This window comes from Pseudophryne corroboree, chromosome 6 (genome assembly GCF_028390025.1).
Source record: "Pseudophryne corroboree isolate aPseCor3 chromosome 6, aPseCor3.hap2, whole genome shotgun sequence".
In the NCBI taxonomy this organism is placed as follows: Eukaryota; Metazoa; Chordata; class Amphibia; order Anura; family Myobatrachidae; genus Pseudophryne; species Pseudophryne corroboree.
Genome location: NC_086449.1, coordinates 773422135 through 773552134, shown reverse-complemented (window position 1 = coordinate 773552134; position 130000 = coordinate 773422135). Strand labels below are relative to the sequence as shown.

Below are 130000 nucleotides of genomic sequence, written 5' to 3'. Positions count from 1 at the left end.
CAGTGGGTGGGGGTGCCACGGGTGGTGGAGGGGCAGGTGCGGGGGTTTGCGGGGGATGGGGAGGGGTCCAGGGGCGCTGCAGGTGGTGGAGGGGCAGATATCAGTGCACATAGTCTCTGTGGTAGTTAGTGAGGGTTGGTGATGGTGTGAGAGGGGTGAAGGCCAGTACACAGACAGGCAGTTAGAGAGCAGGATGTGGGTGACAGGGCATAGTGACGGGGAGTACTTAGCAGATATAGGGGTGGGCTACAGGTGTGATGTCACAGTGTGTGTACCTTTGCTCTCATGTGTGAGGTATGTGAGGTATATGTGAGGTATATGTGAGGTATGTGTGAGGTATGTGTGAGGTATGTGTGAGGTAAGGATGTGCGGGTTGTGGTGGCCACTAACCTCCAGGCTGCTGCTGTGAGATGGTGACTGCAGAGGGAGGGAGCTCAGACCCAGTAGCAATGGGTCGTGGTCAGCATTCCTTCCTGGCCCCGTTCCGCCGCACACTGTCCGCCCCGTCTGACGGGCGTCATTCCTCCATCCTGCATGGCAGCGTCAGCTGCTGTGATCGCGGAGCATAGGTAAGCGTCCGGAGCCCTGTGGGCGGGCAGGCATGGTGTTTCCCTGGAGAGGTGCGGCGCGCGTCCTTAGGCTGCAGACGGAGGGAGCTCCGGCCCAGCAGCAATGTTGATTAGTGCGTTTTCCGTCCTGGCGCTGTCCCGCTGCACATGCTCCGCACCGCTTGCCGCTGAGCATGGCAGCCCTTGTCTGTATGCTGCAGATGCTGATCTAGCGGTGCCTGAGCTAGCGCCCTCTCCCTGGGGTGTGGGTGTCAGGCGGCAGGTATGGTGTGTAGGTGGGAGAGGAGCTGCGGGCGGCGACTCGCTGCCTGCAAGTACCCTCCATATCAGCGCTGTTCCCCATCCCTGCAGATAGTGTCAGTGGCCGTGGTGTACTTTTGCTACTGGTGGCCAGGGCCGGTGCTAGGGTGTTCGGTGCCCCCCTGCAAACTATGAATTTTGCGCCCTCCCATATTCCTTTGTTGTGCATCGGGAAAAGTGGTGTGGTCTCACAACTAAGGGGCATGGCCACACAATAGTACCCCCATTTAAAATTACGCCACAATGTAGCACAATCTTATTCATCTTATACGTAATGCCCCACCCGTAGTAGTAGCGTCCTTATACGTAATGCCCCACCCGTAGTAGTAGCGTCCATATACGTAATGCCCCCCCAATAGTAGTAGTGTCCTTATACATAATGCCCCCCCAGTAGTAGTAGCAGTTATATGTAATGCCCCACAACAGTAATAGTAGCATCCTTATACGTAATGCCCCCCCAGTAGTGCCCCTATAGTAGTAGCGTCCTTATACGTAATGCCCCCCTATAGTAGTAGCGTCCTTATACGTAATGCCCCCCCTATAGTAGTAGCGTCCTTATACGTAATGCCCCCCCCTATATTAGTAGCGTCCTTGCATGTAATGGCCCCCCCAGCAGTGGCGTCCATAAAGTGCGCACACACAGACATACCTCACACACACACAATTCACACATATATACAAACACACATACCCCACCATATATACACACACACACACACACACACACACACACACACACACACACACACACACACACACACACTATACACACACACACACACACACACACACACACACATTTCTCTCTCACCCTCCACTTACCAAGTCTGGCTGGCCGTCACTGCAATGCTGATTCCACCACTGTTCAGCTGTCTGGTCCCGTGTAGCTCCGCCCCTCTATTCCGTGTAGCTACGCCCCCTCGTGACGCCGTATCTCCGCCCCCTTTTCGGGCCCCGCACTGCACAGCACACAGCCCGCTGTCACAGGTGATTGGGGGGGGGGGGAGGACAGGCACAGCAGCCGGCAGCTAGTGGCCATCCTCACCTCCTATACTGTAAGGTAGGGTCTTGCACCTGACTGCTGCTGGCGCTGGGTATGGGGTAGCTCCCTGCAGCAGATGCAGTTGGCTCCGCCCAGCTCTGTGACTCCGCCCAGCGTTACGAGCACAGAGTCACAGATTAAGGCAAATATATAGGAGATGGAAAATTAACATGTTGCATCACAACTTGTAGCATGTTAAAATGTCAGTAAAAATGCTGTCAGTAAATTTGAATAACCTGGTCAGTAGAAATACTTTTTAAGGGTTGGCGGAATGTTGTCCCAAGGAAGCTGAACTATTCTATTTAAGAGAGACTGCATGTACGCAAGTATAGAACAGTTTTAAAGGGACATCATTTTTTTATTTGCCTTTGGCGCCATCAGCCCTAGCTATGCCTCTGCTTGCAGTGCACTCTAGGAGTAACTACAGTAGGTGGAGTTTCACCCAAAATTGTTATTGTTGTAATTTTATATTGATGTATAGATATCCTCCATTAGTTAAAACTTAACCTTTTATAATGCCACTTTAAAAGGGTGTATCACCTAAAATTAATTGCTCAGCAAAATATTTTGTAATAAAGGATATAAGTGAAAAAGAGAAATGTGTGGTTTAAAATTATTCACTTCCTTTGTGTCCTTATATTTCTTCCTTATGTTTTTTCGTTATATTAGCCATAAGCCGTTTCCATGGTGTAATATATCAGGATTTTTTTAAGGACTATTTGTTGTAAATGATGTTGGAAATTTAACCTATCCCCAAACAGTTGATAACAGCTTCCCTTGCTTGTATGCTGAGGATTGTATTTAAATTGTTTTCCTGTTATGTTATGCTCCTCATATAAATATACCATTTCTCCAGGTGTAGTGAAGTACTAATCCCATCTACTTTGATGTTAGCTCCGCCTACAGTTGATTTGGTGCCACCCACATGAGGCCACTTCCAGGAATATTTCCAGGGCCACTTTTAGTTCCCAATCCGCCCCTGGCCATGGCCCACGGCTAGACCTTACACCTCTGGTGCTGCCCATGTAGGGCCACTAGTACAAATTTTTCCAGGGCCCCTTTTTGTTTCCAATCCGCTCCTGGGTGTATGGGACCGGCCTATCGGAATCTGTCATGGTGTCCTGGTGGGCCAATCCGCCCCTGGCCTTCTCACACATTATCAGAATGTGGCACAGAGAACAGATTTGGTGAAGGGCCAGGAGGTAACATTAACGCAGGTGTATAGACCTCTTTATCCCTCCTCCAATGCAGATATGGAAAGACGGACACTTACTCCTGTAGAAGGGCATTCTTAAACTTCTCGGCATTGAGTTCTTGAGAGCCATTATATTACGCTATATACTGCACAGTGACGGTATAGTAAGGTATATATTGTACACAGAGGCATATCACAATATATACTGACCACAGAGACTATACTGCACACAGGACCATTACATTACTCTACATGGGGACATTCTATATAATACAGTATTTGACACTGTATATACAATACTGTGCAGCAAGTAAAAGAGAGAGTATACACTGTACAACAAGTGATGTCTACAGAGTATACAATATGCAGCATATATAGATAGAATACACACTGTACAGCAGGTGATATATACAGTATATGGAACATATACTGTATGTAGAGCGTAATATAGAGAGAATATACACTGTACAGCAAGTGATGTCTACTGAATATACAATATGCAGCACATGTGATATATATGGAACATATACTGTACAATATATATATATATATATATATTTATATGCACACATACAAATTGTTCAGCAAGTAGTATATGTAGACTATCAATTGCACAGTATGGGAGATATAGATAAATATACACTGTACAGCATGTGATATATCTACATACTATACACTGTACATGACATGAGAATATCTAAATGATGCGAGATATATAGAATTTCTATACAGCATGTGACATATATACAGTAAGAGAGAGAATATACACTGTACAGCAAGTGATGCCTACAGAATATACAATAGAGACTGGATTTGTTGTGGGGAAAATAGCGCACTGAGCTACCCTTATATAGGTATAGTGTGTATATGAGCCGGAATGCAGGAATAACAGTATCTTATAACACAATGATATCCACTACTTATAGAAAGTAATAGAAATCTAAATTGTCAAATAGAAAAGCCGGCGGTGCTCCCTTGAGTTGTATGGAACAAATCGACTGATATAGAAAGAAGAAAGACAACTCCTTTTTGTGGGGCACTCTTAATGATAATCTAAAACTTAACTTTTATTGAAATTGGACTCACATTGACATACTACATAGAACATTTATATAATTGAAACAATTAATGGTAAGACTGGCTGAGCCTCCAAAAGTATCTCCCTATGACATCCTTCTCGCTATACCTATAATAATATCCTAATTAATCAAATGGTCCATAATATTAAGTTACACTGCTATAGATAGTTGTATGTGGGGAAACTATTTTATGGACTACTGCCAAAAACAAAGTTTCAAACCATAAATGTAACCAACCAGCCTACATGACATAGGTGATTTTCATCATAAAGTTGATGATAATCCCCAATTATAACTGGTAATTGTAGCTGTTATCATGGTACACGTATGAGTAGATCTATACTATGATTGAATTTTATAATCAATAGATGGTATACACATGATATGCAGGTAAGCTTAATAAGACAATTGTGAATAATTAATTAATTATAAAGAGAAAAGAAAGGAGAAGGAAAAAGTAGGAAGGAAGACGGGGAGGAATTGAGAGAACCACCTGGAGTATATGCACCACTCCCAAGACCTGTATCTGCTGTTAACTTTTCTTGCCCAATTAAGGGCAAAGTTAATGAGAGTGCAGGGGAGAGGTCCCTAGCCAGTATATTATACCTATATTACTGACTAATTAAAGGCCCATTATTGAAATAATAACAACAATTGTTTGAGATATCACCTTGTTGTCTAAGTTTCACAATATAATATGCGGCATCTATGAAAAACACTCAAGAAAGAAAGGGCAAAATTAATTATGTGTACTATATTAAATATATAGCATAGCTATTGAGTTTGAATACTTTCTATGAAATACAGATTTCATATGCAGTAACAACCAGGATGTCTACTGTCCTCAATCATGTCTTTTGACATCAAATTAAGGATGAGAGAGTCCTTTAAGGTGTTTGTGCAATATGAAAAAAGTGTGCTTCTGCTATCGGTATCTCAATAGATGAGTTAAGCCGATGAGAGAGCACTGAAATAGAAAGAAAGAAGATAAATCATATAATTAATAAATTTTATTCTTGTGAGTGTATCCACAGCAAATCTTGTTGTATATAGAGTGGCCTAGTATCTAACCATTTTGCCCCTACACAGTTTGTATTTCATAAGAACTGAACACAAGGTAAATACTCCCAATAAAAAAGGGGGAGGTTAATTGGTTAGAAACACATTTTTTTGTGATAAACTAAATACAAACTTAATGATGATATCACAATTACAAAATATATATAAATAAAAACTTTTTTTTGCATCATGTTTACAGAAATATCAAAGTTGCATAATATTTGCAAACGGCGTCACATATGTACGTCACCAAATTAGCACACTTATAAATAGGAGATTATATTCCCTTAATTCTAATTTATTTTTCCATTTCCATTACACAATTGGTAAATAAAACACCTAAATTTATGTACTAATCACTGCTGTAAGATATTTAAATTAGAGATGAGCGCCTGAAATTTTTCGGGTTTTGTGTTTTGGTTTTGGGTTCGGTTCCGCGGCCGTGTTTTGGGTTCGAACGCGTTTTGGCAAAACCTCACCGAATTTTTTTTGTCGGATTCGGGTGTGTTTTGGATTCGGGTGTTTTTTTCAAAAAACACTAAAAAACAGCTTAAATCATAGAATTTGGGGGTCATTTTGATCCCAAAGTATTATTAACCTCAAAAACCATAATTTACACTCATTTTCAGTCTATTCTGAATACCTCACACCTCACAATATTATTTTTAGTCCTAAAATTTGCACCGAGGTCGCTGTGTGAGTAAGATAAGCGACCCTAGTGGCCGACACAAACACCGGGCCCATCTAGGAGTGGCACTGCAGTGTCACGCAGGATGTCCCTTCCAAAAAACCCTCCCCAAACAGCACATGACGCAAAGAAAAAAAGAGGCGCAATGAGGTAGCTGTGTGAGTAAGATTAGCGACCCTAGTGGCCGACACAAACACCGGGCCCATCTAGGAGTGGCACTGCAGTGTCACGCAGGATGGCCCTTCCAAAAAACCCTCCCCAAACAGCACATGACGCAAAGAAAAAAAGAGGCGCAATGAGGTAGCTGTGTGAGTAAGATTAGCGACCCTAGTGGCCGACACAAACACCGGGCCCATCTAGGAGTGGCACTGCAGTGTCACGCAGGATGTCCCTTCCAAAAAACCCTCCCCAAACAGCACATGACGCAAAGAAAAAAAGAGGCGCAATGAGGTAGCTGTGTGAGTAAGATTAGCGACCCTAGTGGCCGACACAAACACCGGGCCCATCTAGGAGTGGCACTGCAGTGTCACGCAGGATGTCCCTTCCAAAAAACCCTCCCCAAACAGCACATGACGCAAAGAAAAAAAGAGGCGCAATGAGGTAGCTGACTGTGTGAGTAAGATTAGCGACCCTAGTGGCCGACACAAACACCGGGCCCATCTAGGAGTGGCACTGCAGTGTCACGCAGGATGTCCCTTCCAAAAAACCCTCCCCAATCAGCACATGATGCAAAGAAAAAGAAAAGAAAAAAGAGGTGCAAGATGGAATTGTCCTTGGGCCCTCCCACCCACCCTTATGTTGTATAAACAAAACAGGACATGCACACTTTAACCAACCCATCATTTCAGTGACAGGGTCTGCCACACGACTGTGACTGATATGACGGGTTGGTTTGGACCCCCCCCAAAAAAGAAGCAATTAATCTCTCCTTGCACAAACTGGCTCTACAGAGGCAAGATGTCCACCTCATCTTCACCCTCCGATATATCACCGTGTACATCCCCCTCCTCACAGATTATCAATTCGTCCCCACTGGAATCCACCATCTCAGCTCCCTGTGTACTTTGTGGAGGCAATTGCTGCTGGTCAATGTCTCCGCGGAGGAATTGATTATAATTCATTTTAATGAACATCATCTTCTCCACATTTTCTGGATGTAACCTCGTACGCCGATTGCTGACAAGGTGAGCGGCGGCACTAAACACTCTTTCGGAGTACACACTTGTGGGAGGGCAACTTAGGTAGAATAAAGCCAGTTTGTGCAAGGGCCTCCAAATTGCCTCTTTTTCCTGCCAGTATAAGTACGGACTGTGTGACGTGCCTACTTGGATGCGGTCACTCATATAATCCTCCACCATTCTATCAATGTTGAGAGAATCATATGCAGTGACAGTAGACGACATGTCCGTAATCGTTGTCAGGTCCTTCAGTCCGGACCAGATGTCAGCATCAGCAGTCGCTCCAGACTGCCCTGCATCACCGCCAGCGGGTGGGCTCGGAATTCTGAGCCTTTTCCTCGCACCCCCAGTTGCGGGAGAATGTGAAGGAGGAGATGTTGACAGGTCGCGTTCCGCTTGACTTGACAATTTTGTCACCAGCAGGTCTTTCAACCCCAGCAGACCTGTGTCTGCCGGAAAGAGAGATCCAAGGTAGGCTTTAAATCTAGGATCGAGCACGGTGGCCAAAATGTAGTGCTCTGATTTCAACAGATTGACCACCCGTGAATCCTTGTTAAGCGAATTAAGGGCTGCATCCACAAGTCCCACATGCCTAGCGGAATCGCTCCCTTTTAGCTCCTTCTTCAATGCCTCCAGCTTCTTCTGCAAAAGCCTGATGAGGGGAATGACCTGACTCAGGCTGGCAGTGTCTGAACTGACTTCACGTGTGGCAAGTTCAAAGGGCATCAGAACCTTGCACAACGTTGAAATCATTCTCCACTGCACTTGAGACAGGTGCATTCCACCTACTATATCGTGCTCAATTGTATAGGCTTGAATGGCCTTTTGCTGCTCCTCCAACCTCTGAAGCATATAGAGGGTTGAATTCCACCTCGTTACCACTTCTTGCTTCAGATGATGGCAGGGCAGGTTCAGTAGTTTTTGGTGGTGCTCCAGTCTTCTGTACGTGGTGCCTGTACGCCGAAAGTGTCCCGCAATTTTTCTGGCCACCGACAGCATCTCTTGCACGCCCCTGTCGTTTTTTAAAAAATTCTGCACCACCAAATTCAAGGTATGTGCAAAACATGGGACGTGCTGGAATTTGCCCATATTTAATGCACACACAATATTGCTGGCGTTGTCCGATGCCACAAATCCACAGGAGAGTCCAATTGGGGTAAGCCATTCCGCGATGATCTTCCTCAGTTGCCGTAAGAGGTTTTCAGCTGTGTGCGTATTCTGGAAAGCGGTGATACAAAGCGTAGCCTGCCTAGGAAAGAGTTGGCGTTTGCGAGATGCTGCTACTGGTGCCGCCGCTGCTGTTCTTGCGGCGGGAGTCCATACATCTACCCAGTGGGCTGTCACAGTCATATAGTCCTGACCCTGCCCTGCTCCACTTGTCCACATGTCCGTGGTTAAGTGGACATTGGGTACAACTGCATTTTTTAGGACACTGGTGAGTCTTTTTCTGACGTCCGTGTACATTCTCGGTATCGCCTGCCTAGAGAAGTGGAACCTAGATGGTATTTGGTAACGGGGGCACACTGCCTCAATAAATTGTCTAGTTCCCTGTGAACTAACGGCGGATACCGGACGCACGTCTAACACCAACATAGTTGTCAAGGACTCAGTTATCCGCTTTGCAGTAGGATGACTGCTGTGATATTTCATCTTCCTCGCAAAGGACTGTTGAACAGTCAATTGCTTACTGGAAGTAGTACAAGTGGGCTTACGACTTCCCCTCTGGGATGACCATCGACTCCCAGCGGCAACAACAGCAGCGCCAGCAGCAGTAGGCGTTACACGCAAGGATGCATCGGAGGAATCCCAGGCAGGAGAGGACTCGTCAGAATTGCCAGTGACATGGCCTGCAGGACTATTGGCATTCCTGGGGAAGGAGGAAATTGACACTGAGGGAGTTGGTGGGGTGGTTTGCGTGAGCTTGGTTACAAGAGGAAGGGATTTACTGGTCAGTGGACTGCTTCCGCTGTCACCCAAAGTTTTTGAACTTGTCACTGACTTATTATGAATGCGCTGCAGGTGACGTATAAGGGAGGATGTTCCGAGGTGGTTAACGTCCTTACCCCTACTTATTACAGCTTGACAAAGGGAACACACGGCTTGACACCTGTTGTCCGCATTTCTGGTGAAATACCTCCACACCGAAGAGCTGATTTTTTTGGTATTTTCACCTGGCATGTCAACGGCCATATTCCTCCCACGGACAACAGGTGTCTCCCCGGGTGCCTGACTTAAACAAACCACCTCACCATCAGAATCCTCCTGGTCAATTTCCTCCCCAGCGCCAGCAACACCCATATCCTCCTCATCCTGGTGTACTTCAACACTGACATCTTCAATCTGACTATCAGGAACTGGACTGCGGGTGCTCCTTCCAGCACTTGCAGGGGGCGTGCAAATGGTGGAAGGCGCATGCTCTTCACGTCCAGTGTTGGGAAGGTCAGGCATCGCAACCGACACAATTGGACTCTCCTTGTGGATTTGGGATTTCGAAGAATGCACAGTTCTTTGCTGTGCTGCTTTTGCCAGCTTGAGTCTTTTCATTTTTCTAGCGAGAGGCTGAGTGCTTCCATCCTCATGTGAAGCTGAACCACTAGCCATGAACATAGGCCAGGGCCTCAGCCGTTCCTTGCCACTCCGTGTGGTAAATGGCATATTGGCAAGTTTACGCTTCTCCTCCGACAATTTTATTTTAGGTTTTGGAGTCCTTTTTTTACTATTTGGTGTTTTGGATTTGACATGCTCTGTACTATGACATTGGGCATCGGCCTTGGCAGACGACGTTGCTGGCATTTCATCGTCTCGGCCATGACTAGTGGCAGCAGCTTCAGCACGAGGTGGAAGTGGATCTTGATCTTTCCCTAATTTTGGAACCTCAACATTTTTGTTCTCCATATTTTAATAGGCACAACTAAAAGGCACCTCAGGTAAACAATGGAGATGGATGGATTGGATACTAGTATACAATTATGGACGGGCTGCCGAGTGCCGACACAGAGGTAGCCACAGCCGTGAACTACCGCACTGTACTGTGTCTGCTGCTAATATATAGACTGGTTGATAAAGAGATAGTATACTCGTAACTAGTATGTATGTATAAAGAAAGAAAAAAAAACCACGGTTAGGTGGTATATACAATTATGGACGGGCTGCCGAGTGCCGACACAGAGGTAGCCACAGCCGTGAACTACCGCACTGTACTGTGTCTGCTGCTAATATATAGACTGGTTGATAAAGAGATAGTATACTCGTAACTAGTATGTATGTATAAAGAAAGAAAAAAAAACCACGGTTAGGTGGTATATACAATTATGGACGGGCTGCCGAGTGCCGACACAGAGGTAGCCACAGCCGTGAACTACCGCACTGTACTGTGTCTGCTGCTAATATATAGACTGGTTGATAAAGAGATAGTATACTCGTAACTAGTATGTATGTATAAAGAAAGAAAAAAAAACCACGGTTAGGTGGTATATACAATTATGGACGGGCTGCCGAGTGCCGACACAGAGGTAGCCACAGCCGTGAACTACCGCACTGTACTGTGTCTGCTGCTAATATATAGACTGGTTGATAAAGAGATAGCATACTCGTAACTAGTATGTATGTATAAAGAAAGAAAAAAAAACCACGGTTAGGTGGTATATACAATTATGGACGGGCTGCCGAGTGCCGACACAGAGGTAGCCACAGCCGTGAACTACCGCACTGTACTGTGTCTGCTGCTAATATATAGACTGGTTGATAAAGAGATAGTATACTCGTAACTAGTATGTATGTATAAAGAAAGAAAAAAAAACCACGGTTAGGTGGTATATACAATTATGGACGGGCTGCCGAGTGCCGACACAGAGGTAGCCACAGCCGTGAACTACCGCACTGTACTGTGTCTGCTGCTAATATATAGACTGGTTGATAAAGAGATAGTATACTCGTAACTAGTATGTATGTATAAAGAAAGAAAAAAAAACCACGGTTAGGTGGTATATACAATTATGGACGGGCTGCCGAGTGCCGACACAGAGGTAGCCACAGCCGTGAACTACCGCACTGTACTGTGTCTGCTGCTAATATAGACTGGTTGATAAAGAGATAGTATACTCGTAACTAGTATGTATGTATAAAGAAAGAAAAAAAAACCACGGTTAGGTGGTATATACAATTATGGACGGGCTGCCGAGTGCCGACACAGAGGTAGCCACAGCCGTGAACTACCGCACTGTACTGTGTCTGCTGCTAATATATAGACTGGTTGATAAAGAGATAGTATACTCGTAACTAGTATGTATGTATAAAGAAAGAAAAAAAAACCACGGTTAGGTGGTATATACAATTATGGACGGGCTGCCGAGTGCCGACACAGAGGTAGCCACAGCCGTGAACTACCGCACTGTACTGTGTCTGCTGCTAATATATAGACTGGTTGATAAAGAGATAGTATACTCGTAACTAGTATGTATGTATAAAGAAAGAAAAAAAAACCACGGTTAGGTGGTATATACAATTATGGACGGGCTGCCGAGTGCCGACACAGAGGTAGCCACAGCCGTGAACTACCGCACTGTACTGTGTCTGCTGCTAATATATAGACTGGTTGATAAAGAGATAGTATACTCGTAACTAGTATGTATGTATAAAGAAAGAAAAAAAAACCACGGTTAGGTGGTATATACAATTATGGACGGGCTGCCGAGTGCCGACACAGAGGTAGCCACAGCCGTGAACTACCGCACTGTACTGTGTCTGCTGCTAATATATAGACTGGTTGATAAAGAGATAGTATACTCGTAACTAGTATGTATGTATAAAGAAAGAAAAAAAAACCACGGTTAGGTGGTATATACAATTATGGACGGGCTGCCGAGTGCCGACACAGAGGTAGCCACAGCCGTGAACTACCGCACTGTACTGTGTCTGCTGCTAATATAGACTGGTTGATAAAGAGATAGTATACTACTAATATTATATATACTGGTGGTCAGGTCACTGGTCACTAGTCACACTGGCAGTGGCACTCCTGCAGCAAAAGTGTGCACTGTTTAATTTTAATATAATATTATGTACTCCTGGCTCCTGCTATAACCTATAACTGGCACTGCAGTAGTGCTCCCCAGTCTCCCCCACAATTATAAGCTGTGTGAGCTGAGCAGTCAGACAGATATATAATATATATAGATGATGCAGCACACTGGCCTGAGCCTGAGCAGTGCACACAGATATGGTATGTGACTGACTGAGTCACTGTGTGTATCGCTTTTTTCAGGCAGAGAACGGATATATTAAATAAACTGCACCGTGTGTCTGGTGGTCACTCACTATATAATATATTATGTACTCCTGGCTCCTGCTATAACTTATAACTGGCACTGCAGTAGTGCTCCCCAGTCTCCCCCACAATTATAAGCTGTGTGAGCTGAGCAGTCAGACAGATATATATAATATTATTTATATATAGATAATAGATGATGCAGCACACTGGCCTGAGCCTGAGCAGTGCACACAGATATGGTATGTGACTGAGTCACTGTGTGCTGTGTATCGCTTTTTTCAGGCAGAGAACGGATTATAAATAAAACTGGTGGTCACTGGTCACTATCAGCAAAACTCTGCACTGTACTGAGTACTCCTAATGCTCCCCAAAATTAGTAAATCAAGTGTCTCTCTAATCTATTCTAAACGGAGAGGACGCCAGCCACGTCCTCTCCCTATCAATCTCAATGCACGTGTGAAAATGGCGACGACGCGCGGCTCCTTATATAGAATCCGAGTCTCGCGATAGAATCCGAGCCTCGCGAGAATCCGACAGCGTCATGATGACGTTCGGGCGCGCTCGGGTTAACCGAGCAAGGCGGGAAGATCCGAGTCGCTCGGACCCGTGAAAAAAAACATGAAGTTCTGGCGGGTTCGGATTCAGAGAAACCGAACCCGCTCATCTCTAATTTAAATGAGGTAAAGGTCGTTACTTATCTGATGTGTATTCTCCTGAATAAACCATTGGTATATATATCTCCTTACACAATATTACCCGGATTATTTCACCCGTCCAACTTCTTTGTGCTGGGTTAAGGGGGCTATTTGTCACTCAATGTATAGGGTGTAAATATCTGTATTATGCTCCTCCATTCCGATATCATCTATAGGAGCCGCAGGAGTGACCAAAATGACCGTTGCTCCAATGTAATCACGATGGGTTCAATAGCAGCGATTCAATGTTCACAATTAGAGCCAGCACCGTGTGAAGAAGCTGCTGGCAGTGTACGTCTCACCTCTGATCACACGGTCCATGTTGCAGGGCAATTTGTGTAGCCGCTAATAGCAGCGTGCGGCTCACCTTCAGTCACCTGCAGGGCAATTTGTGTAGCCGCTAATAGCAGCGTGCGGCTCACCTTCAGTCACCTGCAGGGCAATTTGTGAAGCCGCTAATAGCAGCGTGCGGCTCACCTTCAGTCACCTGCAGGGCAATTTGTGAAGCCGCTAATAGCAAAGTGCGGCTCACCTTCAGTCACCTGCAGGGCAATTTGTGAAGCTGCTAATAGCAGCGTGCGGCTCACCTTCAGTCACCAAGTCCTTGTCGGGTGACAGTACATCAAAGCCGCTGCTAGCGGAGTGCAGCTCTCCGCAGCATGTGGGGCCGCTGTTAGCAGCGTTCGGCTCACTTTAGATCACCAGGTCCGTGTCAGCATATAAAGCCGCTGCCAGCAGCGTGCGCCTAACCGCAGAACATCGGGTCCGTGTGGGGAGACAGCAGAGGTAGTGAGGTGACGTCCACGTGCGCCGTGTAACCGACGTGCACGTTTCACCTGGGCGGCTTCGTCAGGGATTGTGACACTCTACCTACTGATACCGATATTTACCTGAACAGGTATGGCTCTTTTAGCCAATCACAGCAAACCTATGGTCTGCTTCAATACGGTCTGGCCAGGTTGAATTCTGGGATCTGTAGTTTTAATTCCTTGTCCATTTATATTAATTAGTATCAATATATGTATAAACCTTAACCCAAACAGCCAGATATAACGCAAATAGAAATACAATGTAAAGAAGTTTTGTATAACAAAAGTAGAAAAGAAAAACAAATAGGGATAATACCAAAATCGTTTACACACTGAATATATCCATATCAAACAGATATATTAATTAAGATGAATGAATTAATGAAAATAATAAATACATTAATTAAACTATATTAATTAGATAATTAGCAGATTCTATAAATATAGATATTAATATAGATATGCGTATAAACCCAATATAAATCAGGCTACATGTTAATATCATTTATATATATAATGCTGGTAAGCCTGATCAGGAATAGCCTGAATAATATTGGAACTACTAATTAGTTGAATATACAATATGCAGCACATGTGAATGTGATATATATGGAACATATACTGTACAGTGTATATATATATATATATATATATACCCACAAACTGTACAGCTAGAGGTATATGTAGACTATCAATTGTACAGTATGGGAGATATATATAAATATACACTGTACTGCATGTGATATATCTACATAATATACACTGTACATGACATGAGAATATCTAAATGATGTGAGATATATAGAATTACTGTACAGCACATGTGACATATATACAGAACACACATTGTGACATCATCCTACGTCACAGCAGCACACCTAGCCTGCCACTGTACAGACACGTCACACAGCACAGCCGCCAGGAAGCACTCACTCTTCCCATCCTGCCGGTGCGGCCACGGTCTCCGCCACTCTGTTCCGGGCTCTGGAACCCTAACCCGGCCGTCTTCAAGACACCGCCCACATCTTGGAAGGAGACGCCCCCTGGTTCGAGCGGAGCTGGTTGCCGTGGAAACCATCTCTCTCAGAAGCCTCCTGATTTGTCGTTGTCGATCCATGCTATTGTGGTGCGGAGTCTCCTGATTGGCTGCTGTGAGGAGGCGGCGCCAGAGTGTCAGCATCAGAAGCCGGGAGACCTGGCTGCAGCTGATCGTCGTTACCTGCATCAGCATCCATCTCCTGTCACTACCCACGTGGTGTATATATATCCTTATCCCCTATCACCTGACACGGGGTCTATGTATACCTGACAGCCCCAGGGGTTATATATCTAACTTTCATGTCACCTTATGGCAGGTAGAGCCACATTTTACACATAAGGCAGACAGAGCCCCTTTTTACACATTAGGCAGGCAGAGTCCCCCTTTTTAAACATAGGGCAGTCAGAGTCCCCCTTTTTACACATTAGGCGGGCAGAGTCTGAGAGAGAGTATTCTACTTACATGTGACCAACTGGCAGGCCTCTCCTCTTCTCCTTTCTGCCCTACGCTGTGCTCTTCGCAGCGCAGGGCATTGTGGGAGGGCTGGGAGAGATGTCATCTCTCCTAGCACACGGGTGGGAGAGAGCTGCAGTGCTGTCCGGCTACCTATGTGAGAGATAGCCAGGCAATGCAGCTGGCCGCCGGTCGTGTCGGCGGGGGGACGCAGGCCAGACATGTCCCGTGCAGCAGCGGCCCAGGAGACAGGCGGCGGCAGGAGTGACTAGTGTGATAGCGGGCGTGCGGGTTGGGGTGTGCTGCCAGATAGTTCACCCTCAGTGAATTTGTGCTGTGGGCAAGACACCATTGGCACACACCTAGTTACGGCCCTGCCTGACAGCCCCAGGGGTTATACTGTATATATTACCTCCATGTCACCTGACAGAGTCTATATACCTGACAGCCCCAGTGGGTATGTATCCTACCTCCATATTACCTGACAGCCCCAGGGGGTATGCATCTTACCTCCATGCAAGGGTGTAGCTACCATAGGTGCAGAAAGTGCAGCTGCTATGGGGCCCAGAGCTGAGAGGGGCCCACCTTCCCTGTCAAAGTTATGCGTTATATACATTTTCTCTAACGTCCTAGTGGATGCTGGGGACTCCGAAAGGACCATGGGGAATAGCGGCTCCGCAGGAGACTGGGCACAAAATAAAAGCTTTAGGACTAGCTGGTGTGCACTGGCTCCTCCCCCTATGACCCTCCTCCAAGCCTCAGTTAAGATTTTGTGCCCGAACGAGAAGGGTGCAATCTAGGTGGCTCTCCTGAGCTGCTTAGAGTAAAAGTTTAAATAGGTTTTTTATTTTCAATGAGACCTACTGGCAACAGGCTCACTGCATCGAGGGACTAAGGGGAGAAGAAGCGAACTCACCTGCGTGCAGAGTGGATTGGGCTTCTTAGGCTACTGGACATTAGCTCCAGAGGGACGATCACAGGCCCAGCCATGGATGGGTCCCGGAGCCGCGCCGCCGGCCCCCTTACAGATGCTGAAGCAAGAAGAGGTCCATAAATCGGCGGCAGAAGACTTTCCTGTCTTCATAAGGTAGCGCACAGCACTGCAGCTGTGCGCCATTGCTCTCAGCACACTTCACACTTCGGTCACTGAGGGTGCAGGGCGCTGGGGGGGGGCGCCCTGGGAAGCAATGAATTTACCTTATTTGGCAAAAAATACATCACATATAGCTCCTGGGCTATATGGATGTATTTAACCCCTGCCAGTTTTCCAGAAAAAAGCGGGAGAAGAGCCCGCCGTGAAGGGGGCGGGGCCTATCTCCTCAGCACACAGCGCCATTTTTCCCACACAGCTCCGCTGGTAGGAAGGCTCCCAGAATCTCCCCTGCATCCTGCAACTACAGAAACAGGGTAAAAAAGAGAGGGGGGCACTTATTTGGCAAAATAACAGATATAAGCAGCTATAAGGGATAGACACTTATTGTAAGGTTGTCCCTATACATATATAGCGCTCTGGTGTGTGCTGGCAAACTCTCCCTCTGTCTCCCCAAGGGGCTAAGTGGGTCCTGTCCTCTATCAGAGCATTCCCTGTGTGTGTGCTGGGTGTCGGTACGTGTGTGTCGACATGTATGAGGAGGAAAATGATGTGGAGGCGGAGCAATTGCCTATAATGGTGATGTCACCCCCTAGGGAGTCGACACCTGAATGGATGGCCGTAATTAAGGAATTACGTGACAGTGTCGGCACGTTACAGAAAACTGTTGACGACGTGAGACAGCCGGCAGCTCAGTTAGTGCCTGTTCAGGCGTCTCAAACACCGTCAGGGGCTATTAAACGCCCGTTACCTCAGTGGGTCGACACGGACCCAGACACAGACACTGACTCCAGTGTCGACGGTGAAGAAACAAACGTATTTTCCAGTAGGGCCACATGTTACATGATCACGGCAATGAAGGAGGTTTTGCACATCTCTGATACTGCAAGTACCACAAAAAGGGGTATTATGTGGGGTGTGAAAAAACTACCCGTAGTTTTTCCTGAATCAGATGAATTGAATGAAGTGTGTGATGAAGCGTGGGTTACCCCCGACAAAAAACTGCTAATTTCTAAAAAATTATTGGCACTATATCCCTTCCCACCAGAGGTTAGGGCTCGTTGGGAAACACCCCCTAGGGTGGATAAGGCGCTCACACGCTTATCAAAACAAGTGGCGTTACCGTCTCCAGAAACGACCGCCCTTAAGGAGCCAGCAGATAGGAGGCTGGAAAATATCCTTAAAAGTATATACACACATACTGGTGTTATACTGCGACCAGCAATCGCCTCAGCCTGGATGTGCAGTGCTGGGGTGGCTTGGTCGGATTCCCTGACTGAAAATATTGATACCCTGGACAGGGACAATATATTATTGACTATAGAGCATTTAAAGGATGCATTCCTATATATGCGAGATGCACAGAGAGACATTTGCACTCTGGCATCAAGAGTAAGTGCGATGTCCATTTCTGCCAGAAGAGGATTATGGACGCGACAGTGGTCAGGGGATGCGGATTCCAAACGGCATATGGAAGTATTGCCGTATAAAGGGAGGAGTTATTTGGGGGCGGTCTATCGGACCTGGTGGCCACGGCAACGGCTGGGAAATCCACCTTTTTACCCCAAGTCACCTCGCAGCAGAAAAAGATACCGTCTTTTCAGGCTCAGTCCTTTCGTCCCCATAAGGGCAAGCGGGCAAAAGGCCACTCATATCTGCCCCGGGGCAGAGGAAGGGGAAAAAGACTGCAACAGACAGCTTCTTCCCACGAACAGAAGCCCTCCCCCGCTTCTGCCAAGTCCTCAGCATGACGCTGGGGCCTTACAAGCGGACTCAGGCACGGTGGGGGCCCGTCTCAAGAATTTCAGCGCGCAGTGGGCTCACTCGCAAGTGGACCCCTGGATCCTGCAGGTAGTATCTCAGGGGTACAAATTGGAATTCGAGACGTCTCCCCCTCGCCGGTTCCTGAAGTCTGCTTTACCAACGTCTACCCCCGACAGGGAGGCGGTATTGGAAGCCATTCACAAGCTGTATTCCCAGCAAGTGATAATCAAGGTACCCCTCCTACAACAGGGAAAGGGGTATTACTCCACGTTGTTTGTGGTACCGAAGCCGGACGGCTCGGTGAGACCCATTTTAAATCTGAAAGCCTTGAACACTTACATAAAAAGGTTCAAGTTCAAGATGGAGTCACTCAGAGCAGTGATAGCGAACCTGGAAGAAGGGGACTACATGGTGTCTCTGGACATCAAGGATGCTTACCTCCATGTCCCAATTTGCCCTTCTCACCAAGGGTACCTCAGGTTTGTGGTACAGAACTGTCACTATCAGTTTCAGACGCTGCCGTTTGGATTGTCCACGGCACCCCGGGTCTTTACCAAGGTAATGGCCGAAATGATGATTCTTCTTCGAAGAAAAGGCGTCTTAATTATCCCTTACTTGGACGATCTCCTGATAAGGGCACGGTCCAGAGAACAGTTAGAGGTCGGAGTAGCACTATCTCAAATAGTACTACGACAGCACGGATGGATTCTAAATATTCCAAAATCGCAGCTGATTCCGACGACACGTCTGCTGTTCCTAGGGATGATTCTGGACACAGTACAGAAAAAGGTGTTTCTCCCGGAAGAGAAAGCCAGGGAGTTATCCGACCTAGTCAGGAAACTCCTAAGACCAGGCCAGGTGTCAGTGCATCAGTGCACAAGGGTCCTGGGAAAGATGGTGGCTTCTTACGAAGCGATTCCATTCGGCAGATTCCACGCAAGAACTTTTCAGTTGGATCTGCTAGACAAATGGTCCGGATCGCATCTTCAAATGCATCAGCGGATAACCCTGTCTCCAAGGACAAGGGTGTCTCTCCTGTGGTGGTTACAGAGTGCTCATCTCCTAGAGGGCCGCAGATTCGGCATTCAGGATTGGGTCCTGGTGACCACGGATGCCAGCCTGAGAGGCTGGGGAGCAGTCACACAGGGAAAAAATTTCCAGGGCTTGTGGTCAAGCATGGAAACGTCACTTCACATAAATATCCTGGAACTAAGGGCCATTTACAATGCCCTAAGTCAGGCAAGGCCTTTGCTTCAGGGTCAGCCAGTATTGATCCAGTCGGACAACATCACGGCAGTCGCCCACGTAAACAGACAGGGCGGCACAAGAAGCAGGAGGGCAATGACGGAAGTGGCAAGGATTCTTCGCTGGGCGGAAAATCATGTGATAGCACTGTCAGCAGTGTTCATTCCGGGAGTGGACAACTGGGAAGCAGACTTCCTCAGCAGACACGATCTTCACCCGGGGGAGTGGGGACTTCACCCAGAAGTCTTCCACATGATTGTAAACCGTTGGGAAAAACCAAAGGTGGACATGATGGCGTCTCGCCTCAACGAAAAACTGGACAGATATTGCTCCAGGTCAAGGGACCCTCAGGCAATAGCTGTGGACGCTCTGGTAACACCGTGGGTGTACCGGTCAGTGTATGTGTTCCCTCCTCTTCCTCTCATACCAAAAGTACTGAGAATCATAAGAAGGAGAGGAGTAAAGACTATACTCGTGGCTCCGGATTGGCCAAGAAGGACTTGGTACCCGGAAATTCAAGAGATGCTCACGGAAGACCCGTGGCCTCTACCTCTAAGACAGGACCTGCTCCAGCAGGGACCATGTCTGTTCCAAGACTTACCGCGGCTGCGTTTGACGGCATGGCGGTTGAACGCCGGATCCTGAAGGAAAAAGGCATTCCGGATGAAGTCATCCCTACCCTGATCAAAGCCAGGAAGGATGTAACCGTACAACATTATCACCGTATTTGGCGTAAATATGTTGCGTGGTGCGAGGCCAGGAAGGCCCCTACGGAGGAATTTCAACTGGGTCGATTCCTGCATTTCCTGCAAACAGGACTGTCTATGGGCCTCAAATTAGGGTCCATTAAGGTTCAAATTTCGGCCCTGTCGATATTCTTCCAAAAAGAACTAGCTTCTGTTCCTGAAGTTCAGACGTTTGTCAAGGGAGTACTGCATATACAGCCTCCTTTTGTGCCTCCAGTGGCACCTTGGGATCTCAATGTAGTGTTGGGATTCCTAAAATCACATTGGTTTGAACCACTCACCACTGTGGACTTGAAATATCTCACATGGAAAGTGGTAATGCTGTTAGCCCTGGCTTCAGCCAGGCATGTATCAGAATTGGCGGCTTTATCCTATAAAAGCCCTTACCTAATTTTTCATACGGACAGGGCAGAATTGAGGACTCGTCCTCAATTTCTCCCTAAGGTGGTTTCAGCATTTCACTTAAACCAACCTATTGTGGTGCCTGCGGCTACTAGGGACTTGGAGGATTCCAAGTTGCTGGACGTAGTCAGGGCCCTGAAAATATATGTTTCCAGGACGGCTGGAGTCAGAAAATCTGACTCGCTGTTTATCCTGTATGCACCCAACAAGCTGGGTGCTCCTGCTTCTAAGCAGACGATTGCTCGTTGGATTTGTAGTACAATTCAGCTTGCACATTCTGTGGCAGGCCTGCCACAGCCAAAATCTGTAAAAGCCCATTCCACACGGAAAGTGGGCTCATCTTGGGCGGCTGCCCGAGGGGTCTCGGCTTTACAACTTTGCCGAGCAGCTACTTGGTCAGGGGCAAACACGTTTGCTAAATTCTACAAATTTGATACCCTGGCTGAGGAGGACCTGGAGTTCTCTCATTCGGTGCTGCAGAGTCATCCGCACTCTCCCGCCCGTTTGGGAGCTTTGGTATAATCCCCATGGTCCTTTCGGAGTCCCCAGCATCCACTAGGACGTTAGAGAAAATAAGAATTTACTTACCGATAATTCTATTTCTCATAGTCCGTAGTGGATGCTGGGCGCCCATCCCAAGTGCGGATTGTCTGCATTACTTGTACATAGTTATTGTTACAAAAATCGGGTTATTGTTGTTGTGAGCCATCTTTTCAGAGGCTCCTTCTGTTATCATGCTGTTAACTGGGTTCAGATCACAAGTTGTACGGTGTGATTGGTGTGGCTGGTATGAGTCTTACCCGGGATTCAAAATCCTTCCTTATTGTGTACGCTCGTCCGGGCACAGTATCCTAACTGAGGCTTGGAGGAGGGTCATAGGGGGAGGAGCCAGTGCACACCAGCTAGTCCTAAAGCTTTTATTTTGTGCCCAGTCTCCTGCGGAGCCGCTATTCCCCATGGTCCTTTCGGAGTCCCCAGCATCCACTACGGACTATGAGAAATAGAATTATCGGTAAGTAAATTCTTATTTTTCACCATTGGGTGATAAAAAACATTTGCCTTGGGACCTACAATATATCTAGTTATGCAACTGGACTAGCTCATTGTAATGTGGTATAAAATGAACTGGATTATAATGTATGAAAAAATAATGTATTATAATGTTACGTAATATGAACTGGGGCACTATAGTGTGGCAAAATAGAAACTGGGAACACTTTATGTGACCATGTGAATTGGTGATACTGTGTGGCATAATGTGTACTGGCAGCCCTACACTGTGATATAATGTGAACTAGGGCACTACTATGGTTCAGAATATGAGCAAGGGCACTATTATGGGGCATAAAATTAACAACTCCTGCGGTCTCTCTCGAATCATTGGGGCAGGGGCCCCTTCAAAATGTTGCTATGGGGCCCATGAAGTTCTGGCTACGCTCCTGCCTCCATGTCACCTGACAGCCCCAGCGGGTGTGTATCCTACCTCCATATTACCTGACTGCCGCAGGGGGTATGTATCCTACCTCCATGTCACCTGACTGCCCCAGGGGTATGTATCCTACTTCCATGTCACCTGACTGCCCCAGGGGTATGCATCCTACCTCCATGTCACCTGACAGCCCCAGGGGGTATGTATCCTACCTCCATGTCACCTGACTGCCCCAGGGGTATGTATCCTACCTCCATGTCACCTGACAGCCCCAAGGGGTATGTATCCTACCTCCATGTCACCTGACAGCCCCAGGGGTATGTATCCTACCTCCATATCACCTGACAGCCCCAGGGGTATGTATCCTACCTTCATATTACCTGACTGCCCCAGGGGGTATGTATCCTACCTCCATGTCACCTGACTGCCCCAGGGGTATGTATCCTACCTTCATATTACCTGACTGCCCCAGGGGGTATGTATCCTACCTCCATGTCACCTGACTGCCCCAGGGGTATGTATCCTACCTCCATGTCACCTGACAGCCACAGGGGGTATGTATCCTACCTTCATATTACCTGACTGCCGCAGGGGTATGTATCCTACCTCCATGTCACCTGACAGCTCCAGGGGTATGTATCCTACCTCCATGTCACCTGACAGCTCCAGGGGTATGTATCCTACCTCCATGTCACCTGACAGCCCCAGGGGGTATATATCCTACCTCCATGTCACCTAACTGCCCCCGGGGTATGTATCCTACCTCCATGTCACCTGACAGCCCCAGGGGGTATGTATCTTACCTCCATATTACCTGACTGCCGCAGGAGTATGTATCCTACCTCCATGTCACCTGACTGCCCCAGGGGTATGTATCCTACCTCCATGTCACCTGACAGCCCCAGGGGGTATGTATCTTACCTCCATATTACCTGACAGCCCCAGGGGGTATGTATCCTACCTCCATGTCACCTGACAGCTCCAGGGGTATGTATCATACCTCCATGTAACCTGACAGCCCCAGGGGTAATTATCCTACCTCCATGTCATCTGACAGCCCCAGGGGTATGTATCCTACCTCCATGTCACCTGACAGCTCCAGGGGGTATGTATCCTACCTCCATGTCACCTGACAGCCCCTGGGGGTATATATCCTACCTCAATGTCACCTGACAGCCCCAGGGGTATGTATCCTACCTCCATGTCACCTGACAGCCCCAGCGGGTGTGTATCCTACCTCCATATTACCTGACTGCCGCAGGGGGTATGTATCCTACCTCCATGTCACCTGACTGCCCCAGGGGTATGTATCCTACCTCCATGTCACCTGACTGCCCCAGGGGTATGCATCCTACCTCCATGTCACCTGACAGCCCCAGGGGGTATGTATCCTACCTCCATGTCACCTGACTGCCCCAGGGGTATGTATCCTACCTCCATGTCACCTGACAGCCCCAAGGGGTATGTATCCTACCTCCATGTCACCTGACAGCCCCAGGGGTATGTATCCTACCTCCATATCACCTGACAGCCCCAGGGGTATGTATCCTACCTTCATATTACCTGACTGCCCCAGGGGGTATGTATCCTACCTCCATGTCACCTGACTGCCCCAGGGGTATGTATCCTACCTTCATATTACCTGACTGCCCCAGGGGGTATGTATCTTACCTCCATGTCACCTGACTGCCCCAGGGGTATGTATCCTACCTCCATGTCACCTGACAGCCACAGGGGGGTATGTATCCTACCTTCATATTACCTGACTGCCGCAGGGGTATGTATCCTACCTCCATGTCACCTGACAGCTCCAGGGGTATGTATCCTACCTCCATGTCACCTGACAGCTCCAGGGGTATGTATCCTACCTCCATGTCACCTGACAGCCCCAGGGGGTATATATCCTACCTCCATGTCACCTAACTGCCCCCGGGGTATGTATCCTACCTCCATGTCACCTGACAGCCCCAGGGGGTATGTATCTTACCTCCATATTACCTGACTGCCGCAGGAGTATGTATCCTACCTCCATGTCACCTGACTGCCCCAGGGGTATGTATCCTACCTCCATGTCACCTGACAGCCCCAGGGGGTATGTATCTTACCTCCATATTACCTGACAGCCCCAGGGGGTATGTATCCTACCTCCATGTCACCTGACAGCTCCAGGGGTATGTACCATACCTCCATGTAACCTGACAGCCCCAGGGGTAATTATCCTACCTCCATGTCATCTGACAGCCCCAGGGGTATGTATCCTACCTCCATGTCACCTGACAGCTCCAGGGGGTATGTATCCTACCTCCATGTCACCTGACAGCCCCTGGGGGTATATATCCTACCTCAATGTCACCTGACAGCCCCAGGGGTATGTATCCTACCTCCATGTCACCTGACAGCCCCAGGGGGTATGTATCCTACCTCCATATTACCTGACTGCCGCAGGAGTATGTATCCAACCTCCATGTCATCTGACAGCCCCAGGGGTATGTATCCTACCTCCATGTCACCTGACTGCCCCAGGGGGTATGTATCCTACCTCCATGTCACCTGACTGCCCCAGGGGTATGTATCCTACCTCCATGTCACCTGACAGCCCCAGGGGGTATGTATCCTACCTCCATATTACCTGACTGCCGCAGGGGTATGTATCCTACCTCCATGTCACCTGACAGCCCCAGGAGATATGTATCCTACCTCCATGTCACCTGACAGCTCCAGGGGGTATGTATCCTACCTCCATGTCACCTGACTGCCCCAGGGGGTATGTATCCTACCTCCATGTCACCTGACTGCCCCAGGGGTTATGTATCCTACCTCCATGTCACCTGACAGCCCCAGGGGGTATGTATCCTACCTCCATGTCACCTGACTGCCCCAGGGGTTATGTATCCTACCTCCATGTCACCTGACAGCCCCAGGGGTATGTATCCTACCTCCATGTCACCTGACTGCCCCAGGGGTTATGTATCCTACCTCCATGTCACCTGACTGCCCCAGGGGTTATGTATCCTACCTCCATGTCACCTGACAGCCCCAGGGGTATGTATCCTACCTCCATGTCACCTGACTGCCCCAGGGGTTATGTATCCTACCTCCATGTCACCTGACAGCTCCAGGGGTATGTACCATACCTCCATGTCACCTGACAGCCCCAGGGGTATGTATCCTACCTCCATGTCATCTGACAGCCCCAGGGGTATGTATCTTACCTCCATGTCACCTGACAGCCCCAGGGGTATGTATCCTACCTCCATGTCACCTGACAGCACCGGGGGGTATGTAGCCTACCTCCATGTCACCTGACAGCCCCAGGAGGTATGTATCTTACCTCCATATCACCTGACAGCCCCAGGGGGTATGTATCCTACCTCCAATTTCACCTGACAGCCCCAAGGGTATGTATCCTACCTCCATATTACCTGACAGCCCCAGGGGATATGTATCCTACCTCCATATTACCTGACAGCCCCAGGGGATATGTATCCTACCTCCATATTACCTGACTGCCCCAGGGGGTATGTATCCTACCTCCATATTACCTGACTGCCCCAGGGGGTATGTATCTTACCTCCATGTCACCTGACAGCTCCAGGGGGTATGTATCCTACCTCCATGTCACCTGACTGCCCCAGGGGTTATGTATCCTACCTCCATGTCACCTGAAAGCCCCAGGGGGTATGTATCCTACCTCCATGTCACCTGACAGCTCCAGGGGTATGTACCATACCTCCTTGTCACCTGACAGCCCCAGGGGTAATTATCCTACCTCCATGTCATCTGACAGCCCCAGGGGTATGTATCTTACCTCCATGTCACCTGACAGCACCGGGGGGTATGTAGCCTACCTCCATGTCACCTGACAGCACCAGGGGGTATGTAGCCTACCTCCATGTCACCTGACTGCCCCAGGGGGTATATATCCTTCCTCACTTATACTCCTATCTACTCGATGGGTCTGGTAACAGGTAAGTTAGTGTCAGACTAGGCCCTGGGGTGAAATGACCCTGGTGTGTGTGTGACCAGGAACTGGAGGGGGCATTGTCAGCCCACAAAGGATTTAATTGATAAAATGATGATAGAAAGTGACAGATTTTAGGGCCCCGGGATCAGTAGAGTCCGCATAACACCTTGTTGTGCCGCCCGCATGTGAGAGGGGTCCAGCCTCTATGTTACATAGAATAACAGAATTCATGCAGCGCACAATCTGGCTTTGGTATTATGTATAGAAGTGAAATGATGGTCAACAAATAATATATATCCAGGTGTAACAGATTCTTATACAAAGGGAATATCAAACAGCGAATGTCACCTATAGCAAAATATGTCTATAAGTCCTATACAAATAGCGTCTTATGTTACACACTAGAATCCAATGTGGTGATTACGCCCCAGTCTGTATACGCTCCTGCTCACCCACTGTATCCAGCCAGACTATATATTAATGGAGAAATACTTATCCACCAATCCTGAATCTTAAAAAAAATTAAAATATCTAAATATACATGCATATATGAGAAATAATAACTTTGAACATCAAGTCCTCTTAGTGGTAATAGAATCACTGACACTGTATATAGTATATGGGTATTCTGCACATGGTAATGTCCGCAGTATGCAATGCTCCATGTCTCACGCTTCTTACACAGAACCTCGTTTTAATGGGCACAGTATCAGTACTCACAGACACTATTAGGCAGGTAAGTGGTAGGTGAGTTGCACATTACAGTACTTACCAGTGTTACTACCTCTGCTCCTCCATGGGCTGTGGTGTGAGTGGGTATCTGTGATTGGTATGTTATGTGTATGATATATAATAAAAATCACTTGTGTGCTTCATCTAAAATGTATTTTTACTCTATTACCATCATACAATTAACCATCTCTAAATGAAGTAAAATAGACATAGGAGGACCGGCAACCATATGCACAAACCCCATTGGCTGCTTTCTCCTGTTCATATTTCTCCTTGCTAATCCTAGCGTGATTGGTCAGTGGTGATAGTGTACCAACGCGTTTCATCATGTGTGTGATTTCCTCAGTGGGTGTGGCTGTGCATCTATGATCCCTCAAATATCTCTCTCTCCAGCTTTTGATAACTTCTTATTGGTAATCTACCATGTTTGTCATGCATGCCTTTACCTATCTCATCCCCTTGAGAATTGCTTCTGTTTCATTGCTATGGCCACTCTGTAGTTGCATTGTCATAGGACATCCTGTTGCATCACCATGGTAACTGTTACGTTGGCTTATACTTCAGGCTCTGATACTAGTTACAAATTCTCCTTTATGGTGATCAAATGCAATGGTTAAGGTTCCTACTGGTTGTCCTCTAGTGGTCACCTAACGTTTCTCCTTCTGTACTTTAGTCACTATAATTGCTCAGTGTTGTTTGTGCGACATCCATAACTGCGGTGCAGCCTTTATTTTCCATATTGTACCAATTTTGTTCCTAATGATAACTTCTGTGTGGGAATTTTGTAGTTTCTGTATTGTATTTTAGCCCTTGTAGCTTATAGGGCTGAATGTAATAACTCTGAGAAGCAGGAAGTGCGGGAATTTGTGCGAGTCTGGTGATTATTATAGCGGCAATCATTTATAGCATGTGTCCTGCTATAGCTTATATACCCTATAACGTATGTTCTTGGGTTCATACTATTTTGGTTTTGCACACCCTAAATTGTCTCTGTATTATGCATTATATGCTACTCAGTTTTGCATACTTAACTGTGCACACAATTATATTTCTTATGGATCTATATTTAGACCTCCAGGTTGTAAGGTTTTATGCTGAGTTCCCATCGCCTCTCAGTTTTGTAAATTTTGGCCAAAATCCCCTCTTTGCTAATTAGGTTGTATCTGCTCAGTTGTTATAAGTCGCAAGGCTTCAAGGTTGCAGTCATGTTTTCCCCTGAAATGTTGGGATGCACTATGTTGCTGAAATCCATTCTTACGTTCCTTATATGTCCCTGTGACAACACAGCCGGCGCGTTGTGTCACACAGTGGTAAAAGACACGCAGCTACTTCCCTAGCCCTGGTCTGACCCATGGACTACACTGATTGTTGATTTGTATTTGGCTATGTACTAGGCAATATTGTATTATATTGTATGATGTTATTGTTACAAGGGTACAGTTATGTTTTCGATGTATATATATGAATGTATTGGTTATTGTGTTATAGTTTGTAAAATAATGTTCCCCCCATGTGACTGCTCAGATAACCTGTGTGTTTGCTGTTGGGTAGATACAGCCAGTCTCAGATGTCAGGCCATACAACCCCCTCATTCTTCCCCACACAATGGATTCCAGGCCACACAATCAGATTAAGTAATGTTAATTTCTCTGACGTCCTAGTGGATGCTGGGAACTCCGTAAGGACCATGGGGAATAGACGGGCTCCGCAGGAGACTGGGTACTCTAAAGAAGAGATTAGGTACTATCTGGTGTGCACTGGCTCCTCCCTCTATGCCCCTCCTCCAGACCTCAGTTAGAATCTGTGCCCGGCCAGAGCTGGGTGCTCCCAGTGGGCTCTCCTGAGCTTACTAGTAAAGAAAGTATTTATTAGGTTTTTTTATTTTCAGTGAGCTTCTGCTGGCAACAGACTCACTGCTACGTGGGACTAAGGGGAGAGAAGCAAACCTACCTGCTTGCAGCTAGCTTGTGCTTCTTAGGCTACTGGACACCATTAGCTCCAGAGGGTTCGAACACAGGGACCTGTCCTCGATCGTCCGTTCCCGGAGCCGCGCCGCCGTCCCCCTCGCAGAGCCAGAAGAACAGAAGCTTGAAGACGACGAAATCGGCGGCAGAAGACTCCTGTCTTCATTTAAGGTAGCGCACAGCACCGCAGCTGTGCGCCATTGCTCCCAGCACACTTACACACTCCGGTCACTGTAGGGTGCAGGGCGCTGGGGGGCGCCCTGGGCAGCAATTGAAGTACCTTTTGGCAATAAAAATACATATATACAGTCTGGCACTGTATATATGTAAAAACCCCCGCCATTTTTTTACACAGAAAGCGGGACAGAAGCCCGCCACTGAGGGGGCGGGGCCTTCTTCCTCAGCACACCTGCGCCATTTTTTTCTTCACAGCTCCGCTGGAAGCAGCTCCCCAGGCTCTCCCCTGCAGTATCCAGGTACAAGAAGGGTAAAAAAGAGAGGGGGGGCACATAAATGTAGGTGCAAATAAAACATATAAGGCAGCTATTGGGTAATCACTTATTATAAGTGAAAATCCCTGTGTTATATAGCGCTGTGGTGTGTGCTGGCATACTCTCTCTCTGTCTCCCCAAAGGACTTTGTGGGGTCCTGTCCTCAGTCTGAGCATTCCCTGTGTGTGTGCGGTGTGTCGGTACGGCTGTGTTGACATGTTTGATGAGGAGGGTTACGTGGAGGCGGAGCAAGGGCAGATAAGTGTGGTGTCGCCCCCGTCGGGGCCGACACCTGATTGGATGGATATGTGGAAGGTCTTAAACGACAATGTAAGCTCCTTACATAAAAGGTTTGATGACGCTGCAGCCTTGGGACAGCCGGGGTCTCAGCCCGCGCCTGCCCAGGCGACTCAGAAACCGTCAGGGGCTCATAAACGCCCTCTATCTCAGATGGTTGACACAGATGTCGACACGGAGTCCGACTCAAGTGTCGACGATGATGAGGCACATTTACAGTCTAAAATGACCAAGGCCATCCGATACATGATTATTGCAATGAAAGATGTATTACACATTTCTGAGATTAACCCTGTTAATACCAAGAGGGTTTATATGTTTGGGGAGAAAAAGCAGCCAGTGACTTTTCCCCCATCTGATGAATTAAATGAATTATGTGAAGAAGCGTGGAGTTCCCCTGATAAGAAACTAGTGATTTCTAAGAGGTTACTGATGGCGTACCCTTTCCCGCCAACGGACAGGTTACGTTGGGAAACATCCCCTAGGGTGGACAAGGCGCTGACACGCTTATCTAAAAAGGTGGCCCTGCCGTCTCAGGATACGGCCGCCCTAAAGGAGCCTGCGGATAGAAAGCAGGAAGCTATCCTGAAGTCAGTGTATACACACTCTGATACTCTACTGAGACCTGCTATTGCTTCAGCCTGGATGTGTAGTGCTGTAGCAGCATGGACAGATACTCTGTCAGACGACATAGATTCCCTCGACAGGGATACTGTTTTGCTAACCTTGGGCCATATAAAAGACGTCGTCTTATATATGCGGGATGCTCAGAGGGACATTTGCCTGCTGGGCTCTAGAATTAATGCTATGTCCATTTCTGCCAGGAGGGTCTTATGGACTCGGCAATGGACAGGAGATGCTGATTCTAAAAAACACATGGAGGTTTTGCCTTATAAGGGTGAGGAATTGTTTGGGGACGGTCTATCGGACCTTGTGTCCACAGCGACAGCTGGACAGTCGACTTTCTTGCCTCAGGTTTCCTCACAGCCTAAGAAAGCACCGTATTATCAAATGTAGTCCTTTCGTTCTCAGAAAGGCAAGAGGGTCAGGGGTGCATCCTTTCTTGCCAGAGGCAGGGGTAGAGGTAAGAAGCTGCACCATGCAGCCAGTTCCCAGGAACAAAAGTCCTCCCCTGCTTCCACTAAGTCCACCGCATGACGTTGGGGCTCCACAGGCGGAGCCAGGTGCGGTGGGGGCGCGTCTCCGAAACTTCAGCAACCAGTGGGTTCGCTCACAGGTGGATCTCTGGGCTATACAAATTGTATCTCAGGGATACAAGCTGGAATTCGAAGCGACTCCCCCCCGCCGTTACCTCAAATCAGCCTTGCCAGCTTCCCCCATGGAAAGGGAGGTAGTACTGGCGGCAATTCACAAGCTGTACCTCCAGCAAGTGATTATCAGGGTCCCCCTCCTTCAACAGGGAAGGGGTTACTATTCCACAATGTTTGTGGTACCGAAACCGGACGGTTCGGTGAGACCCATTCTGAATTTAAAATCCTTGAACACTTATATAAAGAAATTCAAGTTCAAAATGGAATCGCTCAGAGCGGTTATTGCAAGCCTGGAAGAGGGGGATTTTATGGTGTCGCTGGACATCAAGGATGCTTACTTGCATGTCCCCATTTACCCACTTCACCAGGAGTACCTCAGGTTTGTGGTACAGGACTGTCATTACCAGTTCCAGACGTTGCCGTTTGGCCTGTCCACGGCACCGAGGATATTTACCAAGGTAATGGCCGAAATGATGATACTCCTTCGGAAGAAGGGAGTTATAGTTATCCCGTACTTGGACGATCTCCTCATAAAGGCGAGGTACAGAGAGTAGTTGTTGATCAGCGTAGCACTCTCTCAGGAAGTGTTGCAACAGCACGGCTGGATTCTGAATGTTCCAAAGTCGCAGCTGATTCCTACGACGCGTCTGCTTTTCCTGGGCATGATTCTGGACACAGAACAGAAGAAGGTGTTTCTCCCGGTGGAGAAGGCCCAGGAATTAGCATATCTGGTCAGGGACCTCCTGAAACCAAAACAGGTATCGGTGCATCACTGCACGCGAGTCCTGGGAAAGATGGTGGCTTCATACGAAGACATTCCCTTCGGCAGGTTCCATGCAAGAATCTTTCAGTGGGATCTGTTGGACAAGTGGTCCGGATCGCATCTTCAGATGCGTCGGCTGATCACCCTGTCCCCAAGGGCCAGGGTGTCTCTTCTGTGGTGGCTGCAGAGTGCTCACCTTCTTGAGGGCCGCAGGTTCGGCATACAGGACTGGGTCCTGGTGACCACGGATGCAAGCCTCCGAGGATGGGGGGCAGTCACTCAGGGAAGAAACTTCCAAGGGCTGTGGTCAAGTCTGGAGACTTCTCTACACATAAATATACTGGAACTAAGGGCCATTTACAACGCCCTGAGTCAAGCAGAGCCCCTGCTTTGAAACCGGCCAGTGCTGATTCATTCAGACAACATCACGGCGGTCGCCCATGTAAACCGCCAGGGCGGCACAAGAAGCAGGATGGCAATGGCGGAAGCCACAAAGATTCTTCGGTGGGCGGAGAATCACGTGCAAGCACTGTCAGCAGTGTTCATTCCGGGAGTGGACAACTGGGAAGCAGACTTCCTCAGCAGACACGACCTCCACCCGGGAGAGTGGGGACTTCATCAAGAAGTCTTCACACAGATTGCAAAGCGATGGGAACTGCCACAGGTGGACATGATGGCGTCCCGCCTTAACAAAAAGCTAAAAAGATATTGCGCCAGGTCAACGGACCCTCAGGCGATAGCTGTGGACGCCCTAGTGACACCGTGGGTGTACCAGTCGGTATATGTGTTTCCTCCTCTTCCTCTCATACCCAAGGTACTGAGAATAGTAAGAAAGAGAGGAATAAGAACAATACTCATTGTTCCGGATTGGCCAAGAAGGACTTGGTACCCGGAACTGCAAGAAATGCGCAGAGGACCCATGGCCTCTGCCTCTCAGACAGGACCTGCTGCAACAAGAGCCCTGTCTGTTCCAAGACTTACCGCGGCTGTGTTTGACGGCATGGCGGTTGAACGCCGGATCCTAGCGGAAAAAGGCATTCCGGATGAAGTTATTCCTACGCTGATAAAGGCTAGGAAGGACGTGACAGCAAAGCATTATCACCGTATATGGCGAAAATATGTTGCTTGGTGTGAGGCCAGGACGGCCCCTACAGAGAAATTCCAGCTGGGTCGATTCCTGCACTTCCTACAGTCAGGGGGGTGACTATGGGCCTAAAATTGGGGTCCATAAAGGTCCAGATTTCGGCCCTATCCATTTTCTTTCAAAAAGAACTGGCTTCACTGCCTGAGGTTCAGACGTTTGTTAAGGGAGTGCTGTATATTCAGCCCCCTTTTGTGCCACCAGTGGCACCCTGGGATCTTAACATTGTGTTGGATTTCCTGAAATCCCACTGGTTTGAGCCACTTAAGACCGTGGAACTAAAGTATCTCACGTGGAAAGCGGTCATGCTGTTGGCCTTAGCATCGGCTAGGCGTGTCGGAATTGGCGGCTTTCTCATGTAAAAGCCCATATCTGATCTTCCATATGGACAGGGCAGAATTGAGGACTCGTCCCCAATTTCTCCCAAAGGTGGTATCATCGTTTCATTTGAACCAACCTATTGTGGTGCCTGCGGCTACTCGGGACTTGGAGGACTCCAAGTTGCTGGACGTAGTCAGGGCTTTGAAAATATATGTTTCCAGAACGGCTGGAGTCAGGAAGACTGACTCGCTGTTTATCCTGCATGCACCCAACAAGCTGGGAGCTCCTGCTTCAAAGCAAACTATTGCTCGCTGGATCTGTAGCACGATTCAGCTGGCTCATTCTGCGGCAGGATTGCCGCATCCAAAATCAGTAAAAGCCCATTCCACAAAGAAGGTGGGCTCTTCTTGGGCGGCTGCCCGAGGGGTCTCGGCTTTACAGCTTTGCCGAGCGGCTACTTGGTCGGGTTCAAACACCTTTGCAAAGTTCTACAAGTTTGATACCCTGGCTGAGGAGGACCTTGTGTTTGCTCATTCGGTGCTGCAGAGTCATCCGCACTCTCCCGCCCGTTTGGGAGCTTTGGTATAATCCCCATGGTCCTTACGGAGTTCCCAGCATCCACTAGGACGTCAGAGAAAATAAGAATTTACTCACTGGTAATTCTATTTCTCGTAGTCCGTAGTGGATGCTGGGCGCCCGTCCCAAGTGCGGACTTTCTGCAATACGTGTATATAGTTATTGCTTAAATAAGGGTTATTGTTATGAGCCATCCGTTGAGTGAGGCTCAGTTGTTGTTCATACTGTTAACTGGGTAAGGTTATCACAAGTTGTACGGTGTGATTGGTGTGGCTGGTATGAGTCTTACTCTGGATTCCAAAAATCCTTTCCTTGTAATGTCAGCTCTTCCGGGCACAGTTTCCCTAACTGAGGTCTGGAGGAGGGGCATAGAGGGAGGAGCCAGTGCACACCAGATAGTACCTAATCTTTTCTTTAGAGCACCCAGTCTCCTGCGGAGCCCGTCTATTCCCCATGGTCCTTACGGAGTTCCCAGCATCCACTACGGACTACGAGAAATAGAATTACCGGTGAGTAAATTCTTATTTTAGTTAACATCTATTGTGGCCTAGGGGACATGCCTGGACATGTGAAAGTAGGTTTGCTCTGAAACTGTTCTAGGGGTGTCGCTTTATTGTAGGAAAGACAAAGGTTTTGATTATAGCAAACAGGGGATTGAAAGAGATCTGAGAGAGAAGGTCAGAGAGCGACAGGACACTGGCTAAGAAGTAATGTTCTGCCGGGAGTTCCAGGAGGGAATTGTCGCGCGAATTAGATCACAGAAGTGTGCTGAGCTGTTTATAACCCATTCTGTTCAATAAACCACTGTTGGTTTTTCATCTACCACCATGACTGAGTGATTTTGAACCCAGTATCCTCACAGTCCCCTTGTTCTTCTTTCCATAGGTCTTTGTGTCTGTCCCACGTACTGCCGATTGCAGCAGCAGATATACTGTATTCTGTTGGTGGAGTCACAGGTAAGTTTCTGCCTTATTGTGTACGGCTCTTTGGTTTGGTTTGATGGAGCTGGGCCGGACTGCACACCCTAACTTCAAACATAATAAGAAGTGCTTCCATGCTGAGACTTGTAGTGGCACACAGAAAAAAAGCAAATTGCTGGTGCACACTTCAAATACTAAGAATACTAATAATCAGAATTATTATAATTAACTTCTTAGTTTGGCTAAAAGTGCGAGCCCTCCTACCACAGCAAGGCGCACCTTTATCAGGTGGGTCCCTACAGCCCTAATACTGACACAGTATATAGTATATATTTATCCAGGACTTACCTTTCATGGTGTCCATTCTAATGTGTAGACTGCTATGCTCAGAAACCTTATTACTACTCCATGTTAAAATGTAGAGTTTATTATAATTATTCTGATTATCAGTAATCTTAGTGTTTGAAGTGTGCACCTGCATTTTTCTTTTTTCTTCTTTTTTTCTGTGTTGTTAAGTTTGATGTAAAGCTTACTGTGGGTTTTGTGCTTCTGTATCCCAGGTTCCTGCAGTTACAGCATTCTCCGCAGTGGAATATCCCCCCCGTTTCCTTTGTAACTGAGGTTTGTACTAATTCTTTAGAATTCCTAAAGTGCTTCTTATCTGGTCTCTGTTTTAAATCAGGGGCTTACTATATCTGATTGTTGTTGGAAAGTTTCTGAGTTGTGTGTCCTTATGTAATATATGTCAGTCTTGGTTTTGGTCACCGATCAGTGGATTGGATCGGCATCCGGAAATTGCAGCACTGATCAGGGCTGCCATCAGAAATTGTGGGGCCCAGGACAGCCTGAATAGACTGGAATGCAACAGGTTATAGGTTTGAATCCTGGGTATGGCAGTATATTGAAATGTGTTATTTATTAAATTGTATTGTACTGCCTAAGCACTCCTGAAGAAACGCTCTGCAGCACCAGCCTCTCTTTCTGCCCCTCCTCCCCCTGCAGCCCCCACAGCTTACTGTTCTGGGCACCAGTTGCTAGTGCTGGGAGAAAGTCACAGGAATGAGGAGAAATACAGGCAGGAGGCGGCGCTCAGTCCGGCTTTGGTATTAAGCATAGAAGTGAAATGATAGTCACCAAATAATATGTATCCAGATGTAACGGACTCTAATGTAATTCTAGGGAATGTCATAGTGATTGGTAATTGTATCACAGAATGTCTATAAGTCCCGTACCAGTATCTTCTTATGTTATACACTACAGTACACGGTGGTGATTATGTATACTCTCCTCACCCACTGTATCCAGCCAGACTGAATATTATAGGAAAATCCTTTTGTGCCAAAATCCCCTCGCCAATTTGGTTGTTCACTGTCACTTGCTATAAATCTCAAACCTTCAGGGTTACAGTCATGTTTCGCTGCATTATGTCGCTGAAATCCTTTTCTTATATTACTTATATGCTCCCTGTTCTTTCTACCCATAGATCCTACTGTCCATCCCACGTGCTGCCAGTTGGAGCTGCATCCAGCAGATATACAGTGTTGTGTTGGTGGAGGCACAGGTCAGTCTCTGTCTTATCGTGTACGGCTGTTTGGTTTGGTTTGATGTGAAGCTTATGGTGGGTTTTGTGCTTCTGTGTCCCAGGTTCTTCAGGTTACAGCATTTTCCGCAGTGGATGATCCGCCTGTTTCCTCTGTAACTGAGGTTTGTACTAATTCTTTATTATTCCTAAAGTGGTTCTGATCTAGTCTCTGTTCTAAATCAGGGACTTTGGTGTATTATTGTATATAAGGAGGTGACATAACTTGCAGGTAACTACATACCCTCCAACATTTTATGCTGGTAAACCGGTACGAATTAGGAAAGGGGGAGTGGCCGTGGATAAAGGGGGCGTGGCCACGTCCCCTTTCCTATACTTTCAATGGAGATTGAGTGAGTCAAAAATCGGTACAAAGCCCTTTTTGGCCGGTACAGGCCATTAAAAAACGGTACTGTACCGGCCAAAAAGGTACAGTCGGAGGGTATGCAACTAGTGTGTACTGTTCCAAGCTTGCTGATTTAGAATATTAAGGACTTTGGGCCTAATTCAGACCTGATCGCAACAGCAAACTTTTTCTCTAATGAGCAAAACCAAGGGGGTAATTCTGAGTTGATCGCAGCAGCAAGTTTGTTAGCAATTGGGCAAAACCATGTGCACTGCAGGGGGGGGGGGGGGGGGGCAGATATAATATTTGCAGAGAGAGTTAGATTTGGGTGGGTTATTTTGTTTCTGTGCAGGGTAAATACTGGCTGCTTTATTTTTACACTGCAATTTAGATTTCAGCTTGAATACACCCCACCCAAACCTAATTCTCTCTGCACATGTTATATTTGTCCCCCCTGCAGTGTACATGGTTTTGCCCAACTGCTAACAAATTTGGTGCTGCGATCAACTCAGAATTAGGCCCCATGTGCAGTGCAGGTGGGCCAGATGTAACATGTGCACGGAGAGTTAGATTTGGGTGGGGTGTGTTCAAACTAAAATCTAAATTGCAGTGTAAAAGTAAAGCAGCCAGTATTTACCCTGCACAGAAACAAAATAACCCGCCCAAATCTACCTCTCTGCACATGTTACATCTACTCCACCAGCAGTGCACATGGTTTTGGCCATTATAGAAAGATTTTGCTTTTGCGATCAGATCTGAATTAGGCTCTTACATCCTTATATTCTGTACGATCTTTGCTTTCTTGACATGTGGTTGTAGAAATACATCAGTGTAATCTGATAGATTCGCTGTCAGTGAATTTATATGTGATGTAGGGGGTCTCTCTTTTGAAGAGAGTCTTGTGTGTCAAAGCCTGTTGCAAGCTATATTTATTCACTAGCTCAAGACATAATACAATAGACACTGTGTGCTCTCTTTCCATTGGTTAGGGGATGGGGCATGTACTGCACCGGGGATCATTGGTTAGTTCAAGAAGTGGGCGATGGCTAGGACTTGTTAGTAATTAAATTAATAATAATAAAAGTAATAATAAAGTAATAAAATTAAAACTAAATTCCTCTCTGTCTGGTTATATTGTGGAAAGCTATTGTTTTGGATCTTCCAAACAAACTCTGTTCCTAGATATTGTTCACCCTTGTTTATGTCTCTTTCAGTTGAGACAATGGCAACTCAGCACTCATTATTCTAGAGAGAAACCTGGCCCTATTCATAAACAAAGGTGTAGGCCCTCTTCATAGAATCTCAAAGCTTAGTGTAAATAAGACCATTGTATCTCAGTCTGTGGGAAATTTATGTGTGAATTCCATTCTCATCATCTCCCCATTTGTAATATATTTTAAATACAATTTTATATCTATTTTCTACTTCTGCGCATAACTATGCGCAGGAATATGCAAATCTTTCCTAACTATCATAGGAATATTACCCTTAAAATACCCTACAGCTGGATACTAGACACCACCTTTCAACCTTTATCTGACCCTTCCTATCATGTAAAGAGGAATCTCTCTGTTCCAGGAACCATTTACACCAAACATACTTGCTGACATTGTTTAGGGGAATATTATCTATAAAACACACTATATGGGTTAAATATGTTGCGATCGAGTCGCCCGCTAGACGCTCACAAACTCTACCGTAAATGCGCATTCCACGCGCCAAAGCGCACGGCCGTAGAAGCTCCATTACGCAAAGTGCGAATATGCGTACGCACGGCAGTGCGTGTGCACGCGCAGCGGGCATGTGCATGGGGTTAGTACAAGGCATGTGAATCATGATATTTTTCGACTTTGACAGTCCACCCTTTGGTAGTCAACAATAACTGCCACTATCTAAACAATTAAGCAGAAAAATATATAATACCATGAACTATCTATTTATGATTGGGAGTCGGGAGGAGAGGAGAAGGTGGGAAATGTATGACCTAGTGAGATAGTAAAAAGCATGTGTGTATGAAATTCATGTCTGAGGGATCATGTATCATCGTGCCGTACATGTTCTAAAATAAGCTTCGAGGTATTGCGAAGTATACATTGAATCCTTCTTATCCCATATTAAGGGTCTGTAAGTGGGCTAACAAACTCTACCGAGCTCTTTTCGGCTTTTAGTTCCAACAAATGGGGTGCACATTAGTTGATGATACATGAAGGGGGAAAATATGTGAGTGCTAATATATGTGTCTATATCACCTGTCGACTATGTGTGCCACTACCTGAAGATAGAAGAGATGAAGATAAGAAACATGCGTTATAAATGCATTCGTATGATTATATATATATGGTCGTCCTTGGGCGTCTGTTGGAGTCTTGTTGATGTCTTGTTGATGTCTTGTTGAAGTCTTGTCCGGATTGCTGTATCTTTGCTGTGTGGCAAGCAAAGCTCTTCAAGTGTCCATAAAAATGAAAGTCTCTAAGGGTTCATCAATTGTCGGTGAAACAGTTCATCAATGGTCTGTATAATGGGTCATCAAATTCTTCTTCCGAGTGGATGTCTTTTTACCTTGGGGAAAAACAAAGGAGAAACGGGTGAAAGAAACGGACCGTGGAATCACATCTTATCACAGCATTGTCTCGATTGATGGGTCATAAATTAAACTAGTTGTTGTTACAATGCCCTCGCTCCTCAAACTCATCAATTTGGTACTTCGCTTGCAATTCATTAAAATTCGAACACATCTGAATATCAGACCAATCATTATGACAACTCCTAGGATACATAAGAGAAATTTCCCTACAGCAATGATAACATTTTGAGCCCATTCTCCTAAACCTGAGAACCAATTGCGTTGGTTCAACCATGATACCCATCCGGTCAGTTCATTACCCACAGAAGTAAGGGTAAGGTTGTGTCTCCTTCGGAACTCCCACTTCAATTGCAAGATATCGTCCATCTTTTGATCTATGACCTCTGTTGGGTCCTCAGTGCTGTTTGTGATATACGTACAACACTTCACACCATACTGAGTTGCTAGGGTGACACAATACCCTCCTGTCACTGCTGTGATGTAATTTAGAACCATCCTGTGCTGGATCAGTTCCGTTTTGTAGGCTTGCAATTCTCTCCCAGTATACCTAAAGGTGTCATCATACATCTCGGTGATATTGTCTATCAGGTTCGCTAACGTGGGAATATACCTAAAATTTATAACTCCTCTGGCGGTACGGGTGATATCTAGCGCGAGCAGGAGTTGAATCCCGGTGGATTCGTGGATCAAATCAGAGGCTGCATGCTCTGTCCTATCTATAAGGTGTCTCTTTACAATGTGTTCGTAATGGGTGTAAGTGTAAGGAGCTTGAGCATTGCGGTGAACGTCTTTCATTCTATCATGGGTAATGGTCATTACTTCCGGCAACACTCTTCCAATGTAACACAATCCCTCTGAGTTTGGGGCAAGCCACTTATAAGCCTTCCTCCCACATATGGAATATGCATCATCGGGGAGGACATATGGGACAAAATATGACATCACCATATTACAAACCTTCCAGGTGAAAAATCCTATCCCTAACTCTCTCATCTGTCTAGTACACGTATCAGGTTGTATGATATGCGCACAGTATCCTGGTGATACTTCTCCAACTCGCATGGTCCTACTTCCTAGAGTGTACCTATATTGGAAATATCTCCCACTGTTGGCTATTTGGCGTATAAGCTCTGAGTCTACGGGCATTCTATCGGCTCTGTGTGAGAATGTCATGGTTTGGTTGTTCCATGTCACCTCCCAATTTCCCGGCTTTCGGGGATTGGAAATGTTAAAACATATTAGGGACCTATCCACGTGGTATTGGTGGAGCTTCAAACTAGGAGGCCTAAAAATATTAAATTTCTTGTCCACCGGTCTCCCACCCCTTAATTCAAGTACCTCATCTATCGTTAAAGAGTATGGCACTAGTCCTGACTTTCTATGACCTTGAGGTACTTGTGAGCACACTCAGCATTCTGTTTGGTTTAAAAACCTTACCCACTAATGAGTGATAGTCACTCAATGGATGATGGTCCATATTGATATTAATGCTGGACTGACATCTCTGGATGCACCCGTCCTCAACTATGTTTTCACAATTCCTACAGATACAGTTCTCTTCAGCTAACAATCCTTCACAATGTCTACTAGTGTCATGGCTACCAGATCGTTTTCTGATACTCGCCTTTGCTCGGTGATTGTGTTGCTCTTGGAATTCTACGAATCCATCCTGGTCATCAGAACCCACTCCAGATCCTTTCTCGACCTCACTGGTACTCTCACCGAAACAGACTGCTCTGGTCAACAACAGGGTCAACAGGAAAACACGGACTGCAGTCTCTTGGGGCGAGTCCATCTTACAGGAGGAGAAAGAGAAAGTTGTAATGGGGGTACCGAAAATAATTGAAGGGAAAGAAAAATGTTACGATAATTGTCCTATAGTCTTGTTGTTCTTCTTGCTCAGATGTCGTCTCAACAGTGCTGTCTCTCAGTCTTCCCAAAACGAACACTCCAGTGATACGATATTCTTTCCGACTCAGCGATCTTTCTGTAAGGAGCATAAATCTTGCATTACCATTTGTCTAACTGTTGTGTGAGATACCATCCATAAAACATGAAAGAACAAAGAGAGAAAACAATAGAAAAGAAACATTGTCAGATTTCCGTTCACCATCAGGCTGTCACACCAACATGTCCATCGGTATCTCTGCACAGTCTCCCCCACCAGTATTTCCACTCTCCACCCTTTGTGTTTGGCCAGACACAACGATGCTGGTAAGATATACTGGGGTTGGGTAGACCTCTGAAAAGACCAAGTTGACATGTGACGTTTGAGCTGTAGTTCTGCTGGTGAACGTCAGAGATGAAAAGGAAATATTTAAAGATAAATCACAGAGTTTACCTGGCCGCCCTTGTGTCTACAAGGAATGACCTACCAATTACATCGACTGTAACCTCAGGCTTACTATCAAGGCTAATAATCAACTTCACTGGCTGCAAATTACAGGTGCGGCCCAAAATTTTTCCTATATGATCCCTGATTACAATTACGTGCGTTATGTCGTTGTCTAGGGGGTTTATATACCTTATGTGGGTCTCTAAACATACAATTCTGTGCATAATGCCCTTCCCTCTGGCAGTTATAACATTTTATCACATTCGACTTACCCACAGGGGTCTGGGGCTTAAGCTGAGGTGGCTTCGTTGTCAGGGCCTGTCTACTTATTGTCAATTGCTTACCGCCCTGTGACTCCCTGTGTCTTATGATGTTCAGATCATGTTCAATAGCGGTCTCTCTCAAAGCAGCCACGACATACCTTTCCAATTAGGTTGAGTGGTCTGTACCCTTGTTCTCAACACTTCCTTTAAACCATCCATTAATACAGAAACCGCTACCTCTCTATACTCTACAATGTGAGGTGCAATTGTCTGTGCATAACATACAATACCGTACTTACCTGTGGTCACGACCTCACCTGACCCTCCGTAAGGGGGCTTGACTACTGCCTTTACCGATTGGGCCGTGCCCACCTGGGTGTCTCGTATGATGGCTGCTGGAAAAAGTGCCGACATCGTGCTGGGCTCACTTTCTTGCTTGTAATCCTGAGGGAAGTTTAACATGGGGTGCAGCTTGCACGGGTTAGAATTTGTACATTTATCAGTTTTACTTCTATCATTATTACATTTATTACGCTTACTATTATCATCATTAATACATTTATTAAGTGCACTATTATCATCATATCCCAGTATGCCATTCTCTGTAGCCATTGTTTCTCCAGTTGCCATCAGTTTCCTGCTAAGATGGGAACCAGCTGCTTGAGCTAATCCCCTTGGTATCTCCCATTCCTGTTGCCATAAATGTAAATAATCATAATGTCTAATCCGTTGCTTCCTGGATTTTATCAGACATATCCTTCTCCTTAAATTTTGCAAAACCTCAGGATTAAAACTGCCTACCCTAGGGAACTTCTACCCATCGTTCACAGTCATACGTTCCCACTCATTGCATAAAACCTCAGCGTGTGATCCATATTTTTCACACATTATATACCTCGCCGACCCTTCTGGCCGCGGAATTATATCAACCTGAACCTTGGTTGATCGTCCCTTACTTGAGCAACTGGCCCCCATTCTTTGCAGGTATTGCCTTCTCAGCGAATTCCTACAAAAACCACGTTCTCAGAGGTAAGGCGACGGTGAAAGTCCAACGAGTGCCTTCACCCACTCTCGCCCACGTCGACCAATACGCCCACACACTGCCTTAGCGCTGGCGTACCCAACCCAGGGCCCCTATGTAACCTCTATTTACTGGGGCGTGTGGGAGTATGCTACCCTCCCCAGTAAGTATCAGTTGCTGGAGAATTCCTGAGTGATCAGCGAACCTCCCTTAAAATAAAAAAAAAGCCTACACAAATCACGTCAAAGTGTACAAATAGCGTTTATGATCCCGCAAAGCGTACGCAAATTGCGTAATGGGTATCAAGGTAACCAACTAATGCACACAGTTACATGCGGTACAGTCGCACTGCGTATAAGTAACTATTACTTATCTGCTGAACGACCAGCGGAATCGGTTGTTTAGGCTGCGAAACCTTCAGCCGGAGCGTATTCTCAAAACGGGCCTATATGGGTACTGCGCCAACCCCCAGGGCTGCGCTCACTACCTCTGACCTTTCTTAAGTCAGGGTCTTCAGAACTTCATATAGGTACTTTTAACGGATTTCTGACTTTCGCGGACCTTTTGGTCTGCTGTACTACTAATTGCTCCTTTTACCTTATTCACTATTAACGTGAGATGGCCTTCTCCCACGCCACCACGTGTTCACTTCACGGGTGTCCTTCTACGAGATCTCGAATTCCGTGGTTCACACAAAAGAAAACTTTACTTGCATACACACGCTCTTTCACTTCATATATACTTTGATTTTTCTGTACAGAAAATTTCTTTCATTCAGGTAACACAGGCTAATCCCAGAGGTAATGCAACGAGAGGAGGATCTTTTTAAACTAAATTTTAGAAACTGAACAAATTTGTGCTATTATCTCGTGGCTTCCGTATCGCCTACTAAAACAATACTATCGTGTGATTTGTATTTAGTGGGCGTATCTGTACGCACGTTGCGTAATTTACGCCACGTGTGTAGGCCTTTGCGTTGCGTACGCTGTCTCGCACTCGGTCAGAGACACGTGTACACAGGCCGGATACTCCCGCAGTAACACAAATAACACGCTTCTATAAATGCAAACGATATTTAACTATAATCGTTTACCAAGCACCACACAGTATCTCCTGTATAACCTTTATAACTGGGTCAGGCTGCGTGCGTGTTTTACAATTACTCCCTTAAGTATTAGTTTTACTTTTAACTAAAATAGCAACAAATTTTCTCAGCACGTGGTCAATGCTAATGGCAAACAAGAGGGTAGATATGCGAAAATACACAAAATACAAATGCATTGGTAACTCATAAATGGTGATTTCTTTTTGACCAAGGATGGCTGATTATTCCTGAGCAGACTGAAAATCAGCTATTTAGAAAAGAATTGACCTTCCCAAAATGTCCGCTGCTCCTCCCCCTTCCACATCCATGAGGGTTACACAAAATGGAGGACAGACCATGCGGCTTCCTCTGTCACAAAAAAATCACCATGCAAGCCCCTGAAGTTATTTTAGGCCTGAGTTAAAAAAACAACAACACTATATCAAGGCTTTTGCAGCAACTTTTAAATATACTTTTAAACCTACTTAAACAGATAAGCAATCCAATCTGAATCAAACACAATATGACTCATTTGAACCTTGTTTTGCAACAATATGGTCAGATATGCAGAGTACAGGTGTGTGCGTGTGTTACATGTGTTGCGTGCGCAGTTGGCACCAAACAGAAATTAAAACAGATTTAAAAGACAATAGCTTAACGTTCTTACCTTTCGGTTCCGGATCCCACCAGCATCCCTACAAACCAAGCGGAGCAGACGCTTATCTGATCAGCACTACTGTATCCCCAACCACCAAACGGCTAACAGGGGATACTACCTTCCCGCCCTTTGCTGATGGATAAAGTCTGCCTGGTTCCGCTAGGTTGCGGATATGAGGAGGCCCGGATGAGTCCCCCAATTGACAATGTCAAATATTACCTATAAACATTAAGCTATATTCTATAACGGACTAAGTACGCTATTGGCGCACTGAGTACCGTAAGGGTACGCACTTAGCGTAGCAGACACTAGGCCGTGGGCGCGACGCACGAGCGACACGTACGCTCACGGAATGATACACAGTAAACCTTAGTAATAACACACAGTAAGGGTATGCTTATACTCTAAACCTTGGCAATGTAATACTATAATGATGTAACGCTTATTAACTTTGATAATATGTAAGCTGTTTGAGCAATTGAGACGCTCAGAAAACCCTTTACAGTTACTTAGTGAAAACACAAGACCTGGTTTGGATTTAAAAACCACTCCGGCTCTAACACCTTCGTGGATGATTCTTTAGAGTAAAAAGGGAAAAACAGTACAGCTTATACACTACAAAACTAACATCAAAATCTAAACAGAATAACAAGGAATAATATGAACAATAGCGAACGATCGCAAACACGAGCAAACAGAATGAGAATAAATGGCAAACACTAAGGATAACAAAATGGCTACAACATGGCTACAACATGGCTACAACATGGCTACAGAGAAATATACATACGGGGGGATGATTCGCAAGCGCGTCCTGAATTCCAGCCCTCAGCATTCAAAGAGAAAGCCTTTTGGAGAGAGTCTTGTGTGTCAAAGCCTGTTGCAAGCTATATTTATTCACTAGCTCAAGACATAATACAATAGACACTGTGTGCTCTCTTTCCATTGGTTAGGGGGTGGGACATGTACTGCACCGGGGATCATTTGTTAGTTCAAGAAGTGGGCGATAGCTAGGACTTGTTAGTATTCTAAATTCCTCTCTGTCTGGTTATATTGTGGAAAGCTATTGTTTTGGATCTTCCAAACAAACTCTGTTCCTAGATATTGTTCACCCTTGTTTATGTCTCTTTCAGTTGAGACAATGGCAACTCAGCACTCATTATTCTGGAGAGAAACCTGGCCCTATTCATAAACAAAGGTGTAGGCCCTCTGCATAGAATCTCAAAGCTTAGTGTAAATAAGGCCATTGTATCTCAGTCTGTGGGAAATTTATGTGTGAATTCCATTCTCATCATCTCCCCATTTGTAATATATTTTAAATACAATTTTATATCTATTTTCTACTTATGCGCAGGAATATGCAAATCTTTCTTAACTATCATAGGAATATTACCCTTAAAATACCCTACAGCTGGATACTAGACACCACCTTTCAACCTTTATCTGACCCTTCCTATCATGTAAAGAGGAATCTCTCTGTTCCAGGAACCATTTACACCAAACATACTTGCTGACATTGTTTAGGGGAATATTATCTATAAAACACACTATATGGGTTAAATATGTTGCATTCGAGTCGCCCGCTAGGCGCTCACAAACTCTACCGTAAATGCGCATACCACGCGCCAAAGCGCACGGCCGTAGAAGCTCCATTACGCAAAGTGCAAATATGCATACGCACGGCAGAGCGTGTGCACGCGCAGCGGGCATGTGCATGGGGTTAGTACAAGGCATGTGAATCATGATATTTTTCGACTTTGACACTTCCCTACCTGAAGTGGACTATGAAAGACTTCCTGAAGTGTTGTTGCGGGTCCTGTTTCGATTTACATTATTTGTCTGTATCCCCTAATGTCAAATGTGCTTCCTCTTATATTGGGACTTCTTCATCAGTACAATACCCCCTCCCTTCCTCTTCTAATGCTTCTCTCTGATTTTGTTAGATTCAGACATTTGTGATAATTGCCAGTGTCACCCAGCACCGCCTATACACGTGTTGGCATAACGTTACCTAACAGATGACTTGGGCTTGACGCTAGCTCTGAGTTGGTGTGTGTGTGTTTGTTTGTTGTGTGTTTTTGTAGTGTTGCATGCATTGTTTGTAAAGAAATTGCTTTTTTAGTGTTAACGTTCCTGCAAAAATGTTTCCATCCAAATATGTTTCAAAATTGTTTTTTTTTTTTTGGCTGGTTCAAACTGTAGGGGTCTATTTACTAAGCTTTGGACAGAGATAAATTGGATGGAGATAAAGTACCAGTCAATCAGCTCCTAACTGCCATGTTACAGGCTGTGTTTGAAAAATGGCAGTTAGGAGCGGATTGGCTGGTACTTTATCTCCATCCAAGGCATAGTAAATAGACCCCTAATCCTTTGTTCAAACAAGAGATGTGGGATTCTGACAGGATTTCTCCACTTAAATGAAAGGTTCCTATTGGTTTAGTGTTGGATTTCTCTGTGGTGAGTGTTTTAGACCCCTCTCCTCCTCAATCTCCTCTTCTAGTTTCCTTTTCAGTGTTGTGTTTGTCCATCCACCTGTTGTTCTCAGTTGTGTTAGTATTGTTGGGTTCTGACTTGTGTTTGGTGTTTTATACACACCTAATTCTACAAAAATCGTCCCCCCATTTTATTGCGGGTCGTGTCCGTTCTGTAAGTTGTCAATTTTGGGGGGGTCTGTGCTTACGGTCTCCCCATTTCTCTGTGTAAGTTGCCCTCCTCAGTGTAGTGAGGTCTAGGTCCCACCATCCTTGTTCTAGTGATTGTCTGGTGCTTGTCTATTTCTTTTGTGTAGATTTAAAATTCTTTAATTTTGTCTTCACTCTCTCTGGATTCCTCCAACTATTCTTCCTTATGTGTGTTATTTTCTTTCTGGAATCTTAGATACTGTAGTTTGCAATTAGGGAGTCCCATCCCGGGATGAGCGGGATCCCTGGATATAGGCCAAAAAATGTCCGTGATTCAATCCCACGATTGGAAGTTCCAATCCTGGGGATTGCGGGATTTATCTGCCCCATTGTTTTTTAATGCCAGGCAGCGTTGAGGGTCCTCAGGAGGCTCAGACGCTGCCTGGCTCTCTTCTCGCGGCTCCCCCTACCTCCGGCAGTGTGTACTGCGCAACATAGCATGATGTAAGAGGTCACGCTGCACAGTCTGACACCAGACGGCCACGCCACCCGGCCCGCACCTCGCCACCTGCAGCCTGCTAGCCCTCCCACCAATGATGATGAGTCTGACGCCAGATGCCCGGACCTCATCTCTCCGCCCACAGCCCGCGAGCCCAGCTCCCATCCACGGTGGTAAGTATTTGTGTGGATGGGTCTTCTACCCAATCCCGGGTATCCCGGGATTGACGTTTTTTTAATCCCAATACCCAGGATTGAAAAAAAGACCCGGGATTGGCCTCTCTATTTGCAGTGTAGTCCAGGTAGTCCTTTGTGAATGTTCTCCTGTTGTTTGTTCCATTGTAAGCTGTAGGTGTTTCACCGTAGTCTCATTTCTTCCTCTAGTATTTTGTAGATTTGTAAATCCATCAGTGGCCCTATCTAATCTTCAGCGGCTAGAGTCCAATAATCCCGTATGTGCTCCTTGTGTTATGCTGCAGGTGTTACTTCCCTGGGCTGCTATAGTCTAGTGCAGAGGTTCCCAGACACGAGCCTCAAGGCACCCAACGGTCCAGGTTTTAAGTGTATCCATGGCTCAGTGCAGATGGCTAAATCAAATTGACTGAGCTACTAATTAAGTCACCTGTGGCCAAGCATGAATATACTTTAAACCTGGACCGTTGGGGTGCCTTAAGGAACTTATTTGGGAACACATCTGGTCTAGTGGACTAAACATAAATGGTAATAGAAGTTGGCTGACTTTACTGCTCTGGATCAGTAAGAGTCCGCATAGCGCCTCGTTGTGCTGCCTGCATGCAAGAGGGGTCCAACCTCTGTGGAACATATAATAACAGAATGCATGCGGTGCTCAGTCCAGCTTTGGTATTAAGCATAGAAGTGAAATAATAGTCACCAAATAATATGTATCCAGATGTAACGGACTCTAATGTAATTCTAGGGAATGTCATAGTGATTGGTAATTGTATCACAGAATGTCTATAAGTCCTGTACCAGTATCTTCTTATGTTGTACACTACAGTACACGGTGGTGATTATGTATACTCTCCTCACCCACTGTATCCAGCCAGACTGAATATTAATGGAAAAAATCCTTTTGTGCCAAAATCCCCTCCTGGCCAATTCGGTTGTTCACTGTCACTTGCTATAAATCTCAAACCTTCAGGGTTACAGTCATGTTTCGCTGCATTATGTCGCTGAAATCCTTTTCTTATATTACTTATATGCTCCCCTGTTCTTTCTACCCATAGATCCTACTGTCCGTCCCACGTGCTGCCAGTTGGAGCTGCATCCAGCAGATATACAGTGTTGTGTTGGTGGAGGCACAGGTCAGTCTCTGTCTTATCGTGTACGGCTGTTTGGTTTGGTTTGATGTGAAGCTTATGGTGGGTTTTGTGCTTCTGTGTCCCAGGTTCTTCAGGTTACAGCATTTTCCGCAGTGGATGATCCGCCCGTTTCCTCTGTAACTGAGGTTTGTACTAATTCTTTATTATTCCTAAAGTGGTTCTGATCTAGTCTCTGTTGTAAATCAGGGGCTTTGGTGTATACTACATCTGGTTTTTGTGGTAAGGTCTCTTTGAATTGAGTGCCGTTATGTAATATATGCCAGTGTCAAGTAAGAATTATATGTATATCATACACATACCAACGGCAGAGTCCCACTCACACCACAGCCCATGGAGGAGCAGAGGAAGTGAGAGCAGCGACACGGGTAACGCACAGCTCATCTTCCACTTACCTGCCTAATAGCGTCTATAAGAACTGATACTGTTCTCATTAGATAACGTAAGATGCTGTGTAAGAGGTGTGAGACATGGAGCATTGCAAACTGCGGACATTACCGTGTGCAGAATCCCCATATACTATATACAGTGTCAGTGTTTCTGTAACCACTAAGAGGACTTGATGCTGGTTCAGACCAGTACACAGTGCAATTTCCTTTACAGAATCTGGAAAGCGTTTGTGGTGTAAATGTAAATGATGAGGGGTCTCCTCAAAAGTACATTTCCCCATCCCAGGAAAGAAAAATGAAAGGCTCATTTATTTTATTTACATACTTTTAAGCTACATCTCAACATAATCAACATTAAGGGCTAAACACTTGTCATAACATGACGCCACTCTCCATGGATAGGAGCCACGATTTCACCTCAGCCTTGACAGCATCCATGTTGAAATTCAGTTCATCACACAATATTGGTCCAGTTGATGAGCGGCTAATGTCCTCATTCAAATGGTCCTGAATGCAGTAGAACAAAGAATGAGACAGCGTTTTTCACGTTGTGTAAAAAAGATAACCTTTACTTTATATTTTATATAGAATATAGATGTAAAAAAGATTTTCACCTATACATGTATATAGAGATATCACACTACGATACCGGCCAGTATCAATTTAATCTAAAAAATACAATATATTAAAAATATCTCCACAACATAGAACAATTCATCCAAAATTATCCAACTAGAATAGCATACGCCCTATAACTCTGTAATTCTCCTAATAGGGCTCTAAAATGTGGATTCCTTAAACTTTCTATATAGCACAGTAAGCCTTGTTGGTAAGCAGAGAAGTCCGCATGCACATGTTAGTTAAGCAAGAAAGATTTTAAAGCAGAGGAATTTGTCAAATAAGCAGTTTATATACAGCCCCGTCTGAATAGCTGAGAATCCACAATACACCACAAGTACAATATGCTTTGTACTCTATTAGATACCTCTCCTCACAATGCTTGTAGGCATAGCAGCCTTTCCAGCCAGTGGCAGTGATAGTGAGTATTCACTGAGGAAGCCGCCGAAGCCGGAAGGTAGGCGGAGAAACGCGTTTGTGGACTCACTGTGGTAGTACCACATCATCATTTGCTGCTGCTGCCATGACTGACTGAGCGCTCGGACCAGCGCTGGCTGTGCTGAGGAGAGCCGGGATCTATTGCAGCTATCACCACGCTGTGCTGCCGCGGCTGCGGCTGTTTGAAGCAGTTACCAGACATCTGTAGCATTAAGGAGAAAAGCCCGTACACCAGAGAGTGAGATACGGATCACAGTTACCATTGCCACTGGCTGGAAAGGCTGCTATGCCTACAAGCATTGTGAGGAGAGGTATCTAATAGAGTACAGAGCGTATTGTACTCGTGGTGTATTGTGGATTCTCAGCTATTCAGACGGGGCTGTATATAAACTGCTTATTTGTATAAACAGTTGATTATATATCAATAGCGATAAATGTTCAATATAACAACATCAAGCCTGCTGTAAGGTATGGACGGTATTGAATATAACACAGGTTTAATATCTATCTGACTAAAACGCTAACAGCTGATTTCAAACTAACAGCTGCACCATCAATTATATTTACAGTGCACTAACAAACAACCTGTTTGAACTGTTGGACAAATTCCTCTGCTTTAAAATCTTTCTTGCTTAACTAACATGTGCATGCGGACTTCTCTGCTTACCAACAAGGCTTATTGTGCTATATAAAAGTTTAAGGAATACACATTTTAGAGCGCTATTAGGAGAATTACAGAGTTATAGGGCGTATGCTATTCTAGTTGGATAATTTTGGATGAATTGTTCTCTGTTGTGGAGATATTTTTAATATATTGTATTTTTTAGATTAAATTGATACTGTCCGGTATCGTAGTGTGATATCTCTATATACATGTATAGGTGAAAATATTTTTTACATCTATATTCTATATAAAATATAAAGTAAAGGTTATCTTTTTTACACAACGTGAAAAGCGCTGTCTCATTCTTTGTTCTAGTTCTTTTAAATCTTGGGACAACTGGGATCAGTGTCCCGAGACTAGCTGCTTTCACATTGCAGGTGACAGCGCCAAATGTATATTTCTAAATCTTTTTCGGTCCTGAATGCACTTTGCAGTCAGACACGCTTCGCAGTGGCAGCTCCATAACGCAAGACCACACGTCACTCCAAGCCACAAGCTACTGTACTTGCATAACCATTGTTTTTCTCCTGCAATAGGGAAACTTACTTTTGAGAAACCCCTTGTAGATTAAAGCAGTTCTGCCAGTTCCATGTATTTGGGATTGTAGTAAAGATACATTTGATATGGCCTTAGCTTTCACAACCCTTGATGTTTAAAAGGGGTGGATGGGGCATGTAACTTCCAGGTAAGAGCCCCGGTGGGCTGTGAGGACTGTGGGACCGCCTGTCACATGGGGGCCAGCCCTCAGTAGTGCTTCAGTTTTCTCGTATGACAAGTAGCTCGCCGGGGCCTGTCAGTGGCCTGCCCAAGGAGGAGCACCAAGCTACTGATATTGCAAGAAGAGGCTGTCTTCTCCTGAGACAGAGAGTTCCTCCAGTCCAAGACAGAAGTATGCAACAGACACGCATCAGAAGCAGAGCAGTCAGCATCCAGCAGTCTGGGGTAAGTGCTGTGACCTAGAGGGACAGAAGGTTGGGGTGATGGGGTAAGAGCCTGGAGTGGCAGGAGGTAAGAGGGGCAGGGCAGGTGGCTGGAAAGACAAGTAGGAGGCTGGAGTCACAGGGGGAGGAGTGACAGGAGATAAGAGGCTGGAGTGACATGGCAGGAGCCTGGAGTGGCAGGAGATAAGAGACTGGAGACATAGGGGACAGGAAGCTTGAGAGATATGGGGCAGGAATTTGGAGTGACGGTGCAGGAGGCTGGAGAGACAGGACAGGAGCCTGCAGGAGCAGGAGGTTGGAGAGATGGGCAGGAGGCTTGAGAGACAGGACAGTAGCCTGCAGTGGCAGGAGGTTGGAGAGATGGGGCAGGAGGCTTGAGTGGCAGGAGGTAGGAGTGACAGCAAACAAGAGACTGGAGACATAGGGTACAGGAAGCTTGAGAGATATGGGGCAGGAATTTGGAGTGATGGGGCAGGAGGCTGGAGAGACAGAACAGGAGCCTGCAATGGCAGGAGGTTGGAGAGATGTGGCAGGAGGCTTGAGTGGCAGGAGGTAGGAGTGACAGGAGATAAGAGACTGGAGACATAGGGTACAGGAAGCTTGAGAGATATGGGGCAGGAATTTGGAGTGACTAGGCAGGAGGTTGGAGAGATGGGGCATGAGGCTGGAGAGACAGGTCAGGAGCCTGCAGTGGCAGGAGGTTGGAGAGATGGGGCAGGAGGCTGGAGGAACAGGAGGCTGGAGTCACATGGGGCAGGAGGCTAGAGTGACCTTGGGCTGGATAGTGAAGAGACACAGTAGACTGGAGGGGGCACAAGGGACAGGAGGTCACAGAGGCCACAAATCTGGTTGAACCTCTGTTGTACGATCATGACTATGGATATATTTCTACACAAAGATATATCTCCCGACGTGATGTACATGAATAGTGAATAGCGACTGAAGACACTGTATGCCCTGGGAGGATCAATTTCCTCAGAGGTTCCCTGCTGCAGAGAAACCACCATATAGGTAAGGTGTATTTATATATAGTGCACACAAAATACCAGTATATGTAAAATTATTATTTTTTAATGGAGGTGCTATTAGAACTTTTCACCCTGGGCCCCAATTGGTGTAAAACCGGCCCTGCAAGGAGTGAAACACTTGCATGACTGGCAGTCTGCCGGTGCCTGCCATAGCAAGCAGAGTGACCCATGGAGGATCTCCTAACATCATGAGATCAGGCCATCCTTGTCATGTGAGGAAGAGCTCAGTGGGAGGGCGTACAGGGGTGGGTGGGTTTCAGAGGCCCCTGTCACCCACTACTCTACCTTAGCAGAGCAAGCAGTGAATAGATGCCGCGCGCAGCGTCTATTCCATGGAGAGACTGACTGGGAGTGGAGTGCTGGGCATGCCCTTAGTGTGGTTCGCAGGCGCTGTGCTTCACATGAGGCCATGCCCCCTTTTTCTGGCATGCACCTCCGACATGTGTAAAGGTCCCAGCCGCTGCTACTAGAAGGTTGGGAGGTATGCTTTATAGCGTTTCCTGCAGTGCTATCAGCACTAGGGCTAATGGTCTGCAAACCTCACCAACATTTGCTCCTGGCCATGCCTACATATATGTCCTCATACATCTTTACTGCAGTCACACCAAACAGCCCCTCTTGGCATGCCAGGTCGCAGGAGAATCTCCTAGTGTCGGTCATCTTTTATGTCACAATTACAGGACGCACGAGGAGACTGTGCTGATTGATTTGATAAATGACACTGGTATATTGTGTGTGACGGAGTCTCTGACTGTGTACAATGTAGCAGCCGCAGCTTTCTTCCAATACAAGTTCCGCAGTGCTCCGTATACAGACTCAGTCACACACAATATACAAGTGTCATATATCACATTAATCAGCACATTCTCCTGCTATGTCCTAGTCACATTGCATTGGTACTAAGACGCATTTTCGACAAAGAAAGATGCCCAATGTTAGCAGAGTTGCATGGGACCTGGTGGCTCACTCACGCCAGGCATCTCAAGCTGCATGGCGTATTGCGGCTGGATGTATGAGGACACATCTGTAGGGCCACTTTCAGAATTTTCCAGGGCCACTGTAAATTCCCAATCCGTCCCTGGTGTCAGTTCTCCGTAGTATCATCAGTGCTCAGTATAATCAGTTCTCAGTATAATCAGTGCGCTGTTAGACGTGCACCCGTTTTCCGCCATTAATGCATTGAGAATTAGACAATTGATGAAGTTATTGTGTCCCTGGTACAAAATCCCATCTAGATTCCAGTTCACTAGGCAGGCGATAGTGAGATTTTACCAATTAATATCAGTGATTTATAATTAATTATTAATTACAGTGATCTTGCCAAATGATTCCAGTGATTTTGTCATTTTCTTCCAGTGATTTGGACCAATAATACCATTGATTAGAACGAATAATTCCTGTGATTTTGTGATTTTCTTCCAGTGATTTGGACCAATAATACCATTGATTAGAACAAATAATTCCTGTGATATTGAAGTGTTTGTGTCGCTTAGCTTAGCCGTCCAGCGACCACAGTGCACCTCTTTTTCTCTTTTCTTTGCATCATGTGCTGTTTGGGGACTATTTTTTTAAGTGCCATCCTGTCTGACACTTCCGTATATGTCCAGTGGTACTGCCATTTGATATAATTCCTGACATTACTGCCATTTAATTCCAGTGATTTTGTCATTTTCTTCCAGTGATTTGGACCAATAATACCATTGATTAGAACGAATAATTCCTGTGATTTTGTCATTTTATTCCAGTGATTTGGACCAATAATACCATTGATTAGAACGAATAATTCCTGTGATATTGAAGTGTTTGTGTCGCTTAGCTTAGCCGTCCAGCGACCACAGTGCACCTCTTTTTCTCTTTTCTTTGCATCATGTGCTGTTTGGGGACTGTTTTTTTAAGTGCCATCCTGTCTGACACTGCAGTGCCACTCCTAGATGGGCCAGGTGTTTGTGCCGGCCACTTGGGTCGCTTAGCTTAGTCATCCAGCGACCTTGGTGCAAATTTTAGGACTAAAAATAATATTGTGAGGTGTGAGGTGTTCAGAATAGACTGGAAATGAGTGGAAATTATGGTTATTGAGGTTAATAATACTATGGGATCAAAATTACCCCCAAATTCTATGATTTAAGCTGTTTTTGAGGGTTTTTTGTAAAAAAAACACCCGAATCCAAAACACACCCGAATCCGGCAAAACATTTTCAGGGAGGTTTTGCCAAAACGCGTCTGTATCCATAACACGGCCGTGGAACCGAATCCAAAACCAAAACACAAAACCCGAAAAATTTCCGGTGCACATCACTAATTCTGATATGATTTCTTTATATGTTACAGGCTGTGTTTGAAAGGATTACATACTGTACGTAATCCGGCCGGGCGGGGTGCTGACTGTCAGTATCCCGACAGCGGCATTCCGTCTGGCAGAATGCAGGCGGTGGGGCGAGTCTCCTTGCGGGCTCGTTGTGCTCGCCACGCTGCAGGCCCAGTGGCGAGCTGTGCTTGCCACAGGTTCTATTCCCACTCTACGGGTGTCGTGGACACCCACATGTGGAAATAGCCCCTGTGTGCCGGTATTCCGGCTGGCAGCATTGCTGGCTGTCAGGATTCTGGCATCGGCATCCTGACTGACGAAATCCTGACAGCCGGCAAACTGAACGGTTCCAGTTTGATAAATTACAGTTAGGAGCTGATTGGCTGGTACTTTATCTCTCTCCACTTCATGTCTCTCCAATGCTTAGTGGATACACCCCTAAATGCCCTATAGTCTGATGTGTATATATACTCCCTAACTGCAAGATAAACCCTTAAATACATTAACGTTAATAATAATAATAATAATAATAATAATAATTTAAAAAAAAAACACAATAGCATATATATGGGGTAAAGAGAAGCTCAGCTTTATTTATTTATATTAGACTAAGTGGGACATTTACTAAGCAGTGATAAGAGCGGAGAAGTGAGCCAGTGGAGAAGTGCCCATGGCAACCAATCAGCATTGAAGTAACATCTATAATTTGCATACTATAAAATTATACAGAGCTTCTGATTGGTTGGTTCTCCACTGGCTCACTTCTCCGCTCTTATCACTGCTTAGTAAATGTCCCCCTAAGGCTGGGTACATACCTGACCAACATGTTGTCGGTTCACACTTTCCGATCAGACGCTCGACGTGACGGTCAGGACACCCAGCTGAGTGGGCATTTGAATTTGGCCAACCAACTGTGACGTCAGCCCCCTGCAGCAAGTGTATGGGCGGTTGATAGGCCGCCCGTACATACAGCCAGCTAGATGGCCCGATATAACTGCAGATATGTTAGACATTGGCTGTGCTGCACAGCTGACGCGTTATGTCTGTGAATGACGTCGACATATCAGGGGTACACACCCACTGACAGGATCACAGTATATAGGCCGTTCGCTTTAACGGCCGATATGTCGGAACACAGCTTAAGGGGTCTATTTACTAAGCCTTGCAGAGAGATAAAGTTTAGAGAGATAAAGTTCCAGCCAATCAACTTCGGACTGTCATTTATTTTTCAAACACAGCCTGTCTTGTAATGGCAGTTAGGAGCTGATTGGCTGATACTTTATCTCCATCCACTTTATATCTCTCCAATGCTTAGTTAATTGACCCCTAAAAGAGAGAGGATGGTGGTGAAGAACGAACGGCCCTACTAAGCAATATTACTGTCTGCAAGGCTCCTCCTCCGTCTGAATGGGAGGCCATCTGCCAACCCAGCACTCCAACTCCAGGTATCCACTTTCCAAACCATGGATCTGGACCGCTGATCCCAATAGGATTGCATCAGCCAAACCCATGTACATACACAATAAATGTTATTATCCTTCATGGAGACACTGAAGGGTTTATCTACCTTGCGTCGGGTTTTGGAACCTGGCGCTTCTCGTGTTTATGCCCGAAATTTAAAAGGGCAATGTTCCCTTTTACACATTACGCCAGGTAGAGCCCCCCTTTTACACACTACGCCAGTTAGAGTCCCCTTTACACATTACGCCAGTTAGAGTCCCCTTTTACACATTACGCCGGGGAGGAGGGAGAGAGAGAGAGAGAGTGTGTTTGTTTGTACTTACTTTGCTCCTGAAGTAGCACCAGTTTCCTCCTGCCCAATGCTGCAGAAACAGAAGGGGAATCCCAGCGGTGGAGCCTAACAAGGGATGGGAAGCTGCAGCTGCAGGTGGTAGACTGATGATCATGGTCACAGGTGATTGCCAGGATGTGGTGGATGCGGGCGTCCGGGAATGGATGGGTGGCCTCCGGAAAATCAGTGACCCTTTCGGCCCCCTGGAAGAGTAGACAAGTCTCCCGAGTCCTGACATCTCTGCACAACAATGGGCGGTCTGGGCAGCCGATGACGCGTTTCTTGCTGAATTGCGTCATCCTAGTCACGTCCCCAGCTGTATTATGCCGGTAATGTCGGCATTATAAAGTGGGGGCGTGGCTACAATGACGTTACCTGGCCGATACGCCACTGTACCGCCCCCTCGCCTCCACACCCGCCCCTGTGACATGTCACACCCAGCACAGTCCCCCCTCTTAAACCACCCCAGCCAACAGGGAAGGTACCGATGTGAATGGCCAAATATTACATGTATGCTATATAAATAACTGGCATAGAAATAACAGTGTACAATGTTGTGGTGAGTTGAGGGGTATCAGCCAATGGGGTCAATTCAATTTGCCGACAGTTGAATATCACCTGGAATTAGCTCCAGTCGCTATTCAATTCTGCTCATGGTAAGTCAGCGAGTGCCCGTTCTCCCGGACTTAACAGGTTGATTTGTCGGGAGAACGGGCATTCTCCGACTTAACCGTCCGGTGCGATGCTGATTCCCAACAGAATCTGCCTCGCACCGGCCTCGCGCCAGCACTTTTGTCACCCGGGGGTGAGAGAAGAATTCCCGTCAAGTAAGTGTCACATGGCGCTGTATTGAGTAGCGTCGGGAGCTAATTCCCGGCGTTATTTAACTGTCGGAAAATTGAATTAACCCCAATAAAATAAAGTTTAAGATGCTGAGGACCTACTTCACATTAGTTTGTGTACTAATGTGTGTACAGCTGATGTGGTTATGTTTATGTGAATATAGTGTAATGTAACGTATAACTTTATATGTATTCTTAAAAGTCACCAGGCGGGGTCACCCACACCTCTACTGTAATGCTGGCGTGTTTGATAGGAGATGTGTCTATTCGCATCTCTGGGCATGTAGTGACCACGATGAAGCTAGAGCTGGGGGAAGGTCACAGGGACAGCCAAGGAGAGGAGAGTCACTGCGCACAGGCAGAAGTGTTCAGAAAAAGGCACTGCTGCAGCACAGAGAGAGTTTGTATTTTTGGAAGCAACCTGGTCAGTGCGTCTCCAGAGCAATGGCTTCGGTTGTGCTGGACGCATGGTGGCAGTGTTAACCCATAAGGTGAGAGGTGGATACAAATTGACGGAGAAGCCTCTGCAAACTTTGGTACTACCGGCACCCGCCAGACGCAAGAAGACATTAGTCCTTATGACGTGGATAGAAGTGTGAAGAGCGTTTGGGACTGTGCATCGAAGTCACTGTAACAAACATACGCATGAGAGATAAAAGTGTGTTATTTGTAGTGTGGTAATCCCCCTTGTATTGCTGCATTTATGCTATTGTGGTGCGTTTTATGCAATTATAAGGTGTTCCTTTTACCTACTAATTGCCTGGGGTATTGGTTCTCAACTCCAGTCCTCAAATACCCCCAACAGGCCATGTTTTCTGGATTTCATTAATCCAGAGTTGATCAGTAATTCTCCCACTATTTTTCAGAGACCGAAATCCTGAAAACATGACTTGTTGGGGTACTTGTGGATTGCAGTTGAGAACCACTGGCCCAGGTGATTAATTTACCCCATGTTAAGCTACCATGAAGGCTAGGGGTGACAAATAGGGTGTCGTGAAAGAGAATGGCGTTGCATCACATTCGGGTCCTCAGTACAAATGGTTTACGATGTTACTGGGGTTGATAGCCACAGTTAGAGGGAGATGTACTAAACCTTAGAGAGTGATAAAGTGGTTAGAGATAAAGTACCAGCTAATCAGCTCCTGTCATGTTACAGGCGGGGTTTGAAAAAATGACAGGAGCTGATTGGTTGGTACTTTGGGGGCAATTCAGAGTTGATCGCAGCACCAAATTTGTTAGCAGTTGGGCGAAACCATGAGCACTGCTGGTGTGGCAGATATAACATGTGCAGAGAGAGTTAGATTTGGGTGGGTTATTTTGTTTCTGTGCAGGGTAAATACTGGCTGCTTTATTTTTACACTGCAATTTAGATTTCAGTTTGAACACACCCCACCCAAATCTAACTCTCTGCACATGTTACATCTGCCCCCCTGCAGTGCACATGGTTTTGCCCAACTGCTAACAAATTTGCTGCTGAGATCAACTCTGAATTAGACCCTTAGGTGGTCATTCCGAGTTGATTGCTCGCTGACGATTTTCGCAGCGCAACGAACAGGTAAAAAAATGGCAAAACTGCGCATGCGTATGCACCGCAATGCACACACGCGTCGTACGGGTGCAAAGAGCATCGTTGCTGTGCAATGCTTCTAGCGACAAATCCATTGCAAGGAGATTGTTAGAAAGAGGGCGTTTATGGGTGTCAACTGACCGTTTTCTGGGAGTGGTTGGACAAACGCAGGGGTGTCCAGGCGTTTGCAGGGCGGGTATCTCATGTCAATTCCGGGACTTCCGTCGATAGAATCATCGCACAGGATAAGTAACTACAGGGCTGGTCTTGTTTTGCACAAAATGTGTTTGTGTCGTTCGGCTGCACATGCGATCGCACACTTGCAAAGCGATAATACACTCCCCCGTGGGCGGCGACAATGCGTTTGCACGGCTGCTAAAAGTAGCCAGCTAGCGATCAACTCGGAATGAGGGCCTTTATCTCTTCACTTTATCACTCTCCAAGGGTTAGTATATCTGCCCCTTAGTGTGTTCCTAAGTAGAACTCCAAATACAGTAAGAAACAATAGTGTATTCTGCGTTTGCTACGGATTTTTCAAATACGTGCAGTAACATGGCCAGACCCATAGGTAGGACTTAAAGGTGTGGATCATTAGATCGACAGTGTCTAGGTCGACAGTGTCTAGGTCGACAGGTTTTGAAGGTGGACAGGGTTTCTAGGTTCACATGTTCTAGGTCGACAGGTCAAAAGGTCGACATGAGTTTTTCATGTTTTTTGTGTGTCGTTTTCTCCGTACAGTGACCGGGAAGCCCAATTAGTGCACCATGTCCCCTCGCAGCGCTCGGCACAGGTTACCGTTCCAATCGTAGTCCACGTGGATTGTTAAGTATGAAAAAGTTCTAAAACAGAATAAAAAAAAAAAACCTCATGTCGACCTTTTGACCTGTCGACCTAGAACATGCCGACCTTGAAAACATGTCAACCTAGTGACTGTCGACCTATAGTGGTCGACCTAGACACTGTCGATCTTCAGACCGGATTCCAGGACTTATATCTCACCCCTGGCAAAAGGGCTGCAACTTTACAAAATCAGATCGCTTCTGTAGGCCCCAGACATACCTAAATTCAGTGGCCTGCCGAACAACAGCATATGTGTTTAGAGGTTTATTTTGTTACTAGGTCAACAAAAGGCCTGATGGGGAGTTGGGCTCAAATTGGGCGAAATTGAAGCAAAAAAAAAGGAATATGCAAAAATTGCCGATTTCCACCCATATGCTGAGCAGTGCGTGTCGCTAGTTGTATCACATGACCTCCTGCCTGTTAGAGGTTGGGGGGAGTTTACCGTCAGCAGCACCTGTGGATGATAAAAAGGAAAAACATTACTGCTGCAATAATCGCTCCTTCGCGCTAATTAGTCATTTCATTATTACACACCACATAAATCATTTTGGTGGTTGTTTTTACATTTAGTTTATTTTTTATTGCAGCTTTCCTTTTGTATTATGTAATCGTCAATTATAGGCTTATGCCGAATAGCAGCAATCATACACAACAGAAGGCAGTAAGTCAGTTCCCACACCCAGAATATGCAGAGAAATCCATGAATTACACCACTCGCACTCAGTTTTCTATGTCTCCTATAGAGTTCTATCAGTGCGTACTTTGAAAACATCTAAATTTCTCCCAGAATTTTATCTATAAACTGTTACAGAGGTTTTAATTTTTGTGGGCAAAAAAAAAGTGAAAACATAAAATAAAGTTCTTTATATTCAAATACCAACACTCTCTGGGGTTCCACCTGCACAGTCATTTGGCTTGGCCAACAATGTCTCAGCTATGGCCTTACACATACCTTCCAACATCAGGAGACGACAACGCAGGACTCCTTGCACGGTGAAGCCGGGCGCGACCAAAAAGGAGTGTGGCCTATTGAAAGGGGGTGTGACTTCGCAATCATGAGCCACGCCCCCATTTCCAGTCACTGTGAGCTGCTGGCATGCCCCCAGTCCCTCTAACTCCTGTGAATATGTAGTGATGTGTGTAGGTGCTGGGGCTGTGTGTCCGTTCCCAGCGCCAGGCTCCCGGCAGAGTGCAGGGGATCTGTGTCGCCTGGAGTTCCAGGATGTAGACAGTGCTAGGGCAGCTTGTCTGTCCCCAGCATTGGTTGTGCAGCAGCGGCAGGTGTCCGGTGAAGGGACTGTGTATTGGTTCCCTGCACCAGACCTAAAGCAGCAACGGGCAGTGCCGCGGCAGCGGTACTTCAAACTTGGAGCTGATTCGGCAGCCAATAGTAAGCACCGCCCGAGGCCTTTCAAAACTGGCACCCTCCGTGAGCCAATGGGAAGTGGCCACGGCGAGCCAATCAGAGCTTGCCGTGCCACACCTGGCCTCGCCCTCGGTGTCTGACATCAGACGCTGCCGGGACCATGAGAGAGGAGGTCGCGAAAGAGGCCAGAAGGCGCTGCAGTCCATGAAGAAGATGTCCAGCGGTGGCTAGACTCAGACAAGAGGTGGCGGCGACTTGGCCAGCGGCATAAGAGTGAAGTGGAGGACCTGGAGACACGACCAGGGGAGGAATGGAAAAGAACTAACGAAGCTCCCCCCTGGTGCCTCTCCCACCAGTACAGGTAGGCCTTCGGTGAGGGCACCTGTCACCCCCTACCTAGACCATCGGGGGTTCGTGGGCACTAGGCCTGTGGCCAATATCAGGCAATAGGCCTGCACTTGCATTAGAGGGCATTAGACCCTAGTTTATAATATGTTGCTCATTAGGAAATAAAGTGACCCTGGGCATTAGACCCAGGTCACCCATCTAGCCCCAAGTTAAGCGGGCACTAGGCCCGTGGATACATTCAGGCCTCTGGCCCGTGTGCATTTATGGGGCACTAGGCCCAGTATAAATAGAGTGCCCTTTGCAAGGTTCTGGGCAGTAGGCCCAATAATTAAGCAGCAAGGGGAAGTGGGCAGGTTGCGCGGCACCCACTCCCCAGTAATCTAATGTAAAGTTTTCCCCTGTGTGGAGGAATGGTCCAGCTCCACACACGTAGCCCCAACAGCTTAAGGAGATAGAGATTTAAACGGACAGGACATTGTTTAATCTTGTACTGTTGTGATTGCTGTTTCCGTGCAGGGCAAAGTGTTTGTTTAAAGTTTCTGTATAGTTTGTGTTGCATCACATACACCTGAGCTAGTTTGAGGGCTCTGTTCATGCAGCTAGTGTAGCGGACGCACACTAGGTTAGCTTTTGGCCCTGCACGGCTGTTGTTTCTTTTTGCTTCCTTACAGGGACCTGTAAGTGGAGAAAATCTGAGTACAAGATTGGCAACGGTGAGCATCCTCTGTGTCTGTGTGTCCCTGTGTCCATCTGTCCCCTGAGTGCCGGTTCTGTGGACCTTGCCCGGCCATGCAAGGTCTAGCTTCACCTCAGCGCGTGAGTGCTACATAGGTGAGAGTTGGGTGGCTGAGGCTATGTGCCGATGATGATTTTCACCTAACCGGTGAAGGTCGCCGCCACCCCTGGAGTATCCTCTTTTCCTTTGGAAAGAGAGTCGATACTCCTTCATTGATTTCCTTTCCTTCCTAGCTCGTCCGTTGTCTGCTTCTGGAAGGGGATCGCCGTGTCCAGGTTCCAGTGAAGATTCCAGGTTCGTTGAGGTTTCCGTGACCTGAAGGTAAAAGTGCGGTGTCAGGTAAGCAGTGAGACTACACCTGCACAGCAGCAGGCACTGCACCCGCACCCCTCTCACAAATAGAAGCTGTGCGCATGTGTACAGCGTTTTTTCACCACTGCTCTGTGCTCGGCCAGTGCGGCCCGCAGGTGGGACTGCACTGTCCCACAAAAAACGGGACTGCCCCGCGAAAATCGGGACAGTTGGGAGATATGCCTTACAGTCTTATGTTTAATAAACAAATATGGTCTTCACACACATTACATTTGTTTACCTTTGTTCAGGTTTACCCTTGATGGGTTATTCATCACAACGCCCATTGTCTTCTCTTCCCTGGGCGCATAATCTATAACCTCCTCTGGTACTTTCCCTTGTTGTCCTGCCTCCGCCTCCAGGGCCTAGGCCATCCGTGAAGCCTGCTCTCTGCGTCACTGCAGTGTGAAACAGACAAACCAAATACTGGGTAATTTTAATACTTGCCTACATCATACTTGCCTATTGTCCCAACTGAAGTAGGCGGTCCGGACAGCAGATGGGGTGTGGTTTAATCAACCGACAATGTATTGGTCGACAGTCAATAGGTCGACACTAGGGCCGGGATATAATAAAGTCCGAATTTGGCAGCCGCGCGGGATACCGGACGTTTTGTTAATGGGCAATCATGTACAAGGCTAAACCATGATTTGCACGATTGCCCCTTTAACCACTTGCCTGGCATAGTCGCATCAGATGCGACCATGCCTGCAACTGCTCTATCTGACCTGGTCGCACAGGATGCGACCAGTCAGATAGATAGTGTTAGCAGCGGCAGGGAAGGGAAAGTTCCCTCCGCTACTGCTGTCAGAGGGACTGGAAAGTCCCTCTGTCTCCATAAGCGTGTGCAGACGCCAACATGCGGGTGCCGCTACGGCCTCCCCCCCCCCCCCCCCCCCTCCGCGGCATTATAGTCTACTCTCACCTCCCCTGTCATGGATATAGACTGCTTAGGTGAGCAGTCTTATGTCCCAGTGGAAGGGGTGGAGGACGTAGTCAGTTGCCTGGCGGTGGGGGGGGGGAGTCCGGAGCGGCACCCGCATGTCGGCGTACGCCTATGTCTGTCTCCCCGCACTCTCCCCTACTGATTGCCGCGCTGCCGATCACTGCTGATCGGTCAGCACGGCAGGTTCCCCCCTCCAGTGGCTGCAGACAATGGCAGCCGCTGGGGAGTGTAAATTAACCCTCCCAAGCCACCCCCAGACCCCCCCTGTATACCTGCAGGCTGTTCCGGCTTTCAAAATGAAAGCCACGATGGTCGCGATGTTCCGATGGACGCGATGTTCCCGATCGATGTTTCGATTTTTGGGGGGGAACATATTTAAAAAAAAAAGATATATTTTTTTTTTTCATTTTTTTTTTTTTTACTAAAATCATTTGGGATAGGGTTAAATTCATGTTCTTCACCTAATTCACGCATTAAAAAACCGAAAATTTTGGAGCGGTTTTTGGCGAAATAAATTGTCAGTTAAGTGATTAAAAAAACCTCTTAGTTCGGCCGACATCCAGCATGGCTGCCAAACTCGGACTTCATTACATCCCGCCCTATATGGTCAACATGCATTAGGTCGACAGGTCAACGCATGAAAGGTTAACAGTGCTTAAAGTCGACAGGTTCAAAAGGTTGACATGAAAATGGTCAACACACAAATGGTCAACACATGTTTTTTTTGTCCCAAATCTAGGATTTTTCTTGTTATCTGACCACCATCAGTAAAACAGATACCCTCATGGGCTCACTTTGCTCCCCACGCTTCGGTCCAGTCATGACTTACCTGGTTCGGCTGGTTTGGCAACTCTAGCAATGTCTTCAGGGTCTGGCGGTGACATCCTGATGACATCTGGCGGACCCTTCAGTGCTTGCGGTGGTGAGTATTGCTAATCCTAATCCTCCTAGTGCCAAACCTTCCCGTAGTCTAACCCTTTCTCTAATGCATAACCTCCCTCCTGTAAACTAACCCTCCTCTCCAGTGGCGTGACTCTCCGCTCCCATAGCCCAACCCACCGATGCTGTAGCTGAACCCTCGACCTAATGACTAAGCCTAACTCTTCCCTCCCGTAGCCCAACCCACCGCTGCCGCAGCCTAAGCCTCTTGTCCCTGCAGAATGCCGACATTACACGTTGACATTGTGAACACGTTGACATTCTGCAGATATAATAAGCAAGAACTGTTATTTGGATTTAGAATATTTGTTGGCTTTTCTCCCTGAATTATACCACTAAATATAACAAATTGGCCTTGTCTCTGCAATCTGTTTTTACGTCATGTTTTCAAAAAGTTCAACTATACAACAACATATTTCACGAGATAAATGTCATGTTTGAGATGTGTGACATTTTTCTCCAGTACACTCTGCCTGAGGCACGCAGAGCTTTGGCATTTTTCATTCATCTAAGTAATAATGTCACTGTAACGTAGAGCAAACTAAATATATACCGTACATAGCTGTACACTGCTGTCTACACTAATCACATTACAACACGCAGTGAAAGAAAACTGCCAGGCGCCATCCCATTGTATTGATAGGGTCACAAGTCGGTCACATGACCGCCGGCATTCCCACCGCCAGGACGCTGAATGCGTCCCAAATGAGTATATTAATCAGATGACTCCTGCCCAGTTTTAGGTAGTTAAAACAAAATATTGAGTCTAGTAATACATTGTAACAACAACAACACGATCTCAGGGTGGCATAAGCTATAACCGCCAATGGGATCCAGCGATGCCAGAGAGGCTTCAGTGGGTCCCCTCCAGGTCCAACCAGTGGCTGCGCGTGCACATATTACTGTTACTCTTCAGGGTTATGCTGCCGATAACCAGTCCTAAAAGTAAGGGTGGTATGGAGTACCATTAGGAAATATGGTGGTGGTACACAGTATCAACAGCCCACCGCTGGGGTATAATTTATAAGGGGCATTTTTGTAAAATGGTGTCAGTGGCATAACTGTGTGTGGCATAATATGTAATAGGCATTACGGTGTGTGGTATAATATGTAATAAGCATTACAGTGTGTGGCATAATATGTAATGGGCATTACGGTGTGTGACATAATGTGTAATGGGTGTTATGGTGTCCAGCATAATGTGTGATGGGCATTACAGTGTGTGGCATAATGTGTAATAAGCATTACGGTGTGTGGCATAATGTGTAATAAGCATTACGGTGTGTGGCATAATGTGTAATAAGCATTACGGTGTGTGGCATAATGTGTAAGGGGCATTACAGTGTGTGGCATAATGTGTAATAAGCATTACGGTGTGTAGCATAATGTGCAAGGGGCATTACGGTGTGTGGCATAATGTGGCCATGCCCCTATTGTCATGTAGCCACTCCCCTAGCTTCATGTGATCATGCCCCCTCATTACACATGACCACACCCATTTTTACTATCAGTACCACTAAGAAAACATTTCTACTTGCACCACTGCCAATAACCAGAAAGCTCTCGCTGTAAAGTGCAGAGGAAGAAAGTTTTAGTTAGCTGCGAGGTTCCGGTAGAACCTTGCTGGCTTCCATACTGCCTGTAACGAGGGTTATCCAGACAGGTGGCCGCCACCTTGGTTGGTTCCAGCGGTGGCTCCACAAAATTCAAATAGAGGAGCCACACCAACTGCCACCCCAAACGCTGCCACACATCGCCGGCCGGCACTCACTGGCAGTTGGTGTGAATCCCCTATTTGAATTTTGGACTGTGCTGCAGCCCAGCCTCTGAAAATGCCACTGACTGGTTCTTTGCAGCTCTATGGGGAAACGAGACAGCTTTTACCCCCATAAATACCCACATTGTGTACTGCATGAGGGTCCAACAGAACCTTGGATCTTAACTGAATCTGCCCCTAGCTTTCCATAATGATTCGTACCTTAAGGTCTTGGTAAATAGACCACAAAGTCCACTTTCCGAAATGTTCCTGACTGTGGTGATTGTATCCCAAATGGACAAATGCCGCAGGTTCCGTCTGTCCGTTTCTACCCTGCTCAAATGCTGTTCCACAGAAATAGCTATATACTGGCAGGAATTGGGTTCACTTAGATACACCCACATGGAGTGTATCTAACTAATGGTAACTACCACCACACCATATTTATCAATTATCATTCCTCAAGGGCTGGGCACGCTATTGTACATGAGCGCACTGCTAGCCATGCATGTACGGATGCCCATTGCCAGGGAGAGATTCTGCAGATCCCTTTCCTGGAAAATGTTGTGGAAAGCAGCCCATAGCCTACAATGGCTAATGCCGTCTATAGCTGAAGAATGTTTTACACTGCAATCTGGAGACCGGGAAATTCGGCAATAAAGCAGTCCCCATAATAACCTATGAAGTCCGATTTTGTGGTCAACAACAGAGGACCATAGATACATATACTGGCGATACTAAGGGGGGTATTTATCAAAGCTTGGAAAGAGATAAAATTGTGAGAGATAAAGTACCAACCAATCAGGGCCTGTGATGGTCAAATACAGCCTGTAAAATGCAAGGTAGAAGCTGATTGGTTAGTACATTGGGGCAGATGTATTATGCCTGGAGAAGGCATAAAGAAGTGAATAAGTGATAAGTGCACGGTGATAACGCACCAGCCAATCAGCTCCAATATGTAAATTGCCAGTTAGGAGCTGATTGGCTGGTGTGTTATCACCTTGCACTTATCACCCCTTTATCACTTCTTTATGCCTTCTGCAGGCTTAATACACCTGCTCCTTTATCCCTTACAAAGCTCTCCGAGCTTTGATAAATTCCCCCTAAGAATTTGAAAGTAGTACTTGAAAAAATTTTTTGGGGGGGACATCCTGCAAATATTAATAGATAAATCTGATCCTTAGTGATAATGGGGGTCATTCCGAGTTGATCGCTCTCTAGCTAGTTTTAGCAGCCGTGCAAACGCTATGCCGCCGCCCACTGGGGAGTGCATTTTAGCTTAGCAGAAGTGCGAACGCTTGTGCAGCCGAGCTATGCAAAAACAGTTTGTGCAGTTTCAGAGTAGCTCCGAACCTACTCAGCGCTTGCAATCACTTCAGCCTATTCGTGTCCGGATTTGACGTCATACACCCGCCCAGCGAACGCCCAGCCACGCCTGCGTTTTTTCAGACACACCTGCGTTTTTGCAAACACTCTCTGAAAACAGTCAGTTGACACCCAGAAACGCCCCTATCCTGTCAATATTCTTGCGGCCGTCAGTGCGAAGAAAAACTTCGCTAGAACCTGAGCACAACCACAAAGGGCTTTGTACCTGTACGTCGCACGTGTGCATTGCGAGGCATACGCATGCGCGCATAAATGCCGTTTTTTTACCTGATCGCTGCGCTGCGAATATCGGCAGGGAGCGATCAACTCGGAATGACCCCCCATATACTGTATGCATATTTTGCAAAGTGCGGTTTGCTTTTAAGTACAGTTAAAATGAAATGTCACTTTACCTTGGTATAAGGAATCCCGTTTTACTGTGTTGCCTTAGGCAGCGGCCTCACAAAGATTTCATGCTGATTTAAACGAGTCTCCTCACTTTTGATATACTGTATGTATTAGTTCAAGTGCTCTGGTATTCTGCACCATCGTAGCCTCCAGCATCGAATGCACTGGTTTTAACTCAAATACAACCATTTTGTGTACACAAACATCAAACACACACTTTAACCCAGTGCTGTTCTGCAGCTTCTGCGCTGATGCCTGTATTTATCCCTATACTGTCACTTACCACATAATTATCAGCAAGTTCTCCCACTGGCCTAAGTAATAGGAAATGGTCCTTTATTAGAAGGCACCAGGTCTAGAAGCCGGTATGAGCTGAAAAGTTACTTTTTTTATGAACCCAGTACAGCATTAATGACTGGGCCAATTCCAACTTACTATACTTGGGTTAAATTTACAAGGTACAACACATACTTATTATACAGGCAAGCATTCCTGTTTTTATCATATGTAGATTTTCTCTGATTGCATGCAAACCTGCAGGTGTGTCTGCTTGGGGTGCGGCCGCATCAGGAGTACATTGCTACATTGCTGTGTGTGTCTCCTGCTCCGACAGATGTAGCAGGTAAATAGGCCACACAGGGATATTACCTGGAGATCTGTCACATTTCCAGATTATAAGGAGTCTGGAACAACTGTTCTGACAAGGACGAGGCTTGGCATCGCGGCGTCTTCTCCGGGAATATTGGTAAGTAATGACGGGTTTAGGAAAAAGTTTTTGATAATTATGTTCTGAACTATTTTCAAGATAGCAGCTGAAAGCATTGCTGACCTTGGACAAGTTATCTGCCCCGGGCATCTTCAGATTATGATTCCGACCATGCGTCCTGACAGCAAGATATGTATGTGTATCATAGTTGCCTACCTGACCCTCCCCATGAGGGAGAAAATGCTCTGTTCCTGGACTTTCCTGGTAATGTATGATTGCCATCACCTGTGGTGAGCTAATTCATTGATAAGAAAGGTGTTTCACCACAGGTGATGGCAATCATACATTACCAGGAAAGCCCAGGAACAGAGCATTTTCTCCCTCATGGAGAGGGTCAGGTAGGCAACTATGATGTGCACTGTATACACATAATACATAGATGGAGCATGTACCCATGTTAATTTGAGGCAAACAACACAATATATTGGAATGCAAGCACAGCATTCCATTTGTTAGTGAAAATGTGTGTGTGTGTGTGTGTATATATATATATATATATATATATATATATATATATATATATATATATATATATATATATATATATCCCCCAAACCCCTTTAATCCTGGACATCTATGATTTACAAAGGTTCTATAACTGTCTAAATTTAAGGCTGCATTTCACCTCACACTGTGGGGTCTATGAATTATACCTTGGAGATAGATAAAGTACCAGCCAATCAGCTCCTAGTTGTCATTTGTAAACACATACTGTGACATGGCAGTTAGGAGCTGATTGGCTGGCACTTTATATCCCTCTACTTTATCTCACTCCAAGGCTTAGTACATAGACCCCTGTTCACTTGCATCATGTCTCACCTCTGTAACCAAATTTTTATCCAACCAGGATATTGTAGTTAATTGAGGACACATCTGTAACTTGAGGAAGATCTTGAATACAAATAGGTTGGCTTTACTGTGACTGGCTGTCTTGAGTGTTTATAGACCGAAAAACTGAAGTAAATTTAATGAACTTGACTGACACACTAATGAACTAGAGCACTTGCTAAGAGGTGTAGCTGGCAGTACACTAACTTTGATCTAAGGTAGCCATGTGTCACAGTGGTTAGTACTGCTGCCTCACAGAGGTTGGGTCATGAGTTCCATTCTGAAGGCCCACTCTGTGTGGAGTTTGCATGGATTTTCTCTCACAGTGCAAAACTTACTGATAGCCTAGTTCTCCCCTGACCATAATAGACCCTTGTGTATTTGTGAGCTCAGGAATTGAGACTGTGAGCTCCAGGCTGGGGTCAATGATGTGAGTGATACATATTCATAGTGCTGTATAATATGGTGGCACTGTATTAATAGCAATAAATAATCTCACTACGACCAGTGACGTCCGCCTGGCTGTGTGGACACTAGTCCATCCATGGACCATCTTCTGATTTAAGCCACAATCATACCTGATAGTTTCAAAGGGTATATCTCTGGTCCATTAGCACTGCTTAATAACCTGCAGCTGTAATCCATATACTTGTACTGCAAGCTGTGACAGGACCACCAAGGGTGCGTGTAATTGCTGACGGGAGGGGTGGGGGAACACTATCAGCAGGTCGTCCACTGTCACACCTGAACACCTTAATAAAGCATATTGCAAAAGACATTATCAGAACTGAGTATGAAAAACAGCGTGAATGTCTAGTAGCAACACAAAGTACATTCCCGTTCTTATCCGGAGTCTTTTGTCACATCGCTGACTGGTGAGATGGGCTTTTGATTAGCACTGTGTTGTCATGGCAACTGTAACCGTAGCAACAAACAAGAAAGCAAAAAAAATAAATTGCTTATAAAATACTCAGAAAATTGCACAGGAGCTTTTCAATTATTGTTAAGATATTTGTAAGATCTGACGTATATGTGTGTGCGTGTATATTAGATATATTGATCCTCTGTAGCTACAAATCCTAAAAAATGTATCTCCATCATCTCACCATCTCTTGCCACAGTCTTCCACTCTAGCCTACATAAATTCAGTCCATACTTTCCTACTTTGCTGAAATGTCTTGGAGAATGTGGAATTCCTATCATATTCTAGCTATCAATCAATTAGTACATAAATAACATGATACGGGCCACCTCTCCAGTTGTCCTCTTTAGTAGGTTTGATACATCTCCCCCCTAGAGGGTAAAGCGGCATAGCTAGTACAAGAGTGAGTATGACCCATTGTGGAAAATGTGGCAGCAGTGAGGGAGTACCGCCATGGGTGATATCTGTGATACCAGGGTAGCCTCTAGTAGAGATGTGAGGTTTTTAAAGTTTTATTTTAAGATATTAAAAGAGCGTTCCATCAGGCATGGCCAGGAATTTCAGTGGGGAGTCTTGTTGAGGACTTTGTAGTTGACGTGAGTCATTAGGTAGGGATTTGCAGGGAAATGCTGCTCCTCACCTCTGAGGAGAATTCAAGTGTTTTGCGCACCGACGGATCACTAGATGCCACCCGATGGTGCAATTCAAGTGTTGCTCTGTTCGGGAGTGCACAGGTGCTGGCACTGACATTACTGTTTGTTCCGTCATTCTGATGGGCTAGTAACTAGTGGTAGATATTAAGCAGTGGGAGAAGATCAGTTTGGTAGCAGTAATAAACTGTGATTGATGTGGGAACAGTTGGGAGTGGGAATACCAGATGTAGGAAGTTGCAGCAGTGTTTGTTCCCCAACACTTACATCTGGGGTATGTCAGGGGCTTATTCTACCAATATCTGTAAGGTGGAGGAGATGGGAAAGCTGGAGAGGCGATATATGGAGTCTAGTAGAAAGTAGGGGGCAAAGATGACATCAAGATGGCAAATGAGAGTGTGAGGAAACAGGTGTATTATTCATTAGGGAAAGTACATGCATTTACCATGTCAAATACAAATACAGATGCAAATATAACATTTGTACGAAATATTTTGAAAACTGGCGTTTCTGGGGGATCCCTGCAAAAGGAAAGCAACCCCTTCCAACATCGGTCACTTTTCTTCCATTTCCAACAGCAAAAAGCAGCCCTCATAGGGTTCTACTGTAGCTTGTCCCCAGCAGCTAACAAATGGCTTAAGTCTTCAGCCCATAATGACCAAAGGAGGCAATAGTAACCTAAGGGCTTCTTGGAGAGGGATCCCGAAGCTCCCACTTATTACTGCGCAGGCTGACGGCCGACACTACCTATTATGCACGCCGTGTCTGACCCCTGAAACAAACAAAGTGGCAGCTATTACCTTGCTTCAAGCAATTCACTGGGACAGGGGTAAATGCGTAGGATATTCTCCATTACCGCGTCGTGAGATGGGACATAATTATCACTTCCCAACGTCACTAAGTTGTAGTTGGTGATAAATATACCCTTAAATTACTAATTTAGGGTGACCATAATATCCCTATAATCTGGAACACCTATGATTTACACAGGTTCTGTGGCTGGCTAAACTCTAGCCTGAATTTCACCTGGTTTTGGCCAGCCACAGAACCTGTGTAAATCATGTGTACCAGATTAAAGGGATATTTATGGTCACCCTAACTAACTTCACATAAATACAAACATCTGTTGTATTCCCCTTTAAAAAGTCAAATAGGAATTTGCATTGTTCTGTGGACTGATAGTAAATATCATTCAAATCATGCAAATAGATTGCAGCGGCCACACTAATAATCCTGGTAGTATCAGTGGGCGGAAGAAGTGCTGAGCACCAATTTACACCCCCTATGACAAGGCGCACATGTATTGTGGTGCATGCCCCAGGTGACAGAAAAATTACTTTCTGTTAGATTTATAAACATTATTTTCCCCATTTAGAGTGTGACAGCTGTTAGACTGCAGAGCACGGGATAGAAAACTGCAATTTTTTCCCTTGAATTCAGTGACTGTGCCCTAGGGCAGCCCACATTATAAATGCAACTCAACACTTCTAATGACAATATCCTCCATTTTAGTGTATACATTATATATGTCTGCCTTTCATATTATTCCGAAAAACAAAACACTGAGCTCTAAAATGTGCCCTTCCCTGCAATATATTATACCGTCTCTCTCAATACACTGCAGGTAAAAGGTTTTCGCACAGAAGCTCAGAGCTACAGTAACAGATGCCATTTGTCATTTTCAGAGGACACTGGCCTGTATGCCAGGAGTTACCTGCACATAATGGAGAAGCTGCTTCTGATCCTGTCCCTCACGGTTTACTCAACATTCCAGAACCATGTGGGTCAAGCGTTCTTCCCATTAGACTCTAATCACATTACCGACGTCAGGAGAGCACTTCCTGTGGGACACAGAGTGGATGGGTTCTTATCTGTGGATAAGCCACTCAGGTAAGGATTGAAAGGAAAACAATACTGTATGTTATTACATATCACTAGGAAGATGCACCACTTCTAGGCTGGGTTGTCAGTCATTTAAACCAAAGGCAACTGCAGAAGGGGTTTCCGGTTGCCGGGAAACCCCCCTCCTCTTGACAAGTGGCTCAAATTATGACAACCATAGCAATGGCATACCTTCCAACTGTCACGATTTTTGCGGAACAGTCCATTTTTTTATGGGGACTATCCTGCTGTCCCACACGCGGGCCGCAGTGTCCCTCGGTGGTGGTGGGTGGGTGAGGCAGTTGGGAGGCCCCTGTCACTCGATGCGCACTTTGTCTAGTCACAGTAGACAGAGGGACTGGGGGCATACCAGCAGCTCACATAGTGCTGGGCTTGCCCCCTCAGTGATGAAAACAGGGGTGTGCTTTTCAATCGCAAAGCCACGCCCACTTTACATAGACTACAGCTAGCGTAATCACAAGGCTTATTGCAGATTCCGTACTTCTGCACAGCTTTCTCTGCCCCCAATTTGGCTGCATAGTGGCATCGTAGGGACAGAGTTTTCTCGCAAGCTTTATCCCTGCATGCGATAACTGATTACATCGCGTGGATGTATCAATTATCGCATTGCGGATTGGGTCGATTGTATCACCGCACATTCGCATCTTCAGATGGATGGTGATAAATTGGCCCCTTGATGTCCAGTATCGGACTGGTGCATGAATGGCCCACCAAGAAATGTAGTGGTACTGGGCCATGCTTAAGGGTGTGGCCATCCTTGGCTAGCCATTACCAAGTGCCTGGTCTGGGCCACTTTATAAATATATACTGTATATAGTAAATCCTTCTAGTGCATTCATGATGATGTACCTGGTTAATGCACTATAGAAAATTCAAAATACACCATAGTCTTGTGCAGTATAATGTAACATATGTATCTAGAATCTGATCCCTAGAGGAGGGGGTGGGCCCTCAGGCAGTGGGGCCAACCAGGGGTTTTCCCTGTACCACTGTGGGTCAGTCCAGCCCTGTTGATGTCTCTACCACGCGATAAAATCAACATGTCTAGTTAAGGCAGGGGCACACGCAGGATTTATTCAGGGGGGGTTTCCAAGGGTGGGTGTGTAAAAAAAAAAAAAAAATATATATATATATATATATATAATTAATTTAATATATATATATTATACACACATAAATAAATACACAAACACACACTGTATACAATACACACACACACACACACACACACTGTATAAATATTTATATATAATATATATTAGCTTATGAGGGGAAGCCGGCACAATTTTCATGTGCGTCAGTGCCTTCCCATTAGACGGCCCCGGTAAGAAAACCGGATAACCAATAACCAATATATTCACCAAAGGGCGGCACTCATCCGACTTTGCAAATGCAACACTGTATCCCATGTCAGTTTCAACGTTTCAGAATTGTTACAGTAAATGAAAGAATTACAGTAAAAATTCTGAACGTTGAAACTGACATGGGATACAGTGTTTTATTTGCAAAGTCCGATGAGTGCCGCTATATATTATCATACACATGCATAGATTATCGCAACTTACTACAATTTATAAATATATGGTGGTATACATACCATCAGGGACTGGGAGCGGGAGTTCTGTGATGAGGGAGGGACGGAGGGAGCTGCTGTGGCTGAGCTTCCACAGCCAGCAGCTCCCCTGGACTTTCACTATGCAGACTGCAGAGAGCTACGTACTGTAGCTCTCTGCTGGTGCTGCAGCAGCTCCGTGGTCGCGGTTGCAGCTTTTGCTGAGGCAGAGACAGTGCTGTCTCCGTCTCAACAATAAAACATTTTGCTCATCGGTGGCTTTCCAGGTACTCGGAAACCCCCCTGCGTGCGCTACTGTAAGTGTTATCATACATGCCCTTTATTGTCGAAAGTACAATAACTGTAATCCCTCCACGCCAGGTAACTATGAATCACATAGGGACCCAGTAGCGCACGGAGTGGGGGTTTCTGGTTGCACAGAACCCCCCCCCCTCCCCCCCCAATGGACTGAATTTGCTTTTTAGAGAAGGAGACAGCTGTGTCTTCGTCTCAAGAAAAGCCGCGACCGCAGCTACCGCTGCAGGGAGCTCTTACCAGCAGTCTCCCTACACAGCGTCTGTCAGTGAGAGGGAGCTGCTTGTGCATAGCAACACCGTATGTCTTCCTCACTGTGTCCTCTGCAGCTTCCGGGTACTGTATGTGTGCACTGTTCAGTGCACTGTATTTGTTTGTTTTAAAGTATGTTGTGTTATGTATGTGCAGTCTATGTTTGTGAATATATATATATATATATATATATATGTTTTTTGCTTGGTGCAGCAGGAAGTCGCATGGTCGCAGGGCTGCTGTGGAAGCAGCCTCAAGCTTTTTGTCATTTTATTTTTATAGACTTACTATATTGTTTTTTTTTGAGCGACTTATCCTAACCGCATCTTAAACGCATTCTGGAAAGAGTCGCTTCAACAACTCCCCACCGGGTCGCAACAACGCTTACCTTCGGGTATCAGTGCTGTCTCGACGGGCATCTGTGTAGGATGTTCTAGCAGGTCCAGCAGACGTAACCAGGCTGTGGCCGGAGCATGGGGAGACGGTGAGTCTATGGACTTCCTCTTAGAGGGGTCAGGACACAGCTACACTGATTTGGTGGAGACTACAAACAGTGTGTTGATGCGCCGAACATCTAGAGTGCGACAGCGCTACACTCCTGGGATCATAGGCGCCAGGACTAGGTAGAGACCGCGATCCTGGGAGTTTAAGTCAACAGGGGGATTCAGACGCTCTCCTGTCCGCCCCTCCTCCGAGTTCATGGCCAGTTCCTGCGTGTCTCTCGTTTCATGAACTGAATGACCTCACTTCCAGCTCAGACGCTACCACGAGAGTACTCGGTCGCAGCTAGGACGCTGCGGTTGTGTACACTGAAGATAAACCCGCCAGACCGAGTCGCAGGCCTTAGCGTCTGCATACACGTGGAAGTCGCTCAGCCTCCGTGTCCGTTGGTGAGCGTCCGTGTCTGTTCTCAGTTATCAAGAGCGGCAGTGTACACCAGTAGCGTCTGAATCCACTCAGCGTCTAACGAGCGTATTTGCTTGGATATAGAAGTGTGGTGAGTCTCCCTGTATACCGCTCTACGGAGGCAGGGTATACAGTACTAAAAATTCTCTCTACTTAGTATGCATTGTTAATTTTTAGTACCTATTGCATATGAGACCTGTATATTACTGTGTTTTCTGCATGCTATGTTGAAAAAAGAACCAATTTAAAACAGAAGTACGATTTTCCTACTTATGTATAAGTTATTATGGAAGTTGTATTCTCATACGGCAATGTCTAATGCTTTAACATGTGACTGACTGCTAGTATGTGTGCTGACTTTTCTGTGTAATGTCAGTCCTATTCTGACCCTCAAATCAGGTGCACTGTGGTCAGATTGATCTCACCTCTATATACTGACATATAGGGTGATTTTCAGTCACAAATTGTGTAGTCAATAACAGGTTAATACCATGTCTGTGAGCGGCAAAAGTGATGAGGAGAATTTATCAAGCACTCCTACAGCCCTAACATGCTTATCTTGTAAGTCAGGGGTAATTGATATGAATCAATTGGTCACTTATGAGGGTTTGTGTGCAAACTGTTTCGCTTTTCAGCGAAGTAAAAAACAGGTGTTGGTTCAACCACCAACAGAGCCACCATGGAATATGTTCGCAAAGACTTTGTCTTCAATAGCGGACAGGTTAGCTCCGGTAGCACCACCTCAAGGGTTAGGTTACACTATGAACCCATACATGCAGCTCCCTTCCTATGGTTTGGTTCCAGTAGCCTCTACAAGCAACCAGGGGACAGGTAAGACTAAGACAGATACGTCTGTGTGGCAGGCTACACAAGATGATACATCGGATGATGATGATACAATAGATTCAACTCCGTATGATGATCAGTCGCAGAGCTTTAGTTCAGAAGATGTAGCTGAACTTATTAATGCTGTGAAGGCTGTTCTCTCGTTGGAAGAGCCAGCCAAGACCGTGTTAAAAGCAAAAGCACCTGTATTTAAACGAACAAAATCAGTGAAAGCTGAATTTCCAGCGTCGGATGAGCTGACGGAAATGATGGATGAGTCTTGGGCAGCGCCCAGTAAAAAGTATAAGATTCCTAAGAGATGGGATTCTTATTATCCATTTCCTGCTGTGGATTGTTCGAAGAGAGAAGTTCCTCCAAAAGTAGATGCACATGTTCTGCGACTCGTGCATAAATCTGCTTTACCACTGTCATCTACCTCATTGAATGATGTCACAGACAGAAGGGTAGAGAGCCTGTTGAAAAATATTTTTTCTCTAGTAGGAGCAGTGGTAAGACCTGCTATGGCTTCAGCCTGGGTAGCAAAGGCAATGGGCGAATGGATAGAGGAACTAGAGAATGACATCCCTTCTCCTACTAGGGAGCAAGAGGATCGTCTTTGCCGTTTAAGACAATCTGCCCAGTATTTGGAAGAAGCCGCAATTGATGTAGGCACAGTTGCTCCTAAAGCTTCAGCCTTGGCAGTAGTCGCTCGCAGAGCAGTTTGGCTACGTACCAGGAAGGCAGATGCGGAATCCAAGAAAGAATTGGAAGCATTGCCTTTTGTCGGTAATATATTATTTGGAAAACCTTTATTGGATATCCTAGAATCAGAGGCTGAATCGAAAAAGGTCAGATTTCCGGATGCTTATAACCCTAAGTCCAAGGGTTTAAAATTTCATTGGCAAAACAAAGCGAAAGCTAAAGAGGAGCCTAAGCAACCCCAGTTTAAATCCAGGGGTAGGAAGCAGTGGGCTAGCAAAAAGGCAGCTTCCAAACCTGAACAGAAACCGTCAGCCTGAAGAGATGGGCCTCCGCCTGGAGGATTCCAGGGTTGGGGGCCCGACTCCTTCTTTTTGCACACATATGGCAACAGTCAACAGCAGATGCTTGGGTGCAGAAGGTAGTATCTCAGGGGTATGGGTTCCCATTCAGGAGGCAGCTTCCTCAAAGATTTTTTTTGCACCAGCCCGTCTCGTATAGAGTCGAAGGCCAATGCCCTGCAAGAAGCAGTCCAAAAACTACTGCAGTCAGGTGTGATTGTCCCAGTACCTCCATCACAAAGGGGACAGGGGTTTTACTCCAATCTATTTCTAATCCAGAAGCCAAATGGGTCATATCGACCAATTCTAAATCTGAAAATGTTAAACAGATACATATGGATCCCGAAGTTCCGCATGGAGACGTTACGCTCCATAATGTTGGCTATGGAACCTGGAGATTACATGGTATCTCTGGATGTACGGGATGCTTACCTGCATGTGCCTATACCACTGTCGCATCAGTGTTACCTCAGGTTTGCCATCCTCCAGGAACATTTCCAGTTCCAAGCTCTGCCTTTCAGGCTAGCTACAGCACCCAGGGTGTTTACCAAGATCATGGTGGTTATGGCAGCTTGTCTGAGCAAACAGGGGATAAAAATATTCCCATACCTAGACGACCTGTTAATCTTAGCACAGTCGCAAGATTTACTGTTGAGCCATCTTCAACAGACGATAGTTTGTTTACAGAGACACGGGTGGCTCATAAATTGGGAAAAGTCGTCCCTGAATCCGTCACAGCAGATGGTTCATTTGGGAGCCATATTGGATTCAAACCTACAGAAGGTTCTCTTACCAGAGAAAAAGATAGTCAAGGTGCAGGTCATGGCTCAGGAAGCGTTGCAAGCCCAGACAATGTCAGTCCATGCAGCAATGCGACTGTTGGATCTGATGATATCAAACTTTGACATGGAGCAATATGCGCAATTCCACTCCAGACCATTGCAGCACCTTATTCTGACCAAATGGAGCGGAAATCATCAGACGATAAAGAAGCCGATGATAAAGATTCCAGTAAACGTAAAAAGGTCTCTAGCGTGGTGGCTACAGACAGACCATTTAAACAAGGGGAGACCCTTTTGGATAAAAGAGTGGCAAGTCCTGACAACAGATGCCAGCCTGCAGGGCTGGGGGGCGGTACTCTGAAGCCTATGGTTCCAAGGAAAGTGGACCCCAAGGGAAAGTCGCCTGCCAATAAATCTGTTAGAAATAAGGGCCATTTACTTGGCTCTGGTTCAGGCAATGGACAATCTACAAGGAAGACCAGTCCAGATCCGCTCAGACAATGCGACGGCAGTAGCATACCTCAATCATCAAGGAGGAACTCACAGCAAGAGATTGATGGAGGAAGTAACTCCCATTCTAAAATGGGCAGAAATCCATCTCCCAGCATTGTCAGCAGTATTTGTCCCGGGTGTACTAAACTGGGAAGCGGACTTTCTCAGCCGGCACACCATTCAGGAAACCGAATGGGCACTACACCCAGAAGTATTTCAGACACTGGTGAACAGATGGGGTCTACCGGAGATAGACCTTATGGCGTCTCGTCTGAACAACAAAGTTCCAAGGTATGGATCGAGAACAAGGGACCCAGATGCATTATCAGTAGAATGGAGGTTTCAGCTGGCGTATCTGTTCCCGCCAATATCTCTGTTACCCAGAGTAGTGAGAAAGATAAAACAGGCAAAAGGAGCAATCATTCTAATAGCTCCAGCTTGGCCAAGAAGGCATTGGTACACAGATCTGTTGAGAATGTCCATGGAAGCACCGATACTGCTCCCTCAACGTCCAGATTTGCTAATGCAGGGTCCTTGTTGTCACAGTCATCTGGATCGCCTGTCTTTGACGGCGTGGCTGTTGAAACCTCTATCTTAGAGGCTAAAGGTTTTTCGAAGCAAGTAATCCAAACTATGCTTAGAGCAAGAAAGCCTTCTTCGGCCCGTGTGTATCATAAAATATGGCAAGCCTATATTCACTGGTGTACTGGAAAAAAAATTCAATCCGAGATCTTTTAAAGTAGCTAGGATTTTGGATTTCCTTCAGGCAGGATTGGATAAAGGGTTGAAAATTGCTTCCTTGAGGGTTCAAGTTTCAGCGTTAACTGTATGGTTTCAGCAGAAGATTGCTGATTTACAGGATGTACGTACATTTTTTTTCAAGGAGTAGTACATATTCAACCTCCATTTGTTCCTCCTGCAGCTCCCTGGGATTTGAATTTAGTTCTTAAATTTTCTCCAGGGTCCTCCTGTATGAACCACTTGAGAGAGCAGATCTTAAGTGGTTAACGGTTAAAGTTCTTTTTTTACTGGCAATGGCGTCAGCCAGAAGAGTGTCAGATTTAGGAGCATTATCGTGTAAGTCTCCTTTCCTAAGTTTTTTTCCAGACAGAGCAGTTCTCAGAATGAGATCTAGCTATCTTCCAAAGGTGGTATCAAAGTTTGACCAGAATGAAGAGATTGTAGTCCCAGCTTTTCAGGTATCGGGACTATCTGCGGGAGAAGCGTCGCTGGACGTGGTCCGGGCTTTAAGAATCTACATAGATCGTACTAGTGCCATCAGGAAAACAGATTCTCTCTTCATCCTCTACGGATTCCATAGAAGAGGATGGCCTGCTAGTAAACGGACGCTGGCGAGATGGCTCCGAATGGTAGTATCAGAAGCTTATTCTCATGCAGATCTCCCTATTCCGGCTAATGTCTCTGCACACTCTACACGTAAGGTAAGTACTTCTTGGGCAGCATAACAGGGTGCTTCAGCAGAACAGATATGTAGGGCAGCCACATGGTCTTCCATAAACACATTCATTAGACATTATGCCTTGGATACTTTTGCCTCTCATGACGCAGACTTCGGGCGAAAGGTCCTCCTGTGCAATCAGGAGCGTCCCCACCACTAAAATGGCTTTGGGAATCCCAATGTTATCCTGTGGATAATCCTGTGGACCCAGCCAGAGAAATATACGTTATGGTAAGAACTTACGTGATAACGTGATTTCTCTTATGTCCACAGGTATTCACAGGGATCCCACCCTGACGCATCTGATTTGAGGATCTAGACAATCACTAAAACCTCTTCCTTGTATGGAAGGGTGTGCATGTGTGTTCTTATCACCTAAACAGGTCTCTGCCTGATGTTCCTGCCTAAAATCGCTGTGGAAAGAACTGATCTGACTGAGTCAGTGGGCGGGACTATATGGTGAAGGCCCCAATGCATCCTGGGAGTCCAGAAAGCTCGTGACCGTGTTGGTGCCATTTTCGCTGTCGCTCGACAATATCCCAATGTTATCCTGTGGACATAAGAGAAATCACGTTATCAACGGTAAGTTCTTACCATAAGTGTGTGTGTGTGTGTGTGTGTGTGTGTGTGTGTGTGTGTGAGAGATACATATATATATATATATATATATATATATGTATGTATGTATAATATAGAAACCCCCCCACAGTAAATCCTGCATTTGCCCCTGGGACCTTTCCACATAAAAGAAAAATTGTCCGTAATTCATACTTGCATAGATCTCTGTATTTATAATCAGCGTAAATGCACCCATGACACGTCAAGCTTAGAGCACAGCCTCATAGTGCAGATATAAGAATTAAATATTGCCCAACAACTAATGTTATTCAAGTCATCTGTGTGTAAATGTATACTCTGTTAATTGTATTATTATGATTCTATGATGTTCAGTTGAAAAGAGATTTCATTTTTAAGAATTCATTATTAAACTGTGTTTTGTGATTGTCATAAAAGCTGTTGTAAACCAAATTAGAATAGACACTGACAATAGTGACCTTATAGAGAAGGGGGAGTATGTTTTTTTTTTTTTCTTCTATTGAAGATAAAATAAATTATGCAAACTTCTCTGCTTCTGTATTTTTTTGGGGGGGATCTCGTTTGCATAATTGCATATTATTGTGTCATTTTATTATATGTGTTTATACTGCAATGATTGTGACATTTTTCATTATATTAAACTCTATTAATGTTCTGCGTTTGTGTTCTTAAGGAGTTCACTTTATAGATACAGAGAATTGTTTGGTTTACAATAACGTATTAAACTGTGATGTTATTTTGAGTTAAGGGAGCAACTGAATGTTTCTTAGATGCAGCTGTATTAATGAGTGTGTGATTTTAAAAATGGGGTTTATACAGTTTCAGACAGATCAGGTGGTTTTATTGTGAATAAATCTTTGTCCCACACATATACACCACTTACCTGAGCCTGTGTGATATGTTATTACATAAAAAGAAACATTTGTGTACATGGCCTCCTCTGTCATAAACTTGCTTTTGTCACAATTGTAGTAGTGCAGTGTGTGCAGTTACTGCCTCAAGACCACAGTTGTTAAATTTATGTGATAGAAATAGAAATTACACTTTCTGAGGGTGTGAATAACTTTTTTGTTTTTACATATACTTTTAATGGCGAGGTTTATGTAGCCCCTTACAATTTGACACATCTAACGCTTCAAGCATACATGTTAAATTTCTGCCACAAATATGGCTTATATGTGTATGTTGAGTTGCCCATGTTTCAAGAGGTATCCGTTCAGATGGTCGACCATGTTATGGTCGACAGTCATTAGGTCGACCACTATTGGTCGACATTGACATGGACACATGGTCGACACATGAAAGGTCGACACATGAAAAGGTCGACATGAGTTTTTTTAACTTTTTTTTCTTTTGGGGAACTTTTCCATACTTTACGATCCACGTGGACTACAATTGGAACGGTAATCTGTGCCGAGCGAAGCGGTAGCGGAGTGAAGGCACCATGCCCGAAGCATGGCGAGCGAAGCGGTGCACTAATTGGGGTTCCCAGTCACTTTACGCAAAAAACGGCACCAAAAAAAGTTAAAAAACTCATGTCGACCTTTTCATGTGTTGACCATTTCCATGTGTCGACCATGTCAATGTCGACCTAATGACTGTCGACCATAACATGGTCGACCATTCATACCGGAACCGTTTCAAGACATAACAAACTCAAAACCCAGATACTGTACCATAGCAGACACCCACCCCCCACGCCCAGTCTCCTGCACCTGTGATGTCATGCAATCGCAAAAAGGGGGTGGGGGCTAGGAAGCAGAGGACTCTCCAGGCTGAAGGGTTCTATTCCACTGCATTGCACCCAGGGCGGTGGCACAGTTCACACGCTCCTAGTTACGGCCTTGCCCAGTATTTCTACATCAGGCATTGAAATACATTTACAGCACTAATCAGACAGCAGCTAGACAGCGTTAATTATAAATGCACAAGTCCCATAAAACACTTAACTACATATATTATGTATAAATAGAATAGACTGTGCAGTTAATAAATGTGAGTCACTTTTTCTATATAAAGTGTAATTAAATGCAAACCCCTGCATCCATCCTTTTATAGCTGTATAACTCCAAGAGGACTCTTCACTCAGTCCATTGTCCAGATAGAAATTACACATGTAGTAGTGTGTTGGTGTCTCCACCTCCTCAGGTGATCTCTTCGGTGCTTGTGCTGCACCGCCTCCTCGTCCGTGCCCGGCACCATCTTTCCAGTGATATTTGGGAAGATGGCCCCACATAGTGAAAGCAAAGACGCTTACACTTGGCTGTAGCCAATTCCCCAGGAAATTAATGTGTCTCTGCAGATACAACTTCCCTTCTGGCAATTGCTAGAATTGCCACATTTGTGTCTCCTGGCTAAATAAAATGAATTATCCAGCATTAAATCCAACAGAACAATCCATCCCATGATAGCTAAACATGCATACATACCTAGTATTCCAAAATATCTGGAAGCCTCTTGAATTTCAGGGTGTCCTCAGGGACAGCAGGTCACCCTTTTGCATCCTGCCCATTTCCTACTGACCCAGTTCTCAGTGGATCTCATTGTTGATGCAGAAGGCAAGGTCATGTTGAGGTGATTCTCTCTCTGCCCTGCCCCTTGCGCTGGTCACCTACATCACCTTTCCAGGAACTCCTGTGAGGAGAGTATAAAATAGCAGGTAAGTACATAGGTGTATGAATGGGGGGGGGGGGGGATATTTGAGAGACGCCAGTCAATGTACTGGGTCAAGGGGCATAGTGGGGCGCCATCTAGGGTTACAAAGGGCAGTGGCAGATTTCCCACTAGGCACGTCCTTGGGGGTGCCACCTGCTGGGGGCAGCACATCAGCGTCCGGCTGAGTGTGGGGATAACATTTCACCCGTAGCTAAATGTAAATGAACGAATGCTGCTGCAGCTGATTGGGGGCGGGGTATATTAACATACATCGCCGCCCATAGCAGCGATGTTGATCGCATATGTACTAACATATGCGATCAACATTGCAATGCGGTGACGCCCCCCCCCCACCCGCGATACCTGTAAGGTGGTGTGCGGGGGGTCTCCGTCACCTCAGAGGCCGGGAACAAGGCAGCAGGCTGTCCCCGACACAACCTCCTCCTCCTCCCCCCTGCAGCTGGAAGGCCCTCCGGCTGCGTTGCTAGGGGGAGGAGGAGATTACCTTCTGGGACCAGGGTTGCCTGGAGGAAGGTATGCCGGGGGGGGAGGGGGTTCGGCGGGTTGAGGTGGCCGGCGATGAGAAGCCCATAGGTTATCGCCATCCAGAGATAGCGATACCCTGGGCGGCGAAAAACAGGCGGTAGGGTCTTAGTACATTTGAAAATGCATTAAAACCCCCAAATATGGGGGTTTTACCGCATTTTTTTCCTCAGTACATCAAGCCCTGGGAGTCTCTCTGGTGGGGGCGGGCTGCTGCTGGACCCCAGTTTTAGGCTGTGAGCGATGGCCACAGTCTGGCGGATGGGGGCGGTGTAGGGGTCATTTGTTTCATGGTGGTCTGTGTGCAGACCGTGAGCACAGCCTGGGAGCAGTTGGTTTCCCAGCTGTGGAGATCCCGGCGATCAGGATACCGACGCTGGAATCCCGACTGCCAAGGAAAACCTGTGGCACCACCCCACAAGAAGGGAATAAATTAATGTGGTGAGCTAACCGTGGCGACCACAGCAAGCCCGCGAAAGGACACGTTGTGCTCACCATCAGGATCCCGCCTGTCTGGGTTCTGGCGTTGATCTTATGACCGCCGGGATCCCATACTGAATCCCGTGTAACAATATACAGTTATTATTTCATTATCATATTGCATTAGAAGGAAACGGTAAGGCTGCACTCATCTGAACCAAACTGTTCTGCTCTAGGTTAATTCTCTCAGCAGCCCTTTCAACTAGACTTGAAGAGTCTTAGCTCCCCTTTGTCCTTACATCACCTCCTATTAGTGAGGGTGGATGTAATGAGTAATGGGACTGTGCTGCCTCTGTCCCTACAGTAATAGTGCAGACAGCCACAGACAGTTCACTGCATTACTCACTGCTTCTTAGCAGGCGCTGTGGAATCCGGGTCTGGCTGTATCTCTCATGTCAAATATTTCAGCACAGTTATAAACAAGTCAGAAGAGAACACCTTGTACAATGCGCTTATATCACACTTGCCCACAGTATACTTTACCAGAGCGGAATGTCCAGTTGGGAGGTGCAGGGGGGGCCTGACGCCTTGATTCACATCACTATGACACTGCGCCTGCAATTCACTGCACTATGCCATTGTGGGGTTTGGCCACGAGGAAGCCATTCACAGCGAGTGATATCCATTGCACTATCACGCCGCTGGACCAATCACTTCAGTGGGGGAGAAAGGAGGCTGGTAAAGTCTCCCAGGATTTGGGAGAGCTGCTGATAATTCCCGAGTCTCCCATGTTATTAGATTAGGGAGACCGACAGTCACATGACCTCCTCCACCATCCCGACCGCTCACTATCCCGATGGTCGGCATGCCCACCAACAGGGACTATTTCCACTCGTGGGTGTCCACGACACCCATAGAGTTGGAATAGAACCTGTGGCGACCGAGCCCGCAGCGTGGTGAGTGCAGCGAGCCCGCAAGGGGCTTGCTGCACTCACCCCTCCCCATCGGGATCCCGGCGTCGGTATGCTGCTGGGATCCCGGCGTTGGTAAGCTGACCGGCGGTCTCCTGACCGCCGGTCAGCCGTACTACACCCCACTTGGGCCTGTATCAAGGGATCACTTCCTGGTCCCATTATTTTATCTACCCAATCAGTTTATCCAATTACACGTGCCTTTTACTTAATTATTAGAACAATGGGTGTCTATTCCCTGCGGCCTGTCTCTGTGCATGAGACCTGACTCCCCCTAAGCAGAGTAACAGTTTGAGATATGCGGTTCGGTTCTCCAGAGTTCTGAATCCAAATTAATTTTGTGGATCAGACTAGAACCAAAACCCAGTCAGATCTCCCGAGGTGATCCGAACTGAATCGAGTCCCGGTTCAGATATCCCAGCGGTTTGGAATTATGATTTCAAATCCAAATCTGGGGTTTTGGACTGCAACAATTAAATAATTTATACATAGCTGAAACACAAAAACTAATCCGAACCAAAACACTTGAGGGTGGTTTTACCAAAACCAAAATACAATGATGACTTAGGGGTCTATCTATTAGACTTATTTCACTAAAATAATGTGAAAAGGGTGTGAAAACACCCCTTTTCACATTATTTTAGTATCACCTGAATGTATTAAAGGGCATTTGGAGCAGTTTTCATGAAAAACTGCTCCAAACCCTTTAATTTACTTTTTTTTAGTAACCCACATCGCATTCCCCATACTTATAATGGGAAATGTGATGTGGCCGAATTGACAAAAAAAAACAAGTAAAAAAAAAAACCCGCAGTGTGCCCTGTGATAAACTCACCAGCTCAGGCTGGCGAGATCACAGGGCAGCACTGTTAAAAGCACCGTTTTGCCCAGCTTTCTATGCCCCTGGCAGAGAAAGCTGAGCGGGGACCTGGCAGAGTGATCAGCTATGTGTCTCCGATGGACACACAAGCTGATCACAGTGTAAGAATAAATAAAATAAAAAACCCCAAAAAACCCATACTCTCCTCTCCAGGGAGCCGGTGAGCGCCCCATGTGCTGAAAAGTGACCCCGGTGCAGTAAAGTGATTCTGCAAAGCAGCAGCGCACTTTACAGCACCGGGGGTCACTGCAGCGCACAGGATCCGGCGCCGGGCAACCCAGCAGGAACAGCGTGGACCGTCTCCCTGGACTGGAGAATATATTGATCTTCCCTGGGAAGGGAGGGGGGGGGGGGGCCGCGGCGCGCTGTGGTAGTCACGAAGGGGGGGGGGGGGTTGACCAGGTGGCGGCGGCGGCGATGGGGGTGGCGCATGCGGATCAGGACATCGGGGTATTTTTTCCAAAAAATAGCCCGATGATGCTGCGGAGTATCATCGCAGGGACAGTGCTTGACCGCAAGCTCTGTCCCTGCCCGGGATAATTGATACATCCCTGCAATGTAGTCAATTATTGCAGTGCGAATTGGGGCGATTTTATCACCTGTCATCCGCGTCCTGAATGCGGATGGTGATAAATAGGCCCTTTAGAACCAAAACTAAAAAGATTTGGGGTAGCATGTACTATGGCTAAAATGCAGTAAAAAACTCCAATACAGTACTGACATTTTTGGAGATTTGCTGTATTCCAAGCTTGGAGCTTGTAATCAGTAGGCTACAGCATCTATTGATGGCATTGCCTAATAGTAGCCTATGGCTTTATTCTACATTCTCATCGAATTTCTCCCAGTGTCCCCTGCAGCTCGCGCATCTCAGTCACATGCAAAGAAGGACTCCCAGGCCGTAGCCTGGAAGTCCTTCATCTCAAAGGTAAACTCTTTTGGAAGAGCTGTCCTTTGTGATTGGCATTGCAGTTCTACGTGCATATCTGCATTATTATTGCTGCTGTGCACCTGATAATTGGTGGTATACAATACATTGCATCCAAAATACGATGTGTATTACATCCCGCCCTTTGCAATGGTATCAGGAAGGTGTACTATGAAAAACTGCATCTCATTGGGTGGTTGGAGCAGTTCTTCCAATCAGGAGCAGGCTTTCATAATAGCCCATCTCAATACCGTGGCTATAGCTCTAGGTCAGGGATTCTGGGTATTATTGGGGTTTTAGAATAACAAGTAAACTGCTCTCCTGACATGAATATAATACAATAAAGTCACACCCTACTACAGCAGAACAAACCGCTTGTGGTCTAACCACAGTTTATCGTACAAAGGAAAGCTTTGGCCAACGTAATAGAGGAGCCAGTCTACAAACAGAGTTGTATCCCAAGGAAAAATTATGGAACTAGATCAAACGCTTTTATTTCTGTTTGATTTCACATAGCAGAATAAAGCAGCACAGGTCAGCACAGGACAAGATACAACAGAACAGGCCAGTATATGTAGCAAGTACTTATTTATGTTAACTCAACACAGCTCAAGCAGACGAGTCTAGTCTGTCACAGCTACATTCCCCTGTAGTTAGATCCGGGGTCGGACTGGCCCACAGGGGTACAGGGGAAACCACTGGTGGGCCCCTCTGCCTGGGGGCCCACTCCTTCCTCTAGGGATCAGGTTCCAGACTGTGCACTTGTATTATACATAGTAGATATGTTGCATTACACTGCACAAGTCTATTATGTATTTCATGCCTCTGTGTAGGCTGGCCACACCCCTAAGTATGGGCCTCTATCAATTCATCCCCCGGTGGGCCCTTCATGCCCCAGTCTGACACTGGTTAGTTCATTGCAGTGGTCCCGAGACAGGATGGGGTCAGGCTGAAATTATCCTGGCCCTGGACAGCCAGTGAGGCACAGCCAAACTATCAATATTGTGTGGCCACACCCCCAAACCACCATCTGCAATAAAATGGACAGGGGTGCACCTTATGCATGATGGGTGTGGTCATATCCCCCGATATGCCATACCCTGTTAATGTACTAGTCTGTGACCTGGAGCTTTTCATGGTGGCCTGCATCATTCTATATAAAATGTACCAAGTGCACTGTTGTACTGTAGCATGCAGGGCAGTCATGAGAAATGACGGACCCATTGGAAAGTTTGGGCTCCACCTGAAGATACTGCAAAGCTCCTATGTGTTAGTGCAGCTTTGTCCCTTCAGCAATGCTCCATTTTGGAGACATGTGTTCACCTCTTTGGTGGACACAGGCAATAAGGCAAGCCAATACTGTGATATATTGTAATCACTCCACTGTACGCATCCCGCATGAAGGTCTCCACAGCATATGGCCTCAAACTCAACCACCTGGCTTTGTGTTTTGGGCACATAGCAAACACCAATTGGGGTCTGGTTATGGATTGGTCTAAAGCTTTAATGCTAGGCCTGCTAGAAATGGGAGTGCAAGAAAAGGAGCAGGAAATGGAGTGGTACAGCAGGCTGGTGAGGCCAGGTGATTATTTAAAAAAATATATTCTGCATACAAAATGCTACACAAAGAATATAGGCATGCAGCATATTATTTTAATCCGCAGAAGCTGCTTGTGTCCCCAGGCATACCAGATGCCCTAGGCAATTGCCTAGTTTGCCTATGCCTAGGGCCGGCTGTGGGTGGGCATCCCCACCAAACCACCATAGAGCCATTTACAAAAATAATAATTATATAATAATAACTTGTATCACTTTCCCTGATGCTGTTTCATTGTTTTGATTATTTAGAACTTTAATCTGGGTTCCTCCCAGCACTGCATACAAATCAGGTATTCCGGTACAGGTGAATAGCTCCCAGCTCTGTGCCCCATGTTACATACAGAGGGGATGTTTGCATGTGATAAAGAACTCACTGCCAGGGCCGTGTTAGGACACAGTTTGCTCACTTGTTCCCAGTAACCCAGTGCAAACAAATAGGTGAAAAACTGCCAAGTCTCTGTTAACTGTTTTATGGCCGGGACTGCAGCGCGAGTACCGTGTATCTTACTTTCTCTATCGTCCTAGTGGATGCTGGGGTTCCTGAAAGGACCATGGGGAATAGCGGCTCCGCAGGAGACAGGGCACAAAAAGTAAAGCTTTAGGATCAGGTGGTGTGCACTGGCTCCTCCCCCTATGACCCTCCTCCAAGCCTCAGTTAGATTTTTGTGCCCGGCCGAGAAGGGTGCAATCTAGGTGGCTCTCCTAAAGAGCTGCTTAGAAAAGTTTAGCTTAGGTTTTTTATTTTACAGTGAGTCCTGCTGGCAACAGGATCACTGCAACGAGGGACTTAGGGGAGAAGAAGTGAACTCACCTGCGTGCAGGATGGATTGGCTTCTTTGGCTACTGGACATTAGCTCCAGAGGGACGATCACAGGTACAGCCTGGATGGTCACCGGAGCCTCGCCGCCGGCCCCCTTGCAGATGCTGAAAAGAGAAGAAGGTCCAGAATCGGCGGCAGAAGACTCCTCAGTCTTCTTAAGGTAGCGCACAGCACTGCAGCTGTGCGCCATTGCTCTCAGCACACTTCACACGGCAGTCACTGAGGGTGCAGGGCGCTGGGAGGGGGGCGCCCTGGGAGGCAATGTAAACCTATTTTTTGGCAAAAAATACCTCACATATAGCCTCCGGGGGCTATATGGAGATATTTAACCCCTGCCAGAATCCGTTGAAGAGCGGGAGACGAGCCCGCCGAAAAAGGGGCGGGGCCTATCTCCTCAGCACACAGCGCCATTTTCCCTCACAGAAAGGCTGGAGGGAAGGCTCCCAGGCTCTCCCCTGCACTGCACTACAGAAACAGGGTTAAAACAGAGAGGGGGGGCACTAATTTGGCGTTAGAAATATATAAAAAGATGCTATAAGGGAAAACACTTATATAAGGTTGTCCCTATATAATTATAGCGTTTTTTGGTGTGTGCTGGCAAACTCTCCCTCTGTCTCTCCAAAGGGCTAGTGGGTCCTGTCCTCTATCAGAGCATTCCCTGTGTGTGTGCTGTGTCGGTACGTGTGTGTCGACATGTATGAGGACGATGTTGGTGAGGAGGCGGAGCAATTGCCTGTAATGGTGATGTCACTCTCTAGGGAGTCGACACCGGAATGGATGGCTTATTTAGGGAATTACGTGATAATGTCAACACGCTGCAAGGTCGGTTGACGACATGAGACGGCCGACAAACAATTAGTACCGGTCCAGACGTCTCAAAAACACCGTCAGGGGTTTTAAAACGCCCGTTTACCTTAGTCGGTCGACACAGACACGGACACTGAATCCAGTGTCGACGGTGAATAAACAAACGTATTCCTTATTAGGGCCACACGTTAAGGGCAATGAAGGAGGTGTTACATATTTCTGATACTACAAGTACCACAAAAGAGGGTATTATGTGGGATGTGAAAAAACTACCTGTAGTTTTTCCTGAATCGGATAAATTAAATGAAGTGTGTGATGATGCGTGGGTTCCCCCCGATAGAAAATTATTGGCGGTATACCCTTTCCCGCCAGAAGTTAGGGCGCGCTGGGAAACACCCCTTAGGGTGGATAAGGCGCTCACACGCTTATCAAAACAAGTGGCGGTACCGTCTATAGATAGGGCCGTCCTCAAGGAGCCAGCTGACAGGAGGCTGGAAAATATCATATAAAAGTATATACACACATACTGGTGTTATACTGCGACCAGCGATCGCCTCAGCCTGGATGTGCAGAGCTGGGGTGGCTTGGTCGGATTCCCTGACTAAAAATATTGATACCCTTGACAGGGACAGTATTTTATTGACTATAGAGCATTTAAAGGATGCATTTCTATATATGCGAGATGCACAGAGGGATATTTGCACTCTGGCATCAAGAGTAAGTGCGATGTCCATATCTGCCAGAAGATGTTTATGGACACGACAGTGGTCAGGTGATGCAGATTCCAAACGGCACAAAGGTGTATTGCCGTATAAAGGAAGAGGAGTTATTTGGGGTCGGTCCATCGGACCTGGTGGCCACGGCAACTGCTGGAAAATCCACCGTTTTTACCCTAAGTCACATCTCTGCAGAAAAAGACACCGTCTTTTCAGCCTCAGTCCTTTCGTCCCTATAAGAGTCATATTTGCCCAGGGATAGAGGAAAGGGAAGAAGACTGCAGCAGGCAGCCCATTCCCAGGAACAGAAGCCTTCCACCGCTTCTGCCAAGCTTGACGCTGGGGACCGTACAGGACCCCTGGATCCTACAAGTAGTATCCCAGGGGTACAGATTGGAATGTCGAAACGTTTCCCCCTCGCAGGCTCCTGAAGTCTGCTTTACCAAGGTATCCCTCCGACAAGGAGGCAGTATGGGAAAAAATTCACAAGCTGTATTCCCAGCAGGTGATAATCAAATTACCCCTCCTACAACAAGGAAAGGGGTATTATTCCACACTATATTGTGGTACTGAAGCCAGAAGGCTAGGTGAGACCTATTCTAAATCTAAAAAAATTTGAACACTTACAAAGGTTCAAATCAAGATGGAGTCACTCAGAGCAGTGATAACGAACCAGGAAGAAGGGGACTATATAGTGTCCCGGGACATCAGGGATGCTTACCTCCATGTCCCAAATTTGCCCTTCTCACTAAGGGTACCTCAGGTTCGTGGTATAGAACTGTCACTGTCCGTTTCAGACGCTGCCGTTTGGATTGTCCACGGCACCCCGGGTCTTTACCAAGGTAATGGCCGAAATGATGATTCTTCTTCGAAGAAAAGGCGTCTTAATTACCCCTTACTTGGACGATCTCCTGATAAGGGCAAAGTCCAGGGAACAGTTGGAGGTCGGAGTAGCACTATCTCGGATACTGCTACAACAGCACGGATGGATTCTAAATATTCCAAAATCGCAGCTGATCCTGACGACACGTCTGCTGTGCCTAGGGATGATTCTGGACACAGTCCAGAAAAAGGTGTTTCTCCCGGAAGAGAAAGCCAGGGAGTTATCCGAGCTAGTCAAGAACCTCCTAAAACCAGGAAAAGTGTCAGTGCATCATTGCACAAGGGTCCTGGTAAAAATGGTGGCTTCCTACGAAGCAATTCCATTCGGCAGATTTCACGCAAGAACGTTTCAGTGGGATCTGCTGGACAAATGGTCCGGATCGCATCTTCAGATGCATCAGCGGATAACCCTATATCCAAGGACAAGGGTGTCTCTCCTGTGGTGGTTACAGAGTGCTCATCTTCTAGAGGGCCGCAGATTCGGCATTCAGGATTGGATGCTGGTGACCACGGAGGCCAGCCCGAGAGGCTGGGGAGCAGTCACACAAGGAAAAAATTTCCAGGGACTGTGATCAAGTCTGGAGACTTTTCTCCACATAAATATACTGGAGCTAAGGGTAAATTTATAATGCTCTAAGCTTAGCAAGACCTCTGCTTCAAGGTCAGCCGGTATTGATCCAGTGGGAAAAACATCACGGCAGTCGCCCACGTAAACAGACAGGGCGGCACAAGAAGCAGGAGGGCAATGGCAAAAACTGCAAGGACTTTTCGCTGGGCGGAAAATCATGTGATAGCACTGTCAGCAGTGTTTCATTCCGGGAGTGGAAACTGGGAAGCAGACTTCCTCAGCAGGCACGACCTCCACCCGGGAGAGTGGAAACTTCATCGGGAAGTTTTTCCACATGATTGTGAACCGTTGGGAAATACCAAAGGTGGACATGATGGCGTCCCGTCTGAACAAAAAACGGGACAGGTATTGCGCCAGGTCAAGAGACCCTCAGGCAATAGCTGTGGACGTTCTGGTAACACCGTGGGTGTACCAGTCGGTGTATGTGTTCCCTCCTCTGCTTCTCATACCTAAGGTACTGAGACTTATAAGACGTAGAGGAGTAAGAACTATACTCATGGCTCCGGATTGGCCAAGAAGGACTTGGTACCCGGAACTTCAAGAGATGCTCACAGAGGACTTATGGCCTCTGCCGCTAAGAAGGGACTTGCTTCAGCAAGTACCATGTCTGTTCCAAGACTTACCGCAGCTGCGTTTGACGGCATGGCGGTGGAACGCCGGATCCTAAGGGAAAAAGGCATTCCGGAAGAGGTCATTCCTACCCTGGTCAAAGCCAGGAAGGAGGTGACCGCACAACATTATCACCACATGTGGCGAAAATATGTTGCGTGGTGTGAGGCCAGGAAGGCCCCACGAAGAAATTTCAACTCGGTCGATTCCTGCATTTCCTGCAAACAGGAGTGTCTATGGGCCTCAAATTGGGGCCCATTAAGGTTCAAATTTCGGCCCTGTCGATTTTCTTCCAGAAAGAATTGGCTTCAGTTCCTGAAGTCCAGAAGTTTGTCAAGGGAGTATTGCATATACAACCCCCTTTTGTGCCTCCAGTGGCACTGTGGGATCTCAACGTAGTTCTGGGATTCCTCAAATCACATTGGTTTAAAACCAGTCAAATCTGTGGATTTGAAGCATCTCACATGAAAAGTGACCATGCTCTTGGCTCTGGCCTGGGCCAGGCGAGTGTCAAATTGGTGGGTTTTTTCTCAAAAAAGCCCATATCTATTTGTCCATTCGGACAGGGCAGAGCTGCGGACTCGTCCCCAGTTCTCTCCCTAAGGTGGTGTCAGTGTTTCACCTGAACCAGCTTATTGTGGTGCCTTGCGCCTACTAGGGACTTGGAGGACTCCAAGTTGCTGGATGTTGTCAGGGCCCTGAAAGTATAGGTTCCAGGACGGCTGGAGTCAGGAAAACTGACTTGCTGTTATCCTGTATGCACCCAACAAACTGGGTGCTCTTGCTTCTAAGCAGACTATTGCTAGTTGGATGTGTAATACAATTCAGCTTGCACATTCTGTGGCAGGCCTGCCACAGCCAAAATATGTAAATGCCCATTCCACAAGGAAGGTGGGCTCATCTTGGGCGGCTGCCCGAGGGGTCTCGGCTTTACAACTTTGCCGAGCGGCTATTTAGTCAGGGGCAAACACGTTTGTAAAATCCTACAAATTTGATACCCTGGCTAAGGAGGACCTGGAGTTCTCTCATTCGGTGCTGCAGAGTCATCCGCACTCTCCCGCCCGTTTGGGAGCTTTGGTATAATCCCCATGGTCCTTTCAGGAACCCCAGCATCCACTAGGACGATAGAGAAAATAAGAATTTACTTACCGATAATTCTATTTCTCGGAGTCCGTAGTGGATGCTGGGCGCCCATCCCAAGTGCGGATTATCTGCATTACTTGTACATAGTTACAAAAATCGGGTTATTATTGTTGTGAGCCATCTTTTCAGAGGCTCCGCTGTTATCATACTGTTAACTGGGTTCAGATCACAGGTTGTACAGTGTGATTGGTGTGGCTGGTATGAGTCTTACCCGGGATTCAAAATCCTTCCTTATTGTGTACGCTCGTCCGGGCACAGTATCCTAACTGAGGCTTGGAGGAGGGTCATAGGGGGAGGAGCCAGTGCACACCACCTGATCCTAAAGCTTTACTTTTTGTGCCCTGTCTCCTGCGGAGCCGCTATTCCCCATGGTCCTTTCAGGAACCCCAGCATCCACTACGGACTCCGAGAAATAGAATTATCGGTAAGTAAATTCTTATTTTCTGTAGTACAGAACACATGTAGCATATGAGGAAAACAGTAGACCTCATTCAGGCAGGGGCAATTTAAGAGAGGAGGAGGCCCGTGTCCAGCCTCCTCCGTCGGGCCCCCTCCTCTCTGCCCTAAGCGCCGTAGAGTCTGAGCACTAGAGGGCTCAGACTCTACTGTGCATGCGCAGATCTCTGGGAAAATGGCGCGGCAGCCATTTTCCCTGAGATCTCTCTACTGCGCATGCGCAGAACGCCGTGAAAATGGCCGCTGGGCCAATTTCACTGTGTTCTAGCGGCGCTGCGGATGCCGGTGCTGGACTTTGGAGGGTTAAGTATTTTACAAATGGATGCAGTGTGTGTGGTGGGGGCCCCCTCTGGACACACACTGCACCCATTATAGAAACGCCAGTGCATTCAGGTCTGGTTGTTACTGCGCCCTGATGCACAAAGTACCAATGTTTGTTACTTTGCACATGCGCAGGACCCATTCTGCGCATGTGTGAATGGGACCTGCAAAACAAGGAAGCAGTCTGGCATCACGCAGTCAATCACAGCTGTTTGGGGGGGGGGGGGGGGGGGGGGGCGAAGAGTAAGAGGCAACTGCGTTCGTTTGTGAAAATGAAGGCTTGTTGCCGCTGTTTAGGGGGGGAAGGAAGAAGCCAGGGATCCCCGTTGGACGGAGATTTCTTGGCCTCTGTGACGGATGGATTGTGCATCCCCATGGGTGCCGCAAGCTGCCTGATGGTGAGTCAGTGATCTGATGCTGCATCCAGGACACAGGTTGGACCACTCCTGCAGCAGGAGGCCTCTACTTGTAATAGACACCTCTCGCTGCATCGCCATACACCGCTATCACTGCTGCTTCCAGGGAAGTGATAGCACCTCCAACCACATCTGTATCGGGCCCAATGTGCTGTGGGTCTGATAAGAGAAGGATGCTAATACGCTGCAAGGGCGATGTTCTCAGCTTCACAACTGCTGATATTCACAAGTGAAGCTGCCGCCCAGAAATGAAATGAGACGCTCGCCGGAGCTATTGCAACTCATTCACAATTCCGTACACATTTACAGCCTATATGCAAGAACAAGGAACATTGGGGCAGATGTATTAACCTGGAGAAGGCATAAGGAAGTGATAAAGCGGTGATAACATATTGGAGCTGATTGTTTCTGTACGTAAGAGCTTGCAGCTGACGGCATATACACGCCAGGGCCGTTTCTTGGGGCAGGCGAGCAGTGCAACCGCACTGGGCGCCCGCCGCGGCACTAACTGTGGCTCCCTGCTTCCCCCTCCTATTTCTCCCCTAGTAACCCGCTCGGGGGGCGGAGTTTCACGGAATGACGTGGTTGCATCGTTACGTCACGACGCAACTCCGTCACTCCACAAAACTCCCCCCCCGAGCGGAGTACAGAGGGGGATCCAAGTTAGGAAGAGGGAAAGGCCGTTGCGAGGAGCGACTGGTGAGGCGGGCCGAAGAGCGGTAATCGCCTCTGTTAGTATTCTCTCTCTCTCTCTCTCTCTCTCTCTCAATGTGTAAAATGGGGACACCTGCCGTAATGTGTGAAATGGGGACTCTTGCCTGCCGTAGTGTGGGGATTTAATGTATCAAGGGCATTGCGGTGTGTGGCATAATATGGTGCAGGGGGCATTACTGTGTGGGGCTTAATATGGTAGAATTTTTTTTTCCTGTGGTGGTCGTGATCTGTTGGAGCAGGGTCAAAAACTGGATTGTGAGGTAGTCTTTTCAGATGAGGCCACACCCATTTAGATGAGGCCACGCCCCCTTGCTGGGTATGCGTACAAGTTTTTTTTTTAATCTAGGTGTGTGGGGGGGGGCACCTTTTTTTATGTCATGGGGGGGCACATTTTTAAATCTCGCACTGGGAGCCAAATTGGCTAGAAACAGCCCTGATACACGCCCCCCCCCCCCCAAAAAAAAACAACCATGACATGCCTGCGTTTTTGCAACCACCTCCCCCAAATGGTCCCTCCCCGTCTGTCACTTTGCAATAAAATCCTGATGATCAGCGGGATCGCAGCGGCACTTTGCTGCATGCGTCATTCTATCGTGGCACATGCACAGTGAGACCTAACCAGGGTTTCAGGTTTATTGGAGTGTGCATGGGTACAGACGTACACCCTGAAACAGTTAGCAGAGGTGAAGCGGGACATGCGGAGGACTCTTCGGTCATGTATAAGTAGTTGCGGATGCAGGATATCAGACAGAAGGCAGGATGTACTAAAAGGAAAATGCGGCCAAAAAAAGGCTTGCTTTCTGGAGCTTGGACCCAGTAGGCAATGCCATCTATATATGGCGTTCCACAATAGAAGCCTATAGGCTTCTTTTCACATCTTCTTCTGAGAGGGGTCTCATCGGATCCCTCCCAGCATCCCCCATGGCGTGCACGGTCTACTGCGCCTGTGCAGAAGGACTCCCAAGTCACAATTCCATTCCTTTTTTCGCAGAGGACAGCTTTTATTGGGAGAGCTGTCCATTGCAATTCTAACTACAATTGTAGCTACATAACGACATTAACACCGCTATGTACCTGATAAGTGGTGGGATGTACTGTATCCACAATGACATGTGATGTACATCCCACCCAAAGCTAATGCCTTGCGCATACAGCACCTCCCAACTCTCCTCTTGATGAAGGCGGGACAGCAACATGGCTTCTCTGCTAGGCAGGATCTCTGCGGAAACATCGCTCATGCGAGTCACACCCCCTGTTTCATCACAATGGGAGTATGGGCTGTGTAAGCTATTGGACACGCCCCCAGCACCTCTGTTACGTTAATAATGCGAGTGAGAGGGGGCCTTCCAATCCCCCCCACCCCCACTACCACCCCCACAGTGGGACACTACAAATGGAACAGTTGAAGGTATACTTGTGGGTGTGTACACCATTATTACCACCAAGTAGAGAAACCGCATCATTTTGTGAGGAAAATAAATATAGTTTTAGTTATCATTTATAGCCAACAGTGGCCAGCTGGGTGTCTGCTCATTATCATACGGTGGTGACGATGGGCCTATTTCTATGTGGAGGCCTGTAAGCTGTAGCATCCTCCCCATTAGTATGACCCTGCATGACCGCAAAATAAATAATGCAGGCTTGGTGGTTTTTTAAGGTCATAGACATACAAGGTGACTTTTAATGTGTGGTGATGGATTCTCCATGGTAGAATTTTTTTTTCCAGTAGTGGTGCATTATTCCATATTATTCAGCAGAAGACAAATCAGTTTACATACGTGATTTGTTCATCATATACAGGTTACTTTATCCTTTTACTTTTTCACAGTTATATAGAGTATTCCATCTTGGGAACAAAATAAATCGGTTAACACAAGCAGCAGCATAACCGGGCTCCCAAGTGCCCTATGCCATTGGCATTTCATGTACTGTAGTCTATTTGGTCCATTACATACTCACATTAATGGGCAATGTTATAGTCTGACAGGCGATAGTGACATTGTCTGCCAAGAGACTATAGTATTCATATGATGCACTGCCAAATATCTATCATACCTGGTGTCCTTAACGAGGCCTGAACTTTACAATCTATAGAACTTGCTGCTTTGCTTGTTATGCGTTCATTTGCTGTAAGACCCCTTTCGCACCGCACAAATAATCCAATATCGACCCAGCATTTTGCCGGGTCGACATGTGTCGGTGTGCGGTGTGAAAGGGCTATGGTCGAATTCCCGGGTTGTGTGACCTGGTAATTCAACCCGGAAATAAAGCAGTGTTATTCCCGGGTTGAATAGCAGGTCAGTGGCAGCGTGAACGGTTTCCTGGGTTGATGCGACCTGAAACCCATTCACTACATAGATGAGCTCATCTCCCAGCGCTGCCGGCTCCACCCCCCGCCGCTATGGCAACTGCACCGGCAAATTGCTGGGTCAGTTAGCCTGCTGATAGGGTCCAATGCCAGATCCCACCTGGGAAGGACCCATTTCCAATTCCTGGGTGGGATCTGGCATTGGCGGTGTGATAGAGGTATAAGTCTTCTTTTGCTATGTTTCTACACATTTAACAATAAAAAACCCAACTGCGGAACTTGTATTCTTAGCACTGGCTATGTCTGCTGCAAGTTGGTGTCAGAAGTGGGATTGTCTTGGAGGCAAGGCTGATATTATGTAAACTACCATGAAGCAGGATAATGGATTTCAGCTTTTTAGTATTATAAAGAGACTATAATCTACATTCTATGTACTACTAAAATTGATATTGCAGGCAGCCGAATAGTGACTTACAGTCTATTAAGTCAGGATGTTTAACAAGAAAAGGTGTCTTGTTAAATCCAGCTCACACTATGAAGTTTAATTCACTTTATTCTTATGTCCAGATTATTCTACATTTAGATTTCCATGCTATTATTATTATTTATACATTTCGTTGATGCTTATGAATGAAAATATATATAATTTTTTATAAATCTGCTTTGATATATTAATACATTTTTTACCTTTTATTTTTTTATTATATACTGTGTGCATTCCTATAACCCATTTAACTGAGTAGATATTTCCAGCCGTGTTGGCCAGTACAAAGTAAACCGCATTCACTTTCAACAAAGTTAATCTAGTAACAAATGCTAAGTCCAAAGTTCCCAGTTGCCTACATCACTTATTATACTGTAGCATTTACTTTGCTGATGTGCACATGCACTCCCGAGGACTGTGTGTTTTTACGTCACCGCCTTGATTTATCCTTTAACTATTCAATAGAAAGAAATATTTTCAGTTTTCCAGTAACAGTTTGAGAATGGGAATCGGGAAAGCATGGTAAATTAGAACCAAAGCAATATATATCTGCTTAAGCTGTAGCTGTGGCTTGGTTTGTTTTTATTACAATTATATAAAGTATAAGTCATTTTGATTAAATGGCTATGGTAAGTATAATGTTATTTAATAAACTGTGAATAGTACCACTGCATTGACAAGTTATCACTGAAAAAAAGGGCCCTACACACTGGGCATTTTCCGCCGAGGCGACCTGGCGGCGGGGAAGGGGGGGAAGGGGGGGGGGGGGGGGGGGGTTTGCTGGATGACGGTGGGAGTGTAGTTTCTTTACTCCCTGACGTCACCTGGCCTCATAGCCCTGCATGCTAATGTGGACAAGATTGTCCATATTGGCTTGAAGGCATAAACGAGCCAGCACCAACAATGAACAAGCCCAGTATAAATAAAAAAAGACAGGGCATCCCACCTCTTCAAACCCCCGACCCCCTCCCAAAGGATTGGTGGACGCAGAGGTGTAATGTTGAGGCCTTGTAGCCAGAACAGGTGCTTGTTATGAAGTTCAATTTGCCCTGATATCTATTCTCAAAAGAAATGTGGCTCATTCCTCACTATCTCATTACATACTGTAACTTAAAGCTCTTTCTTCAATGTCTCTCAAGCCAGATACGGACTGGGACCTCTTTTCGACCCTGGCATCCGTGTGTGCGCGTGCGCGCATACAAACGTGAAAGAGGTGTGCGGACACTGCAAATGGGGGTGGGCCGTGAGTCAGGGGGCGTGGACTCGGGGCACAACTCCATATTACTTAGCAACTACGGGGCACTACGGGTGGCAGCGGGGGACAAACCAGTGAGCTAGAAGCTGCACTGCGCGCGTCCTTCCCGGCTCTCTGTTGACCCGACCGGCCCACCAGCCCATTGCCAGAAGTGACAGATGGGCGATCCGGCCCTGTCTCAACCTGTGGTACATATATCTCCCAGTGGTTCCTCAGCCTGTGAAATGACACTTATTATAACAGTTTAATATAATAATATGTAATTAACACATTCAAATTTCATTTTTTTTTAGCAAGTTATTTGTTTGCTATTTTAAAGGGTTTGCTTTGTCCATTTAAGCACATTAGTGCAGTGACAAGCCAGCATCCCAGGAGGCAGTGTCGGACTGGGGTATGAAGCGCCCACCGGGGGAATGCAGTCATAGGGGCCCATACTTAGGGGTGTGACCAGCCTACAAAGGGGGTGTGGCCAGCCTCCACGGAGGCTTGAAATGCACAATAGTCTTGTGCAATATAATGCAACATATCTACCATGTATAATACAAGTGCACAGTCTGGAATCTGATCCCTAGAGGGAGGAGTGGGCCCTCAGGCAGTGGGGCCCACCGGTGGTTATCCCTGTGGGCCAGCCCAACCCTGTCAGGAGGCCTTCACCCGAAACTTCTAGAAAGTCTGAAAGGAATTGTGAATTATATGTGTGATCTGAGGGCATGTAGATTTGAGTGCCACATGGGGGTATAAGTGGCAGGTGGGAGTGTGGAGTTGGCATATGGAGTCATTTTGGAGCAGGCGGTATAGGATTGCAGAGGTCATTTGGGTTTTAAAAAAAACAACAAAATAATAATTAATGGGATTAAGTGTAATATGCAGCCATTTTGAATGTTAGGAGAGTATCAGGTTGCTAATTTTTTCATTAGGGGGTTGGGAGAATGAAATATTTACACTTTAGTTGGTATTTTAGGTACAAGGACAAACTAGAGCAAAGGGGTCCCTTGGTCTACAATTGCTGTTTCTCGCTAGTAATGGTTCGGTCCACAAAATGGCTGCCTCTGCAGTTCCACAATTACATCATTAGCTCCTAAGAAATAGCCTGTTCTGCCTTCACTAAAATCTTGGCGTGACTGAAATTGGACAGATGGCATAACCACTCCTACTTTTCAATAATCCAGTCTACTGTAGATGTGACGACCTGAAGAATGGTGTAATTAATGTAGTAATAGGAGAATATTAATTTAATGGTAAAACTGAGAATACAAGAAACTGTAGAAAGCAATTACAACTTGAACTAAATCTTTACCATCAATGCTACACTGAGGGGAGGGTATATATGCTCCTATAGAAAACTAAAATTGAGACTTTTCTTATGACCTACCCAGGATGCATTTGGAATGAACTAAGATGCCTGTGAAGCTCACAATGGCTACTATCAGACTGCTCAGCCTTATACAGATAAATGTATACAATACACATAGGGGGTCATTCAGATCTGATCGTAGATGTGCTAAATTTAGCACATTTACGATCACTTATGCTGCTTTCACATCGCAAACCCTGCTTTTAAAACGTTTCTTAAAACGGGTCTGAGCAGTTAAACCCCCTTCACATTGCATGTTGTAACCAGTATATTACCATTTCATTACCATTTTGGTACCTTTCACACTGAACCCGTATCACCCATAGAAAACAGTCGTTGTCATTGTAAATGGACTTTTCTGGCCCACACATTATTAATAATTATTAATTAATTATTAATAATTTAGCTAGTCGTACGATGGAACCCAGCAGCTTCAAGCATCTTTACCATGTTTTTGTAATTACCGCATCCTTCACTGTCCCAGTGATTTGTCTACATATTTCTTCATCCCCTCTGATCCTAAGCAGCTCCCTAACCTCCTTATCACTATAATTTGCCATTTTAAACTGTATTCTGTATAATAAAAGTATAAAACGCTCCCTTCACTCTCATGTGTTTCCTCCAGTTTATTTCCTGCTTCATCCTGGTGACATCACGCATGGAGACAGCCTATCACCTTCTGTGGCTTGGAAATATCGTTTCAAGGTGGCCCTTTCACACCGCAGCTAGAACCGTTTTGGAAGGCTTAAAAATCGTCAATTTACTGGGTTAAAGCTGCGGTGTGAAAGGGGCATGTGGGGGGACGTCCAGCACAGGGCTAGTCCACCCCGTATGTCAGGCCCTACCCCCCGCAAGGGTGCAAAAGCATCTCATGGCGGCGATGCTTTTGCACCCGTTGAGTAGCTCACTGCCAGCGCAGCTCCTGCGCGCTGGCAGGTGGCTACCCGCCACATAACGAGTTGCAGCGGCTGCGTGTGACGTCACGCAGCCGCTGCGGGCCACTCCTGCAAAGGTCCGGATATGCCTGCGTTGTCCGGACCGCGCCCGCCAATGGTGCTAACGCCATTGGCACGCCCCCTCCCGCCCTGCCTCTGCCTGTCAATCAGGCAGAGGCGATCGCAGCCATGAGATGCTGTTAATATCTCACTTGGCTCCCGGGGTGCGCACGTGCGCACTCCACATAGGCTTTCAGACTGCGATCGCTCTCCCTGCAGCGATCCAGTCTGAATTAGGCCCCTAATATGCTGAAAGGTGTGACAGAGCCAGTATTCCATACATATTGCTTTAGCCTTCACTGATGCATCACATACTAATCTCAAATAATCCTTTACATATAATCTGTGAAAGACAAAATGATGAGTATATAGTTATTGCCATTTCTATTTATTTATTCATTTTAAGAAGTGTCATTGCTGTGCTCTTTGGCACCATTCCTGATTACATCTACTCACTGCTGTTCCTGTGCTTTCCCTCCGCAGATATTACTTCACTGTGAGCAGAAGTCAGAGGACAGTGACGGTGAGAGTGACGCCCTGCGAGTCTCCCATCCTCTGGACACTTTCTGTTCTGCCCACTCATGGTACGATGTGTACATAGCAGCTTCTCATGCCGGAATGTCTGGGGTACTCCCAAACTTTAGGTAGTTTCCACAGACACACAAAGGAATAGACCACCCTTCCGCATCCAGTGGTGCCAAGAGAGGGGGGATGGGGTACAAATTACCTGGTCCCAGGTCCAGGGGCTGGCTGGGCAAGGGGGCAGGGTGCCATCTGCCCCCCCGAGCCAGTGCAATTTAGGTGTTCCAAGGCCACATGACTGCAGATTCCCTGAGAAAAACTGGGCCGCTTGCTTGAGTCTGCCCCCCAGGCTGAAAGTTGCCAGCCAGCCCCTGCCCAGGTCTGATAGAGGGGCCCAGTTGTGTATAATATAACAAGTGATCACGTTTCATCTATCGCCATTAGTGCACCATATCAATTACTGGATTTTAGGCACTGGAGTAGGGATTCTAATTAGTGTCTAAACTTGAAGGCACATTGGTAATCCAGTATATAGAGAAAACGCACCAATTGAGACTGTTACTTTTTATTATACATTATCCAGTATTATTGAAACATTATTTCTTCTTTTAACAGTGTTACATTTTATGCTGGGTGTTCTAATTGAAGTTGGTATATGTCTTTGGAATTATGTGAATTGATTTTAAAAGTGATATTAATATCAGGATTATTATTTGAGTATAAGTAAGTAAAACTTTAAACTACATTGATAAATATAAATAAAAAGTTAAAAGTCTGTTTTGCGCTCTCTATTTTTCTCTTCTGTGTATGGAATTGCGGCTGTACATTTCTGTCTAATTAAAAATCTAATGCAGCAGGAGACATCTGTAGGAGATAGACGCCTCCTTGTTGGCATTTGCGAGATTAGAGTTCTGCGACAAAGGATGTAGCCTTGGATCACCATCGCAACAACCGGTTGATATTTGTGATGTTTACAGGCACCGGTCAGCCTGCGTAAACTAAAGCTTACTCAGGCTGGACATAGAATCCGGACACTGGTGTCCGGATTCTATCTTTGTCCGATGATCTAGACCCTGGACCCGTTGCTCCCTCAAAACAGAGCTGATTAGACAAATAAGTAAAGTTGATACCTTGGAGATTGATGAAGTACAACAATACTTAATTTTTTGGTTTATGTCTAATATTTGATAAAATAACTTTTATATAGAGTTTTAGATATGGGTTCACTTGAGCACAATTTGCTTTTGTGTTAGCTTTGTTTTACAGTATCTGAAATGTCCATGTATAAGTGGCTTGTGTATCATAAACCAAACTATTATAACATTAGAGTGTAGCCAATCAGACCTTTAGAATGTGTTATATGGGCAGTCAATAGGCAAAATGCAATAAAACGAGTATCAATAAAAATGGTATGAAAAATATGGGTTCATATGAATAAATTTGCACAGATTATTATTTTTTATTTACATTTATATTTGGTGGGTTTTTTTGCAGATTATTCCGAACAATTGGTTTCTTGGAAACATCATCAACAAAGGGGACCTCAACAAATATTTTCCTTCAAGGGAAATGGGGAGGAATCGTTCTCTTCAACTGTGACGTCGGGTGCCTTTTATTTTCTTGATTTCATCTCTCTTGAATCTGACACCAACTTAGAGGTCTTTGTCTGGGACCATGCAGACGCACCTCCCCCATGGCCTCAGCTTCCCACTGACCCACGAGTAGATGTCCTTTCTGTGGAGGAAAACAAAGTTGAACTGTCATGGAGACCCAGCTTGGGACCTGCTGAAGCTGAGCTTGAGTACTGCGTTTTTGTAAATCGAAGACATAACTTCAAGACATTGTGTGCCACTGAGTTAAACTCAAAGAAAGAACCAGAGAGTCACCATAACATTCAAAACACCAAGTCAAAGAAACTTCTAAATACAAACACAGAAAAGTCCAGCAACAAGGTTTACTCATACCCAAAAGCCTATAAGAGTTTAAAGGTCCCAGGTGTCGTGGATGAAAATGACAACCTATGGTCTTTTAAAACCTTACCAGGAAGTCAGAGGGTTTGTGTTGGAACTTCAGCTAATGCCACCATCTATGGTCTAAAGCCTAGAAGCCTTTACTACATTGATGTGTTTGCAGTGAACCCTCGGGATGGTACAAGTATGGCATACACAGGAACCTTTGCTGAGACCAAACCAAAACACAAATCACAAATACTAAAGGTACCCAATGATGAAATGGTGAACATTTTTCTGAAAAGTAAGGGTGTAAAAATAATGACCATAGAACCATCGACCCATGGATTCAAATGGCTTTTCGTCCATTCTTGCCTCCATAAAGTCCATATTCAGATTATGGTAAATGGACAAATTGAGGTTTCTCAAAGTCTTCAAGGAGCTCACAACTTTAAACTTGTTGGAAACTCAAAACACAACTTTATCATCAGCTTAAAATCAAGTAAAGGAGGTCCAGGTTTAGTGAAACTATTCGCAACCAGTACACACACCCACTTACCATTCTCCAACCTACCCCCTGACATAAACATGTCAGTTTCTAAGAGGTCATGTTCCTCAGCAACAGTCAGTTGGACCGGAAGTGGACAGGGGGCCAAGTACTGTGTTTATGTCAGACACCTGGAACAGAATTTGGACTTGAGGTTGATACAGAAACACCAGAATAGTTGCCTAAGCACCAGTTCCAGGTCACGGGCAGAGAAGGTAGTTTGCAGGCAGGAGGGAAGCCAACCCCTTACAGAAGAGCATATAACAGATCTTAAACCTGGAAAAGCCTATCTCATTGACTTGTACTTCATAGGCCTCCATAACAACACAATAAAGTTCCCTAGTCACGTGTTAAAGACTCAAGATTGGTGCACTTGAACTCGTGTCCTCAATCAGAAGGCATCTGGTCTCAAGGTATCTTCCATGCGTTGGAGGCATTCCAACATAGATATTGCAGATAAAAGTCCCTCAAGTTGGCTTCTTAGAGTGAAAACCAGAATAAAAAAGTAAATTGCTCATGGCAGATCTATTCTGTAATAATAATAGGATACCTGGAAGGAGGACAGCAAACATCATTAATCAGTTCTATCAAATGTCTATTGCTAATATATGAAATATTTTATTAGACAAGATCATCAACTGCTTTGTGGTGGGTTCTGCTAAACTCTCAAAGAGGAAAAGTACTTTGTTCATGGGTTTGGCAACAAAGGGACATATACTGTATTAGTAAAAGTATATGGACGTAGGCTGCTGAAAATGGCTAACTTTTTTTTCTAACCTGTATAAAATCTGGAATTTGTTTTATTTGTCACAAATACTGCTTATTTTTCTCATTTACAAGAAAATCAACAAAAATATTATCAGGACACAAGTTTTATTGCTAGAACTAGATAAGTCATTTATTGTCATACTGTACCTAGTGTTTGCCTTATCATTTTTTAGTCTTATATTATCTTCTTATCAAAATAGCATTAACATAGTCCATATGGCTGTACAGTCAACTAGCTTTATTCAAGCACATCAATTTCAGCCACAGTGGAGCTTTCCATCTAATTTCCTCAGACATAAAAAGTACTGTAGGTACAGTTATTATTTTGCTTTTAGTTTTGGACTGTTGTTTTTGTGGTTTTAGTTTTTTTCATGCACAAACACAGCTATGACCAAAACCTCAAATATCTGACCGTGGGGATCAGATTGTCAGGTGGGACAGGAAGCAGAGGCAGACAGGAATAAAGTTTAAACACATTATACAGTATAAAGTGCAGCTAACTAAAGCAAGAGTCAAAATGCAACACAAACAAGTTACTAATGCACTGCAGAAACTCTAAATAAGTCCTTACGTTCCGCGCACACACACACTAAATGTAAGAAGCCCACGTGCAAATACATACTACTGAAATATGAAAGGCACTTTATCTTTAAAATGCAGAAATAAAAACTTGGAACAACTGCAGACCTATCTGTGCCAATAAACCTCCAAATTATACTTATATGGTTAATATATGGTTACGTGCTTGCAGCAGTCGCTCTGTTTCGCACCATTCCACTCTGGCTTTTGATGCTAGACTTCTGATGCAGAGCCGACCCTAGGCATAGGCTTTACAGGCAAATGCCTAGGGGCAGGCTTGGACTGGCCCACAGGGGTACCTGGGAAACCACCGGTGGGCCCACCTTCTACTCTTAGGATCAGGTTCCAGACTGTGCACTTGAATTATACTGTACATTATACATACAGTATGTTACCTTATACTGGACTATGGTGTATTTTCTACAGTGCATTGCTGTTATTAATCTGGTACATTATCATGCATGCAGCAGCTGAATTTACTGTATATATTTATGAAGGGGCCCAGACGTTGCACTCTCTAATGGTTAGTCAAACCAATGAGGTGGCAGGCCACACCCACTCTGCAGACTGGCCACACCCCTAAACATGGGCCCCTACCACTGCATTCCCCCAGTGGGCCCTACATGCCCCAGTCCAACACTGCCTAGGGGTATCTCAAGCCTATGACCAGTGGTGGATTGAGGCACCAGCTCCGATCGAGCAGCATTTCTGCCCTCAGGGGCGTGGTATCATTATTTCAGCGTGCTACCTCCGGAGAAGTGAGGCACCCAACCCTTTACACAGCTAAACCTGATCACTATGGGCGCAATATGCGCAATAACGGAGATCATTTTAGAAGGAAATTGGGCGTGATATGTCATTTGAATCGCATCCAATGAGTTTTATCATTCACAACCGGTTTTAAATCTTGTTGATAAATAGGCCGATATTTCTGGAGGGGCACTTGTAACCAGGGGCGCCATAAGGCGGACGGGAAGGGGTACAAATTAACTGGATCAGGTATTGTCTGAGGGGCATGGCGGGGGGCCTAGTGAGCTGTGGAGAATGAGAAATGTCCCATTCTGTATACAGTTTTTTATTGGTTTTATTCTGAAGGTGCGTGGCCCCAGCTCCCATAATTTGGTCACGCCGCTTTCTGTCCTGGACACACAGTTTGCCTTAGCAGCCCTGCTTGTATCCCCCTTTGGCCCAGCTCCGTAACTAGGTGTGTGCCGGCGGTGCCTGGCACACAGCGCATAAGCACTGTGGGCGCAGAACCGCCGGCAACACCCGCAGGGCCACACCGCACTAGTAAATCTAAGCGGCAGCGCCCGGCTACTTCTCAGCTGGGCATAACGCTGCGCTGCCATTACACATAGCAGCAGAGCTGTAGCTGTCTGTACACTCCCCCGGCTTGTTCTGCATCCTGCCCACTCCCCGGCTTGTCTGCACTGCTGGCTTACCCACACTACTCCTGTATCCCATTCCCACACGGCAGCCGTGAGATTGTGTGTAGGCTGCTGGTGCTGCTGCGGGAGGGTGTACGTTGCCCGGCTCCATCACTGACACTAGCTGCTCACCGCCTGCCTGTGTGCCGCTCAGCTCCTCTCATTCATTTCCAAGTTGGGCTGGTGAGTGAATGCACGCATGTCGGAGGGTGCCGCGGGAGGGAGGAGGGCTTTAGTAAATGCTGCCTGCCGGGTGAACTGAACACACTCTGACCCGGCAGCGTTTATAATAAGTTACAGTGCTTATGTACTTTACTAAACAGGGCTAAGGGAGATCTGTTACTGGTGCCGGACAGTCCGACACCTCACTGCGCTACACTGTTGGTTCAGACTTAAAATAACCTACAGCTCCCAGCAGCCCTTGCTGCTGGGAGCTGTAGTTTATTTTAAGTTTGAACACTCGGTAGCGAGGAGCAGGGCCGTAACTACGTGTGTGCCAGGGGTGCCTGGCACACAGCGCAGTCGCTCTGAAGGCGTAATTGTCTACATCCCCAATGTGACTACAATGGGGATACGCTCAACGCCGCCGGCAGCCACCAGTGTGATGGGAAGGTTGTGTCTGGTAACTAGACGCTACCATAATGGGAAACACAGCGGCGCTCCCAGTCTGTGCTTTCCAACTGACTTCCTGGATGTGCGTTCCAAGCCTCGCACTGCGCACCCGTACCCAGGCGGTCGCATGATCTTGCTTCCTGCTAGATTCCAGGCTGTCTGTCGCCGGCAGCACCATGCACACCCACAGCAAAGCGGCTACAGCAGGTGTCCTGATATACCGGGCACTGCAAGGTACACTCAGCTGTATCCTGTCCTGCTACTCCAACCCTCTGAACGCTAAGAATCAAGACACTTGTGCTATCCAAATGGGACGGGTGCGACTGGGATGGGTGCGCTGTGCGACTGGGACATGCGTGCACTGTGCGACTGGGACATGCGGGACTCTGCCCACCGTAATGTGTAAAAGGGGCTCTATCTGGTGTGGTGGTGCTACTGTGCAGCGTCATTTCAATAATGGAGACCACTGTGCAGTATAATATGAATTTATATTATATTGTGGCCACGCCCCTATAGTTTTGGCGCGCGCCTGTGGCGCGCAGTGGCCCTATATTAAATAGGAGGGGGGGGCGCCGATGCTTTTTCTTGCACATAGCGCTAAAATGTCTAGTTACGGCACTGTTTTGGCCCAAATGTATTAAGCCTTAAAAAGTGATAAAGTGGAGACAGATAAAAGGGTCTATTTATTAACATTATTTTTACTAAAATAATGTGAAAAATGGGTGTTTTCTGTTTTTACACCCTTTTCACATTGTTTTAGTATCACCTGAATGTATTAAAGGGCATTTGGAGCAGATTTCATGAAAAACTGCTCCAAACCCTTTTTTCACTTTTTTTTAGCAACCCACATCCGCATTCCCCATACTTATAGGGCCATATGCAATTGCGGTCGAATTGCGCAAATGTCAAAAACGGGGCATTTTCGAGAAAAAAAACTGATTCGACAATGCAATATAGTACTTTTCGTCAAAAAAACGGCCGTTTCAGATTTAACTTTTTGCAATTCGACATTTGTCAAATTCGACATGTCTGCAATGGTAAAAATGCAGCTTTTCGACAAAAGTATATTCAATTGAAGAATGTCGATTCGACAACAGTGCTTTTCGACAGTCATTTTGTCAATTTCAGTCCACCTCATTTTGCTGGTGTGATCTAATAAAAATTTTAAAAAACATGTTTTTTTGTGGTTTTTTTTTTATTGCTAATAGCATATCTATTTATATTAGAAGGGATTATCTACTTGGTTTGTCTATTTAGGAGCCACAAGTATTATTTAATAGATTTTTTTAAAGAATATTTTATTCTTTACTGACTAAAATAATATGGAGAGATCAGAGCATGTTTTTCAGTGGGAAGGGGTGGGAATGGGTTAAAAAATCCTGAAAAAAAATGTGTGGGGTCCCCCCTCCTAAGCATAACCAGCCTCGGGCTCTTTGAGCCGGTCCTGGTTGTAAAAATACGGGGGGGAAATTACCTATGTTGGGGACCCTCTTTGACAGCAGTCATGGGGGGTCCCGCAAGTCGGGGAAAGGGGTCCCATGTGTAAACATGGGACCCCTTTCAGTGCGTGGATCGGGTTTTGCGTTTTATTATTTTGCCAAGTACGTGGATTACAAGCAGAAGAGGACAGATCTACACAGGATTTTTGTGAGTATAATTTTATTTACAGGTAACCCGTGGATTCTACTGGTGAAGAGGACCGAGCCTCGTGTCAACATAGGTAAGTATGTGTGTGTCGGTGTGCATGTATGTAATAAAGTTATACTATCACGGTGTGTGTGTACTGTTTTTATTTGGGTATTTTTTTTGCAGTAGAACTACAGGTACCAGCGGGCCCGTTTACCCCCCGCATGCTGGTACTTGTGGTTCTCCAAGTACCAGCTTGCAGGGGAGGCTTGCTGGGACTGGTAGTTCTGCTACAAAAAACAATATTCTTTTTTTTGACACTTGGCTATCAGCCTCCCATCCGCCGCCCTTGGATGGGGGGACAGCCTCTGGCTTCATCCCTGGCCCTTGGGTGGCTGAAGGGGGGGACCCCTTGATTTAAGGGGTTCCCACTCCTCCAGGGTACCCCGGCCAGGGGTGAATAGTTGGGGATTTAATGCCACGGCCGCAGGGACCGGTATAAAAGTGTCCCCCGGCTGTGGCATTATCTCTCTAGCTAGCGGAGCCCGGTGCTGGTGTGAAAAATACGGGGGACCCCTACGTCTTTTGTCCCCCGTATTTTTTGCAACAGGACCGGACGCAGAGCCCGGTGCTGGTTGTTAAAATAGGTATCCGTTCACATGGTCGACCATGTTATGGTCGCAAGTCATTAGGTCGACCACTATTGGTCGACATTGACATGGTCGACACATGAAAATGGTCGACACATGAAAGGTCGACACATGAAAAGGTCGACATGAGTTTTTTTTCTTTTTTTTTCTTTTGGGGAACTTTTCCATACTTTACGATCCACATGGACTACGATTGGAACGGTAAAGTGTGCCAAGCGGTAGCGGAGCGAAGGCACCATGCCCGAAGCATGGCGAGCGAAGCGGTGCCCTAATTGGGGTTCCCAGTCACTTTACGCAAAAAACGACACAAAAAAAGTTTAAAAAACCTAATGTCGACCTTTTCATGTGTCGACCATTTTCATGTGTCGACCATGTGTACATGTCGACCATGTCAATGTCGACCAATAGTAGTCGACCTAATGACTGTCGACCATAACATGGTCGACCATTCATACCGGAACCGTTAAAATACGGGGGATCCCCTGTAATTTCCCCCCCCCGTATTTTTACAACCAGGACCGGCTCAAAGAGCCCGAGGCTGGTTATGCTTAGGAGGGGGGACCCCACGCATTTTTTTCAGGGTTTTTTAAACACTTTTGTGCTGTCCATGAAGTCTAATCCAGGACGCACACTATTCGTCAATTGGTCCGTTTTTCGACAGCGGGACTGTCGAATCCATTTTTTATTGAATATGTCGAATTTGGGTCCCGGCGGGAGGGTGTCTGATTGTCGAATTGTGTCGAATTAAAAAACGGTCGAATTCCAGCCGGAATTCGACCGCAATTGCATATACCCCATAATGGGAAATTTGATGTGGCCACATTTACAAAAAAAAAAAAAAAAAAAAAAAAAAAGGGTGAAAAAATACCGCAGTGTGCCCTGTGATAATCTCGCCAGCTCAGGCTGGCGAGTTCACAGGGCAGCACTGCGATAATGTGCCATTTGCTCAGCTTTCTCTGCCCCTGCAAAGCGGCAACGCACTTTACAGCACCGGGGGTCACCGCAGCGCACAGGATCCAACGCCGGGCAGCCCAGCAGAAGCAGCGCGAACCGGCTACCTGGACAGGTGAGTATATTGATCTTCTTGGTGGGGGGGGGGGGGTCCGCGGCACGCGGGGGTAGTCGTGACGGGGACAGGGTCGACAGGGCGGAGGCGGGTAGCGGCGATTTTGGCAGGGGCAGCGCATGCGCAGCAGGACATCGGGGTATTTTTTCCAAAAAATATCCCGATGGTGCTGCGGAGTGTCATCGCAGGGACAGAGCTTGACCTCAAGCTCTGTTCCTGCATGCGATAGTTGATAACTCCCTGCAATGTAATCAATTATCGCAGTGTGAGTTTGGGCGATTTTATCACCTGTCATCGCATCCTGGATGCGGATGGTGAAAAATAGACCCCCAAAGAGTGATAAAGTACCAGCCAATCAGCTTCCTAACTGCCATGTTACAGGATGTGTTTGAAAAATGACAGCAGCTGATTGGCTGGTACTTTATCACTCTTTATCCGTCTTCACTATATCACTTTTTAAGGCTTAAAACATTTGGGCCAAATCCCTAACCAGCACCTGCCCGTGACCTTGGGGGTAATTCCAAGTTGATCGCAGCAGGAATTTTTTTAGCAGTTGAGCAAAACCATGTGCACTGCAGGGGAGGCAGATATAACATGTGCAGAGAGAGTTAGATTTGGGTGGGTTATTTTATTTTTGTGCAGGGTAAATACTGGCTGCTTTATTTTTACACTGCAAATTAGATTGCAGATTGAACACACCACTCCCAAATCTAACTCTCTCTGCAAATGTTATATCTGCCCCCCTACCTTATGCAGACAACAGTTTGATGAACTAAACGTTTTTCTCAACACAGAAAATAAAAAGATAGAATGTAAATTAATGTTCAAGGATTAGTTAATATAGGGGGTTATTCAGGATTGTTAGCAAAGCAAAAAAGTTAGCAGTTGGGCAAAACCATGCTGCACTGCAGGTGGGGCAGATGTAACTTGTGCAGAGAGAGAGTAAGATTTGGGTTTCTGTGCAGGATAAATCATACTTACCTACTTTTTTTTGGCCCGGAGAGGAGACGCCTGATGATAGGCAAGTATGTGGTAAATACTGGCTGCTTTATTTTTACACAGCAATTTAGATTTCAGTTTGAACACTCCCCGCCCAAATCTAACTCTCTCTGTACACATGTTATATCTGTCCCACCTGCAGTGCACATGGTTTTGCCCATTAGAGAACAATTTTGCTGCTACAATCTGGTCTGAATTAGCACAAAAATATGTGGAGTAGAAAATAGCGCTTGGTGGGATAAAGCAGCCTAGATAAATTCTAGTGATTCCCAATCACCATGCGCAAAACTAAAAAGAAATAGGTAATTGAAGATATCTTTGGCGCTACCACTTTTATGTTGAATTGCATAGAAGTAACATAATTCTTAAAAATTGAAGTCTGGAGGAATAATAGGAAAGTCTATGTAATGTTCCAGATAATTTCTCTGTAAATGACTTTGATCTTGCTTTCGTCCAAGTTTCTTCAAACCTTGATATTCATTCCATTTCTATCCTGCACATCAAGGTTTCTTTCAATCTGTTAACTGTCGTTCTCATGTATGAATCTAGTGTCACACAACTTACGTTTTATTTCTCTCACGCGTGCATCAAAAGGTATCTTTCTCTTGAAACGTAGCTGAGTTGAAGACTCAGAGTCTTGACAAAGGAGAGCGAGCTTCTCTGAAACGTGCTGACCCCGTTGCCCCACCGTAAGCCAGCGACGCAGGGCCGGAGGAAAGGAGGAAGCTGTACTGCCAGATCCGTCAGGCAGCTGCTGGTGTCCGTTGACTGCAGCAGGTGGATATAAGGACGTATACCGCAAACTCCTTGCTTTTGAGGTCCGGTCGGACATAGAACAGACATTGTTTTATATCTTTTTACTATCTCCATGGTGGATGGAGCTGTTTTATTGGAATTATTAAAGAAATATCTGTCTTTCAACTCAGCTACGTTTCAAGAGAAAGATACCTTTTGATGCACGCGTGAGAGAAATAAAACGTAAGTTGTGTGACACTAGATTCATACATGAGAACGACAGTTAAAAGATTGAAAGAAACCTTGATGTGCAGGATAGAAATGGAATGAATATCAAGGTTTGAAGAAACTTGGACGAAAGCAAGATCAAAGTCATTTACAGAGAAATTATCTGGAACATTTCCATAGACTTTCCTATTATTCCTCCAGACTTCAATTTTTAAGAATTATGTTACTTCTATGCAATTCAACATAAAGGTGGTAGCGCCAAAGATATCTTCAATTACCTATTTCTTTTTGGTCTGAATTAGGCCCATAGTCTGGATATACGGTTTAGCCAATAATAAAGGTTTGGTGGAACATCGTCCTGTTTGTGCTGCCCGACGACAGGTGACATATATGTGTGCAAGTTATTCCAGCTCTTTTGCATAGTCTTTGTGTTATTAAGCACAATACACCCAGAATATTAATAGACGAGGGATAAGTCAAATTTATATATAAACACAGGCTCTCCATATTAATTACATTTGTAATTACACAGTAAGTGTGGGAAAGAATTAATGATTGTTGCTGCCAGACGATGATGAGCCTTTAGTTCCGTGATGCGGTGACACAGTGACCTCTAGTGGCTAGGACTGAGGTACAGTCAATAAATACAGGATTTTGCTGCAACAAATAGAAAATGTCAATAAAGATAAAGAAACAAAAAAAGGCCTTCATTTCATTCGGCAAACAGGATTAAGGTGCGTGTGACTGCGTTTGTTCAGCTAATTATAACCGCTCTCTGCTTATGTCTCATTTCCATATACTCTGAAACATACTTGCCTACCCTCCCGGAATGGCCGGGAGGCTCCCGAAAATCGGGTGACCCTCCCGGCCCCCCGGAAAGGTGGGCAAGCCTCCCGCTTTCCCCCTCGGCCGCCCGCAGCAGTGAACAAGTAGGCGGGCCGAGGGGGTCCGATGACGCGATTTGCGCTGAATTGCGTCATCGTAGCTCCGCCCCCTGCTATGCAGAGCCTCGTTTATCGGCACAGCACAGCGGGGGGTGGAGTCACGATGACGCGACCCTGATGCAACGCCCCTGGACCGCCCATCCTGCTGCTGGCCACGCCCCCGAACCAACCGTCCTGCTGCCGGCCACGCCCCCCATTCACCTACAACGCTGCCTCCTCCCGGAGGAGGAGGCAGCAAAGTAGGTAAGCCTGCTCTGAAACAGTTGCAGAAAAGGACACGTTTTTCTTAAGCGGGCGCTTTTTTGATTTTGCAGGCCTGATTTCCCATGTGAACTCTGAACTCTGTGCTGAACAAGCTAGGGCTATGTTACAGTATAACAGGGGAACCTCAGTCAGCAGACCTAGCGCCTAATTCAGACCTGATCGTAGCCCAGCACTGGGCTAGTCCGCCCCGCATGTCTGGCCCTACTCCCCCCACACAAGTACAAAAACATTGCACAGCAGCGACGCTTTTGTATTTGACGAGTAGCTCCCTACCTGCGCAGCTCCTGCGCGCTGGCAGGGAGTTACCCATCGCTGTCCGGGTCGCAGCGGCTGCGTGTGACGTCACACAGATGCCAACGCGGCCCGCCCCCGTGCATGGACCGGGCACGCCTGCATTGCCCGGACCACGCCCTCAAAATGGCGCCAAATGCCGCGGGCCCGCCCAGCGACCGCCTCTGCCTGTCAATCAGGCAGAGGCGATCGCTGGGCTGAGATGGCCATTGGCTGTCTGGTATGTTCTGGCACGCTACGGCACTGGCGCATGCGCAGTTCAGACCTGATCAGCTGCTGTGCGAAAACGCACAGCAGCGATCAGGTCTGAATTAGGCCCCTAGTGTCAGCAGACCAGCCTGTTATAGGGGGTCATTCCGACCCGATCGCACGCTGCACTTCCTCGCAGCCGTGCGATCGGGTCTGAACTGCGCATGCGCGAGGGCCGCATTGCACAGGTGTGACGTTGTTCGGCGACGGGCGTCGCCAGGCAGCGACACTACGAACAAAGGCCGCAAGAAGATTAACAGGAGGAAGGCGGATCCGGACGGCAACTCACCATTTTCGGGGAGTGGGGAGTCCAACGCAGGCGTGTCTAGGCGTTTGGAGGGCGGATGTCTGACGTCAGTTCCGGGACCTGCTTCGCTGGAACGATCCCACAGGGTAAGTAACTCTTACCCTGGTCTTCTTTTACAGGAAACCTTTTTTTTTGCATAGCAGGGCTGCACAAGCGATCGCAGCCCCGCTATGCAGATATACACTCCCCCCAATAGGTGGCGTCAAGTTGATCGCACGGGCAGCAAAACGTTGCTACGTGTGATCAACTCGGAATGACCCCCATAGCCTCCAGGTGCTGTTGGATTTTGCTGGAAATCTTTGGATCACTGAAGAGTGGAGGCCGGTACTTAATTACCCATGCTTGTTTGGGGGATCTAGGCCATGGACTCCGGAGACAATGCAATACTCCCCAATGGGGCTCCCAATAATGTCCTAATGCCATACTTGCCTACTTTTGAAAAAGCATTTCAGGGAGATTGTGAAAGTGACACCTATCAGCGCAGACGTGTACTGCTGCATCTGAGAGATGTGTCATAAACATGACCTAAGGCCAGTACTCACTGGCCGATGCGGGAGAGATGTGTGCTGAGCGAACCGCCAGCACACATCTCTCCCGCCGCTCAGCACAGCGCCATGTGTGCTGAGTGTGCGGGGGGAGACTGGGGGGGGGGGGGGACACACGCTCATTTCACCCAGTGGGTGAAATGAGTGAAGTGCTAGATTGAGCCTGCACGGCAGGCCAATCTAGCACCAGCGATAGCGATGCGCGGGGCTGCGCATCGCTATCGCTATAGGGGGTACACACGGAGCGATCAGGCTTAAAAACTAAGCATTCTAGTCAGATTGCTTCAATTTTAAGCAGCGATCGCTCCGTGAGTACCCCCCTTTACATCCAAATGTAAATTACCCCAAAGTTTGTAAAATCTACTTGTTAAAGAAAAGACAGCCTTAATTTTCAGGAATTCTTTGTGTATTGTGTATTACAAGAGGTTCCATATACTGTAAATGGCCACGGGAAACCTTATTTAAACTATACAGTATGTAGCCATAGGGATCATTGTGCTTTATAACCAATGCAGGGACATGGCACTGAAGAGCTCATTTCAATGTATGTATCTCTGACTTTTTTATTTTTCCCCAAGAATGTAAGCTATATAATGGGGATTAGATGTAATCAGGGAGATTGCTAGACTCTTCAGGGAGTGAGGGAGATTGGTGCTATTTCAGGGAGTCTCCTGCAGAATGAGGGAGGGTAGGCAACTATGCATAATGCACCTGGTGGGATCCTAGTGATGAGCGAGGTTCGGTTTTACTCGGTTTTACTCGGTTTTACTCGGTTCTCAAAACGGCATCTTATTGGCTATCCAAAACACGTGACATCCGTGAGCCAATAAGATGCCGTTTTGAGAACCGAGTAAAACCGAGTAAAACCGAATCCCAGGGATCCCACACTATTTTCCTCTGGAATCACCAAACACGGCCCAGGCTACGAGCCCTGGTGCTAAGATCACTTTTGCAGGAAGGGGGCGTGTTTTTTTTTAATGAATTAAAACCTTTTTATTAAACCTGCAAAGACCCCACCTACTAACATTGGGTGTGTGCGGCTTCATCCAGCTCAGTAGAGCTGAGTATAGCTCAGTTGTGTGAACAGTCCTTATTGTACTCTGGCCAAGTTTGGCAACCCCTTCTGTTCCCTCTTTTTGTGCATTTGCAGTATGAAAAAGTGCAATCTAGACCAGTAGTATTCAACCTCAGCGCTCAAGTTGTTTCGTTCTGTGGAAGCAGGTGGGAAATTACTGAACCAGCAAAATAGAATAACTGTACATGATTAAAGAAACCCACAAAATCTGGCCTGTAGGTGGACCTTGTGGACTGGAGTTGAGAATCCCTGTTTTATACCAAAAAAATGGACGTAGCTAAAGCTCAGCATTATGCTCACAGCATACATCCAAACCATCCCGAATTCAGCGGGACAGTCCCTATTTCAGGGTTCCTTCCCACTGTCATGATTGGGACTGCATTGTCCTGATCTTCTTTGAAGTTGGGTGGCATGACCCTTTTATGCTGCTTTGTGTTGAAAATTATTTGTGTTCAGGTGGTGTTATAATATAGGCACACACCAGCAGATGACCCAGTTTCTTAACCAGTGGTGTTGGTTTATTGATGGATAGCAGGTACAGCCGTACTCACTGTTACATGTACACTGGTGATAGAGTGGAGCTTGAGCATAGCGGGGTAGCATACAGCTTACCATCCGGTGAGTGTATGTAGGCACTGGGTAATGGTGCAGGAACACTCTCATTGTGAATTGAGGGTAATTACAGGTCTCTCTGGAGTGGGAGTCCACTGTGATGCTCTAACACAGTAAAAAGACAAGACGGCCCCTGCACATGCTCATCAGTGATCTTGGCAGCCATCTTGGAATACGGCATGAAGACTCCCCTTAGAACAGGAAGACTGGAGTCTGTGCACTTTGCATAGCAGAACATTATTGCACACTGGTGGGCAGGGCCATAATGGCAAAATTTGGGTCGCCCCTCCTTAGAACTAGAGATGTGCGGCTGGCACTTTTCGTGTTTTGTTTCTAATTCCATTTTCGTGTTTTGGTTTTGGCTTGGTTTTGCCAAAACTACCTTTTCGTGTTTTGGTTTTGGATCTGGATAATTTCTGAAAAACAAACAAACATAAAAACGGCTAAAATCACAGAATTTTGTGGTAATTTTGATTCTACTGCATTATTAACTGTTATGCACACCAGTGCCAGCAGGAAAGTACTGGTGTCAGAACTGTTATGCACTCCAGTGTCTGCAGGAATGTACTGGTGTTTGAACTGTTATGCAAAACAGATGGACTCACAGACAAACTGGGGGATATGACATAACGTACACAGAAGGTGATAGGGTAACAAAATACACACAAAGTGAACAGAGAAGCCCAGAGGCTAAGGAACTGGGTATCTCCCTTGTATTAGAACTGCTAAGATGGAAAAAGCAAGATGTTGTGTTTTAATACATAGAGTACCCGAAATGCTGTTGCTAAGGGCAACAGCAAAACCCTAAAGGGTTACCAACGGGTGTGGCAGTAAACTCCTTGGTCAGAGATGGAATGATAGACACAAGGAGAATCTCCACAATCCTAATTCTCACTTGCAGTGCACAGGTTTTAGCTTACTGCCACTAAACTGACCCCTGACACCTAGCACAGTGAGACAGGATTAGACAGGCAAGTCTTAGAATACAGCCGCAAACTTGCTAAGTTCACAGAGTAAAAACAGAACCCCAGCAAGCTAAACGACTGACTCCAGTCTTACTGCTAGGTCTGGATTGGCAGAGTGTAATACCAAATTCCCAGGCCTATTTGCAGTAAGCAACAAACAAATACAAAGCTACACAGTACTGGCTAACGTTCATGAACTGACTAAACAACAAAGATTCAGCAGCATCTGCTTACCCTGAAAAGAGGCCTTATAAAGCAGGTGCTGTCCACGCCCCACTCAGACCTCACAGACTGTGAGCACAAAAACCAGCACCGGATCCCCTGCCGTGCACAGAGCCTATAACCACTGCACAGCAAAAGACCCGAACCGGAGTATCAGCTGCGCTCAGGTTACTCCACTAGCACTTGTCTCCCGGTTGCCATGACGACGTGGCAGCACAGGGCAGGAGACCCTAACAGTACCCCCCCTCTGACGAGGGGTCAAAGAACCCCTACCACCGGGTTTATCGGGGAACTGCGAGAAGAAAGAGCGTATCAGTCTGGGGGCATGAAGATCACAACTGCGCACCCACGACCGCTCCTCCGGGCCATACCCCTTCCAGTGCACCAAAAATGACAGCCGACCCCGAACCACCTTGGAGTCAAGAATCCTTTCAACAACAAACTCCCTCTGGCCACGTATCAGAAGAGGGGAAGGTCTTCCACTGGTAGAAGGATTACTAATCGCCCGTTTTAAAAGGGAACAATGAAATGTTTTATTGATACCCAAAGAACGGGGCAGATCTAACTGAAATGCCACCGGATTGATAACCCTGGTGATCTTATAAGGGCCGATGAACCGGGGCCCTAACTTATGAGATGGCTGTCTCAACTTCAAATTCTTGGTAGACAACCAGACGAAGTCTCCTAATTTGAAGCTGCAGGGTCTTTTCCGCTTATCAAAAACCCTTTTGGTCACTAATGACACAGACACAAGGGCTTTCTTCACTTTCCGCCAAATACCTCTAAGGACCGAAACCACAGAGGAACCACCAGGCGTGGAGTCCACGGGGTCAAAAGAATTGGCCTTAGGATGATGCCCATACACACAAAGGAAGGGAGAGATCCCTGTAGCAGAGTGAGCCGCGTTGTTATAGGCAAACTCCGCCATGGACAGATGAGCAACCCAGTCAGTCTGACACTTGGAGACATAACACCTGAGGAACTGCTCCAAGGACTGGTTCACCCTTTCAGTCTGCCCATTAGACTGCGGATGGTAGCCTGACGACAAGCTGACAGAAATCTGGAGATCGGAACAAAATGCCCTCCAGAATTTGGCCACAAACTGGGATCCACGGTCAGAGACCACATCAAGTGGCAACCCGTGGAGACGCACAACATGCAGCATAAATAATTCAGACAGGCGTCTGGCTGATGGCAGCCCAACCAGTGGAACGAAGTGCGCCATCTTCGAAAACCTGTCAACGACAACCCAGATGGCTGTCATCCCCGAGGATTTGGGCAAGTCCACCACAAAATCCATTGAAATGTGGGTCCATGGCTTAGATGGGATAGAGAGTGGATGTAATGGGCCAACAGGAACCCCTCTAGGAGTCTTATTTCGGGCACAGATGTCACATGCCCGAACCCACTGATCCACATCCTTAGCCACCGAGGGCCACCACACCGCCCTAGATAGCAACTCCCGAGTTCTGGCAATACCCGGGTGACCTGCCGACTTCTTGGCATGGAATTCCAGGAACACTCGCTGTCTTAACCTAGGAGGCACAAACAAAAGACCTACCGGAAGGTCTGGAGTAGCCTGCTCCTGTGCTCTAAGGACTAATGATAAGAGGTCCTGGGTAATGCCCACTTTAATACATGATGGGGAAACAATGGGCAACGGCTCCTCGGTGGTCTCCTGGATTGGAGCAAAACTCCGCGAGAGCGCATCAGCCTTGATGTTTTTTGACCCAGGGCGATATGTTATCAAAAAATTAAAGCGAGCAAAAAACAAAGCCCATCGTGCCTGCCTGGCATTGAGACGCTTCGCTGACTCTAAATATGCCAGATTCTTATGGTCAGTGAGAATTGAGACCACAAACTTAGCCCCCTCAAGCCAGTGTCTCCACTCCTCGAGTGCATCCTTAATAGCCAACAATTCCCGGTTACCCACGTCATAATTCATCTCGGCAGGCGAAAATTTACGGGAAAAGTAAGCACAGGGATGAAGGCGATTATCAGACACTCCCATCTGAGAAAGCACTGCCCCAATACCCATCTCAGAGGCATCCACCTCCACCACAAAAGGACGCTCTGGATCTGGGTGTCGCAGCACCTTGGCCGAAACAAATGCCCTTTTGAGACGGGCAAAAGCCGCTTTAGCCTCACAAGACCAGTGAGCAACATCCGCCCCTTTCTTAGTGAGTGCCACCAAGGGCGCCACTATAGACGAAAATCCAGCGATAAATCGTCTATAAAAATTCGCAAAGCCCAGGAAACGCTGAAGCGCCTTCAAACTAGTGGGCTGCACCCAATCCAGGACTGCCTGTACCTTGGAACCCTCCATTTGGAAACCTTCTGGGGAGATAATATATCCTAGAAATGCGATTTGCTGAACTTCAAATTCGCACTTCTCCAGCTTCGCCCCAAGCCGGTGGTCTCTGAGTTTCTGGAGGACTAAACGTACATGCTTCCGATGTTCCTCCAGGGAATGGGAGAAGATTAGGATGTCATCTAAGTATACAACTAAGAATCTATCCAAATATTCCCTGAGCACATCATTCATGAAATCCTGGAAGACTGCCGGGGCATTACAGAGCCCAAAAGGCATCACCAAATATTCATAATGCCCTGAGTGGGTATTAAAGGCAGTCTTCCATTCATCCCCCTCTCTTATTCGGATTAGATTGTACGCACCGCGTAGGTCAATCTTAGAAAAAATGGTGGCAGTACGAAGCTGGTCAAACAAGACCGAAATGAGAGGCAGTGGGTATGAGTTTTTAATCGTGATACGGTTCAATTCCCTGAAGTCGATGCAGGGTCGCAACGAACCGTCCTTTTTACCCACGAAGAAGAACCCCGACCCAACTGGAGACTGTGAAGGTCTGATAAATCCCTTAGCCAAGTTCTCCTGAATGTACTCTGCCATAGCCTGAGTCTCAGGACGTGACAGGGAGTACAACCTGCTCTTGGGAAGCTTAGCATTTGGCAACAAATCAATGGCACAGTCATAGGGGCGATGGGGAGGTAGTACCTCTGCAACTTTTTTGGAGAACACGTCCGCAAAATCTGCATAACACCCTGGCAATCCTGGCAAACTTAGCTGCGAGAGCCTGACTGGAAGGCTCAAACAACTCCTGAAACAATCAGTACCCCAACTAAGAATCTCCCCAGAGACCCAGTCAAATTGAGGATTGTGGGCCCTTAACCAGGGTAACCCCAACACCAATGGGGCAAAAGTACAGACAGTCACATAAAAGGACAATTTTTCAGAGTGTGTGGCTCCAATAAACAAAGAAATCTGGCTAGTGCAAGAGGTAATTTTACCTTGGGATAATGGTTCCCCGTTTAACCCACAAATCTCAATTTCCGATGCCAAGGGTACTAAGGGAACAGAGTGTTTCAGGGCGAATTGGCGGTCCATAAAAACCCCGTCGGCCCCACTGTCCACAAAGGCCTCAGTCTTGACAGTTTGACCGAGGATCTTCAAGGTCACCGGAATGATAAAAGTCTTCTTGGGAAATTCTGACTTCTGGCCTGACAGGATATTTCCCATCACCCTCAGGCCCTGAAGTTTTCCGGCTTTTCTGGGCATGATACTACCACATGACCTTTATTCCCACAGTACAAACACAACCCCTACTGTCTCCTCCGCGTCTTCTCACGCGAGGAGAGGCGGGTAGCCCCAATCTGCATAGGCTCCTCAGAAAATTCCTCAGAGTCTGAGGTTCCCTTGGGAAGGAAGGAAATCTCAGTCTCCCTTTCAAGCCTACGCTCTCTCAGCCGTCTATCCACCCGGATGGATAACTGCATGAGCTGATCCAAGCTATCAGGCAAGGGATATTGTACCAGTTGGTCCTTTATCTGGTTAGAAAGACCTCTTCGGTACTGGTGTCTCAGGGCTGGGTCATTCCACTGGGTATCATGGGCCAACCTCCGAAACTCCGTACAGTAAACCTCAACTGGCCTTCGCCCTTGCTTAAGGATCGAAATCTGAGCCTCGGCTGAGGCCGTCTTGTCAGGGTCATCATACAACATGCCCAGTGCCGTAAAAAAAGCATCAACACTTTTAAGCGACGGACAGTCAGGCTGCAACCCATATGCCCAGATCTGTGGGTCTCCTTGTAGCAAGGAAATCACTATGCCCACCCACTGAATCTCCGACCCAGAAGACTGAGGCCTAAGCCGGAAGTATAGCTTGCAGCTCTCCTTGAAACAAAAGAACTGCGAGCGATCTCCAGAAAAACGATCCGGGAGATTTACTTTCGGCTCCTTAACCCCTGCAGGTGCTGCTGCTGCGGGAGCTCCGCCAGCAGCCTGGGAGGTGTGCATTTTAATGGACAAATCATTAAATTGTCGAGTCAGGACCTGCACCTGATCGACCACCTGTTGCAACGTATTTTGAGGGGTATGCTCCATATTCCCACAAAATTTCAACAGGAGTATTAGGCTGCTGAATATGTTATGCACACCAGTGCCAGCAGGAAAGTACTGGTGTCAGAACTGTTATGCACTCCAGTGTCTGCAGGAATGTACTGGTGTTTGAACTGTTATGCAAAACAGATGGACTCACAGACAAACTGGGGGATATGACATAACGTACACAGAAGGTGATAGGGTAACAAAATACACACAAAGTGAACAGAGAAGCCCAGAGGCTAAGGAACTGGGTATCTCCCTTGTATTAGAACTGCTAAGATGGAAAAAGCAAGATGTTGTGTTTTAATACATAGAGTACCCGAAATGCTGTTGCTAAGGGCAACAGCAAAACCCTAAAGGGTTACCAACGGGTGTGGCAGTAAACTCCTTGGTCAGAGATGGAATGATAGACACAAGGAGAATCTCCACAATCCTAATTCTCACTTGCAGTGCACAGGTTTTAGCTTACTGCCACTAAACTGACCCCTGACACCTAGCACAGTGAGACAGGATTAGACAGGCAAGTCTTAGAATACAGCCGCAAACTTGCTAAGTTCACAGAGTAGAAACAGAACCCCAGCAAGCTAAACGACTGACTCCAGTCTTACTGCTAGGTCTGGATTGGCAGAGTGTAATACCAAATTCCCAGGCCTATTTGCAGTAAGCAACAAACAAATACAAAGCTACACAGTACTGGCTAACGTTCATGAACTGACTAAACAACAAAGATTCAGCAGCATCTGCTTACCCTGAAAAGAGGCCTTATAAAGCAGGTGCTGTCCACGCCCCACTCAGACCTCACAGACTGTGAGCACAAAAACCAGCACCGGATCCCCTGCCGTGCACAGAGCCTATAACCACTGCACAGCAAAAGACCCGAACCGGAGTATCAGCTGCGCTCAGGTTACTCCACTAGCACTTGTCTCCCGGTTGCCATGACGACGTGGCAGCACAGGGCAGGAGACCCTAACATTAACCTCAATACATTCATATCTACTCATTTCTAGTCTATTCTGAACACCTCACAATATTGTTTTTAGGCCAAAAAGTTGCACCGAGGTGGCTGTATGACTAAGCTAAACGACACAAATGTGTGACACAAACACCTGGCCCATCTAGGAGTGGCACTGCAGTGTCAGACAGGAGGGCAGATATTAAAAAAAGGCCCCAAACAGCACATGATGCAAAGAAGAAAAAGAGGTGCACTGAGGCTGCTGTATGACTAAGTCAAGTGACACAAGTGTGCGGCACAAACACCTGGCCCATCTAGGAGTGGCACTGCAGTGTCAGACAGGATGGCAGATATCCAAAAAAAGGCCCCAAACAGCACATGATGCAAAGAAGAAACAGAGGTGCACTGAGGTTGCTATATGACTAAGCTAAGCGACACAACCACCTGGCCCATCTAGTAGTGTCACACAGTGGCTGAATATCAAAAGTGGGCCGCAATTGTTCGGTCCACTGACGGCATCTCCTGCACGCCCCTGTCATTTTTCAAAAATTCTGCAATTGGTGGACTTATACGGCAGTACCCCAGAACTAATACAGCAGTACCCCTGGACTCATACGGCAGTGTCAGACAGGATGGCACTTTTCAAAAACTAGGCCCCAAACAGCACCTCATGCAAAGATGTTGAAGAAGTGCAATGAGGTAGCTGTATGACTAAGCCAAGCGACACAAACAATTCCCACTGGAATTATACGTCCAAATCACTGGAATTATACGTCCAAATCACTGGAATTATACGTCCAAATCACTGGAATTAAATGGCAAAATCACTGGAATTATACGGCAAAATCACTGGAATTAAATAGCAGTACCACTGGACATATTCGGAAGTGTCAGACAGGATGGCATTTTAAAAAAATAGTCCCCAAACAGCACATGATGCAAAGAAGAAAAAGTGGTGTCCTTGGGACCTCCCACCCACCCTTATGTTGTATAAACACAGGACATGCACACTTTAACAAACCAATCATTTCAGTGACAGGGTCTGCCACACAACTGTGGCTGAAATGACTGGTTTGTTTGGGCCCCCACCAAAAAAGAAGCAATCAATCTCTACCTTGCACAAACTGGCTCTACAGAGGCAAGATGTCGACCTCATCCTCATCCTCCGATTCCTCACCCCTTTCACTGTGTACATCCTCCTCCTCATAGAGTATTAATTTGTCCCCACTGGAATCCACAATCACAGGTCCCTGTGTATTTTCCGGAGACAATTGCTGGTCAAGGTCTTCCTAGAGGAATTCATAATTCCTTTTTATGAACATAATCTTCTCCATATTTTGTGGAAGTAACCTCTTACGCTGATAGCTGACAAGGTGACCGGCTGCACTAAACACTCTTTCGGGGTACCCACTGGGGGGGGGGGCAACTTCGGTAAAATAAAGCCAGTTTGTGCAAGGGCATCCAAATTGCCTCTTTTTCCTGCCAGTATACATACTGACATGCCTACTTGGATGCTGTCGCTCATATAATCCTCCACCAGTCTTTCAATGGTGACAGAATCATATGCAGTGACAGTAGACATGTCAGTAATCGTTGGCAGGTCCTTCAGTCCGGACCAGATGTCAGCACTCACTCCTGACTGCCCTGCATCACTGCCAGCGGGTGGGCTAGGAAATCCTATCCTTTTCCTTGCAGCCCCAGTGGTGGGAGAAATTGAAGGAGGAGCTGTTGACGGATCACATTCCGCTTGAGTTGACAATCTCACCAGCAGGTCTTTGAACATGTGCAGACTTGTGTCTGCTGGAAAGAGAGATGCAACGTATGCTTTAAACCTAGGATTGAGCACGGTGACCAAAATATAGTGCTCTGATTTCAACAGATTGCCCACCCTTGAATCCTGGCAAAGCGAATGAAGGGCTCCATCCACAAGTCCCACATACTTAGTGGAATCGCTCTGTCTTAGCTCCTCCTTTAATTTCTCCAGCTGCTTCTGTAAAAGCCTGATGAGGGGAATGACCTGACTCAAGCTGGCAGTGTCTGAACTGACTTCACGTGTTTCAAGTTGAAAGGGTTGGAGAACCTTGCACAAGACAGAAATCATTCTCCACTGCGCTTGAGTCAGGTGCATTCCCCCTTCTTTGCCTATATCGTAGGTGGATGTATAGGCTTGAATGGCCTTTTGCTGCTCCTCCATCCTCTGAAGCATATAGAGTGTTGAATTCCACCTTGTTACCTCTCTTGCTTCAGTTGATGGCAGGGCAGGTTCAGGAGTGTTTGCTGGTGCTCCAGTCTTCGGCACGTGGTGGCAGAATGTCGAAAGTGGCCACCGACAGCATCTCCTGTACACCCCTGTCATTTTTCAAAAAATTTTGCACCACCAAATTAATTGTATGTGCAAAACATAGGACGTGCTGGAATTTGCCCAGTTGTAAAGCACACACAATATTGGTGGCGTTGTGCGATATCACAAATCCCCAGGAGAGTCTAAGTGGGGTAAGCCAATGCGCGATAATGTCCCTCAGTTTCCGTAAGAAGTTGTCAGCAGGGTGCCTCTTACGGAAAGCGGTGATACACAGCGTAGCCTGCCTAGATACGAGTTTGGATTTGCGAGATGCTGCTACTGGTGCCGCTGCTGTTGTTGCTGCGGGAGGCAATACATCTACCCAGTGGGCTGTCACAGTCATATAGTCCTTAGTCTGCCCTGTTCCACTTGTCCACATGTCCGTGGTTAAGTTGACACTGGATATAACCGCATTTTTTAGGACACTGGTGACACTTTTCTGACGTCTCTGTACATTCTCGGTATCGTCTGCCTAGTGAAGTGGAACCTAGATGGGATTTGGTACCGGGGACACAATACCTCCATCAATTGTCTAAATCCCACTGCACTAATGGCGGATACCGGACACACGTCTAACACCAACATAAGTGTCAAGGCCTCAGTTATCCGCTTTGCAACAGGGTGACTGCTGTCATATTTCATCTTCCTCACAAAGGACTGTTGGACAGTCATTTGCTTAGTTTAACTAGTACAAGTGGTGTTCCGGCTTCCCCTCTGTGATGACAATTGACTCCCAGCAGCAACAACAGCAGTGGCAGCAACAGCAGGCGTACCACTCCAGTATCCTCCGGAGGAATCCCGGTAAGGAGAGGACTCGTCAGTCTTGCCAGGGACATGGCCTGCAGGACTACTGACGTTCATGACTGAGGAGGAAGTTGACGTTGAGGGAGTTGGTGGTGTGGCTTACAGGAGCTTGGGTACAAGAGGAAGAAGGGATTTAGGAGTCATTGGACTGCTTACACTCTTACCCAAAGTTTCACAACGTGACACAGACTTCTGATGAATGCGCTGCAGGTGACATATAAGGGAGGATGTTCCTAGGTGGTTAACATCCTTACCCCTACTTATTACATATTGACAGAGGCAACACACGGCTTGACACCTGTTGTCCGGATTTGTGGAGAAATAATTCCACACCAAAGAGGTGGCTTTTTTGGTATTTTGTCCAGGCATCACAATGAGCTTATTCATCCCATGGACAACAGGTGTCTCCCTCGGTGACTCATTTAAACAAACCACATCACCATCAGAATCCTCATCGTCAACTTCCTCCTCAGCACCAGCAACACCCATATCCTCATGCTGGTGTACTTCAACAGTGACATCTTCAATTTGAATATCAGAAACTGGACTGTGGGTGCTCCTTCCAGCACTTGCAGGGGGCGTGCAATTGGTGGAAGGAGCCACCTCTTCCCATCCAGTGTTGGGAAGGTCAGGCATCGCAACCGCCGACACACTTGGACTCTTCTTGGGGATTTG

At 46.4% G+C, this 130000-nt stretch overlaps 1 protein-coding gene and 1 long non-coding RNA gene across 6 annotated transcripts; one reads left to right on the top strand and one right to left on the bottom strand.

Annotated features, from left to right (window-relative positions):
* Positions 1 to 60495: 60495 nt before the first annotated feature.
* LOC134933456 (uncharacterized) lies at positions 60496 to 70939 on the bottom strand. 4 transcript variants are annotated; one of them, XR_010179708.1, is made up of 3 exons: positions 70632 to 70939; positions 63287 to 63443; positions 60496 to 60698 (listed from the first exon to the last, which is right to left on the bottom strand). It is a non-coding gene; the product is annotated as an uncharacterized LOC134933456 (long non-coding RNA). The 4 variants fall into 4 exon arrangements; XR_010179709.1 differs by lacking the exon at positions 70632 to 70939 and adding an exon at positions 68994 to 69387; XR_010179706.1 differs by lacking the exon at positions 70632 to 70939 and adding an exon at positions 69108 to 69387.
* LOC134933454 (protein NDNF-like) lies at positions 62556 to 107480 on the top strand. 2 transcript variants are annotated; one of them, XM_063928677.1, is made up of 6 exons: positions 62556 to 62671; positions 62928 to 63033; positions 64731 to 64913; positions 73311 to 73515; positions 104132 to 104232; positions 105665 to 107480. In XM_063928677.1, exons 3-6 carry the CDS (start codon positions 64850 to 64852, stop codon positions 107041 to 107043), a joined length of 1749 nt encoding a protein of 582 aa, XP_063784747.1. In that variant the 5' UTR covers positions 62556 to 62671; positions 62928 to 63033; positions 64731 to 64849; the 3' UTR covers positions 107044 to 107480. The 2 variants fall into 2 exon arrangements, with proteins under 2 accessions (XP_063784747.1, XP_063784748.1); XM_063928678.1 differs by lacking the exons at positions 62556 to 62671; positions 62928 to 63033; positions 64731 to 64913 and adding an exon at positions 68997 to 69204.
* The last annotated feature ends 22520 nt before the right edge of the window (positions 107481 to 130000 follow it).

What these genes read in the sequence shown, in the direction of transcription:
- LOC134933454 (XM_063928677.1), top strand. Translation starts at nt 64,850, where the DNA reads ATGTCTTCAGGGTCTGGCGGTGACATCCTGATGACATCTGGCGGACCC. An exon ending in ACCCTTCAGTGCTTGCGGTG is followed by an intron (nt 64,914 to 73,310) that starts GTGAGTATTGCT and finishes TGTCATTTTCAG; the next exon opens with AGGACACTGGCCTGTATGCC. An exon ending in TTCTGTTCTGCCCACTCATG is followed by an intron (nt 104,233 to 105,664) that starts GTACGATGTGTA and finishes GTTTTTTTGCAG; the next exon opens with ATTATTCCGAACAATTGGTT.